This window comes from Dermacentor andersoni, chromosome 5 (assembly GCF_023375885.2).
Source record: "Dermacentor andersoni chromosome 5, qqDerAnde1_hic_scaffold, whole genome shotgun sequence".
Classification (NCBI taxonomy): Eukaryota; Metazoa; Arthropoda; class Arachnida; order Ixodida; family Ixodidae; genus Dermacentor; species Dermacentor andersoni.
In genome coordinates this window covers 141,849,015-141,976,402 of record NC_092818.1, presented here as the reverse complement: position 1 = coordinate 141,976,402, position 127,388 = coordinate 141,849,015, and the positions used below count along the sequence as shown (strand labels likewise).

General features: G+C 43.5%; 3 protein-coding genes, 1 long non-coding RNA gene and 1 other non-coding gene across 18 annotated transcripts; 3 read left to right on the top strand and 2 right to left on the bottom strand.

Annotated features, from left to right (window-relative positions):
* Positions 1–7,693: 7,693 nt before the first annotated feature.
* On the bottom strand, positions 7,694–93,162 carry l(1)G0196 (inositol hexakisphosphate and diphosphoinositol-pentakisphosphate kinase). 14 transcript variants are annotated; one of them, XM_055071078.2, is made up of 33 exons: positions 92,700–93,162; positions 92,447–92,564; positions 83,479–83,655; positions 79,705–79,850; positions 76,169–76,254; positions 73,449–73,603; positions 69,197–69,298; positions 64,221–64,382; positions 62,953–63,176; positions 58,662–58,748; positions 58,506–58,581; positions 52,235–52,344; positions 52,062–52,147; positions 47,552–47,674; positions 43,474–43,518; positions 41,301–41,422; positions 40,567–40,679; positions 32,381–32,456; positions 31,474–31,615; positions 28,946–29,169; positions 27,964–28,106; positions 27,328–27,442; positions 27,139–27,246; positions 23,953–24,072; positions 20,970–21,107; positions 20,175–20,313; positions 19,176–19,241; positions 18,201–18,311; positions 12,444–12,539; positions 12,291–12,347; positions 11,138–11,227; positions 8,908–9,111; positions 7,694–8,125 (listed from the first exon to the last, which is right to left on the bottom strand). In XM_055071078.2, exons 2-33 carry the CDS (start codon positions 92,549–92,551, stop codon positions 7,899–7,901), a joined length of 3,975 nt encoding a protein of 1,324 aa, XP_054927053.1. In that variant the 5' UTR covers positions 92,552–92,564; positions 92,700–93,162; the 3' UTR covers positions 7,694–7,898. The 14 variants fall into 14 exon arrangements, with proteins under 14 accessions (XP_054927053.1, XP_054927052.1, XP_054927055.1 ...); XM_055071077.2 differs by lacking the exons at positions 92,447–92,564; positions 92,700–93,162 and adding an exon at positions 91,091–91,320; XM_055071080.2 differs by lacking the exons at positions 92,447–92,564; positions 92,700–93,162 and adding an exon at positions 91,091–91,320 and having other exon boundaries at positions 7,694–8,104.
* A 2,593-nt stretch (positions 93,163–95,755) lies between these two features.
* LOC126532551 (U6 spliceosomal RNA) lies at positions 95,756–95,859 on the top strand. The gene has a single exon (XR_007599820.1). It is a non-coding gene; the product is annotated as a U6 spliceosomal RNA (small nuclear RNA).
* Positions 95,860–103,684: 7,825 nt separating this feature from the next.
* LOC129384905 (aminopeptidase N-like) lies at positions 103,685–108,822 on the top strand. The gene is made up of 7 exons (XM_055070529.2): positions 103,685–103,839; positions 104,898–104,992; positions 105,100–105,230; positions 106,134–106,189; positions 107,243–107,390; positions 107,650–107,729; positions 108,618–108,822. The coding sequence occupies exons 1-7, from the start codon at positions 103,685–103,687 to the stop codon at positions 108,820–108,822; spliced, it is 870 nt and encodes a 289-aa protein (XP_054926504.2).
* A 267-nt stretch (positions 108,823–109,089) lies between these two features.
* Positions 109,090–114,624, top strand: LOC140218385 (uncharacterized). Its single transcript, XR_011894657.1, has 4 exons — positions 109,090–109,630; positions 113,386–113,529; positions 114,251–114,323; positions 114,431–114,624. It is a non-coding gene; the product is annotated as an uncharacterized lncRNA (long non-coding RNA).
* A 2,117-nt stretch (positions 114,625–116,741) lies between these two features.
* On the bottom strand, positions 116,742–123,905 carry LOC126531293 (uncharacterized). The gene is made up of 5 exons (XM_055070528.1): positions 123,665–123,905; positions 122,299–122,466; positions 120,749–120,883; positions 119,991–120,063; positions 116,742–118,907 (listed from the first exon to the last, which is right to left on the bottom strand). The coding sequence occupies exons 3-5, from the start codon at positions 120,853–120,855 to the stop codon at positions 116,742–116,744; spliced, it is 2,346 nt and encodes a 781-aa protein (XP_054926503.1). The 5' UTR covers positions 120,856–120,883; positions 122,299–122,466; positions 123,665–123,905.
* Between the last annotated feature and the right edge of the window lie 3,483 nt (positions 123,906–127,388).

Genomic DNA, 127,388 nt, shown 5'->3' with positions numbered 1-127,388 from the left:
CAGATGGCGATTGACATCAATACAATAGGAAAATTGATGTAGAAAAGTGATCTGAAGAGCTTGAAGCATGTGTCCAACTCTGCAGCTAAAAAGGACATTTCACTACTTTTCATTGTGTGTGTATGAATAAGGTTTGTTTCCCCCTTGAATATTGGCATCCTTGAACTGCCCTTGAATTTTCAATCACATGTTCTGTACAAGCCCTGTCCAACCCTCTTGTGTACTCAATGTGATGCCATTGAGTACATGACAAACAATTGTGCTACGGCAACGGCCATCAATCCGTCTATTGTCTTGGGTAGTATGTTTGCTAGATCTAGCCCTGGGAGTGCCACTTGGGGCTATGGTGGGCAGGTGTGGGACACCTTTCTTTCGCCCGATGGAATCGCGAAACTAAATAAACCCTCGTATGCACGATATCCAATGACATCAAGGCTGACCAATTCAAGAACCTCACTATGAATGAATGCTGTAGCGCAATTGGTAGTGCACAGCGCGCATAATGCGGTGGTTGTGGGTTCGGCTCCCACAGCGGCAAGCTATCATTTTGTCCACTTTGTTTTCCCTTCATTATTTTCTACATATAGATTTCAACCACAGCTGATTTCCCCTATGCTTTCCTTGGCTTCATTGTCTGTTGGTTTTATGTGGTCACAACCAACAAAAATCCGAGTCCTTTGGTTCCCCTTCTCTCGTTCATTCATAGTAAAAGACTCAAATCTGGCAACCTTGATGTCATTAGATAGCATAGAATGTTATTTTCAGCTGTGAGCCTGCTCTGCAAAGTTCATGTGTTTGGGACGTCATCAGGCGAAAAGGGATCCTTCCTTCGCCTGCCATGGTCCTGAGTAAATACCTAAGATAGTGGACGGATTGGTAGCTGTCGCTGTAACACAGTTCATTTATCTGTTTATTTTTATTACTCTCAAGATACATGTGAGTACATTATACAAGGCAAGGGTGGAGAAAAAATGTAGCACATAACCAAGAATGCATATTTAGAAGCAATTGCAGAAATTCAAAATGCGTAAATATTACACAAAACATGCTGAAAAAATAAACAGGCATTAAAAAACAATAAAATTATCTTTTACAAAAACAAAGGCAGAATTACAGTGTTGCACAATGTTATTCAAGGTATTTTTTTAAAAGAGAGTCTTGAATGTTAATTATGGATGTGGGTAGACTTCCGTTCATTGGATGTGTGTGGAAAATGACTGAACACATGAAAGTGATATCGGGGGGGATGTTGATCTTATGCTGGCGGTCTTGATGTGCTGAAAGAAATCATGCTGGGTGAATCCACATGGAGCGAAGAGATGTATTAACGCTATAGCTTTAAGGGCCCCCTAAAGCTATAGCGTTAATACATAGCTCTTTGCTCCATGTGGATTCACCCAGTATCAGTGTCGCAGAAAATCCGGCATTGGCGTCCAGCATTGTCCGGAAAAGAATAATTTTGAACCACGCATACCCAACCACTGTTCTATCACCTAAGTTGCTCATACCTTGTCTGTCATTCTTTACAAAGTTATTCCTCGCAACTTTGAGAATGACAGGCCACAAACAAACGTAGTGCAAAAAAAAAAGAAAGACACAGTGGCACATATCATAATGCTAGATCTTCTCGGACTGAAATGTTAAAAGTGCAAAGCAGTAACAGGAGATTGGCTCATGGAAGAGGCCGCGTTTCTACCAGAAAGCTCGCCTTCATGCAAAGCGTTCGCCACCAGCATTTCCCGGTAAACATTACGGTTATATAAGCTGCAGTTGCCGGGAAGCGTAAAAAGCAGTTGGGGATCTTTAAATGCTATCGTGTTTTACTCTTAAAAGCCAAAGCTTGAGCGTCTTTCAAATATTTATAGTATATCTTGTGGAAATGGGAAATGAGGGATTGTTTGGAATGAAGATAATGGAACACCAAGAGGTTCCTTCGTTTGTGCAACACTTTCAGTTCTACAGTAATTTGACCTGAGGTGAGTGGAGCTATTCTGTAAAGCTTAAAGTTTGTCTATTAATGTGGCCTGATGAGGGTTTCACACAAAAGCACATTCAAGTTGTAGACGGATGTACGTCATGAATAGCAGTAGTTTCAATGAAATTGGAGTGAGGTAAAGATTTTAATGAAAGTCCAACATACAGTACTACATGTTGTGTTGCTTCCAAGAGAAGTTGTTAGCTATGTGGATGCAAAGGTGTAATGTTACAGACTGCAGTGGAAAATCATTCAGTACATAGGTTGGGCAAGCTGTGTTAGTATATCCGCAAAGCTTTTTATTTGTTAACGTTGTGGGAGATATGGGGTTCTCCTCCGTACTCTTGGGACAAAGGAACGACAACACAGTAGTGCAAACAGTCACAAGGGCATTTATTGCACCTTTCATAGATCAATGCCTGCTAGCCGAGTTGCTATCCACAAAACATGCCGATGGGCGCGCGACAAATCTAGAAGTCTGACTCACCGAGCGACCGGATAGCGAGCGAATATGTTCGCCCCATGCTGGATCCGAACGCCTGGTCGTTCGCGCGTGCAGTCACGCGAATGGTGTCCAAGGCGGCCACGCGAGATGGTCTCGCAGAAGCATGGTCGCTGCACGCGCGGGCGGCACGTCCGTCCCGCTCGCTTCCCGAACCCCAAAAAAAAGCCTTTCTTTCCCGCGCCTAAGTAACCCCGCCGCAGCGCAACACTAGTGCCATCTCTCGCACTGCGCTTCAACCACTCCGACCACCGCGGGCGCTAGGCCACGCGGCGGGCGAAGCCACCCTGCAGGAGACGAGCTATGCGGGAAAACTAGATCTCAGGGGAGGCGTGAGAGTCACGCATCCCCACAACGTTCAGTTCCATCTGCCAGGTGAAATGCCAACTGTAACATTATTTAAGTCAGCCTGAAGGCAACGACATCAGAAGAGTTAGTTATCTTGCAATAAATAACGCAAATAAATGCAATCTGTAAATAAACTTGTGAGGACATGTTGTCAGGTAATTAAATTATGTGTAATAAAAACTAAAGAAGGACCAACAGCCAACCCTTGGAGAATAGCTGATTCAACTGGGGGCATATCGGATGTATATTCCTTGGTCCTAACAAAGTGGATGTGAGATCATAGGAATGCATGAAGCTAGTTGATTATTCTCGTGGCAATGTTAAAGACGATTAGTTTGTGCAAGAGTAATGATTAACCTTGTTAAAGACTAGAAAATTCAAGAAATACGCAGTCAACGAGAAATTCACGGTCAGGACATACATGCAAATCTTGAGTGAATGTTAGTAACTGAGTATCGCAGGACAAAGATTTTCAGAACCCTTGTTGAAAATTAGAAAAAAAAAAACGCTTATCATCAAGAAAGTCAGAGAGATGTGAAAAAAGAAATTACATGTTCCATTGCTTTGCAAGGTACTAAAGTAAGAGAAATTGGCCCGGAATTAAATGGGTTCAGTTTCACTAGATTTGTGTATTGGTACAACCTTGCCCGTTCACCTATCATCCGGGAAGGAAGCAGATTGATGTGACTGAAAAAATATGCTCCAATATGATCGAGGCATATTCGCTTGTGCTTTTAAGAAATAAGGTTTTGGTATCATCTATTCCACAGGATGAGCTAAGTTTTAGGTTAGCAATTACTTTCTTAATGCCAAGAGAGTAAAAAATAATAGGATCTATTGGAAAAAAGTTGCCAAGTGGTAAGGAGGGCAGTAGGTAACCTGGTGTTGACTAAATATGACTAGATCAAAGCATTTTTTAGAACAGTGGCACACAAATGACAAGTACAGGATCGCTCAATTGCGTGCTAGGGAATTTTGTTTGTGAGTCACTATGTCTTATGGTGTTGCAGGAGCCCTTTAATTAATTTTTTTAGCATGGCAGGAAGGGTAGCATTAAAGGAAGAGAATTTTTTAAATACGGATAAGTAAGCTCTTTATAAGTAGCCCACTGAGCTTGGTTTTGTCAGTACTTAGCTATTGGAGAAAGTTGCTTTTTTATAGTGCAAAGGTGGTGCAATGCATGCATAATGCGAACGTTGTGGGTGAAGGCCCCACCAACGGCAAGTTATCTTTTCGTCCACTTCCATTTCTCTTTTCTTCATTATTTTCTACATTTCAATTTTAAGCACAGCTAATCTGAGTGATTTCCCCTATGCTTTCCTTGGCTTCATTGTCTCTTGGCTTTATGTGTTGATGATTAACAAAAATCAGGCCCCTCTGTTTCCCTTCTTCTCTCATTTAGCCGCCATTTTACAACACATTGCATTGTTGCCCGTTTCTCTTGCTAAAAAATCGGGTGCGTGCTAGATTTCTGCTTTGTTTAGGAGCTTTAAAGTCATTTCTATGTTAGTTTTCAACTTTGAACACATAGAAAGTGGGCGTGCGCTTGATTCAGAGGCATGTAAGAACGGGGGAAAATGCGGCCAAATGGATCAGGAGCATCTTTTGGCATTTTTTCTGCACCTTGTTTAATTCGACCTGCCAGATAATTTGATCAATTTTGCTGGTCCTGTCAGGGTTGTATTAACGAATGTCGACTGTATTGGGGTTTGACATACTTCTTTTAATTGTGGCTCCACAGCAGAAAACTGCAACTGTCTCCACTGTCTGATGTGAATGAGTTGTATGGTGGAGATGGCGCAGGCGCTGATGCGATCTGGCGATACAGCAGATGCGACGCTACATTTCAAGCGGATACAGTTGAGCCTGCTTATAAAGAACCTGAGCGTTACGCGGCATCTGATTGTTATATCCCGAAGTTCCTAGTAAGTGACGATAGCTCAAGAAGAAAAAGAAAGAAAGCTGCAAGTCAAAACACAAAATTTATTTATTTGCATAGAAGCTTGTGATGCTCATATATTTCTGCAGTGCAGATTCGATGAAGGCAGTCTCCAGTTTATTTAAAGCAGAAGCGTGCTCTTCGCCGAGGCCCTTGGCCTGAGGTTCTCTATGTAGCGCATTGCTACAGGTACGCTAATGAGTGCTGGCTCCGAAGTTTCACCGTCATTCAATTCCTCCACGTCGCTCTCCGCCCACACTTTGCAAGCGATGCCTTCATCCATGCACGGTTCCGCAATATCAGGGTCTTTATCAGCAGAAATAAAGTAATCCCAACCAGTGTCGTAGCCGCCCATGTCGGACTCGACGACGTGCTGCCACAAATCGCTGCCGGGCTGATCATCTTCGGAAGCATCGGGTTTGACATCAGACACTGTGTCGATGAAATTGGCCTTGTGGAAACAGTTCTGCATGCGAGCGGCTGTCATCTCTGCCCAGGCGACAGAGGTGACAGCATCTGCCCAGGTGCCTTTGCCATCTCAACGGCTGAATACCGTGAAACTCAAAGCGGCAAGTTGGTGGCCGGGCGGTCAACAGCGATGAGCAAGCGCTCCACAATGCGGTACCTGTATGATGCCTTAAATGCGCGTATTATACCCAAATCAAGCAGCCGCACTTTCGAACTGGCATTGGGTGGCAGGAAAAGTAGAGCAACCGCCGTTAGAAGAGTTCGCACTTTGTGCTCTGAGCAGTTGTCCAGCACGAGCACTACACGCCTTCCTTGCTTCTGCATGTCGCGGTCAAACTTGCCCAGCCACTCTACGAATTACACGTCATCCATGCCTTAGTATTGTGCCTGTAGCACACAGGAACACAGCTCCGAAACCAACGCAGCTTCACTGATTTTTCCCGATTACAAAGGGCACATGCTGATCACTGCCATCTATATTAGTGCACAGAAGTACCGTAACGTGCACTTTACTGTGCTTGCTGCCAGCACACGAGTCTCCTTTCATGGCGTGAGTCTTGACCGGCAGCCCCTGATAAAGTAACGCAGGTTTGTCTGTGTTACACATGCCCTCCTCCGTGTAGTTTTCAGCAGTGTGTCCTCTACGTCCGCATAGGTGGCCTTCCGGAGGTTCTTTCTGTTCATTCAGTCGACAGCAGAGCTGGCGGTCTTTTTCTTGTTCTTTAGAATCGTCGAGATGGTTGATTTAGACACGCTGTAGTTCTGTACCATGTTGCAGTTTTTAGCACCTTGATACACTTCCTTCAAAATTTCTTGCATTGTTGCCATGTTCCGCGCTTTTCGTTTCGCGACTGCTGCAGGCAGCACGGCATTCCCGTCCGCCATGCTGAATCACAACCTGGGCCGCACTAAAATGAAGCGAGGAAGCGAGGAAGCTTGGAGACTAGTGGAGAGGCCTGCTTTGCGGTGCCATAGCATGCATGCCATAGAACTGGTGCCATAGCACACATGCCGAGACAGTGAAGGAGTGCAAGAAAGAATGAGGAGAGGGGAGCGGAGTTGAGAGGACAGGCGGGAGGGCAACCTTGGAAGCCACACGCCAACACTAGTGGGCAGCGCATAACGGTGGGCAGAGGCCTGAAATAGACAGTTTGCCTCCAAGGAGGCTTGGGAAAACAGACCGCGCATGCAAAGGGCTCGGAGGTCGTTGTTATTTCGCGTCGCAGCTGTGGGTTACACCATCCATTCCCTGTAACCGACCGGCAGGGCTCCATGATGTTCGTTATACGTGAGATTTTGTGCCATAAAAATAATGTAGATTTTGACGGTCGCATGGCTCTCGTTCATTTTAAGCGGAAGTTCGTCTTAAGTGGGGCCGTTATACGTGGGCTCGACTGTACTATGTCTCTGTAGATGTTTTGATGTTTAATGTTTGGAACAAATGATATGATACACAGCTTTGAAGAATGCAAAGAGTTATGTTTTAACTTGATTCGAGTGCTGTGACTATGATGCTGTGACCCAACAAGTATGCCCGGAAAACATTCACAAATATATCAGTGCACATCCAATAGCACGAATGCAGGCATGACCACGGTGGCAAAAGGAGCCCTGTGGGCAAAGCAAGCATATTTTAAAGTGAATGTTTTTTTGCACCTCCCCCCTCCTCTCCCCCCTCCCCCAACTGTGGCTGCTGGCTGGGTGCTGCTGCGGTTCACCAAGTAGCTTATACATAATAATAATAATAAAAATTCCATGCTTGATGCTGGCATTGAACCTCGATCCCCTAACACAGCAAACCAATGCTCTAACCATTAGGCCATAGTCGCACGTGAACTTTCATTGTTCCAATGCCAACTAGCTCTTTAAGATGATCGCTGCATCAGTATAATAGTGATTTCTACACTATGACACTATGGTACTATGAGGACTGCCTAGAAGTGGGCGGTAAATTTAAGACGAAATGATGAAATACAAGGCAACGTAAGGGTTGTCACATTGCCTAGCAAGAGTGCACAGGAGCACATGCGTGCACGCCAGTTTCCGTTAGGGCAAAGATGTAGGAATGAAATCGGCAAATTTATAGCATTTCATTAACCATTTCAAGAAAGTGTTGCTTTCCAAACATTTCAAAATGTGCAATGGATCTGCATAATTTTTTAAATTCTGTGATGGAGCGAAGTATGTGTGTTTCTGTAAAAGCCCTCTGTATACAGCAGCAGGAGGTGGTGTGCCCTCAGCCATGATGCCCTCAGATGTTTGGAAGTTGTCTTTTCAAGTCACAGGCACAGTGACCAATGATTAGGTGCTCAGAGACTTGTTACAATGGCCCTGTCATCAAAAAGGTAGATGAGAGAGCCAGGACATGTTCTGCAGACCTCTATGTGGCAGTCTGGTGAATTTTCACACAGGCCATACTGGAAGAAAAAAAAAAACAAACCAACAACAACGCAAGGTAAAGTACTGCTTCTGTACAACTATTTATTCGTCAAACTGAGTGAAACAATCAAATGAGAAGAAAGGTGCTTTCAGTGGGTCGAGGCAGCACTTATGGTACATTATAGCAATCCTGCACTTACAAAAAATAGGACATTTTTTTTTCCCCTTGATTATTTACAGGGCCGTGTCAACCACTGTACGGTGAGACAAAGAGGGAAGGGAGGGATTCAGAGACTGTTATTGTAGTATCGTGGGTCGTGTGGTGAAGGTGGCGTGCTGTAGCTATTCCTGCTAGTCGTGCCTGATGACTCAGCTGCACTGGACTCGTTCTCATTCATCTGGCGCAGTTTCATCCAGATGTCTAGGGTCGACGACGTCGGCGTCGATGGCCCACTGCTAGACACGAACGATGGTGGTCCACTCCATATCATACCTGAAAACACCCCAGGATCCCCTGAAACTTGCTTTCATATAGCAGCTTGCGAACTCCTGGTTTTCAAACTTCGCTCACAATTATTGCCCAAGGGAGATCAAAGGCTGGCAACAATGTAGTGCAATACTGTGCAGTGACATGCGATGTGAAAAGGTCCTGCACTTTGAGCAAGTGAAAAACCACTCAACGTATCTGTTTGCCTGCGGGACAAATTAAGTATTTCTGTTTCATACTTAGCAGGCGACACTGTAGATGGTATGCAAGTAAGAAGTGCAGTCACAGAATAATTGGTGTGCTTTGCCGTGCAGTCATTTTTCATCTGCAAGCAACACTTTCTATGAAATATTAGCTATGTACTCCATATACGAATATTACAACAACTTTCGAATGCAAGGTTACGTCAAACTGCCCATTATTTGCAAACGTGTGCTTCCAGTGTGCAACATACTATAGTATCAGAGAAAAAGCATTGGACTGGTACTAAGTTTTGGTCACGACTGCAAAGCAATGTGATGTGGCCACTGGTCACAGAAACGTTGCTTGTCACTCCACTTGCTTGTTGCTTGATGGTAAGTAGGTTCAGATATGCAATGCCTTCCATGCAATAATTACGTCATATCTTGCTATATAAGAACATGAGACTTAACTTTACATTGAATTACATGACGTGTAGCCTACATCTTTCTTCCATACATAAAGTACTTGGGAGCAAAGTATAGTAGGCTTGCTTTACTAACACTCGTATCAAGCTACCAACAACTTATACTTGCCCTATCAATGCAAGGAGAAAAAGGCTTGCTTACTGCTTGAAGGTGATGCAACAGGAAGGGCTGAGAACTGGCTGTTGCTATATGTGGATCCGGGAATGGGCACCTTGGGAACAGAGCTCAGGAGCAGCCTGTACGTTGCACTAGTCACCTTGCCCAGAAACTGGTCCAACTGATGCAGGGACAGCGCGTTGTGCAGCGTTTCCAAGGGCCGGATTGATGGCACGCTCACTATGCCATCTGCGATGCGCATGCAAACCACATCACATGATTAATGATGCCTGTTGAGCATCACCGTTGAAAAAATCACCGCCCAAGCACTCCGCACAGATGGTTAACCAGCAGAGCTGAAATGTGCGGCCCCAGTGTTAATCCCGGCGGTTCATTAAACGACGACTCAGTAGGCTGCCGGGTCCTCGGTACGCAGTAGCTGCTTGCGCTCGGCTGCACGAGCTTGTTCTTGTGCCTGGGCTGCACCATCAGCACAGTGTAGATGAGCTCGTTCCTGATTGGTGAGCTTAGACAGGAACTTATCGGCGACAACCGCACTGTCAGAAACAGTGGAAGCTAATTGGCAAATCGGTGATGCAAGAACCGTCACAAACTGCCATGAGTATACACTATCAAACAACAGATTCTGCTCGCGGTGTTGCTGATCAAAAGCTGCCTGCTCCTCAGGAGTACTTATGACGTGTGGCCTACCCATCTCAAAGCCAGTGAGAAACGGCTGTGTGCGTGCTTGGCTGTGATGGCAAGCAATGGCACTACTACTGGTGCAGCCAATCGCGGGCCTCTCTTTCTCCTTTTTTTTTTGCTCATGGGCATGGGGCTGCAGCAGAGGAGTTTTCAACGACAGGCGACAGACGAATGAATGAATTGGCTAGCCATATACAGCTTCGCTGTAAAAGCATATTGAAAATTTTAACATTAATGGGTGTTGTGAGCGTCACATCTGGAAAAAGATGGTGGCAGTTATTGCAGCCAAGCTTGCTCTTTTGACCTTTTACTGCACCTTGTTGCGGCCGTTACTATCTGTGGTACATGACAGCAAGCAGTTAAAGAACTAAACAGCTTTATACAATAAGCGAAACTATAATGCCATGTGGTGTTTCGTTAGCAGTGTGTTTTCCCATCCTTTGCACCACCAATATTCCAGCTGCCTCTAATCTACTCTGCAGACTAAACCAGCCTCCGCTTAAAACATAAGGCCTTGGGGAAGCTAACAACATTCGCATTTACCTCTGGATTGATAACACACCATTCAAAAAACAAGCTCGATGACTTCTGCTCTACTTCCATAAGCTATGCATGAATCATCTTTAGTGGCCTCTTCAACCCTATATTCTTGGGCAATTTAGCTTTAAAAGAAGTGAAGGACAATGCAATCTTTCGCTGCTAGGCAATTCTATGGTGCGTGCGCACTGCAAGTGTGCAATTTCTAGGTCACTTTGCAAATAAAAATGTATATTTGTTGTAAGGGCATGCATGACCCTGCATAAATGTGTTAACTTAGTGCAGCTGCTGAAAGCAGTAAAAAGGAACTTTTATATATAGCACCTACAACATGGCAGTGTGCATGTAGCCAAGCAAAAATGGTTAATTAATAGCAGGAGTTTCAAAATTGATCTGCACAGATACTGGCCATTCTGTAGATAGCCCTTTTGACATTCCATGAGCACCTAGATCAATGCATGCCACCTCCCCCTACTCCCTACCGATACCTGCCAAGTTTCGAGAAACAAAATCCGGGAGATTTTCTGACTTGGGGAGGGGGGCAGTTAGAGATACAGTTCACTTACCTGTGCTGCTCTTAGTAGTGATGCATGCTTAATATTTCTGCACAAAAAACTTCTTGTAACCATCATTACATGAGGGTGGGCTAGTTTGTGGAATAATGCTTCAGCCACTTATCCTAAGAGTGCTAATGTGGGCTGTACAAAGGCTGCCCGTTCAAGATTCCCAGCTTATATGTTGACATAAGTTGCAAGCGACAAATACTGGTGTTTTGCTATTGAAATGGGCAAACTAGCTGCAACCTCTGTCAGCTTATTTAGATAAGAGTGGCAGCCCATGCTGCACGCAGGTTTTTGCTGTACAAACACTGAGAATGACACCAAGCTAACATTACATCCAAAACATGAGTTCATAATTCTCCTAGCAGATTGCAAATAAAAATGTACCTCAAGACAAAGCCGACTCGGAAACACTGCCAAATTTCACCATATTTGCATTTTCACAATGGACAGTTATGTGACAATGTCCTCACCAGCAACAGCAGTAGGAAAAAGATTTTTCAAGTCTGGAGCGCTGGAAGAACCACTGATCACTGCCGTACTAAACAGGCTCCCAGATGAACCTAGAATGAGTTGAGACAAGAATTTTTTCCAAACTTTCACATAAATGGTTTGGACAATGGGAGACAGCATATGGCAAGGAAACTTTTGTCAGCTATGGCAATCAGACAAGCATTCATGCAGCATGTGAAGTGTGTGGTACTGAAACACTGCTATCTAATGCATGCATAAGAGTAGTTGGGGGCAAAAAACTAGAATTGTGCAAGGGCGCTATCGATATCGCCATCAGCAGTGTACTTTAAGGCGGCTGCAGGGCAAAGGCCACGGGTATCCAATTACCTAGGTTTTGCAGTATCTCCAAACGTAACTTCATATATCTTGACCTACCTCCACCAAACTTAACTGTCTTTTCCATAGCATTTTCCCATAGCTCCCATTCTGTTGCTATTATAGACCAGCATTTAGCTTTGCTTTACATAACCTGTCTAATCCCACTTCTTTCCCAAAATCTCAACTATATTGTCACGCAACCACATTTTATCTACGATCCCTATTTCCATCTTCCTATTTCTTAACTTATGCCTATAATTTCTTTCCCATCAGTAATTGCACAGTTCTCTGCTTCTTTTCAAGCATCTTTCGAGTTCATGAGCCATATACTACATAGTACTGGCAAAAGAGAGTTTTTAAGAATAGTGATAAGCTATCATTACTTGAGAGGGACTGCCAAGCAAGTTCACACCAATATTTATTCTTTTGTTAATTTCATTGTGATGATCTAGGTCCTGGTACCCAGTGGCTACTTAGCCTATCAGCATAACTCTTTGACAGCTTCAGGAGGTAGACTACTTATTGTATCACTACAGGGTTCAATATTAGAGCAGCACAAATTTCAGATTCAAGCAGAAACACAGTGCACAAACTTCCTCACATTTTCAAGTGCTGCACATAAGGTGCTGCTACGTAAAAGGAAAAAAAATTTGGCATATTTAGTTTAATAGATGAATAAAAGGGCTGATGCAAGAAACAAGCATGCACGCAACCAGCTTCACTTAAAGTGGAAAGTTAAAATGTGTCAAGAAAAACATGCAACAAACAAGCAAGAGACACGGGGTGATCACTTACCAAAGACCTTAGGGAGGTCAGCAACACTGCAAATCCTCAGATAGGAGCTCAATTGCCCTGGGACAGAATGACGGTGTCTGTGAAAGCCATCTAAAGCATGGAACCAACAACAAAAAGCGCACGGTCTTGGTCAACCAGAAGAACACCACACACCTCTCACCAAGTGTCCAGAAACGAAGCAGTGATGAACAGAAGAGGAAAGAAAGCCCCGGACATGCACTAGTGTGTCGTCGTTGCAGAAGAGGCGCTCTAACCTCGAGACCAAAAAGAAAAAGGCAGTCAAGTCTGACAGGCAGCCAATGTAGTGACCAGAATAAAAGAGAATGATGAAGACAAAAACACTGGAAGCAATGGATCATCAGAGAGAAGGAAGAACGGAAGAAAAGCGGTGAGAGCAGCTGAGCATACAAAGCTTGTAGGTTAGCTTTTCCAGCCACAGAACACGTGCAACATGAAAGCAACATACACATGCAAAGAGCAGGAAAAAAGAAAGAAGAAAATGAGGGGAAATAATAAGAATGAGGGCACTGAGTACACCAAGGAGAAAAGGTAACAAGCCAAGCAAACAAACCAGGAAATGAAAAAAATCAATGCAGTAAAACTAGCAAAAAGGGCGCAGTAAGGAAATTTCAGGAGGATGAAGATTTATCTGGAGTACAGCAGTGGTGTCTGTGGTGCTCTGCTGGGCAGCAAGCCGTGAATTGCCAACACGCACTTGTCACGCCAGTAAAACTAATAAAAAAGTGGAATGAAGTGCTGCTGCACAGCGCATCAACACACTCAACATCTCATGAGCACCTGAAATGCAACAGCCTCAAGTCAACACATCAGCAATGGGAGATGACACTTTCCAGTGTTCAACACTGTGAAATATTTCTTTTATTTTCTTCATTGTTTAAAGAGACATTAAGGACAAATGCTAAATGCTAGACAAAAGGTTAGGTTAGATTGCTGAATTATACTACAATGCTCTTTGCATCTACTGAACCTAGAGAGGTGACAGGGTGATTGTGAAAAACCTAAACAAGGTCCAAACTTGGTCTTCCTCACTTGCAAGCATTATGCTAATGCCATACTTGCACCATGTCTGGAGTACTGCAGTAGTAGCTAATGTTATGTGTAATTATGCGCCACCGTAAACTGAAATGCGAACAGGTGAAGACTGATCAGAATGCCCATTATGTGTAATTGCATGAGAGCACTACAACATGCAATAGCATTGTGTAGTTTAAGTGTATTTTTTGAAACTTGAATTCAGCTGTTACAAATGCAGTAATTTTCAACCTGTTCACATTGAAATTTATGCTGCCGGTATGGTAGAACACGCATGCAGACATATGTAAATGGACGTGTGCCAAGTGACCCAGGAGCTAGGTTTACTGTGACCTGTCCTACATCCTCTGGCAAATCGGCAGCAGCTACATTTGGAGAAAAGAATGCTTGGAACGAGTTGTCTGTCATCATTCTGCAATTATGTGAAGCCAGTAGTTGCTGGCGGCATGTGGAATGTTCATCAGCAATGCACAATCCACACTCAGTGTGATCAAAGTTGTGATGGCATCCACAGCACAAGAATGGTTTACACAGGCTTACTAAACCATTCCTGCACTCTACGTCGTCCACTGCAACTGACTACCGATTAACCCACTTGTAGACCATAATTGACTTGCAGCTGTTTATATTACACCTTTTACTACAGCCTCTGAACTTCAAATCCATTTAAAGAAAGGGCAACAATCCTTCATGCTCTCCGAAGTCTTGAGGCTCTAGGGATGCTATGGAAGAAGCATCAGATAGCCCGGAGCCAATCTCTACCACAAATTTCGTGTCCTGCATATTTCTGACAAAGTGCATAGCATCATGCAGGAATTAAGTATGAACATGAGAAAACAAACACATTTTCTATTCCATATTTAATGGGATAGTGACACTGATGTGCTTCATTTGCAGACACTTAGGCTTGGGGCTCAAGCACATTTAGCAACCGGTTATGCCGCCGTAACACAATTTCACATCTAATTAATTAATTAAAACTGTGACATTACGTGACAACATAATTATATTACATAATTATATTGAAACACGTGTTCTCTACACCATTTCTTCCCAACTGCACTATATTTCAGCATGATAGTACATACCGAAAATCCGAGGACACCTAAGCACTTCCTATGAGTTGTGAATGTGGAAGCATTATTGCCCAATTAACCCTTTCGCTGTCGGACCTTTCTGGCCGTGACGCACCCCCAGTGTCGGCTTGGTTTCAGGGAACGAGCATAACAGGGAATGAACATAGCAATTTATTTTTGACTATGATTGGTATACAAATAACATAGTCAATGCAATATGCACATTTCAATGTTCTGCAGCTGTTATTAGTAAACATCATCATCATCATCAGCCTGACTATAACATCCGTTCAACATCCGAATCTGACGATGCGGAACTCATCTCTTCGTCGCGTTAGACTCTGTCCGAGTCCAAATCCGAGCTCGGCTCGTATTCTGAATTGTAAGAGCCACCGCTCCAATGAACAGACGGTCTCGCGCCGCTCAGCTATCCGAAAGTAACCGCGCGCAGGGAGGAGGCGCTTTCAGTCGCCCGCGCAACGGAGATAAATGGGACGTTGCGTGATCAAGAAGAGGGAGATGGAAAAAGGCTAAAACAAAGTTCGAAGGGCTTTACGTTTACTGCTGCAAGTCGGAAGCGAGGGTGCGGCGAGAGAGCGAAAGCAGCAATCGAGTCACCCTTTTCGGAGAGGCAACGGCGACGCGTGCGCCTGAACTTGACGCGCCGTAGCAGACGCACCAACAGAAGAAAAATAAAAACCTTCAAACCGGCAGAGATGGCAGAACAACCCTTGAACCCATAACCCCACGCGCGCGACGCATGATCCAGCAAACGCGGAGCCACCGCGCCACTCAGCAAAAAGAGAGGGGGGCGTGGCAGTCGCACCGTACTCTTCAATGCATGTATTAACACAGGTCGGGGCGAAAATACGAACTTGTAGGAAGAGTCAACAGATGGCGTGGCCAAGTCCGGGAGCGCCAGCTTTGCGCTCAGGCGCGAAATTTTGAACGCGCGATAGAGAACGTACCGGTACGTCAGTGACACTGTGGGGGCGAAGCGCGATGACGTACCGGTACGTCGGTGACAGCGAAAGGGTTAAATGTTGCTGAGTGGTTGTTCCCGAGTTTTGTGCTGCAGGTAATGTTTTAGAGTTCTGCTGCGGGTCACTTTTTTTTTTGTAGTCTTTATGTTAGGATGCTGACTGTACACCGGAATGATTTGGACCATATTGCCGAGAAATCAAGAACGCCGCATTCCATCAATGTCCTGCGTGACAAGAGACCAAAGGAGAAGCAGCGGCCAACATTGGGGCATCGATGCGACACCCTGCAGTGTCGTGGTGCCATATCTGCCCTCTCCCATCACACGACACCTGGCATGCTATTGCAGCAGCAGGTGTTCCATTTTGCCTGCTGTGCTCCATTGAGGCCGTAGCCAGCAAGCAAGAGCCAGTGTCACGAGTGATGCTGTTTTGTTGCTACAGATGCTGTGCCACATTTTTCGCTCAATGGCACATTTTTCGCATCAATAAAGAAATCTGGTTACAGATGTAGAGAGTCATGTTGCCACTATTCTTACATTCTGGTGATTTCTGGCACGCCAAAGCAGTCATCTTATTCTAGAATACTTAATCTTTCAATCTGCTTCAACTTCACGTTTGTTTTTGAAGCCTCTTTGAGGACAGCAACTTGTTAAGTAAACAATGCACACTAAACTATTGCATTGAAGAGTGAGTAAGGTGTCGATGCAAGACAGAAAAAACGCACACAGAATAACTCAAAGGAGTGTGCTTTAATAGTACCACAGTAGTGACTATCATCGATTTTAACAGAAACAGCTGGTGGCAGAGGAGCACGTCACGCACATTCTGGCTGCTTTGTGAGTAAAGACTATGGAAGAGGCCATTATCCTAAAAACATGAAGTGGCTGCTTCCATATTTCTCACTGTCCCAGGCCCTCTTTCTGCTCCTTTTATCCTCGTCACTATTATAAGCTTTTCTTTATATGACTTAATCTTGTTCAACACATACGACACACTGTGTGAGAAACAAGTCGGTTTCCATACGTTGGCGTCATGAGCTTAAGGTTAGTCAGTACGACGTAGCACTTGGAATCAAGGAAGGTTCAATGTAGGGTTTCTGGTTTCGATTCTGGCGCAGAAGCTGACATCTGACAGGTTCTACAACCTGAAGCAATACTGTGGGTTATGAGGGATACTACTGCGGAGAGCTCCGAGTTAATTTTCATCTCCCGTTTCTTTTTTTTACGCTTAGATCTCAATCTAATTATACACAAACACTTATGCATTGTACCCCCAACAAAATACAGCTGCCACTGCTAGGAATTAAACTCCTGACTTTGTGCACAGCAGGTGAACGCCATAGCCACAGAGCCACTGTCGTCAGTGATGTACAACCTTCATATCACTGTGTTACCTGACAACATGTGGTGGACAATGCTTGGCAGTACCAGGCAAGCTGGGGAAGATAAGAGAGACTATAAAGTCAGCGAGAGGCAGCGAGAAGTTCAAGACTCTACAACATAACCTATAAGCCTTTCAAGCCTAAAGAAAAGAAGGCTTGGTGCAAGTTGGTCTGTGGTAGGCTTGCAACAGGGTTTGAGTAGGCTTTAAGAATTAAGTTAGCTGTGCTTTTTCACAATGCGGTGTGAGTAGCTTACATACTTCAGAATATTTAAATAGCAAACATAAGGGCTCAAGGCAGGATGAAATGAAACTTCTAAACTAGAAATAGAAATAATAGAATCATCTGAAAAAAAAAAAAAAACTATAATGAGAGTCTATAGCATTCAAAAGTACATAGCAAGCTCTACTGTATCCTCTAAAGCAGAATCAGCCTCAGAAAGCACTACACAAGGTGCTGCTTGTAAAGTGGAGAAGAATTTTTTGTACACTACACTTTTCCTTCGTGCAAATAGGGAAATGTGTCTAATGTTCAGGAGCAGAAATGAAGCTTATGCTTTTAATACACAATGCATTAATGGCAAAGCAAGAGCAACAGCCACAGCAGCAACAATAAGCATGCTGGTTAACAGCAGAGCCCCATATAAGAAGTAAATGAGGTGTTAATTTGGAGTGCTGTATCATCATGCAAACATGCATGAACACAATAGGAGACACACAGAATAAAAAAGTCACTTAAACGTGGCTTAAAAGGGAGGCAAGAACAGGTCATGCAGCCAGTCAATAAACTGAAGCAATGACTACTTAATTCTCCTGCAATCAACTGATGATGATGGTAACCTAGTGGTGCTTTTTATACCAGGTATATTTCGGGGGCCACAATGTAACAGTATTCCATGAAACAATGCAAAATGTCAGCACCTTTAATAACGGTCAGTGTGCCATGAGTGTGCCTTGAACTATAGTGACAGGCATGATTAAAGGTTCTCAGAGTGTTAAACATCAAAAGAGCACTATTCTGCCATCTGCTGCAAGCTTTTACAAATTGTAACATTGCATAATTCAATAAAAAACTTACTTGCCCATCTTAGGAGGCAGTAATGCAGTATGCAAATCATATTAGTGTTCTTGCTGTTTATTCTGGCATGCCTACAGCAAAGCTGAGAGAGTTCCGAGCAGCATTGATTCACGCTAAAAACTAAAGAGTCAAGTATAGGTAGTGGCCACTTTCTCCCAGAGATTGGCAACACCTTGATCACCAGTTTGTTTACCATAGTTTTACAGTAGTAGAAAAGCCCCTTTTCTAGCTTAAAAACGTAATTAACTTCGAAATATGTCGATGGCGCATTTGCTTGTGCATGAAATATTTGTAGTGTAAACAACCAGATAGTGCACAGCACACGGCTTGCCTGGCTCACCTTTGTCTACCTTTGGAGGCTCTGCGGTATCGCTGTCCAAACTCCTCGGTCGTTGGCTGTCCGAGTTACATCGCACAATTGGGTATAGCTTCAGATGCTCATCTCCAGGTGCTGTTAATTAGAAGAAATATGTGAACAGACAATTGGTGTGTCAGTTGCAATGGTTTGTTGTTATTTTACGCCACTTAAAACTGCACCAAGGCAGCTACATCTTTATCCTACAGTACAAAAACACAGGAAAGCTTCATTAAGAATGGCAACATAAAGATTCTGAACCCTATTTTTGAAGCTACATGTCCATAATCTTTTCCAAAGGTTTCTACACCACCTCCTTCTTGATGAGAGCTACCGTTTGGTTATGTTATGGTAGGTGCTTTGTACACTAAAGCTTTGAAACTATAGACTATGAGTACCATTCTTCAGAGCCTTCAACTGCTGATGACACAACAGACCTATCACATGGTCCATAATAATCTTTTAATGCGCTTAGCAGCTCAAACTTCAAACCAAAGCATTTAATTTTCTGTGTCATCAAGTCACGAAAGCATTTAAAATGTGGCCCTGCGACGATCATGTAATAATACTAGCGCTTATGCTACAGTGGAACATCTACAAGCTGCATATGCCAATATCATTTTGCCAACAGTTTGCCAATATATTCATCACTTGCACATACAGTCAACATTTAGTGACATTATCCCATTACCTTGTCTTTGCATTTGTTGCCAGTATACCAATATAAGTGCAACCAAGAGTCGCTAAACATTCTATTAAGTAAAAGCTCATTGGTATGTTGCCACAATTTGGAAAGTACACGGTGAGTACTAAAGAGCACCAGGGCGCACTTCAGTTGACACAGAAGCACATGAACAGACACACAAGTGCACACACGCACGCACAAACATACACAAGCAACCACGCACACACACACACACAAACACACAACTTTTCCAAAAACAATATCAGACTTTTTACCTTTCATGAGGACAACAGTATGGGTAGCTGCAGGTTTGGGTGCGGTGGTGACAGCTTTAGTGTGCACTACAATGAAATACACAGCTACAAGTTGCAACGCAGGTTGCAAAAGAAACGATACACTAAAAAACACAATACAGTCAAACCTTGACAACGATATAATGAATAATCCAATACAATGAAGTGAACAAAATTTTGTTCTCACTGCTATAATCAAACCAAAATTGCAAAGTCTGTCATTACAGTGAAGCAGATATTTGTTTGCTCGCAGCTCAAGTTGAGCAATACGAACGGGTAGCTAGATCTAATAACTGGCGCCCCGACTAAAAGTGTTTCAACGTCTATTTCGCCCTTGAAGGCAGTGCAATGACATGGTTTCAAAACTGCGAGGAAAGTTCGACGACGTGGGACGAGTTTTCCCGTCGGTTACTTCTGGCAGCAGAAATTAAAATATTTAGCAAGTGCAACTTGAACCGGCAAATCCTGGAGACACATGTGCATTTTGCCCAATGACCTGGCTTGGCTGGCCCTCAGCTGGCGAGCCAGTGTACTGATCTTGTGTGGTCACACTGATCGCACGGTTGCCATATTGACAATGCATAGCGCATCTGTAATTCAGCATTGTTCACGCACCATGTATCAGCATGGCAAGCCACCAACCGGCCATCATAATCATCAGAAGGCCTTTGCTAGCCTGTTGAAGGTGTCATGCTTGCGTTTCTCTCGCATCATATTTTTTCCCAGTGATATAAACGTGTATGTTTATAACGAATATTGAATATTGATATTAAGGTAATATTGTGTCAAATGCAGCCTTATAAGGTTTGACTGTATGAAACTTCACACACTTAAAGATTCTTATTAAGTAAGTCTCTGTAATCCCTGCTTTAAGCAGCATCGGTTTGGAAGCATCGCTTATGTAGCCAGTCAGGCTGCCAATGTGCAAGTCAGTAATATTATATACTATCAGTCTGGCTTGAGGTGTGGATTAACATTCACCTTCCATGGCCGTGCACTGCAGAACTTTTCCAATTGGTATTGGCTGCGATGAAAGAAACAGGGGCACCAATGAAGCAGAAGTTCTTGATGTAGACGCTGCTTCCTTTGAACTGCCATCATCCAGAATAGTAGGAGATTCCTGTGCAGGGCAATAAAGCATAATAAGTGATGCTAGAAAGTATAAACTAAATGCCCTGTGGGAATGTCAAAAGTGCTCAACATCAACCATGTAAACATAACGTCTCATAAAAGCTTACCTTTAAAATTAAGGTAGGTCATGGTTACAGTCAGTAAGAGACTGTGGCGATGATGATAAAGTATTGTATCATGAACAACAGTTCCATGGTTGAGAAGCAGTGCTTGTGAATGCAAACGCACTAAATCTACATGCAAATGCACTTAATTTGTGTCCAAGATACAGGTAAAAAGGCAGGAAAGAAGATCCTGTGGTTACTATGCGATGAAGAAATAACGTATCTAATTAACATGCTACTTTGTTTAATTGATTGTGCTAATTGATCTTGAAATTTAAGTTTACGACTATTACAGAACTATTACCAGTACAACAGTACAGTACATCATAGTGAAAAAGTAAATCTACAAGAATCTCGCAATATGCAAATACTTTTTATCGCATAACGTTTGAGACAGAAACATTTGTTTAACGGAATAGTCTGCACTCTTGAGAAAATGAAGAAACCAGTTGCAATCTATGTCTCCTTGTGATCAGTGTTCGAAAAGAAGAGTTGAATGCACCAAACTTCAATAAGAACGTAATTAAAAGTGGAAACTCACATGATCTGACCATACTTCCTCGTACCTTCCCTCATCATCAAATGTAAGTTCATCTTCTTCCTCTTCAATGCAGCCAGGTTTTTCTCCTGCTTCATGAGACGCTGCTCCGAGTATACCCTTTTCCGATGACTTTTCTCTCTGCAAAAGGATGAAGTACTGAGCAAGGATTATGTAATCAAAAACGTCAGGCCCAGAATCAGGTTCCAGGATCTTCATTTCTCGCTTTCACTGTAATGCAGAATCTATGGAGCGATGGAATTTTGTCACTAACAACGTTTTAAGTTCTAACCTAACGTTCTTTAATAAGACTGATATTTATCTGTGGTGAATCTCGTAAAGCACAACATTGCAAATTTTTCTTTGTTCAGACAAATAAGCAATACATTATGCAATCACCCCCCCACTTGCAGCATCTCTATTTCTTTATTCATTCATTTATTTAGCATACTTTCAAGGCCCGAGGTCATTAGAGGAAGGAGTGGTAAATACAAATATTTGCACAGTAAAAGAGAAAAAAATACAGTTATGACAAGTAAAGCAAAACATGTTAGCAAAAAGCTTCATGAATGACAGTCTTGAAGCTGTCAATGTCAGTGATGGCAGCTATGGAAGCGGGAAGGTGGTTCCATTCTTTGCTAGTCTTTGGGATGAAAGATTCGCTGCAGGTATTAGTCCGACAAGGTAGCACACCAACTTTATAGTCATGGTCTCAACGCAAAGTCTGCAAAGTCTGAATGCAAAGTCTGCATGTGGTCTGCAATGCTGCTTTAGAATGTAAAACATGAACAACATCCTTACTATGTTTCATAAAAACAATGCGCAGGAGGAGATCAACACTGGTTTATCAAGAGATGTATCTGGAAGGAACAAACATCTCTTGTTCAACTATAGTTGAGTAATTCAAGCTTTCATTTTCCTGTCAACCTCTGTGTTATGCTAAAGGTAACAAATATTACACTTAAAGGACAAGATACGTATCTACTCGAATCTAGGCCGACCCCCTAAAGTCCGAAGAAAAAAAAAATTATATATATACACACACACACACTGTGCTCTGACGAAGGCTGGTCTACCAGCCAAAAACATTAAGTAAAGTAAAGAAGTCTTCCAAGAAGTGCTGCACTTTTTAAAGGCGTGCATGATCAAAGTACCTGGGATGTCGTCCCACGCTGCAGCTACCCTGCCTGCCAGCTGCGATAGCGATGCACGTTTGATGCGGCCCGTTGCCATTAGCATGTGGTCTTCGTCAGTCAACCAGTCCGTGTAATATTTCCAGAGACGATCCTTGAAAGGTTTGTTGATGCAGACATCAAGTGGCTGCAACTGGCCCGTCATGCTGCCTGGTATGACAGCGAGGTCCGTGTTCGCTTGGGCGAGCGCAGCCTTCACATTGTCGGTCAAGTGCCCACGGTAAGAGTCGATGACAAGGAGCGAGTTCTTAGTCAAAAGGGCTCCTGGATGCCGTTGACGCACAATCTTTACCCACTCTTCCACCATCGCACCCGTCATCCACCCGTTCTCATTTGCCCACACAATGACATTTATTGGGAAAGTTTCTCGAGCAGGCAGTGTCTTCCTTTTAAATATCATATAAGGAGGGAGTTTATGTCCATCAGCTGTGCAGCACAGCATCACAGTTGCATGCTGCTTTCCGTAGCCCGCAGAGTGCACCTTCACCTCCTTGGCACCCTTTTCATTCACGGTGTGCGCCACTGGCAAAATCAAAATACACAGCCGTCTGGTTGGCGTTGCCGATTTGCCCCAGGTTGTAGCCTGCCGATTCTCTCTTTCGCAGCACGTAGCGCTGAAAAGCTATCAGCTTTTCTTTGAAATCGTTTGGCAGCTTCTGGGTAATTGAAGTGCAACGTGGGAGGCTGAAGCTGAAGCGCTTCATGAATTTCTGAAGCCAGCCCCAGCTGGCTTTGAAAAAATCCTTTGGCGTTAGGCTTCGCTCCCTCGAAAGTTCCCATGCTTTCGCTTGGAGCACTTCTGTTGTCACTGGAAGGGCAGCTGCTCTCTGCGTCCGAACAAAGTCGGCCAAAACTGTCTCCACTTCATGGTGACGGCCTTTCTTTGGTCCACTAAATGCCATCCTCGTTGGGATGCACGCAAGAAGCTGCTGTCGTTGTCCCCTCCAACGACGGACGTTTTTCTCGTCGACGCCGAAGTCCCGCCCGGCTTGAAGGTTCGACAATGCCTCTGCGGCTATCACAACTTTTCGCTTGAAAGCGGCACTGTAGTGGCATCTCCTGCTTGGTGCCATCGCGATAACACCACGCCGCACACCGATACGGCCGACACGACACAGGTCAAAATGGCGACCTGGCTTGTGTACAGTTGGCTACAGGCATGGCTAGTAGCGGCTACGATACTGACTTTTCTAGATGGCGCTAGCTATGCCCCATATTTAGCAGTTTCAATGAAAAACTGGCGCATTTTTTAAAATCCTCGAATCTAAGCCGACCATAGAGTTTGGAATATGATTATTTGAAAAAAAAGCTATCGGCCTAGATTTGAATAAATACTGTACTATGTAAAATCAAATCAAACTAGAATAAATAACAGAAGCAGTAGAGTGATGTAACATAACTGAACTTGCAAGTATGCTATGTATGTACATATGAAAACAGTAAGCATGTAATACAAGCCTAGTCCAGGTAGCTCCTATTATAATATTAGAGAACAGTTATGCTGGACACCCTGTATCGCAGTTATCCATTTATCCCTACGTTACTGACCTAGTATGTTCAGGCTGATGAATATGAAGTACTGGATAGCCTGTATTTTTCATCTACACTTAGCACACTAGAATGGACATATTTATTAGCTGGCCCAAGCAAGCTCAACAGTTAAATTCAGTAGACACTAAGAAAAGCATGAACACAGTCAAGAGAAAAAGCAATTGCATGCATGGGCCTCTTCTCCATCTTTCATTTGTGTTCATGCTATTTTAATCTGCAAAAGTTAAAGAAGACAAGAGTACCGGTCCACTGCGACTTTGCGGTCGGAAACCAGGACCTGGCGGCAGGTTCTTCTGGACACAGCAGACAACACCAGGGCTGAAGTGAAGCTCCACATGGAAGCGCTCTTCTGAGTGCTGGTCCTGAAAGATTACAATGAGCTTAACCTCTCATAGCTCAATTTATTTAAATTTTTTTTATGAAGGAAAACAGTTGAATTGTCTCCAAAGTACTCTTATGTGTGGTTAGAATATACCATTTGCTACTTCTGGGTTGAATCTGGGGATTCACTAAAAAAAAAGTGTAATGGGAGTCTGGCATGAGAGAATGTTAATGAAAGGTGGGCATCCAAACACAACACAAGAAGGAAACACAAATGCCATGTTTACATTATCCTTTTCATTCCTTTTTGATTCTGTGTTTGCCTGCCTGCCTTTCTGTAACATGAATCGCTACCAACTTGCTCAACTTTCAGCCGTTCCATTAAAGAATGGTGCTGTAGTCAACTTCCGTTAATTTAACTCTGATGGAACTGATGAAAGTGGTCGAATTATCCGGCAGGTTCGATTAAACAAGATGCAGGAAAAACGTCAGAACACACCTTTGATTAATTTTGCAGTATTTGCCCAATTTTAACATGCTCCCGAATGAAATGTGCAGTCACGTTCTATGTGTTCAAGGTAGGATACTAACATAGATTTCTCAGCAAAAAAAAAAAAAAAAAAAACACCAAAGTGGGCAGGGGTTTATTATGGGTGGCACAATGGCGGCCAGTTTCCGAACGTCTGCTTTGCCACAGTACAACAGTGTTATGCAGCAAAGCATAACGCATACCCAAACGCGGTTTCCAGCTCAATTTTCTCGGGAAAAAAAGGTTGCACGTTAAAATCTGGTAGATAGTGTGTTGCGACTTAGGGTGGCATCGGGGCAAGGAATCCACTAAGCCTATCGACTGCTACGTCGGGTTGTAGAAAATTAAGGAAAAAGGGTTTATTGGCATAGTTACACAGCTCTAGTTATGGCAGCCCACTCCATGCAGGAGCAAGCTAAATGCCTGAGTTCACATGAAGACCTTCTGTTTCACTGCTCGAAAAATCAGCACGTTTAATACCGTCGTCTTCCCTAGGTGAGTCGACTAGGCAATCTGAAAGACTGTCCAGCAGCAAATCACAATCATTGACTTCGTTGCGATACCCCGCGCAAGCTTGCAATGCTCCACAGTAACTCTGCTTCCGAAGCCCAATGGTATGGATATACGACAGGATTGTAACCTGCGAATCCAGGGTCACCGTCGTTGTTTGGTAGCATTGGATGCCCCCCCCACCCCCTCCAACTCTTATCCTTAGTTCAGGCTGTCAGGTAATGGTGGGTTTGGTGGGCTTTTGGTGAACCTGTGTAAAGTCGGTGTCCATGCTGTGTTGACGTCTGGATACGTTTTTACAGACAGGTGGTGGTTTGCCTCATGGCAAATGTCCAACTGCGAATCTCAGGTTGCCTTCGTTGTTTGGTAGAATTGAAGGCCCCCCCCACCTTCCATTTTTAGCTCAGCCTGCCAGGTAATGGTGGAGTTGTGGCCTTTTTCTATCAAGAGTCGGTGACCAGACTACATTGGCATCTGAATAGGCACTGATGGATGAGTGGGTGTTTGCCTTGTGGCAAACGTCAATTCACGCTTTTGTGTTATTGAGACGCAACAAGCATAATTAGACACTGTGAGCTACCATTATTGCTTGAAATTCTTCCTAAGGCAGGTGGAAAATAGTCGTTTTCAATGGGAGATGACATGAGTTCAACGTATTCACTGGCCCCTAAGCTCTGCCGAGACAGACGCTGCCAGTAAGGGGGTCGCTGTTGGGGTCACACCATAGGGGTCAGGCTGACTGGTCAAGTTTAATTCACCCAGCAAAGGCCATTTTAGGATCGCAATAGCAAAAGTTTGGGCTATAGAAATGTATGGGCACCGGCCAGAACCTTTCATTGAGATCAAGATAACCAAAAAATCAAGTTAACCAGAGTCGAATTAACTGAACTCTATTGTAGCTGCACTATACAGACTCTGAAACGCTAAATTGGCAGGCTAACTATCTCGCATATTATGGCGGCCTGTATTGCAAATATTATGACTGAAATTTATGCACCTGAATGGATGCAGCTGCGTGAGTTTCTTGGAATGCTCATTCTTTTTTGAAACTCCGTGTGCATTGTTTCCCCAGTCAGAGGTGATTAAGTGCTGACATGTTCTTGCCAGATGACTACAAATGATGCCAAAATCGGGCTTTCTCTCCCTTGAGCATCTTGTTCGGATTAAAGAGGAGGTCACATTTGATATGTTGCAAAATTACGACAGCAGGATAGAATGGGTTAGGGAAGCTCGTGCAATGTTCAATATTACAAAAAAATCTTTTTACGTGGCGAATAAACTTGGCACTGATTCTGTCCACTTTCTATCTGCGACTCAAAACCGAAATGAGGAGTGCAATGAGGCCTATGGCCCTTATTTTATGCAAGGTCCTTACCTTCTTTAGTGAAGAAAAAAGAATAGATGTAGCACAACTCCAAATTTTGTTTATGATGAATGTAAAGATATGAATACAAAGTCCACAATACTATTAAGTGAAATCTGTACTGTAGAAACCTCAGCGTCATAAACAAGCAAGCTACGAGCTAAATGTGCACTATACTATTTTGGGCTTCAAGTATAAGTGGAGTCAGCCTGAACTCTTACTTCAACGAGATCACTGTAAGACTCAATGATAGGTTTTACTAGCCCCATCAGCAGGCCGCTGAAAAGAAAACGTAAAAGGGAACACAAATCACATTGCTTTGAACAGGATGTAATGTCAAAGTATCTAATAGAAAGCCATTTCCACATGCAAGAAATTACTGCATGAGTACTGCATGCAGCCCATGAAGTTTGTGGGCCCCATAGTTAATTTCTAGGGAGAACCACCTGGAACATGATTATTTCGAACTGGAGTGGTACAAATTATATCAAGTGATAGCAACTATGTGCGACTTGAACATAAAATGCTATAGCTGAACAGGACACCTAAAACATAAGAGATACTAGCAGGATTCAGATCACAAAAACATCTCATGAAGTAATGCTAGCTTATTCAGTGCTAGGTTACTGCAAACGTCTTTTACGTTGTGAGCTTTGTAATATTTTTGAAAAGTCGAGTACTACTTTAACATCTGCGCACACGTACCTTCGTGGGATCCTCATACAGCATAATCACAATCTGTGTCATGTAGTTCAGTTCTGTGACTGCATTCACGTATTCCATGGCTCTGCGCCACTGTTCATCCTTGGTCTCCTAGAAAATGTTAAATGATTCATTGGAACACATTTCTTGTTACTGCACAAATGTGGAGAATGACAGCATTGGTGTACTTACATCTAGCAGACCTCCATATCTGAGCACAGTCAGCAAAGAATGGATGTGGCTTTCACTAGTGAAGTACAGCCTTGTGCGGACATGTCGACCAGGCGAAGAGACCCCATGCGAGTACCTGGGTGAACATACCAGATACACATTTTTTTGCTTGATACTTCAACTGAGTACATATTTAATTTTTGGCTGCAATTTCTACTTTACCAACAGTGCTTACAATAACACTATGAATAAGTGTACAAAAGGAAGAGAGGAGAGGTAATAGATAGATATAGTTACTGATTGACTCATGAGGTCGAGAGATGACTTAGTGGAGGGCTTCTAATTATTTTTGAATTGCTGGAGTTCCTTAACATGAACCTAAATCCAAACACACGAGCATTTTTGCATTTCACTTGTCTCAAAATGCATGGTGGGCAGGAATCGAGCCTGAGAATATAGAACTCTCAGTAGCTCATCCGTATCAGCATTGCCGTTAGGATTTATGATGATGACCCTTAAACATGGCATGTGCTCACAATGGAGGAAGGACCGAGAATTGGGTTGGTTTAGGCCAGACTTATGAAAATTGTAAATACTCTACAGTTTGTATATGTTTTCGACATCTGCTTTAACTATGATGAGACATGCTGCGCTCACTGTGGATTGAGTCGATTCACACTTTCAGTCTCGTCCGCTGCGGGGTCTATGTTTCGGTGCAGATCTGCTCGGATCTTCTTCAGCAGAGGTGTGCAAATGCCCAGACCAATTGTAAGCTTTTCTTGGAGAGTCAGACCATACTCCTGCAAGAGCATTCCCTCCAGTGAAGCTGGCTGCTGCCATCCACCAAACACTTGTTCTTTTTTATACCGATACAAAACTGTACAGTTATTCTTATAAATAGAGAACTATAAGGTAACTGGTGTCACCGCAAGGTAGCACTTTATTGACGAAATGCTATAATCTAAATCACAGTAGACTTTTCCATCAAAAAGCTGCCCAAGTGCTTCTTCACAGTTTAAACAAGCTGTTTATGTGGTACTGTTACACTGTTACAGAGAAAAGTACATATAGTTCAAAAGAAGCAGTTAAGATTGTTTAGTGAATTAAAATTGTAATTGAAATTGTAAGTGTGCAAAGACTATGCTTGCCGACATGGCATGGCATCATGTGTGCTGTCTTGAACTATGTTTAGTATTGGAGGCTGCTCGATTTCCTTTCAGTTCCCCACCTTTAAATACTACATACAACAAATACTACAACAAAGTACTTCTAGTGTGCCATGATTCTCGCCGAGTGGGCACGTCAAAACTGCCTGCCAGAATGCCCTGTTCAAGGTAGCTGCTGACCCAGGCCAAATTCGAGGGGCGCAAACTTAAGCTTGCTAAAGCCCGCAAAAATGACAATGCATGCCTCGGGCTGGTCACTTGGGCCTTACCCAGCTTGGCATGTGTTGGCGTCTCAAGCTGCAACAATTTGCGCACACTTCGCGTTACGTAGCTGTCAATTACAGTTGAGGTGGCCAAATTATTTTAGTAACTTCACATTGTTTGTTTTTCCAGTTAGTACGTTTCTTAAACACTTTTTTTTTTAAACGTATGACCAAAGTTTTAACATACTAATAATGTGTGTTTTCTATTACCTGGGGTATGACAACATCGGCCAGAGCCTTGGCATACAGGTAGAGCTCTTCTGCGTGCACAAACTGCAGTGTATGCTGGTTGTGCTGCAGGTCGTACTTGATGCAGTCGTAGACATCGGGAATCTTGCTGATGTCAAACTTGCCGTTCTTCAGCTTGAAGTCCTTTTCCAGCTTGGCCCAGCGTCGTAGCATCAGCTCCCAGGTCTCCCCGTGGTACAGGGGAACTAAAATAATTTAACATGGCCCCGTCAGTTTTTGCAAGTGTTCCGTGTGAGGCACCTCTATTGCGTGCTCACACCACGGCAGTCACCATGACAGTTTCAACCAAGTGAAGCACAGCCAATGCTTTCCAACTGCTCATCTTCTGAGCCAACCATGACCACACTATTCCCTCCAGGTATTGCACGTGCAATAGTACAAGTACAGGCACAGGATGATGCCTCAAAACTAGAAGCACTAATGAAAATAATAAATTTTCATCATTTGTTTAACATGTGCTGCTTACATCTGTTTTGATTGAACATGTGCTGCAAAAGTGAGGACAGACATTTCAGTATTTGTTGTCATTGGAAGCATGTTGTGATGTAGTGGGCTGTAAGTTTTTCCTAATATTCAGCAATAATGATTTACATGAATCAAATTTCTGAAATTTCTCTGTGATCAAGTGCACTGCACATGAAATAAGCATGAAATAACCAAATTTGCTCTTTTACCTGTACTACTTTTGAGGACCCAGATGTGGAGTGCACATTTGTAGATGCAACAAACTTGCAGAATAATTCTAAGTTCGTTGTCTATGCTACTGTTGTATATATTAAATCATGCTGGAAGTCAAAGGACTATTTCAATACTAAATGTTGTACAGCCAGAATTCGCTACTGTTTAAATGAGCTATCGAAGCTAAAACATGGAAATTTCTTCAATCTGATATATGATCCCTCTGCCTGATTCTCTGTAGCTAAAATTAAACCCCCAATCTTGTGCTGTATATATTCTCATGTTCTAAACACACACCCAGCTATACAACGCGATTAATTCACACTTGTTATTTAACACCCACTGCTGTACTTATCCATGTTGTACATTACGGTCCAATAGTAAAAGGAATGCCAGTCTATTCTTTAATCATGCTTAACCTCCATAAGACTTGCCATTTTTAAGAAAATCTACGGCTGATATAGTACATTAGGCAACATCAATTGGTAAATTATCATTGCAAATACCTTCTTGTCTAGTTCGAGTACAAACGGTGCAGGCATTCTAATTAGGTGTTCAGTGGATCATAGTATACATGTCTATAACTAGTTGGTATTTGAAAATAATAAAGCAATCATTGCATCCAACCACGGTAAAACTTACGCAAGATGCAAGAAAATTTGTTGTCATGAAAAGTTTTCTTTGTAATTGAATTAGCAAGACCTATATTGAACATGGCAATACATGAGCATGTTTTACTTTCAAAATTGGATGAGTTATCCCTTTTCCTTCTTTCTTAACAGCAGAGCAGTGATGCACTTTTTGATTTCTGCAAAAAATTTTTGTGAAGCAACAAAATTACCACATGTACTGATCAACCTTTTGCACAATCAGCAAGTCAGGCACATCTGACATGACTGGGGAACTGTGGAACCTGTGAGTAATTTTTGATAGATGACTAACCACTATAGCATACACCATTTTCATCATGTGGATGTTCATAACCAATAAGCTTGCCTGAAGACTTGCAACAATGTCAATGAAACCCCCCCAATCTTCATTTCCAAATAACATCAAGCAGTGGGGTTAAGCATCCCAAAGCAAACAGAAGCTATGAGAAATGTACTGGTGGGCTCTTGATTCATTTCAATCGTTTGGAATTCTTTAATGTGCACCTAAACCTAAGTACACAAGCACTCTTGGTTTCCACCCCATCTAGATGCAGCTGCTGTGGCTGGTAATTAAACCTGTGATCACCTCCATTCTGTTTCACATACTTCTAGACGGTATGCTATGCACTCTTAATGCCTGTGAGCAGGGCTGCTGACACTAATAGGAAAAGTAATGTCACACGCAGTCTATTTTTATGAACATTGTTTTTTTTAAGCAGAGTTGGTGTTTTCCTTTTTTCTCACTGTAATCTGTAGCACCATCCTTTAACATTAATGGTAGTGTTAGCAGCCTTCATACATGTAGGGATCATTTGCTTGAGGATAGCTGGCAGCACTGGTTTTTAATGACTCAAATAATAATATCACTTTACAATCTCTAATCTCTTCATTCTAGCCCCATTACATATATTTATAGATTTACAGTATTATGTCCACTTATTCTTTTAGCATTTTTATTATAATTCCTTCATTACCAGAATATTCTACTAGTGGGCATCTGTCGCAACATGTTGCACATTCAATTGACTCATTATTGTTCCCTATGGCTTCCAACAACCTTGTGTCATACCACATCATCAAGTCGATAACATTCTCATGAGCATCAACAACAGCAGTGGCACCTGCAGTACCTTTGGACAGTAGGATTGGGGGTCAACTTACCGTGGGTCTTGCTTTCATCCTTTCGGCATTTGATCTGCTTGATCAGGTCCTGTATGATCTCATACACGTGCTGACATGCCTTGACGGGATTTTTGATGAACTGCAGAGCATTCTGAATGGATCGTGCATGTGTGGGGTTGAGCTGCAAATTAAAACAAAGTACAAAGAGCAAAAAGTTCTCCCCTATAACTACGTGCTTACATAAGCACTCTCAAAAGTATGGCATTTTCCCTCTTTCATTGAAAAACAAAAACAAAACAAGTGCAACATTATAGACGTTACATGCACATGAGTGCATGCACCCCCCTCCACACAAAGGCACGCACACACACGGACACGATTTTCTCAGCAAGATGTGGCATACACTTAACGGGCACGTTTGATTGACTGATTAATTCAGTCATAGGCATTAATGTCCCGAAACAACACTGGCGCTTTGAGAGATGCTATAATGAAGGACTTCGGACTAATTTTGACCACACCAGATTTTTAAGTACGCACCTAAACCTTAGTGCACGAGCGTTTCTTACATTTGACTATCTATATGCACCCACCGAGCCTGGCAATCAAACCTGTGACCTCGTGTTCTTCAATGGAACACCACAAACACTGAGCCGTCGTGGCAGGCCATCACATGAACCATGGCATGTTGTATAAAAGAAGCCCTTCCATAAAAAGCTTTTGAATGCACTGCCACATGGGACACATTTTTTAAATTTTTTCTAGATGACACATGCAATCACTGTGTGCAAATATGAACATTAAACAAGATATGTTGCAATATGCCACCCCTATGAGAAATTTGAGCATGAATAAGCCATAAGTACAGCCAGAAGTGGCATTCACAAATGGCGCCTTTATACAGCATTTGGTATAACTTTCATTCTAAGCCTTGGTCTCGCCATACCTTTTCAAAGTCCTCTTCCGTGAAGTCATGGTCCACCTGGAATGCTTCATGCAGTCTCTGTTTCACCCTGTAATGACTTTCAATGTATACAGAACATATTGTCAAAAGCATGCTTCTCTCGGGGCTGTCAGTGACCCAGAAACGTACAGAGACGTCAGGGATACGCAGCCCAAATCACCTACAGCATGCAGTTTTGTAAGGAAATGGCTACCGGGAGCAAACCTGGCCTGCCGAAGTCTGCAGGAACTGCCAACACAACAATTGAAACAAGGAAGATGACAGAAATTGCATAGCGCTAAGTGAGAGTCCTTGCGAAACATCATTATGGCTTTCTGTGTTGACTCCATTGAATAGTTTACACAAAGAACAACAGTGGGAATTTTTGACAAATTTTCATTTGACGGCTCTTAAGAGTATTTATTTTAAACTTCAATACTTCAATGTGCCAAGTTGTTCATTAGGTACTATTTAAAATAATTTAACGAAAAAACTGTGGGAAAAAAAAAGCTGCGTTGCACCATTCTAGATGCCACAGGAAGGACACAGCTGGCATTGCTGACAGAGATTTCATGAGTGCAAGTATCATTTGTTACTGCAAACAGAATTTTCCATAATGTCTCAAATGGGCAAAAATGAGCGATAGTTTGGAGCTTTCCAAGTGTAACAGCTTCAACTTAGGAAACATAAATTAAAAGGCGAGGAATGTACTCATGCAGTATGTACAGGTACAGAATGACACTTTAAAGTATTTTTCCAAATAAACAGCACATCACTGGGCCGTGCAGTTTGGCATAAATGATAAGAACAGAAGGAATAGTATGCATTGAAGGTTTCTCTGACATTAACTTTTTCGTTACCACTAGAAATGTGCTCCCTTTCGGTGCTTTTATGTTTTAACATTTTATTTCAAGGCGTAGTTGGTGCAATGTATATTGCAATACATAAAATTTTAGCCTGATCATTGGTGTTTTGAATGAATGTATAGCAGTAATAATTGCTCAGAAAGTATTTGAGAATTTTGAAGTGGTAATTAAAAGAAGCACCTTGAGGAACATGAATGAAAGTAATTATTTGCTATTTTTAGTATAAGTACTGAGAGCAAAAAAAAAAATCTGAAATATACAAGATATGCTTCCCAGTTCCTAGTGCCTGGTTTCTAGTTCCCAACTTTTGTATGTCAGATCACGAAAAACAGTTACTATGAAGATTTGTTCGCATATATACTTGCCATAGCTATGTAGGAAAGGAGCAACTTTGCAAATGTAAAAACAGGTAAGAGTGTATTACACAGGCATCATCTGTACACATTGCTGCACGCACCTGGTTCGTTTTTTAGTCAATTTTAGGCTCACACAGAAATTATTGTCAGGTCAAGAAGGATGCAGAAGCCTCTATAATTTGATTATTGCGTTCGATCAGCTTTCCTGTGCAAGCCAGGTGGTCTACTGTGCATTCAACTGGTGCTGAAGTCTCCCCATGCTTTGTTCAGTTCCTGTACAGTGCTGTATAGTAATGTGGAGTGCTGCACAATATTGTACAGTAATGAATAAGGGCATTTCGACAGGCGACGCTCTAAATGTAAGAGATTAGACAGGAAGTAGAGAGTTCATTGGAACACTATCTGGCAAGAAGGGGATTAGAAAGCTAGTCAAGCTTTGGTCGAAGGACGGTCCGAGATCAACTGCATGCTCTTGAGTAAGGGAAAACCCCAAACAATGGGACGGATTACTCATAGTTATTTGTACATATGGTGTGGAAACACTCTGATGGACAAAAGCAACCCACGGTGGGGAAAATAAAGTTGGGCTTGATATTAGTCAAACAAAATTATGAAAATAATACGCATTCGTGAGCATATGTCATTGTTTGAGACATCATTAAATCAGAAAATTGACAACCCGAGAAAAGCTTCTGTGTCTTCCCTGCTGCTGTAATTTAAAAATTATGTTGCCGAGTTGACCAAAGTGGAAATTTTGCATCTTTTTATTGAACCGCTAGGAATGCTGGAGGCTCATTTCAGCAATACCCCCAGTAGAAGTTTTATTTTCCCGAACTCCCCAATCTGCCAAAACTTGTCAAATCCGACAAATATCTTAAATTCAGTTGTAATCTGAGACGGTGCATGATGTTGCTAGTAAAAAAAACTCAATGGAAATGTTTAACAACATGTAAAGAAAACTGTCAGATAAAATTGATCGATTTCTATAGGCACCGTAACAAAAGAGTAGATAAACATTTCAGAAAAGGAAAATGAAGCCCCGAAGTTGCTTTTAGGGCTCTAAAAAGGCTCCCTGTTCTATCATTTCATGATTATGTGAGCCTTCGACAGAGCAAGTCATTTCGATTACCTACAGAAACTGTCAGAAGTAAAATATTGTCCCAATTTGCTCCTAAGTCTTAAACAATCACAACTGTTTTTTCAAACATGTAAACACCAAAATTACATGGCACATTCAAGTAATAAATTAATTTTGAGATAGGAGAAGAATAAACACAACACAGGAAGCCACAAGTATCAGTTCTCAGCAAAGAACAGCTAATATTAAACATACTGAATTTTATTCCCACAATGATTGAGTTGTCTGAGTTTTCTTAAAATGGTGCATTCATGCAACTCGATGGCGCTCTTTGGCCATACTGGCCCTTGCGCCATAAAACATCAAATATCATCATCATCATCATGCAACTCTAAACACTACAAAATATACTAGGTAACCATGCAGAGAAGGCAATTATGCCGTCCACAACTATGTAAGAACTGGATGACAAAGTGTCCGATATTAAAACAGAAACCACATTTTTTCACCTTCGTATCATTAAACTGTCATCATACACTCGTTAGTTTTTTAAATTATGATGATACAAGCTAAACATTGGGGCCGTTCAAGTGCATAGAATGGAAGCATAAGCAAAGCTTAGCTTTCACAAAATAATGTTTAGAACAGCACAACTGCTACAGGAAACAGCTCAGAAGTACTTAATATCTGTTTCCTTTGGCACTGCAACTTAGAGGTATGTGGCGGTACATAGTTCTGTCAACAAATGCTTTACACAACAATTTTTGAGTGCTGTAATGTGAATTCGATGAGTAACTTTCAAATAGCATCCCTCCTGTAATTACTAGAAAAGAGTCTGAACTAGCCATAATATATCTTGTAAGCTTGATCCTAGCTGCACAGAGTAAAAAGAAAAAAGACCAACAAAAAGATTAAAAAAAAAAGAATTCGTAGTACCCAAGTCAAGTGATACAAAGAACATAGCATAGTAATGCAACAGAGACATGCATCTTGAATCTCTATTTTCTTGCTTATTTTTAATTATGCTGTATTTACGTGCCAAAACCATGACCTGATTATGAGGCATGCCTTAGCGGGGGACTCGATATTAATTTTGACCACCTGGGATTCTTTCAAGTGCATGTAAGTCTGAGTACACATTTTTGCACTTCACCTCCAATGAAATGAGGTCACTACATCAGGATCGAAAGTGCAACCTTGAGCTTAGCAGCGCAACACCATAGCCACTAAGCTATCGCAGCAGATGCCTATACTTTCTGAAGAGGCAAGAGTAAGGAGGAATCAGATTATGATCAGACATGAATTTTTTCATATGTTAACTCTGTGAATAAAAGTAATCTTATGAAAGTGGATGAGCCAAGTCAAAAGGTTACTGCCAGAACTCCTGGCTACCTAGAAATGATACACTAGAATGAAAGGAGTAACAAATTACACCCTAACTAGCTGATGAATGAAGTGATAACATCAATTTCACCAGCATAGCCTTACCAGACAAATAAATGACAGAAACATGACCATTGCGATGGACTGACTTATTGTAGGGAATGATGATGTGCAATAGTAAACAGGTTTTTCTTCTTTTCCTTCTTCTTTCTCTTACAAAAATGCGAAGTTGTGTGCAGCATTAACAGAGCTTCTGCAAATCAACTGGCTTGATGTCAGAACAAATTTCAGTGCTACAACGAAATGTCATCACAGCGTGCAGCAGATATGAATAAGAAACAAAGGTGCACAAGGTAAAGTTCTTGACTGATGAAATTAACCAAGTTCAAACCTTGGCATGACTTTCGTATCATAAAATACTGCATAAAAGAAAATCATAAAAGTGTATAAGCTCTTTTTTCTAAAGTGAAATTTTAGAATATGTACTGACTGATCCGACTGAGACCAAAAGAAGCAAATGTTTCTACTTCTAAAAGTGTCATAGTAGCAAGCGCACAATTGCATGAAAACATGTTGCATATCGCTCAACAACCACAACATCAAATTCCTTTGCACATGGTGCATGGTCTAAATTGTTATAGCAAAATATGAATTCATGATTTGATGTTGCTCAGCAGACAGCATGTCGACCTTGAGCCCTATGTGATGTCGCATGTTACTTACTTACGTATCATTTTTGTACCCCTTCAAATTGCCAAGAAAGTAAAACAGGTTTAGCTGCATAAACTTCAACACTGCTGTATTCTACAAGCTCTCGGCAAACTAAACCCAATTAATTTCAAACATGCAATTTAAGCAACATTTTTATATCTTACATACATGTCACTAAGGCATGTGGCTCCAACCATTCACAAAAGCTGTTTAAAGGGACACTAAGGCAAAACAATAAATCAGTTTAGACTAATGAAGCATTCTTTGAGAACCCTGCAGGCAGTCATTTAAAAAAAAATTGTTCGATTATTAGATGAGGAAATGAAGGTCCAAGTATCAGTATTTGAATTTCGCGCCGAAACCCCGACGCCGCTACGTCAGTGTGACGTCAGGGATTCCAAAGTATGTTTCCGCATTTGGGCCGCGTTGGCTGAGTAAAGGTTCCCGAAACTTGCCATGTTTAATATTTGGTTCCTTTAGAACACAATGTAGTCAACCTGTGCCTCTATATATAATTAGTAGGCCCTAGAAAATACCATCAAAATCCAAGACGTCACAACCACTAGGTGCGGGAAATTAAGCAGGCGTCACCCCCCGTATTTCGTTCTTGCGCTTTCTATGGCTTACCAAACGTCTTATGGTTGTAAGAGTGGTGTTTTTGGTGTTGTAGAACGGTAATTTACTGGTGCAGAAGGAATCATCTTTCCCTTTAGTGTCCCTTTAATATAGGACTGCTTCAATAAACGGTACAAATGCACTCTCAATGAAAAATCATATGCAGACATCTTGCATTAAAAATTTAAGAAATGTACAGATGCTCACACATTAAGTGAAAACCAAAGTCAAAATGTATTTTATGGCCCTCTGTCCATTCTACATATGTCTCTTTGTCCATAGACCATGTGCCATGCCTAGCTAACTCTCACAACCTCCATAGTACTTTCAGGTACCTGTATGGAGGATTTTTAAGTAGTTCCTCAGGATCCTTAACAGTCACAATGTACTAAGAAGCAATAAATAATTCTAGTGGAAGCATATTTCTTGTAACCTCACCCCACTGCTACCACAAATATAGGTTGTATGTTGATATTTACGTAGTATCATCAATGCAAAAGTAATTTCAAAGGCAGTGTGTCTACCAAGTTGACATTTCCAAATTCCCTGAGTTTTCCAGCTTTTCCTTGAGCACCATTGCAAGATTTCCTGAATGAGCCAGAACTTTGTTTTATGTGACAGGCTGACACCATGTTGCCCGATGCTGTCATTCTCTAGTAAGCATGTTGAAACAAAAAAAAATTACTTAATCCAGTTTGAATAGTAAGGAGTAATATCTATTTTATTTAAAAAGAGAACAGAAGGAAGGTGTTAGTAAAATGCATAGCGAGAAAAATAGTAAAACCCATTCCAAATTGAGTCGAACATTTTCAAATACGAATGAAAAGGAGATGCATACATAAGTAAATATTTTTGAATATGAGCTATTTCTATCAACTGATAGCAAGTTCATCGGTATGAGGCCTGAACTTTGTCCCAATTAAGATTCTCCCTCAGCAGCTGGGAAGTCAACCTCTACTGCCCTGACATACTCTCTGCCCGTACACAATATCTCAGTGCTGGGTTTCACTGCTTTAAAGAGTTTATTTTGGTTTGGATGAGGGTCACCTGAATCTCGGCGTCAGCTAACACTTTGTTTTTTGAGCTCAAGCTCCTTCAAAGAGGTGGCGGCACGCTTCCTTTCCTGTTAATTCCTCAGTGCGTCGGTCCTTTCTGTTCTCATCCTCCTTCTGCCACGCGTTCATCCCATGGATCATTTGAAGCAACCTCTTGGTCAGTTGCACAGTCAACGCCCGATTTTTCGGACTCCCTAGGGGCCGCAAAAACAACCGAAAAATCGGGCAGTCCGAAAAAAAATGAATGGATGTCTTTAACTGCCCTTAAGGACTAAAATTGTCACAGACACGACCTAAAAAGCTCTTAAGGTCTGCCAGTACACTTATTAGGCATATCGGTGCTCGTACTGTGATAGGAGACGGGGGTGCACGCGTGTATAATTAAGTAATACATACTGTATCCCGTGACAATTGCCCCTTCCCACGCTTGTTATGCTTCACCGCGTAACACTGCTGTACTGAGGCAAAGCTAACTTTCGGAGACTGGCATTACGCAACGCGCTGTGCTGCGAGCTTCGAAGCCAATCGTGAGCATTACAAAGGCGGAGTCGATGCCATAGCTGACAGCGGCGAATTCTTTCAATGAAAAACACGGCATCCCACGGCAAGAAGCTTAATATCGAACGTAGAAGCAGCTAGGCCTAACGTTGCCGCGGTGGTGGCTACGGCTGCCAGCGGATCTGCGTGCGAGAGTGCCGGTTCGAGGCGGCGAGATAATCAAAATGGCGGCGGTGGAGGAGCAGGAGGGAAAAACTTTATTTTGTAAAGGAATTTGGGACCTCCCAGGCCCCCTGGGTGGTGGCTTTGATTAATGCCATTTCAGACCTGCAGTCAGAGCAGTATACATCGACTATATGGAGTACGTGGTGGTGCCGCAAGGCCGTGCGAATTATCAGGCATGTTTGAAAATCGGGCGTCTGGAAAATCGGTCGTTAACTACTCTGGCAATACCTCTTGCCGATGCCACGGCGTCAATGGCGATTCGTTGCGATTCCTGTTACTGGAGCCAGCATTAACACGACCTTCGTTCCTTTTCAATAATGTTACAGCTAATTTTCCCTCATAGAAGCACAAATTCCCCTAGTTTTCCCTGAGTATTTCCAGACTATTCAAGTTCCCTGAGAATTCCCGGTTTTCCCGGTTGGCAGACACCCTGAAAGGGCACAATGAAATGGCTCCAAAGCAAGGCAACCCGAAAGCGATTTTAATGGAAGTAAGCATGCACCATCATCTTGTAAAGAATGAATGTGACTATACTACAACTGAACTAAAAAAGCATGTTAAGTATACTACATGCACATGTTCCCAGGGGTGGGCCAGCGCAACCCAGACCAAAGACAAAAGGAAGTACACAATACGAGCGCAGTGCGCTCATACTGTGTACTTCCTCTTGTTTTTTGTCCAGGTTGCGCTGCCCACCCTTAGGGACACGTTCAATCACCAACTTGCCCTGCTTGCCGTGTTAATACATGCGCACACTGTTGGGACAAAAAATTATATAAAGCAACTCAAGTAAAGCGGCCGTGCAACTGCAATGAGTGGAAGCTGTTTCCCCATCTGATTTCATGCTATGCGTAAGGTTACCACAGAAACAAGGTACAAATAGCAACAAGCCATAATGACGAATAATAAAAATGAGTCATTCCGAAAGTTAAGCGGGGTGACCATTTAACTATCGCCGTAAACAGTGGCATGAGGTCATGCTTCAAAAACACCTTATAGCCTTTCTTTCTTTTTTCTTTTGGTGATTATGAAGACAGCAAATTTTTATGTACCAGAATGCAGATGATAATGATCACAATGAACTTCTCATAAGAGCCTGTCACCCCTAAACCCTAAGCGTGAGTGCTATTTGGGACACTGTCAAATTCTGCCACATTGTCAAATTGCCCATCTTATCGGCTCTGATTGGCTGACAGGACAGCTCTGATTGGCTCAAAACATAAACATGACAGAATTCAACAACCTAGTGGAACTTGAAAATGTTTGGAGTAACACCGCAGGCCAGTGAACACTGGATACTGCCAGTAAAACAGCAGTAAGAGCTTAATAGTCAGTGAGAAATGAAACTGATCACCCCCTCACAGATCTCCTTCCTACCACCATAGCAAAGTTTTCAACTCACATGTTTTGATACTTGCTGGAGTCACAGTCGTTGTCCAGTAGCCCATTCGTGTTTGCCGACTTGACCATTTGGACAAGAATCGGCGTCAGTTCACCTTCCAAAGCCAGAAGACCCTAATAGCAGACAACATTCCTCTGTTCAAGCCAGCTGTTAACACACTTTCAGCACAGAAAAATCACAATTACAACAGGGTGTCTACTACAGTGGCATTTTCAAGTTCCCTAATTATTGAAGGTTTTCCCTGACCTTTTATAAAAATTCTTTGGCAGTCTATGACACTGGAAGTTTAGGCATAAGAGATAGTGGGCTATAGTCTGCTAGGTTACTATGCCAGCCCATAATTTTCAACAACAATTACCAGTAAAATTTGGGATGCACTATCAGGATTGGCCTAATGGTGTGCTTCATGATATCCCAATCTATCAGCCAGTATAATACTTGCAAAACCAACAAAAGGCACCATTATTGTAGATTGCATAGGTTCAGTTGAAAAGTTTCAAATGTACCCTTATCCTCACCATGACTATCTTAAGCATTACTTTCTTCAATTCAAAGTATTGAAGTGAGCAGTCCCCATTTTCTTTTCCACAGAATTTTTCAGAAATGACAAATCCCATAATAATTACAGGTTTTGCAGTTTTTCCTGGATGGTAGACACCCTCCTAATGTGCCCTTCTCTGCAATCTTTTACAATTACATAGCACTATGCATATATAAAAGGATCCTGTGCTTGCCTTGGCAAAAGCTGCAGCCGTCATTTGCACTCTGCCCTCGTCTGAGGCGTATATCTTGAGGTCATGGCGGTAGGTGCTGTGGAGCCGCAGCAATCCCAGTCCTCGAGTGCCAGCATATTCACCTAAAGTCGGTCAGCGCATCATAAAATAATAACAGCACAATGTAGCCCCCTAGTGGTTTGTCCAGACAAAAACCATTCTCAACGTCACGGAAGCACACAGTCAGACCAAATTCCTGGCTACAATGTCGGACACCCTGTGGTCATGTAAATACGGCTGACGGTATGGTTTCTTGAAACGTATCTAGTGAGTAACTCTTCCTGAATTCCCCAATTTTTACATGTTTCTCTGAACTATGTGAGGAGAATTTCAGTGGCTGAAAAAGTGACAGACTCTAAGAGGTAGAGCTTGATGAGCTTCGACAACAACAATTTGTGCATTAGTGCTTAGGAAAACAAAGAAAAAAAGAAGAATCCGGCTAACCATCCCTGACCAACACTTAAAACTTCTGCTCACACTTTCCTGATGACAACTCTGTCTGCGGTTGTCTCAGAAATGCAGTCTATTATCAGAAATTTCTTGGGTAGAGTCACTCTTTGGGCAGAGGCCAATGCACAGAATCCCGTGAATGCGTCAATTTCACTTTGTCCTTCCCTGATAGAGAGAATTTCTTTGAAAGATCTCCTGTCAATTCCATGGCTTTTCCATGTGCTTGAAACATTCCTGACAATACTATGTTTTCTCTGTTTTCCAGGGTGCTAGGCACCTTGTCTTTAGTAGCACCTTTTGTTGGGCTAGTTGGTACATGTCGAACAGTAATGAATTTAGCGGCAAAACACGATCACAAAAAAGGAAGGACAAAGAGAGGACAAGCACTTAAAGCCCACTGCAGGCTACGCTGCTCTGGGTGTGAGCCACCTGTGAGTTGAGCCTCAAAGTGGCTGGCTCTCTGGGACACAAGTTGGAACACCTTATCAGGCGAGTCAGCACTCCTGTCTATATCACTCTGTGCCATTAAAGTTTGCCACAAAATGACAAATCTCACTCAACAAAGCGATTTCTGTCAAATACTTTTCGACAACAAGTACAGCTCATCAAATCTTTGTTTTGTTGATGTCTTGAACTCGCTTATTACTTGCGAATGAATATATGCTTTCTTAAGGGGCCAAAAATGGTTAGGGAAAGCATTTGCCCTACAGTTTTTGCACGAGAAAATTTGCTATTGGCTTTTGCCCAAATAACTCATTTTATTTTGTTCCTGCCAACATGACTGACTTTTAGGGAATGACATCTTATTTATAGACAGTAGTCTTTTTCCAGGAAGTTGCAATAAAACAAGGGAAAAAAAGAAAAACAAAATACTAAACTGCTTAGGAATGAGGAAAAAACTACAGAAAAACAGCATGGTGTGCTAACAATGATTCAACTACCCATGTTCTCATGCCTAAGAATCTATGACCTAGAGGCAGATTAATATGTACAGAAAAACACAAAGCTTTGTTATGATTATTGCACTATAAGTGTACATTAGCCTTGGCCCTATATTGAAGCAGTAGGCATTTATGATGCCTCAGGAAACTTGAGATCACTAATATGGCAAATTTAGGTTGTGCATAAGTGCATAACACCTAATCTGCTTTTAAATAGTCAATCATTGTCGCAAAATAAAGCACTTCAGTATAAATCTTTATGCAAGTACATGCTCCCTAAAGTTGTACAATCAATTTCTGCAAATTGAGTGCCCCCTCATGGGCACTCAATGCAAGCTAGACGAAAACAGCAAGTATACAAAACGTAATGCTTCCTTCAAACTTCTGAGGAAGCTTTATAGACATGATACACACAAGTGATTTGGTATCATAGATGCACTCGTGACCTGCCTCTAGCAACAAGAGTATGGCACCATGAAAACCTACCTCTACTCGACAAAAACGACCGCTGGTAGTTAGTACTAGTCTTTTGGCAGACAACTTTATCTACTGTAACATCTAGACAGCTTCTGGTCAAAGAGAACAAGCTTAATATTAAAATTGTTTTAAAAAGACAACATTTAATCACTGCTAAAGAGCAATTTCTAGACATATTTCAAAAGAAACAGATGACACTAAGCGTAAAGATACTTTGGCATTATTGAGGCTAGGGAAGCATGAGAAAGGTCTTTTGTCATGCTCACTCGTTTCTTCGATTGAAGCCGTTGAGAATGGTTGATGGCATTCCACTATTCACGAAGGGCGTGCGGAGAACAAGCAGCAACTGAATATTTCAAACAAATGCTGGCAAAGTAGAAAAAGTTTGTAGTGCGCAATGCAGGGCCCTCGCTTGCTCACCGTCTAACTGCCGGCTATCAAAGCATTGCCAAGTAATGTGAAGTTAATTATTTTATTGATGGAGTCTTTATTCATTTATCTGATTTGTTCTTCACAAGTTACATGTTGTGAAAGGGACCAAGGAGAAAAGCATTACTCGACGGCTTACATCCCAAAAGTGCACTGTGGGCTGTGAGGAAACAAAATAAATTAATTTTGATCCCTTGGAGTTTGTTAAATGCACATCTAAATACAAGCACATGAGTGTTCTTGCAGCTTGCATCAATTGGTATGCAGCAGCCACGGCTGGGAATTGAACCTATCTCATTGTGCGTGATAGCGGAATGCCATAGCGTTGTCATGGCTGGTATAAACCACATCAAGTGCTTTAAAAGTGACAAAGCTCTTTCTCAAGGAAGAAAGAATAAGATATGTTCTGCCGTTATATGAAAATGTTCCTGAAAGCTCGAGCACTCACAAGGAAACTTCTAGTAACTTTTTCTATTAAGCTAAGCTGCTCAACATGGTGATATGTACAAGGAGAGCAAAAGTAACTCAACTGATGTGCAATCCATATAATGATATGCCAAAGCTGATGTATGCTTTAACCATGAAACATTTATTTACGTTTCTTTGTATGTTTGTGACAAATAAAAAATTGAGCCCCTCGGATCCCCTTAATCCTCTCGCTCATTAACTACAATTAGCTTCTTTTCCTGAACTGATTGATTGAAGTCACAAAAGTCAAATAAGGTCACTGTGCCCCTTAATAACTTTGCAACCGCTTGGAGATAGCTCTTTGTCAAGGTAAAGTGGCTCCTGTTGCTGCTGGATATCACATTCAGTTACGATCTTAAGTTGGACATGTGAGCATCTATCCATGAGCATCATGTCATGACCTTTGAATGCCTGGTAGTACTACTAGAAAGTTCTGGAGAGGGTGAATGTAATTTTGCCTTTCCCTGCAAAACTTCCTAACAGTACAGATGCAACAGGAAGCTGACTATGTGCCTCGGAGTCAGCTGCGGTCATGTGGGATGCAGTGGCTTTACTCAACCTGACAAAGGCATCAGTGCAGCTGATTAATAAATTATTCCTACCAATTATTCAAGCTTAGTTTTTTGGCTGCTGTAGTTACCTAACATGCAGAATGACTGGGCATGAGCTTGAAAGATGCAAGTGACTCTATAATAGAATTTTGCGAGACTGTTACAAAAGCTTATGCAAGCATATTTATGCAGCGGGTTGTGAATTATTAATGAACTATGTAAAAAGATAACAAGGTGCATTAAGTCTAAATTTGCATCAGACTGGTGAGTAGCAAAGGCCTTGCAGTAGCACAACAACAAGCAAAAGAAAAAAAAAAAAAAATGCACATAGAATGACAACCACACATCAGCAGTAACAAAAGCCTCAGCAGCAATTGGGAGGAAAGATGACAACACTTCGAAACAAACAAAAGAACAATCGTAAACACGTGACACAGTTTGACAAATTCATGAACACACAACAAAGACTCATGCAGTACTGTATTTACTTTAAAGGCTATTAAATTAGGTGAACTCTGTCACTTATTCTGTGGACTATTTACAGAGATGAAATGATAAGTACGTACTTAATCTAACAACTTGGCAATCCCTCTGTCTCATCCAAAAAGCAGTGAGAGAGTGATCAAAGTTTGCTTAAGCCTGTATTTTCATACATCTGAGGCATGTTACAAACTTGTTATAGCCAGTTCACTAAAAGCTGACAGATGAAGCATGTATAACTTGCATTTGGGTTCACACAACAAGCTGCCCCCAAATAAAGGCAGAGGCTCGAGCCTCAGTAAGATATTACGTTAATTTCTGTTAACCCTTTGATGGTCACTGTTGTACACGTACAATGCCGCAAACCAACCCCAAAATGTTGCCGACATAAATATATGGCACAGATTGTGAGTACGAAAATTTGAACCAGATTGAGACAAGGCAATGACTGAAAGGCGTTGGCCACTCCTGAGGATCAGTAAGAGCTTTTATAATCTTGTCTTTTGTTTTAAACTTCAATACAGAGCTAGTTCTAAGACAGATGTCATGGTTACATTAATTTAATATTCTTATGATGAAAACGCAGTTTTATACTATGCAATCAGCAATAGAAAGTATATCATGAGGGAGAGGACTTTATTTTCAGCAAACATACAACCCTCAAAGGGTTAAAAGACCTATGTGCAAGAAAATATAGTGGCTTGAAGAGACATTTGCTTTAGTGCTAGCGAAAAATTATGCAAGAAAATATAAGTAAATAAACTGTTAGAACTGGTTCATGCCTTAAGCAGCTGAAGTACTTTTCAGAAAAAGTGAGCGTTCAGTGAATTATTATAGTTTTTCACCCCTTAAATATGAAAAGCATAATTTAACAGGCCACAAGTCACCGTAAGCTGCTTTCATTTAGCAAGGACGAGCAGCAGTGTCTGTGGGAGATGTCGTGGGTCAATTAACGGGCTCTGATTATGAAGACAATCGTGACGTCATCATGGGTGTTGGGGAGGTGCATGATTCGAATAGAATGCTCACGTGACCCCTGTGTTAATGTTGTCCGCGCGAATGGGGCAGAGCTAAGATAAAAATTTAAATGGTGACTGCAGTGTTGCTATATGCACAATCGAGCAAATAACTTCAGGAGCTGAATTATACTATGGCAGCCTTTCAAACCATCGTAAATCTTCAAATTTGAATGCCTGTTCAGTGTCCCTTTAAGTCTGATACTGTTAAGAAATCTGGCTAGTTGTAAATACAGTAGTTCAAAGAAGCAAGGTGAATGTCGGAAAGGAGCAAGCGAACACAACGGTCTTGTAGTACCGGCACACTTTGGGAAAAAAATTAAAAAAAGAAGTGAATGCAAATCAATCAGGTCTATAGGAACAGTACTTGGGTCACTCGCACATGTGGGCTACGGCTAAAGGCAGAATTTCAGGGGCGGCATCCACTAAGAGCTACAACTACAAGGGCCAAAATGGAGTACTATTTCAGTCAATAGCATGCACCCAGGGCCACATCACAGGTTTCTTTGAACCCCTTTATGCTATCACAGTACTGCAAGATTTTTGCTCTCATCATCATTAATACGCTGTTTCTAAGAGAGCTCCAGCTACATACACCTTAAGAACAAATAAAATCCCGGTGTTTTAATGTCACAATGTAGCTCATATACTATGACAGATGCCATAGTGTGTGTGTGTGGAGGGAGGCCACCGGTTTAATTTCAGCTACCTAGGGTTCTTGAATGTGAACCTAAATCTAAGTATGTGAGTGTTCCTGCATGGAACCTAAACAATTGAACCCCTGACCACATGCTTAGTAGCAGAAAGATATAGCCAATGAGCCACCTTGGCAGGTTTCCAGTTCCCTCAGTCCCACCTCATGTTTGAAAATTTTATATTCTCACTGCGCCATCTGACCCTCTGCAGCACTCACCTTCATTTTTCCACCCTTGTCACCTAGTCAGTTATGATAATTAGACCACTGGTAATTTTTTCAAGTCATTACACTAGCTGCAAGATTCCACTCGAACATTAACAGGACTGTCATCTACTCTAACTGACCTAAAGTGCTTTCTTTCTTTATGAAACAGAACGAGCACCCCCTAAAAAGTGTTTGCATGAAAAAGTTGCAAGTCTTGGTGAGCTAAGCTGGCGCAGATTCGTGCAAAATCAAGGCTGGGTAATTACACGACCTATAAGCAGATGAGGAACTCAGTGAAAATGAAGAGTTTTAAGAAACGCTGCTCTGGGCAAGGGACAATGACATGCCAACAACGGCGCACTGATGTCGTTCTGATCTGACCCCGGGTGCAATCGTCGGCTTCCACATGCAGTGGGGATCAAACAGTGAGGGCGCTGGGCTTCGTGCTGGTAGGGTTAGCAATGTGCCAGTACCAACGAGACCGAGCTGCCAAGCGTACCTTGTCCACCTGGGTACATACATCTGAAGACTCGGCCCAGTTCTTCTGCCTGCACGCGGCCTGCTGGCGTCAGCTCACCCCCCCACTTCAGGATGAGTACCAGTGAGGGCTCCCTAGGGTAGTCTGAGGAGCAACAACGCACACCCGAAGTTGTAAGAAGAAGAAAGAAAGCAGGTCAACAATAACTATCTATACAGGCTTTACAATACCACATACAGTCAAACCTCGATACAGTCGAACCCGACTATATCGAACCCGTTTACATCGAATTATTCCATATATCGAACAATTTCTGGACACGGTATAGTTACAATGAGTATATATAGCAAAATTTACGCTTACATCGAACAAAAAAAGCAGTGACTCCCGATATATCGAACGTCAAGCGGCAGAAAGTGCCCTCGGAAGTTGGCTTTCCCTCGCGGTGGCGGGAAAACCCGGCGGCGCGGCTCCATCCAACCACTCTCCCTACCGTGACTGCCCTGCCTCGGACGAGCCGTCGACACCCCCCCGCAAAAAATGATCCTGGCCCGCCCGCAGCACTTGCTCAGGCAGCCAATCAGAGGCTCTTGTGCCCTCGTCGTGCAAGATGGCGGAAGTGCGAGTTGTCTCACTGCTTTTCTGGTTCATTGTGTGTGCGCCTCGTAAGCCTTCTCCTGCAGTGTTGCCGTGATGAAGCGGCAGAATTCGCCTTTCGTCGTGAAGCTCGAAATCATAAACAGGATCGAACGCGGTGAGAAGTCGGATGTCCCCGCAGCGTACAAGATTCCGAGGAGCACTCTCAGAACGATCTTGAATGGGGAGATTATGGCTAAAGCGGCCAAACTTGCGACCCAGTGCCCGTGGCGCCCGACGCGTACGCACGGCCGTGTGCGAGTGGTTCATCCGAAATTGCTTCAGCCATGCCGACTTTCGCGTGCTCAGCGATGACTAAATTCTGATGGATGCGACGAAGCCGTTGCCGATGTTGCAGAAGTTCAGAGCGAGCTGTCAGAATTTCTGGAAGCTGTTGACGAATCAACGGTGGACGAGTTTGTGAGTGCAAATGATGGTGTCGCGACCGTAGGAGAGCCCGAAATAGAAGACTACATTGCCGACATCGTACCGAGCACAAGTGAAAGTGGGCACAATGAGGAAAGCAACGACGATCCTTGGCCCACATCCTCTGAAGTGATTGGTGCGCTCGCACTAGTCTGTGCTTCTGCGCGAATGCGGAAGGTTGCGGCCTCAGCTGCTCCGACGCTTTAGACAACGTGGAAAAGTGTGTGCGTTGCAGGCAGCGAAATTGCCCAAGCAGAAGAAAATGCAGGACTACTTCGTGCGAAACTAAGCTAGCTTCACCAATAAAATGATTTTATAAATGGTATGTGCTTTTATGACATCCAATTATTTAGCAGGCTTATATAGAATTATGCTCTATATCGAACTGATAGGCGTTTTTTTGCGAGTTCGATATAGCCGGGTTCGACTGTATAACGAATCATGCGGGACTGCTGAAAATCGTTCCGTTATTTTGAAATATTGTTGTAATGAAAAACTTGCGGTTATAAGCCAGTGGACAAACCTAGGAATGAAAATGACGTAGCTTGGCAGCACATGTGTGTGCAGACAAGCAAACTCTCAAATAAAAATGTTTTGCTCACTTCAAAGCTGCTTTATTTGAAGAAATCAGTGATTTTCTTCTGGCACGTGCAGCATGCACGACTAATTAGGAATGCGTCTACATCTTTTGCACTGAGCGATGAAATTGCGGTTTTTGTTCATGTCCACTAAAGCATCAATGTTCGACAAGACATCATCTTCTGTGTTCGGTGACCCACAGTTGTATTCCTTTGGGTCATGATCGTCACTGGAGACGTCGCGAACGCATTTAACAATCTCTTTGGTTGTCAGGCCCGCCGCCGTTAGTACTGCCCTGTTGCTCACTATGTAGCCATCGAAGGAAGAGAAGGCGGACAGCAGTCCCGCAACCTCAGTCTACAGGTATCCTGGGTTGTTGTCGGTCACCTCCAGGTCATCTTCAAGCTGCACAGGCACTTTGACAATCCATGCTTTTTGCCAGCAGTTGCTAATGGTGGACACCTTCAAGTTCCACCAAGCTCCTGTGAGCATTTCCGCTGCCTGACAAATATTGATTGTAATCAGCTGCTTCAGGTGGAGGTTGATATTCAACCACTGCACAAGGCGGTTACAAAGTTCTGCTTTCACACTCTTTATAATGCCCTGGTCTAGGGATTGCAGCAAGGACGTGTTGTTTCACGGCAGAAACTCCAAGCGAACGTGCGTCAAACGAACATTCACAATGTGAGCAGAGCAGCTGTCGACAACCAGTAGAATTCTTCAGTCATCCCTCCTCATCTTGTCGTCAAGTTTGATGAGCCACTTGGAAAAGAGTTCTCTGGTCATCCAGGCTCATTTGTTGGCGCGGTAGTTGTACAGTAACGACATGACATTTTTCATGCAGCGAGGCTCCGTGTACTTGCCAATGACGAGCGGTTTAATTTTCTTCGTGCCTGTTGCATTGCAGCAGAGCAGGAATGTCACGTGAAGATGTGACTTCTTCCCTCCATTGCATTGCTGCCTTTTGAAGTGAATCGTCTGGTCTGGCAGGAGCTGATAAAAACATGTGGTCTCATTCATGTTGAAAATATTGTCTTCAGAGTACGATTCAGCCACCTCTAGAAAACGATCATTGCGCCAGGAATCCATGCCTTCTCTGTCAGCAGCTTTTCCTCGCCTGAGACTACCTGCCAAGTTATTCCGTTCCTGTGGTGGAAACGAAAAAGCCAACCCGCTCTGGCGTCGAATCCAGTTATTTCAAACGCATCAGCAAATTCGTGGGCTTTTTCTTGGAGCATTGGGCCAGTCACGGGAACGTTTTGCAGTCTGGCATCTTTGAACCATGTGAGAAAACCTTGGCCCACATTTTGAAGGCTTCCCAGTCGCAGCCATTTCCTTGTTGAAGCGAGTTGCGATTCCCGGTGAACCTTGACAAGCTTGTCTCGGTCTTTCGAAATACTTGCGACGGTTGATGGGACAATGCCACGTTGTCTGCACATGTCGATTTCCTTTTTCCCTGTGTCAATTTCCTGCAATACGTCCAATTTGTCCTGCAGTGAAAGCTGCTTTCACTTCTTGGCGCCATCGCTAGCCGCATTCATCGGTGGATCTCGCGCAAACATTGCCAAACCTTTGTCGTGATGTTCTTGGTGAAGTTTGTGATGAAACAGGTGGCACTCAAGATGGTGATGATGATAGCTACTGCACTTGTGGTTTCTGTTTCATGCGAGAGTTGCGGCACTGTTACTTTTAGCCGAATTCGTAATACTGATATTCCTCGGTTATAAAGGGGAAAATAAACTATGTGCGTTATTCTGAAATATGCGCTGCATTGAAATTCGTAGTTCTGAAATATTTTTACATTGAAAATATGGGCAAACTGGTGGGGATTTTTTAAATATTGATAAGTTTGAGAAATTCGTTAATGTGGGGTTCATAGTAACGAAATTTGACTGTATAACCAATTACATGCAGCACAGCAAATGTTATTGGTAACATCAGCCAATGAAGAAAGAGAACTGGAAGAAGGACTCCTCCATTGTACACTTATGGTCACCCTCTGTGAAACACTGGCTGAATGGAGCTGTCATGAAAAGACTAGTAGTGATTAATGGGCGAGCTTTTCTTCCTTCTCTGGAACATGCAACAGGGTGTTGTTACTGACTGGCTGACATGAACTGCAGCCTCCACTGCACTGCACAGAATTGATGAGGTGAAGTATAGGTTAGATTTACCAAAACGGTGCAATTTGGCAAGCTTATGAGCATAAAGGCGCAAAGGTGCAAGATGGAAAAAGGTGTTGAGTGAAAACATGAAACATTCAAATGCACAATGGTGTCAAGTGACAATGTCACGTGCTGAACACTCCCTTATGCAGTTAAATATAGAATAAAATATACAAGGTCAACAATGATAGATGCCAGCCAATTGCCCACCCCATTAGGGATTTGCAAACATCACAGCACCTAGTCTAACAGGAGGCTTGATAACCCCATGAGTTCTGATGTGAACGTCCATATTCTTTCAAGTAGTAGTACAGAGCTATTGCGACAGAACAAGAAAACAGTGTGCGGATCCCCTCCCCCCCTCAAGCCTGTAATTATCTCTCTAGTTCTTACTAGAGCATTATTCGACAATGCTTATTTACAACACACTAACAAACAAATATTACCTGTACTGCTAGCACATGAACACTCTGCCTCATTGAAATGCTTTATGCAAAGGCACACCGTTAACGCAAGGTTTCACTAAAGTCCTTTGCTGGCGCACAGTTGAAACTGAACATAATGAACTTGTATATATAACGAATTAAATTTAAATTTTTTCACATCATTACTGGCGTGTCACGAATACATGCTCATAACGAATATCAGACATAACAAAGACCTTCTGTGACAGATGTGATTATGTTACAGGGAGGCCTGACTGTAGAATACTCATTTTGACTTGCCTTCATCACTGCTCGAATGCCGCGGCCTCCCTTTCGGCTGGTATTTCAGCTGCACCTTGCGGTTGATGCCAGAAAAATGTCCATACCTGCAAGCAGATAACCATAATTATGATAAAGTAGGCAAACTGTGAGCATCACTGTAGTAACAACAACAAAGAGCAAAATGCCCTTACATTTCAAGAACAGATTTCAGTTGCTCCAGCTTGACTTTGTTTTCTTCAACTTCAGGATCAGACTTGTGCTCAATTTCACTCAGAAGGAAGCGTGATATGTCTAATATTTCCTGCGAGTTTAGAACAGAGATGAATAATTTAGATGCAATGCCTGCAGTAAAAATAAACAGGCAAAAAAATGTCATACATATATTTTTTTTTTACAAGTATGCTATAGGCAACCATTAAATTAGGCCTACTAGTCAGAATCAGAATAAGAATCGGTCTTATTGTGATGATTAGAAAGGTTACGAGATGTTAATATACAGAAGGAGGTCCCGAAGTCAAAGACTGCAATGGGACCTCCTTTAAAAAGTAAACATAATAAAACACAAATTACAGTAGTTTCAACAAATCGTTAACATGGAAGAATTACAGGTTTTAGTATGAATAGCATGACTAAAGAATTACATATGCATAAATGTCATAAAAAAGCACTGTAACATAATCTCATTGATGACTAATAAAGTAACAGCATAAGCGACGTGATGTACACAGCATAATTTGCAAACTCGAATATATATGTATGGCAAGGACATCAAACAAAAACCTTATGGTATGACAATGAAGATGAAATGAAGGCACTCTGAAAGAATGGTTTTGAGTATGAACTAGGCATTAGTATATGACAGAATGTATTCTTTTAGCTTTTTCTTGAATTCGTGAATTTTAAGTGTTTTTATATCTAATGGTAGCGTGTTCCAGAATGCGAGATGAAAAATGGACGCTCTGCTTGCTATAATTAGTACATATTTTGGGTAAGACGAAGTTCCTATCTATTGCAAACCTGGTAATATTAGTATTTATTAGATAAGATTGTGGTATCAAGCTATCGCATCGTGTGTAATTGATTTGACGGAGCAAAAAGATACCTAGTTTATATTTAATGAGTTGTGTGACTGAAAGAATGTGATTAATTCGTAAAGGATATGAGGTGTTGTGGTTATATGGGCTAAATGTAATTATCTTAATAGCCTGATTCTGTAGGATTTGCAAATAGTTTAAATGGGTTCCATAAGTGTTTCCCCAGCAAGTAACACAGTAGTTAATGTGGGAATGAATAAATGAAAAGTATAATGATAGTAATATTTGATGGTTAAATATGTTCCGTGCCTTTAGAAGCACCCTGATCCCGTAGTTAATCTTCTGTTTTACTTTGGTTATTTGCTCAATAAATTTAAGATTTCTGTCTACTTCTATACCAAGATAATTACACGAAGAACTTGCAGGGATAGGACTGGCGCCAAGAAAAATAGGAGGAATGAAGTGTTCGTTGGTGGGAAGTGAATACAACAAATTTTGTTTTCGACAGGTTTATCTGTAGCTGGTTAGTATGGCACCACTCCAGCAGGCTGTGTAAATTGCCATTAAGGTTGTATACTAAAGTTGTAAGACATTTATCGGACTTGATGATAGTAGTATCATCTGCATACAGTATACATTTCGAAGAAGAGAGGCAGTTAGGCAGATCATTTACATATAATGAAAGCGGACCCAACATGGAACCCTGGGGCACGCCAGTATTAGTGAAGATGGTTTTAGAATGAACGCGTGAAATAGTTACTACCTGCATTCTGTCTGTTAAGTAATTTTGTAGTACCAAAGTGCTGGGCCAGTAATTCCTAATGATTCAAGCTTATGACATAAGATGTGATGATTTATTTTCTCAAACGCTTAGCTTAAATCTATAAATACTGGAGCTGCATAATTGTCTTCATCGATAGCGAGCTTTAGTTGATCGGTTAGCGCAACAAGAACAAGTTAAATTTTGTAAGGTGATTAGTTAAGCGTTTTTCCTATAAGCTTTTCAATTACCTTCCAAAAGAAAGGTAGTAAACAAGTGGGGCGATAATTGGAAATTAAAGAGCGGTCACCGTTCTAAAAAATTGGGGCGATCTTGCCTTGTTTTAGTTCCTGTGGGAAACTGCCTGATTTAAACATGATGTTGATTATGTCTACAAGGATATCAGTTATTAAGGGTACAATTAATTTTATACGGGAAGGGTGTAATTTATCAATGCCGGCGCCAGTTATTTTCATGTTGTTTATAATGTTTAGAACTTCCTGGGATGTAGTTGGAAATAAAAAGAAATACTGTGGCAGGCACTGGGGCACGGGACAGTCATGCGCAGGTGTCTATAGTTCACTGCTAAAGGAGAAATAAGCGAACACATCAGCTATTTCTTTGGCAGCCTTGTACACCTTACCCTGATAATCAATTTCTGTTGTAGCCTCGCGATTATTTGCCCTATTTAAGAAGGAGTTAACAATTTCCCATTTCTTTTTTACGTTTGTACTGCATTAAAAAATTTTTCTATTGTAACGTTTTTTTTAGCTTTCTTCAATGTGGCAGAAAGCTGGTCAGAAAGCTTCTTGTACCGAATGACTAAATTCTTGTTAAATGGCTGTCGTTTGATTTTCTTGTAAAGATTATCCTTTCTGCGCATTAAAGCTAGGAGCTTATCTGTATCCATGGATTCTGAGGTGATGCAAATTTCTTTTTGCATTTAACTTGATGGGAAAGATTATCAAAACAGGACTTAAGCACAAACAGTGCAAATGCGTTTTGTGAATCACTTGTAGAAAAGACGGGGGACCAGTCAAGATTCGACACAGCTTCAAGGAATGATTGTTTGTGTAGTATAAACTTTGTGTACGTAATTTTTTCGGAGCGATGAGTATAATGAAAGTTTAAAAGCATAGGATAGTGATCAGCTATGTCGGTCATTAGAACACCTTCCATTAGAACACTCTTCGAGACAACTCTGAACATTTACACAGTGGAAAAACATTACTGATCACAGATATTGTAAAAGAATGCTGGTGTTTTGTTTCTCAATCTCTCGCATGTCCAGACCTCAGAACAAGCGAGGCCAATTGCTTACGTCACAAATTTTATCATTTCTTCGCAGAGTCAGGTCATTTTTCTGAAGAAAAAGAAAGCGTACAAATGCCTGGTGAACCTTTCTTTTGTTTTAGAATGCAGCATAATCATCCTTACAGTCCCTTACAACCTGAAAAATTAGCATATTGCAGTACTTCCTACAAAATGTGCTGCCCCTGCTTTCTATGCCTCCACACTTTAAAGGGGAACTCCACACTTATATCCCTGTCAAGCGGGCAAGTTAAATGCACTTACGGAAAGTGCACTCCTTAACCCTGAGTGACACTTTAGGCTATGCGGTGCTAAATGCGAAAACAGAGTGCACTTAAAAAAAATGCTGACAGACTTTGAAGATGTAGACTAAAAAAAAAAAAAGCTTCTAAAAAGTGATTGTTTTACATTGTATTAAAAACAAAAACAACCGTGATATATATATTCTCAACAAAAACCGAAAAAATCTTTATTATAAGTGTTGCAAGTCAATGCCAGCCAAGACGAATGACTAACCAATCCAGAACAACATGGTGGCTTGCGACGAGACGGCATTTGAGCCTGCTAAAACAGAATATGAGCGAGTTCTGTTAAGATTTTGTTAAAAGCTGTTCAACAAATCAAATGAACTTATGTGTCCTTTTTTATGCATTACATTTCGTGCGATTTAAACTGCTGGTGACCAGCAAAGTGCGTTCCTGAATGCACTCTGATTGGAGTGCACTCTTTGCCAAGTACACTCCACTTGCGATGTTTTGATTTCGCTAAGTGCACTTAAACCGAGTGACTCTCCATAAGTGCCGTTAACTTGCCTGCTTGACAGGGATATTACAAATGTTAAATCAGTTTAGAGGAAAAAGTATCCTTCCAAATCTCCATTTTTGTTAACTTTGCGATAATAAGTTGCTTATTAGAAAAGGAAATGACAGTCAAAGTTTCATTTTTAATATTTATAAAACCATTTTCTTCACTTTGCTTTTAAAAGAAACACAGACTGTTCTTAATGCCCACTACCTTCCCCCCTCCCTCCCACCATAAAGCGGCACCCACATGAGCACAATATTGAAGCGACGCGACAGGCAGACCTTGTCATACTGTCGTGTCACCATGTGGAGCAAGCAATGGATGCGACATCGTGAAAACAGGTAGCAAGAAATTTACATTGTGGTCCAAATAAATGCAGTCGTGTGCCTGCAATGGAACTGCAAATGTACCCATGAGGCCAATGTTTTAATCAAGGTGTCTTGTCATCATCAGTGGAAATGTTGCATGCCACCAGCGTGAAATGCCGTGGTGCCATCTGGTCACAAAACTGAAAACACTTTTGCGGCTGTAGTTGGAGTCTCAGGCCTAGCAGCATCAAAATGAACTGATTTCAATAATAATGATAAGACAATGCGATACTTTGCCCTCAGCTGGAATGAGATGAAGCGATGGCTGATGTTACTATGTATTTATTTTTTTCTGTCGTGGCAAAGAGCAAGTTGCAGGAGCGAATATAGATCGAAGTGGGGGCGGACAGGTTGCTGCCATGTTGCGCAATCAATGTCCCCGGTGGAAGTCACGCCGTGGACTTCCGGGCAACAAGCTAAATTTTCTCGCTGACCGAAAACCGGTGATGCGGCAAGCGACAGCGGCAGATCGCCCTCCACGACAGCAAAACCTGTCGTTCATCGTTCAAAAATTATGTACATGTGGTTGCACTTTAAAGGGACACTAAAGGCAAATATTAAGTCAAGCTAAAGTGACTGATTAGTGCTCAAGAATCTCTAAGGCATCAATATTATCTTGAACAGAGCCTTAATAATCGAGAAATCAAGGTAAATGCAGGACATTAGTGACTCCCCCGGGACATTCAAGTAGTACTTGCCCGATGACGAAAGCACTCTTCAGTTAAATTCTGTCACTAGTACTCAACCGTTCGTTGCAAAAAACATCCTTGTCCAGTCCCATTTAATTTTTTAGAAATAAGAAAGGACTGAAGTTACCCTCGACAACGACGCAGGCGGTCAAAAGGTTTTATTTTCGTTCGACTCCCAAAACAGGCCGTCCAAGCTTTCGCGTTTCACTAGTTTTGTTATCGCGCAGTGCTGCACTGGTTGTGCTGGCTCGCAAAAACTGCAAGTAGCAGAGAATTCAACTTCCATGTGATGTCGTGGGATGCACGAACGGTCTATGCCACTTGACTAAAAAGCAGCTGCAGCGGCAAATCCACCGCTCTGTGTTGGCTCGGTACCACCGTCTTTCGGGCGCCATTTTACTCACTGATGGCAGCAGAGGGTGGTGATGGCGTATGCAACGTCACCACTCCCCCGTTTTGGTGGCGGGAGATTTGAACTTCGAAAAAGGCCTTCGGACCCTTCAGATGCAATTTTTTGTAAACTAAGTCTCTTTTAGGCGCGAAACAAACATTGTGAGGTTTCTGGAATGGTATTTAAACAGTCCACGTCGACTTAGAATTATTTTGCCTTTAGTGTCCCTTTAAGAGGAGGTTCACAATATCAAAAACAAAGCTGGACTACAAGGTGAAGGTGAACTATTCAAGGCAATTAGCTGATGTATATTTATGCAATCCCTTTGAAATATACTTGTTGCTGCATTTTTAGCCCGTAATTGACTACAGTAATCAACAAACTATCCTTGATCATCAATCGTCCAAATTTGTGATACACAGGATGGTGTACTTTAGGGGTGAGGGAGTAGAACAGCCAGCCTTCGGCCTTGTCCCATTTCCTCGCCTCCAAAAACTGTGCTCTCAGCCGAGGCAACTAACTCGCTGTTTTAGAAGAGTACCGTGCCAATCTGAATCGAGTCATCTTCCTTCAGTGTCCTTTAAAGGGTCACTAAAGTGAAAAGTTATTTGAGCTATATTGTAAATTGCACTTCTACAATACCGAAAATGTCACCCCTATTGTAAGAGGCCAGAAGAGATTCAAAAATGAATGACAGGTAGTGGTGCCACAATGAGGTTCCCACACCAGCTCGCTGTGACATCATAAAATTTGATGACGTCTACAAAGGCCTAGGTAATATTTCACCGGCACAGATGGACAGTGTGGTGTTCTAAAAGAGACAAAGACTGAATTTAATGAGATTAAAGCCCTTTTACTGAGCCACAATGGCCTAAATATGAAAACAAAAATACATTGGCATACTGGTGGAGAGGTTTTGTTATTAATTTCAGAAAATAGAACATTCAGCTTCATTTTCTCTTCTAACAAATACCATATTTCTGAAGATTATAGAAAACAGCGACGAAACAGTAATATGTCAGTCTAATCTGATTTTGTCACCCTTTAAGAGAACGTCTAATGAGTACTGCTTGTGATGAAAGAGAGGATTAAACATGCCACTTGCCTGCAGCTGCTTTGGTTTCTTCAATTTGATGTGGCCATCCTTGAAACCTCCATAATGCTCGAAAAGCTCAAAGAACCTGAAGAAACAAGGAACTCGATATTGGTGCCATGGTACGCATTGCGTTTGATGAACGTAAACTGACAAGGCTGTGCTTACTTTGGGTGCTTCACCTCCATTTTCATCTTTTGTTTAGGTGTGCGATCCCCGTGGCGAATGACAGCGATGACACATCTGAGTTCCATCCTAAGCATAGCAAAGAGTGAAGTAAAATCTCATATGTCATGTTCACATATAGAACATGAGGCCAAAAAGCACTTGTGTTCAACAGCCCTCCACATGTTAACTGTAAGAACTTTAAAAGATGATGTGAGTATAAGCAATGAAGCAGATGCTACCAGAGTGATCATGCATATAAACTTTAAACAATTTTGAAATTCAGCTGTTCTGTTCTAAGCCCCTAGCTGTGGATGATGTGCACAGGGTCACATTGTTTCATAACTAACGATTTCTCTGATTATGCCTGCAGACAATAACCCCAAATTGTATTTTGCAGTTGCGTCACTAACAGTTTGAAAATCATGGTTTAAAACATGGTACACTGAAATCTTGCTAGTACGTAAATAGCACTACAATTGCCATAGTAATTCAGCACCAAGCCATCCAACTTGGCTGCACCACATTGTAGGTAAAAAGCACACAAGTTTATTCGCTCAGACAGCATGTGCTCGAGACTGCTTACAAGCATTTAGTGTTCTTTTCTGCCTGGGTTGACTGGTTAAGGGAACTCACACAAATGTACAGAAATGACATGGCCATTAATAATAGTTCAAACTGTTTCCTGTGCTCCAACATCCAAAGAGAGCACAGTTCCACAGTGACAATGCCATCATGGATGTTATGCATGAGCAATTAAAGGGCCAAAGAAAACACCACCTATGCTGACATAATGTGACTACAAGTATAACACAAGGGAGGCTTTCGAAGATACAGTAAAACCTTGTTAAACTGTAACCGCTTAAACAGTAGTTTCATTTTAAAAGTAGTAAAGTCAAATCCCTTATTCAGTGGCCATCGAACATAATGTGTTTTGTATCCGCATAAACCGTACAAGCTTATTGCATACGTATTGATTAACACGTAGTGTTTCCACTTTTCATCACGAAATCACAGTGGTACGTCAGCCCGGCAGAACAACGAGCCTCAGAGATCAAAACGGCCTCCAAGCGCAAATGTGGAGGGTGCTTGGACGGGTAAAGCCACATCAACATCAATATCATTTCGGCGCCATGCCAGAGTCGGAGAGCGTTGTGGCCCGTGTTGTCGGCTGGTTCTTTATTCTATGGTGTTGTTGCGTCATGCAAGCTAGGACAAAAACCGGGTGCTCAGCATAGAAGAAAAACTAGACACCGTTTGTGCTATCGAACGGGGCACAAAGAAGTCGGTGCTGGCACGCGAGAGGGATCTAGTTGACTACGGTGTGTGGCATTTGGAATGCGAAGTAGAAGTTGCTCAGCAGTGCTGTTGCGACAGCGAAAATATGTTGGCTACGAAATTCGACTTTTCGAGGTAAACTTTTCGCCATCGTTGCCTCTCTTATTGCCGAAGTGTCACCTAACGACAGTGATGAAAATGACACGTAAGCGAAAGTACGGGAGTTTCAGGCCCTACAGCAGTGGCAGATGCTGTGCTTTACATCAGCCTCATGCGGGTGTTTGCCGAGAAGAGGGGGCTGGCAGAAAAGTTGGCTCGTCGGTTAAGTGAGTTTGAGGCCGCCGTCGTCACTGCTAACCCGCCGCAGCATCAGACGAAAATAAGACTTTTGTCGCACAAAGTGAGCAAATACTGCACGTTTGCAGTTCTTTTATCACACTCTCTCGTAGTTCCATTTTTGACAGGTAAGTGGGCGATCTCGCGCTATTTCGGTTAAGCAGTACTGCCGTTTAGCACATATTTTTTCCGAGCTCCGGCCAACTACGGTTTAACGAGGATTCACTGCAGCTTTCTCCTCTCCACCACAAGAAACAGAAATTGATGCACGCTTATGTAGGACCACCTGCAAGTGTGCAGGCCCTAGTGTGTGTGCACCATGTAACGAATATAAACATCTAAAAAAAGAAATCGAATAAACAACTATGATTTTATATATTTTTCAGGCTTTGTATGCATGCACACTCAAATATTCCATTCATGCATTCGACCTTCTTTATTTGTTGTTTGATAAAGCAGTGCTGAGCTATCACTGATCTCCTTGTATTTGTTCCCATTAGGAGTCATGTTTCTTTGCACTGACTGGATGCTATTTCCCTTTTTCTTTTCTTAAGTGTTATTGCATTTTTGTGAGATTTATTTTTCATTCATCATACTAATCACACCTGCTATTATAATTTGTATGTTTTGTAGGCCAGACCACTTTTGGCCTCCTTTTTTTGAGCTAAATGAAGATGACATAAACAATTGCTCACCGCGGCTGCAGCAGACAAAGCTGTGGTCACCATTGACATGATAACGAATGGCGACCTCACAAGTCTGAAGGCACGTGGCCAACGCTCATTGAGTCAAACTGGAACGACTACTCAGCGCAACTGTTACGGATGAAACCGTGGTCATCAGCGATGTGATCACGCATGGTGACTATGCAGTAGTGAAGGAATGGGCCAATGCACGCACTGAGTCAACATGAAACTAATGTTTGCCGCAACCACTGCGGATGAAACTTTGATTGTTATTGATGGGATCAGGAATGTGGAATACGCAGTTCTAAAGGCACATGTGGCGGTAATCGTATAAATGCACGAATAGACATGAAGCGTTTGGCTTTACGATTTCTGCTGATGACTATGGGGATGCAGACTCCGCCGTTTCGTTTCAGTTGGCTGCTAGCTCTGCTTTAGCTCCTCTGCATCGCACATGCGCAGTGCTCTGCGCTCGCTACACTCTGAGGGTTGTCTGAAATAATCAGTACGTGTGGCCAAATACGTCCAACTTAACGAGAGCTTGGTGTCATTAAATAATGCATACGCCTGTCGGGACTGAAGGACGAGTCTGAATTGTTTGATTTTCCACATTAACGAGAGTCAAATTAACAAAGCTTTAGTTTATAACGTTGATGAGCAAGGCTCGTCCAATGCGCTTAAGAAGTTAAAGTGTCAATGGTTTTAAGACATCACGGTTGGAGTCGCTGCTACCAAACAATTGTTGCAGTCATGCAAATACAGTTAAACCTCGTTATAACAAAGCAGGTAAAACCAGCAATTTGCTTCACTATATTGAAATCTCATTCTATTGAAACATATTCTTTTATGCAAATAAGTAGAGTTGCCGATCGATTTTTCTTACATGGAAAGGGGCCGCAGAATTTTCCAAATTATCATGCAAGCGAAAAAAGCAAATGTGAATGAGAAAACAAATCCTTTAGATGAATTTGGGGGTCGGTGACTAATGATGCCATTTCATGCCACGTCGACAATATCGTTACATCGGTGGTACGAATTAAGCGAAGCGAGCTACACTTTTGCGTGCACTCCGTCCCCACGGCTGACAGCGTCACCTGCACTGGGACGATGCTATCATGAAAAGCACCGGCAGCAGGGAGCTAATGCGTCGTCTGCCTCTCGCTCCAACGGGTCACCAAAACTCGAGATTACGTATGCAACCTTCAAGGCTAAACGCAAGGGAAAGCTTGCATGATGCTATGCTGTCTTGGCACGTCCACTCTTTGCGCACGCGGCAGATTACCTCTAATGCAGGGTATGCAGCTGCGTGTGCGCTCAGCCACACTTACAGCCATGCACAGCCACAGCCAAGACACATGCCATAAATCATAACGCACACCAACATACCCCCCCCTCCACACCCCGCATGCTTGATTGCATTACTGCGAGCTGGCTCCCCTCCTCCTCTTTCCCTCTGCTCGTGCAGGGAGGTGGCACACGTGAAGCCTAAAAAGTCCCTAGATTTTCTGCTCAAAAGCAAAAAGTATCCAAGGACTTTAGTGAAGCCACCATCTTTCTTTCTCACCCTCACACTCTTTCACTCGCACCTAAAGCACAAAGTGCACGGGGCACGATAGGATCTTATTGTACTCGGACTTTATATGGAACATGATGTGGCTTCACTTCGGGGGTCGCTATTGTCGCACCGGGTGGCACGCGATTTGAGAGATGCGTTTGCAAGCAGCCGCTTGTAACGCAATCATTTCACCATCTGCGTTTGCGGAAGTTTCCATTTATTGTTTCAGCATTCCTTTGTTGCGTAAGCGAAATCTTGTTGTATTGAAATCACATACACACTTCGCTACATTGAGGTTCTAAATACATTGTGTTCTATGGTTAAGCGGTTATGAAAAGTGCAATACTTTGTTATATTGAGAATATTGTTATAGTACTGAAGTTCATTATGTCGAGGCTTAACTGTATAAGGCACGAGCCAAGACAGGGATAGCACATACATTTTCCCGAAGGTAGTGGGCACGATTGGAGGATCGTCCAGCTGGAAAGGCATGGACCAGGGGATGTGGAGCTGTGGGGCCAGCTCCCGCAGAATCATGTTGCCCAAGATCTTGGCACAGTCGTCGTAGTACTTCATAGAGTTCTTCACAAAGCTGAACCCATTCACGTCGCACACATACGACTTGCCGTTGGCCCTCAGCAGGTCAAAGCCACAGACAGTTTGCTGCAACAAGGTTTCAAATGAGATCTTGCTCACAATGGACAATGCCCACGGTGTGCACAAACACAAAGAAGAATGCTTTACACTTCTGCTTACTGAAATATCAAGTCATCAAGGTGTTTCTTCTCATCACAGCATTAAAATTTACTATGAATACTCAATTCTAGAGACCGTAACTTCTTTAGCATATTCACATACATATCCAAGGCAGCCATGTCCAGCAGCCTAGACTGTAAATCAACATAGAACTTACTTCCAGTCTAACTATGCTACAATATTTTAGCAAAGACAAATAAAACAATAAACCTTAGTTAACTATCACGTAGTGGTGGATAAAATATTTCTGTGCAAAAGCATACAGCTGTTCCAAGGCATTCTGCATGTGTACTTAGAATATTTCAGTAAGTTCACGAGATCAATCTCAATGCAAGCACAAAAAGCGAAGCAATACAAACAACCAAGGTCCTGGCATAAGATAAGGCCAAAGATCAGTAGGCAGCAGACTACAGTGCTCTCTACAAACTGCAATATTTGAGGCTGCATGTTTACAAGATGTGACACAGTGCTACAGCTAATACAAATACAAAACCGTCATACTATTACTTCCCTTACACAGGTACTATCCTAAAACAAATAGGTACATATAAAATTCAAGTATGAGGTGAGAGTGAGATTTACAACAGCACCTTGTCAGCCGCAGCTTCATGGCAATGGAAAGTGCAATGCAGTGAAGCCACACCAAACTTGGAAAGAGACCAGCAGTGAATGTGGTGATGGGTGAACAATGCTTGAATAAACTAAATTGTTTCTAGAGTTTTCCTTCAAGTTGGTTTGCTTTTATAAAGATCTTAGCACTGTTGGTTGTGGCTAAATGAGCGTGGGGCTGAAAGACTTTTTCCCTCCTTTCTCAAAAATTTTTTTAAGTTTGTAAATGGGGTGTTGGTTATGCGTCAAAATACAGTATCATGGCCACTGGAAGTTAAGAAAGATATAGATAGAAAAGAAAATGAAGTGGCCCAAGTACGAAGGCCAGACAAGTGTTGTTACCTTAAAGGCCAGGCAGACCTTGCGAGCAATCAGCTTCTCAGTGTTGGTCAAGATGACAGGGTAGCGCACTTCTTTGCCTTCCTTGTCACGCTCCACTTTCCCATCCAGCGCAGGGGATTTTCGGGCCTCTGCGTGAGCATAGTCTGGCCCCACTGTGTACACCTGAGACATCGGACAAAAAGTACCCCATAGTGTCCAAGGTGTGGCAGGACAAATCAGTACACTCACAGTAACGTTTCATTTGCACAGCAATCATTCATCCTGTTGACATCTACCACTACAGCTTCCACGAGAAGAAGGAAAAAGGGCATTTGGTTTGAAATGTGAGCCCTTTCCGCAGCATGCAGCGATGTAATACTTAGCAGACACGATTGTTATGACACATTGTTTGCATGGCGCTTGTCAGCCCAAAGTAGCGAGACCTGGTGAGGGACCCTTTAAAGGGCCATTCACCAGGCCCTATAGCAAATTTTGGTTATACACTGGAAGTTGTTACGTGTCATCTAGGGAGTGTTCTGCAGCAAAAACTTTTCAGATCGCTCATTAGCTGCGAATCCATGATTTCAGCAGGCGAGCTTCAGTGCAAAGCGAGACACTCTCGCCACTTGACCCGTCTAGCCTCTGCAAGAGAAGTTTCTTCCCTGCGTTATCCCATACTGGACATTGAGGATCGTGTGACGCCTTGCCTTCATTATTTTTCCCCCTCGCACTTTTTTTTTGGCGCTGCGCACTTCTGCTGACGGCATTGCACGCAGGCTGTTGCGATTGTCTTGTTTTGCGCAGTGCATGATTTTGCAGGCTGTGCACGAGGACGCATGACTAGCGGTATAATTAAGTGCTACACGAATACTGAGGCAGAACAAGTGGATCGCAGAGCATAATCACGCACTGGAACACGGCAGAAAATGGCACAGTTTCGGTACCTGCGCATGTGACTGCACGACCGTGGGAACAAGCAGACAAAGCGGAAGTACATCTCTCTTGCTTTGGTGCAAAGTAAAATAAAAAACACGTAGACATTCCGTTTGTGTTTTATTATTTTTCTAAACTTCAATTCATCAATTCAAGCAACAGATCACACAAATAACAGATGTTGCCTAGAACAATTCTCGAAGTCACATGTCACCACGAGCGACGTCACACCGCAGACACGAGTATGTAGGTGTGGGTACACGAGTACGTCACCGTTCGGCTTGGAGAGCGGTCGTGGCGAAGGAAAGGGAAAACGATGTTTGCATTGAAATTTCAGACCTTTCCGTGGCGCTTAGCAATGTCATTCTTTGCAAACACGATCGGTAGCGCGCATTGTATGCTCTGCGCTTATCAGCTCAAAATGGCCAGACCTGGTGAGGGGCCCTTTAAGACCACTTATTGCACATTGTTGTTCCAAGAAGGAAACATGATTTTTGGGTGCTAAAAAGACACATGAAAGGGAGGAACACACACAGACACACATGGTTCTCTGTATGCCTGTGTGTGTTTTTTGCTTACATGTGTCCTTTTAGCACCCAAAAAATCATGTTTTCTAAATTGCACCAATTTGCCCAAGAAGTTTTATTGTTCCAATAAGCTGATACCGAAGGACATTTTTGGAGTTGTCTCCTCATCATTCCCATTTTTGACACTCTACATTTGCTGCCCTAAATGAACTTGGTTTTTGCTGCAAATTGAGGCTCATGCGCAACACGCTGTGCTTGTTTGTATGATGATACCCAAGCTTGTGTGATGTGTTTCCTCAGCCAGTTTACATTTAGTCCGTTGAATAATATATTGGAGGAGTTCTACTGTACTCTTGTGAAAGAAAGCTCTTTGAACACTAAAATGACTACATGTATTTGGTAGCAAGGGGGTTAACCGAGGGGCCCGATTTTTATTAGTCATATTATAAGAAGCCAACAAACACTGACACCAAGGACAACATAGGGGAAATTACTTGTGCTTAATAAATGAAATAAAGAAACAATAAATTAATGGAAATTAAAGTGGATGAAAAAACAACTTGCTGCAGGTGGGAACCGAACCCACAACCTTCGCATTTCGCGAAGGACGTTCGCATTTCGCATTTCGCGAAGGAAGTTCCACGTCCGCCGCCAAGGTCTGTGAGTGGTGGCGCTGGCTAACACTCCCAGGGTTCTACTAGTACACATAAATACCCAAGAAAGTGGATGGGGAAACAGCGCCGCGGTAGCTCAATTGGTAGAGCATCGCACGCGAAATGCGAAGGTTGTGGGTTCGGTTCCCACCTGCAGCAAGTTGTTTTTTCATCCACTTTAATTTCCATTAATTTATCGTTTCTTTATTTCATTTATTAAGCACAAGTAATTTCCCCTATGTTGTCCTTGGTGTCAGTGTTTGTTGGCTTCTCATGATATTTGGTAGCAGAATTTTTGATCGAACACATTCCACGGGCCCTTTGTAGATGACTGCATAATTTATCTTGTTTATCTGATCAAATCATGCTTAATGATAATTTGCAGTTATTGGCATCATGGTGCGAAAATTGGAGAATGTCTATAAACTTTGATACAACTGTCCATGTAAGCATCACTAATCAGATCAACAAGCTAGCTTTTATACACAACAGTGGAGAACAATTCATCAGGCAAGTAGAAGAATTCAAGTACTTAGGCATCAGCTTAACGTTTTAAATGGATGAAGCACATTGATCATATATGTTGCGTGGCATGAAGGAAGTTAAGTTTCTTAAAACACAAACTAAAAATATCAGCTAGTTCACTTTGACTAAAGGCATTAATTAAATTAAATTATGGGGTTTTACATGCCAAAACCACGATCTGATAACGAGGCATAGTGCGAGACTCCAGAAATATGGACCACCTGGGGTCCTTTAATGTGTACCTAAATCTAAGTACACGGGTGTTTACGCATTTTGCCGGCAACAAAATGCAGCCGCCAAGGCCGGAATACGACTGAAGGCATGCAACCCAATTATTAAACCGGCTCTGGAGTACACAAACACAGTGCGAGACCCTGCACACATTGGACAACGAAAAAAATCTTCAAAAGATTACCTGGCCAATTCTTATACAGTGCAGTCCACTTATAATGATACCAAGAACGAAAAATCTGATTGTTATATCCAATCATTGCTATATCTTGACTGCTGTAAAAAAGAAAGCTGCCGAACAGGCCTTTGTAACTCCAAAACCAAATTCGCCACTTGCGATAAAAACAATGTTGTAGAAAGTAGGCTGTGAAACATAACATATTTATATACCTCTAAACAGTGTGTCAAGCGTTAGGTGCACTGTAATAGTCAGAAATCTGCACATGCTTTCGTGGAAGTTTCAGGTTCACAACCGCGGTGTGCATCGTGTTTAGATGCTGCGTGAACACTCGCTGCTATAATTTAGCATGTGTGAAATCAATGATCGACGAAGGTGCACTTTGCATGAACATCGCGGTCCGTGTCGAAGACGGGCCACTGCCAATCTAGTCAGTACAGCTGCTGCTGTCGTCACCTCCGTCGCACAACGCCACCACCTGTCTCTCTTCGCAGAACGAGGCAGGACTATCTACACTCAGGAACTCCTCTATCAAAGCACCACCTGTTTCATTGTCAGTAGCAACATGCTCCCAGAGCTCAGTAATTATAATGTCAGTGGCTTCCACAGTGTTGGTTTCGCCCTGGTGCATGAAGCCTGCCTTTTTCGATGATCGGCATGGCCACTGGTTGCCGTCTTCATGATTGCAGCGCTCCTGGTTTTCAGAATCGCTGATATCATCGACTGCACAAGCTCGTACTTCTTTGAACCTTGCAAATTTTGCAGCTTCGTCTTGAGCGACACAGCCTTGCGCTCTGTTGGAGAACTGTCCACTGATATGCCGCTGCTTCAAGCCTATTTGCTTCTGCAGCTTATTTCTCGGATCACGGAGAGAAAGAGAGAGAGGTTATAGAAAGGATGGGTGCTGCTTCACTTTTTCTGTTCTCTGGATGTGGAGGACAATTGTGGCCGACTTGTGGCGCACAGCGCCAACTTGCGGTGCTCTCCATGGCTTTCGTAATCAGCATGCGGGTGGAAATGCTCTGCATGGCAGATATGAACTCGCATAGGCAAACTTTTTGCCCTGTCTCGGCATTTCTTGTTTAAGGGGACTTGGCAACTCAAATGTCGCGATTATTCTGCTTGGAAAACGCCATATAGACAGCAAAATTTTTATTGTTATATACGATATGCGGTGAATAACATACCGTTATAAATGTTTTTTTTTTTCTCATAACCCAAATGCATAAGTTGATACTCTCAAGTAGACTTATCATTATAAACAATATCTCGTTATGTGTGGTATCGTTATAAATGGACTGCACCGTAAAATCATTATAAACGTCACAACTCTTCAACAGCTATGATGCTACAAGCATATCTTGAATTGCTACCAGATAGAAGGAAGGTCACCAGGTTTAAGGTGCTTCCTTCGATACACTTTGGTGAGCTGGGAATTTAACTTTATGACAACTCTGACGAAGATACAACAAGAGCATCCCATCACAAACATGTGCATAATATTAAACCAATTTTCGCAAGCGCCATTGATGTAAATATTCCTTTTTTCCAAAGACGATCGCTCAATGGAATGCATTAACAAAAAGTTCTCATTTTCTTATGCCTCCTGAGTGAAGTGTATTGTACTGAAGTTGTATCCTCCTTTTGTATTATTGTGGATTTTGTTTTATTCTGCATTTAGAATTCTTGAAATGATTTTTGCATGCATTGACGGCTTTGTACCAACTCTCTTGTTTGGACCTTAATTGGTCTGCAGTGTGTACTATAAATAAATAAATAAATAAATAAAATAAAAGGCTTCATTGCATTCTAACTTGGCTGTCAGATCTTTAAAGATAACAAGAGCTTTCCAAGCAAGTCTTTCAATTCCTTTGTGTGTAGTCCCATCATAGTGATTAACGTTCACGATGCAGCAAAGTGAAGTGAATGGAGTGTGGAGAAGGTGGTTACCTTTACGTCGGTGCCATCGGTGGGCATGAACTCTTCATAGATGAACGATCCTGTCTTTCTCACTCTACTCTCCGGGGAGTAGACGCTGCTCCTGCTACCAATCTTAAGAGCAAAGAAAATGATCAAGGAGAATTTGTACTATGAAAATGCACATATCAAAGTTTTGTTATGACTTATTTAACAAAGACTTAAAGGAACACCTGAGGCAAATAGTAGGTACAGCTAAATTGATAGAATGGCACTCTAAAATGAACAATATGCTGCTTTTTATGACACCAGAGCTTTCATAAATGATAAAATGAATGTGAGAAAGGAGCGATGCCATCAGAAGATGGGAAGCAGCTCCTGGTGATGCAAAATCACCCTGGCAACGATTTGCCAGTAGCAGGGATGTGCAAATAATGAAAATTTACATTAAAAATCAAGGATGCCCACTGTACTTCGAAATGGTCAATTCAAAAATTTTGTGTTCAATTTCTTTGAATATTTCATTAGGGCAGAAAATATGGGCTACTAAGTAGCCCGCCATGGAAGAAGGCTTGCACATATGTTACAATGCCCACACGAAGTATCCATTATATAAGTAAACCAGACGCTTTGAAATGTAATTCATTTGTGGAAAACAAACACGCAAGATCTCCAGAGCTGCAATCTAACACTCTAGCTAGACTTAAGAGTTTGCATTTTATGACACATATATTAATCGATGGCTGTCAAAGCAGTTATTATGGCATAATGCCTCAATGCCTTCAGAGTGCAATGTACAGTCGAGCCGGCTTATAACGAACTTGAGCGTTATGCAGCGTCTGTTCGTTATACCCTGAAGTTTGTAGCAAGTGGACGACAGCTCAAAAAGAAAGAAAAAGTGAGTAGTCAAAAGACAAAATTTATTTCTTTGTAAAGAAGTTTGTGATGCTCATCTGTTTCTGCTGTGCAGATACGATGAGGGCAGTCTCGAGTTCATTTGAAACAGAAGCGTGCTCTTTGCTGAGGCCCTTGGCATAGACAAGTTGCCTGAGGCTCTCTATGTAGCCCATTGCTACAGGCATGTTTATGGGTGCTGGCTCCGAAGTTTCATCGTCATCCGATTCCTCTGCATCTCTCTCCGCCCGCACTTCGCAAGCGATGCCCTCGTCCGTGCACGGTTCCGCAATATCAGTGTCTTCATCAGCAGAAATAAAGTCATCCCAACCAGTGTCGTAGCCCCCCATGTTATAGTCAACGACACCCTGCCATAAGTCGCCGCCGGACCGATCATCTTCGGAAGCATCAGGCTCAGCATCAGACACTGCGTTGATGAAGCTGGCCTTGCAGAAACAGTTCCAAATGCAAGCGGCCATCAACTCTGCCCAGTCCGGCTTCGCCATCTCAATGGCTGAAGACAGTGAAACTCAAAGCGGCAAGTTGGCGGCCGGGCGGTCTGCAGCGATGAGCAAGCGCTCCACAATGCGGCGCCTATATGATGCCTTAAATGCATGTATTATGCCCAAATCAAGCGGCTGCACTTCCAAAGTGGTATTGGGCGGCAGGAAAAGTAGAGTAACTGCTGTCAGAGAAGTTCACACGTTGTGCGCTAATCAGTTTTCGAGCATAAGCAGCAAGCACCTTCCTTGCCTTTGCATGTCGCGGTCAAACTTGCCCAGCCACTCTGCAAATTGCGGATCATCCACGCCTTAGTATAGTGCCTGCAGCCCACAGGTACACAGCTCCAAAAGCAATGCAGCTTCTTTGATTTTTCCGATTACAAAGGGCACAAGCTGATCAGTGCCATCCATATTAGTGCACAGAAGTACTGTAACGCACACTTTACTGTGCTGGCCGCCAGCACATGAGTCGCCTTTCATGGCGTGCATCTTGTCCGGCAGCATTTGATGAAATAACGCAGGTTCGTCTGTGTTACACACACATCCTGCTCTGTGTAGCTTGCAGTAATGGCTCGGTTTCTTACAACCAATTAAGTGGCAACGTCTTGGTCACTTACCGAAGCCACCTCCGACAATCAGCCACCGACAAGCCACCGACAATCAATTTAAAAACAATTCTATGCCGCACTTTGAATCAGTGTAACCAGCCACTGCCTGGGCAGAAGCCAGGAAAGTCTAGCAGGAATGCAAAGATTTTGGCTTTGCCCAGTATCATTCGTCCACTTATCGAAATGTTGTGAGCCCATGCGTCGGTGAACCACTTAAGCAGCGCGTCCTCTACATCCGCATAGGTGGCCTTCCACAGGCGCTTTCTGTTCGTCGAGCCAGCGGCAGAGCTGGCAATCTTTTCCTTGTTCTTTAGAATCGTCGAGATGGTTGATTTAGACACGTTTTATTTCTTCCCCAACTCGCAGTTTTTAGCACCTTGAGACACTTCCTTCAAAATTGCTCGCTTCGTTGCCATGTTCATCGCTTTTCGTTTCGTGACCAGTGCAGGCACGGCATTCCCTTCCAGCATCTTGAATTACAACTCAGGCCCGACTAGAACAAAGCGAGGAAGCATGGAGACTAGTGTGGACAGGCCTGCTTCGCCAGTAACGACCAGAAAACAAAACTTCTGGACTTCAGCCGGCACCGTAACGCGCACCGAGACGGCGAGGGAGTTGCAAGAAAAAGTGAGGCAAGGGGAGCGGAATTGCAAGGACAGGTGGGAGGATGATCTTGTGCGAAGCGTGTGACGACGACAAGGGGGCAGAGGGGCACGATACGTATTGTTCACCTCTGAGGAGGCTTGGGAAAACTGACCACGCGCGTGCGAAAGGGTCAGAAGTCGTCGTTATTTCGCATCACGGTGGCGGGTTTACACCGGGTTTACACTGCTTGGGCAAGGCTCAAAGACGTTCGTTATACGTGCGATTTTATGCCATTGAAATAATATATATTTTGATGGTCACACGGCTCTCGTTTGTTTTAAGCAAAAGTTCGTCTTAAGTGGGGCCGTTATATGTGGGCTCGACTGTAATTTATGAAAATGTAACAAGCTCAGAACATGTGCCAAGTGAGGCACAGCCCGATGCATTAAGCAGGCCACAGGTAATGCCATGGCAACAGGAGGCAGTGGTCATGTGCATACCTGCCATCCTGTGAACTTAGAATTCCTAAAATTCCACTGATAAGAGACTGAAGGGCGCCCAATTGTACGCATTATTTAAACACTTGTCCTGAGCACATACCTTCTCAAGGATGCTTATGCACTTTATTAAAGATGATTTAACTTGAGACACAGGACACAAGCAACAACAAGCTTGGTGGCACAGTAAATAGTGACAAGCAGCACACTGCTTTTAGATCACAGTGACTTTTCCAGCGACCGCTTCAGAAAGTATAAACTTGCTCAAACCAAGTACCTCTCCTGCAATCAGACTTCAAAGGGAAGGTTTGAGGATTGACGAACTAAACTTTTCACGAACAGTATTTGCTTTTCGTAAAATTTAATATGAGCCCAAATTCGTAAACATTACGTAACATTTGAGTGCTGGCAGTTATGCATGCGGTACACACACAGCTGATAGATGTACCAGCCAGCCCCTGTGTACTAGTGAATATAGCTACACTATGACTGTACCACCAAAGGCCAAGTGAGTTGAGCATTCAAGGGATAAGAGGTGAAAAATGAGAGAAACGGTATTTGTTGGCAGTGAAACAAAAGCACAGGACCAGATTTATCCTATACGAAATGTGAAGAAACACAGAGTGAAGGGGGATAGAACCCACTAGAGTGGCTCAGTGATTATGGCATTCTGCTGCAGAGCACAACGTTTCACATTTCAATAAATGCAAAATGGAAAAGAAAAAAATTTTGGAGCATATTAGAGAACCCCAAGTGGTTGAACTTAAACCGAAGCCCTCCCCTACAGTGCCTCTCTAAGTTCATGAGTTGCTTTGCGGGTGAACCCCGCAATTTGATTTCGGAGAGGTGAGCCACTCTGATAGTGTGCAGGCCAGTCTTAGGGGACATCGTAACGGTGCAACTTGCAACCTTGTAATTGGGCTGACTGGCATGCTTTGAAACAGTCACATTAAAGGATGATGCCATTCATTCTCTTTAAGTAATTGCAGCCTGCTAAAGAAAGTGAGGCTTCATATCTTAATTATGCAGCTTACAGCTACATCATAAAGAACAAGAAAAAGAAAATGAAGTGCACGAATTTTTTTACTTACTAGTACTTATTTTATCAAATGAAGAACTTTAGTCAGGAAGATGACCCTATCATGCAAGCCATGGAAGCATTCACGAAGCCTTGCCAAAGACATAATGGTAACCCCACCTTGCGGAATAGGCGCTGGCTGCCACCTCCTGCACTTGTTGGATAGTAAATGTAGATGTTGTGATCCTCAGCTGAAATGGGCTTTTCCACAAAGGGCTTGTTGAATGTCACACCATTCACTTCAACATGGTCTTCACCCTCGACAAGTTCCCGTTCTGAATGCAGATAGAGAGCATAGGTAACTAAAGTGAGAAATTTGCTTAATGAAGGAAGAAAGTTTACTTTTTGGTTACGTAGTGATAAGGCCAACAGGGCAGAGTTTGCTGTTGGGCCAGTTGGTACATGGTGTTAAGAATGAAAACAGCACAAAAGACGGGACAAGAAAGAAAGACAGACACTATGTTGTCTGTCTTTTAAGGCAAAGCTTTCCTTGCTACTTCCTTCGGCTTTTCCCCTGTTGCTGTTGTTGCTGCTGCTGTTGCTGTCTGGCATGCCACGTCTGGGTGTGGTTGAGAATTCGTATAATGTACATGGCCGGGGCATGGGAGAGGGTTCTACGACAGCTGTTCAAGAAAGCTTCCTTTGCATTGCCACAATGCCATCTGGAGCTTCCTGACCATTGCCCCAATGCCCTATGGAACTCCCTGGCCATCGACACAATGCCTTCTTGACAACTGTAATTACGTGCAGCCCCCGCACAAAAGCTGTTGTATATTTTACATTGGGACACAATTATTTATTCACGTATAGGTACAGAATCATGATCAGTCGTGTGCCGGATTCCATGGTTGGAATGCGTCTCTTACTTGGCGCGTGGACACCCGAGCGGCGCAGCCACTTCAGCCCCAGACACTCGAGCTCAGCAAAAGCGCAGTTGCGCTGGTGGTGTGGTGCCATCTTATAGAGGCGCTGATAAACACACACAGCAAAAGCACTACAGAAGCTGCAGCGCTTACCTTCGTACTCATGCACAACAGACTAGAGAAAACATATATAGGATGGTAGAGAAGAAATGGAAAGAGGAGAATGGGTGAATGAAAAGCCGTCACAAAGAGGATAACTAACAATGTTGCCACCCTTCACCCGTGGCACCTTGTATACGTGAGAGGATTGCAAGAAAGGGGAAAGGAAGCACCAGAAACCATGGCTCGTTCGGGGACACATAATGAAGGAAACGCTACATGTAAATATTGTGAAGCTTGCGGACAAGCTAGAAAAATTCCATTCAAGGTATGATAGTGCATTGTACTCCTTTGTACGGTACAGCACGTATTTGCGAAAAATAAACAAGGCGCAAGTTTGTCCACATAGACTATTGATGCTGGCCTTGCAGACACAAAACCGCATAAAGCACTGCGGCGTCAACATGGCAATACGCAAGTAAATGAGCCCATCAGTCACGATGCAACATGTCGTGCGCAACAATGACAATGCTAACCTTCTCGCAGGCTACCAACATTGGCACAAAATAAAGCCTCGAACAAACACGTTTCGCTGTGTTCTGTGCACTATTTAGACAAATGCGAGTGGTTTATGGAAGGTAAAATTTACCATCACCTCACAACTGTCGTATGCCTTCAACATTACCACCAAATATCGTCAATCAATGCAAACAGCCCCAAAACCTTCGCTTACCTCGATTCCCACAGTAAGTGGGACCTGCATAATTTTTTACAGTGCAGCTCTCAGGCTCCCGTTCCTGTGGCAGGCGGCGGCATTGTTCCTCGTAACCGAGCAAATGAACACAGCGAAGGAATCGTCAGTGAAATTTTTTGTCCTGTTTGTTGCAGTGTGTTCATTCTCAAAAGGGCACTCTTTTTTTTATATGACTTTATATCGCGAACCTTCAAAATGAATTATTATTACTATCATCTTTTTCTTTTTTTTTGCAGCAGCAGCATCTGCAAAATCTCTCAGCCTCATGCAAAGGAAACAATTTTTTGTCAGGCAGAGCAGCCGCCTACCAGCTCTTTAAATATCCGAAACATTGAAAAACAATTTTGTTTTTCAGTTAGCGCGTGCTTTCAAACATAAGCAAAAATACAGCATGTAAACAGCCAGTATGCTTACCCACCCTCACTGTTTGGAATAACCATATAAAACAATTATACACCACCACATTTACTAGTCAGCAGCAGCAGCAGCAGCCTGGCTATGCCCACTGCAGGGCAATGGCCTCTCCCATACTTCTCCAACTACCCCGGTCATGTGCTAATTGTGGCCATGTTGTCCCTGCAAACTTCTTAATCTCATCCGTCCAGCTAACTTTTTGTCGCCCCCTGTTATGCTTCCATTCTCTTGGAATCCGGTCCATAACCCTTAATGACCATCGGTTATCTTCCCTCCTCCTTACATTCCCTGCCCATGCCCATTTCTTTTTCTTGATTTCCAACTAATGTGTCGTTAACTTGCATTTGTTCCCTCACCCAATCTGCTCTCTTCTTATCTCTTAACGTTACACCAATCATTCTTCTTTCCATAGCTCGTTGCATCGTCCTCAATTTAGGTAGAACCCTTTTCGTAAGCCTCCAGGTTTCTGCCCTATAAGTGAGTACTGGTAAGACACAGCTGTTATACACTTTTCTCTTGAGGGAAAATGGCAACCTGCTGTTCATGATCTGAGAATGCCTGGCAAATGCACCCCAGCCCATTCTTATTCTTCTACTAGTACTATGCATTAAATATGTTCTAAGTGTTCTAAACATTGAAATGGTGCACTCGAAGCCCAACCGAAGAGTCACCAAGAAAAAAGATGAACAAAACACGTAAGAACAACATACGTTTTTCGTCTGTTGATTCTCTGTCGAGGACAGCGTACCTCGGCAGTTCAATGCCAGCATCCTCAAGAATGCTGTACACTTTCCTCCTGCATAAAGGAACACAATTTCACTGGCTTTACTTGTGAGGTGTAATGGCAAGTCACTGATGGGTTTTAAAGTGAAAATATTGCACCGTGATCTGAGATACTATAGAGAATGAACGTGAAGGTAACAGTGGTAAAAGACAGGATAGTGAGGAGACGAGACAAACACGGTGCTGTTTGTCTCCGTGGTAAATGCAGTTCTCGAACATGAGGGACCACTTGCACATAACCATTTGCATAAGCTAGTATTGCATAGACTGACTTCCTATCGCACTATGCAAAAGCATTCTAGCTGGAGCACCATCTGCTGCATCGTAAAGCTAGATATGCACGCAATGAGGCGGTTACGTATATTTTTGCAGTGAGGCAAGCAACATCAACATACATAGCATTAGTGTATTACCATATTCACTTGATTGTAATGAGAGTTTTTTTTCACGATTTTCATTGCTTGAACTCAACCTTCGCATTACATTCGAATAGCAGTAAAATTGATTATTTTAAATCAAATATTCTAAATCTCGTGGTTTTAAGCATTACACTGACAACCTGTACCTTTACGGCTCGATCCAATTCATAGAAAAGTCAACCGAAGCCAATACTTGTTTTTTTATTCAAATCAACACCATTTTTGATGTGCTTGCGACTAGTGTACAGTTGCAATGCTGCGGTACTCTGCGGCTTCTTGAGCTTCAAATCCGTTAATTTGTGACGTTATGGCAATGCAGTGCATTCGGTACAATGTCCGCTTCGAGAGACAAGCAATTCTGATGGCCACGGAGCTGGGAAACTTTGCTGTGGCTTGACAACCTTTTTACGGATAGCGGCAATTTAGGGATAGATGGCAATTTACGGATAGCGGGTCCAGCGGAAAGCCCTCTTTAAATGTGAAGTCGGTCGGAAGGGCTCTGTGGACCTCATAGTGGCCTGGTACTGTCCCTGAAATGGTTGTGCAGTCTTTAAAATACTCAATCTCAAACGAGGTTGATGGTACGGAAGACGACCGAGATAGATTTGGAGGTAGATTTGCCTTTGCAAGACTTGGCTCGTCCCAACACCGAACCCCTCCAAGTATACGGCCGGCAGCACTCTTAGCACTGATAGGGAGACTGGCACAGTGCCGGAAACACTTGTCAGGAACACTTTCAAAGCAGAGTCCAACGAAATTTCGAAAAAAAAAAGAACTATCTCCGAAAGTGGTCGCCCGAGTATACCGCTCAAGGAAAGCTCTGTCTCGACTGCAACCTCAACAACCTTCGGTTTGCCGATGACATTCAGCAACAACGCAGACGAGTTACAACAAATGATTGAGGACCTTAACAGGGAGGGTGTAAGAATGAGGCTGAAGATTAATATGCAGAAGTCAAAGATAATGATAAATAACCTGGCAAGGGAACAAGAGTTCCAAGATCGCAAGCCAGCCTCTAGAGTCTGTGGAGGAGTAAGTTTACCTAGGTCAACTAATCACAGGGAACCCTGACCATGAGAAGGAAATTCACAGAATAAATATGGGTTGGATTGCATACGGCAGACATCATGAGCTCCTGACTGGAAGCTTATCGTTATCATTGAAAAGGAAAGTATACAATCAGTGCATTTTACCGGTGCTGACGCACGGCGCAGAGACTTGGAGGCTGACAAAGAAGCTTCAGAACAAGCTAAGGACCCCACAAAGAGCGATGTAACGAGGAATGCTAGGCATAACTTTAAGAGACAAAAAGAGAGTGGTTTGGATCAGAGAGCAAACGGGTATAGACAATATTCTAATAGACATTAAGAGAAAAAAATGGCACTGGGCAGGTCATGTAATGCACAGACTAGATAATCGTTGGACCATTAGGTTGACAGACCGGGTACCAAGAGAAACGAAGCGCAGTAGAGGACGGCAGAAGACTATATGGGGCAACGAAATTAGGAAATTTGCGAGTGCTACTTGGAATTGGTTGGCGCAGGACAGGGGTAATTGGAGATCACAGGGAGAGGCTTCGTCCTGCAGTGGACATGAATAGGCTGATGATGATGATTACATAGTGCCATCTGCATGGCTTCACCACCTCTAGTAAATAAAATTTTTTTTTTGTTTTGTTTTGTGGGAGGCAAGGCAAGCAAGGAATTACGTGTTACAGTGAAAGGAAGGTTTCGAATATAATGCAAGGTGCTTTCTGAGCCTGGTCAACAGAAACTAACATTGTATCATTAAAAACATAATACGTTCTTAAATGTGCCCCAAGGTACCAGATCATGGGCTTAGTTCATGCTCTGCATCCCCTGGAATTCAGTCAAGAGAGCTGACGTTCGAAGTAGTGAACTTGTGCTCAGGAACAGAAAGTCTTAATCATGGAGTCATTCTGGCGGATAGCTGTGAGGTGTCACAAATGCCCTAGTCAACTGAATGCTGACAGCTTAAGGTTTATGTCAGAATGCACAGAGAAGAAACAGCACCTCGCTGTTTAGCTTATTACACTCTTCTATACACAATTGGAATTTTTTTTCGACACTGCAGTGTACAACAATGCAGTTCAGTTAATCGAGCCTTCTAATTGGGACTCTGTTCAGGCTGGTTCAGCACTTATGTTGTGTATTTCCTTCTTTGTCCCTTGTGCTTGCGCTGAATTTTCGTAACTATGAATCCACTTCAGTTAACGCTTTCAGGCACTGTGCGTACAATTGTGCACATCAACAAAATTCATCAAAAGCAAATGCACTGATAAAAACATTGATAATATTTAAAATGTGTCACATGCGTCTTGAAACACTTCTGATTGTACCTGTGCTGCAAGTTTGACTAATATGTGTAAAGTGTCTTTGTAAAGTAAGTTGGAAAGTACACGTTTGGGTGTTTATTCTCGGTGTCAATATGTCATCATGTAGCAGGTTCCCTTCATTGATTGTTTTTCACAATATTTTACATCAGACATACTTTTCAAGCGAACGGGTAGATACTTTCCAAGTATGCTAGATGAGAAACAGTTTACATTCTCATATCCGACGACCCTTTAGCGAATTCGCACATGGAGCCCACGTTCTGTAATCTTGACAAAACTCACTGAAGCACTGATAACTCTCAAAGCTGCACACATTTCATAATTGTGAAGATACAAAAAATGTGCTGAAACTAAATTTTCAGTGAGGAGAATTAATGAGTGTCTGAAAAGGTTAATGATACTGAACAATATTTGTTGTGCCTTGCAAACTTTTTCAGAAACATTAATATGTGATAAAGTATTGTGTAGATGATCTTATCTCAGAGAATTGTGTTGCTGAAAACATTTGAAAGGACACATTTTTACATTCACTCAAATAAAAAATGCCACACTTAAAGAACAAAAGAAGTATCTACAAAGTCTAAGGGATACTGATTTGTTTTTCTTCTTTCTTTAGATTATTTTTGTCCAAGAGCTTGTAAATCCATATCTTCAAAAAACAACACAGAATAAAATTTTGGCCAAGTACCTGTCTTGGATGTCATATTGCATGAAGAGATCGTTGACAATAAAAGGATTTCTGAGCTCGGCATATTCGATGGCCTTGTTCAGGGGAAACCCTTTGGAATGGAAAGACACGAGGCAGTCGCATAAAGGCCACTCTTCAACTGGTTCCTGTCCAAATAAAATAAACCACACCATTGCAACATCTCCTCTTGGAAGCACTCAAGCGAGCACCAGAAGTCACTGCAGAATGTAATCTTTCTTCAGACATTTTAATTTTTTTTCCTAAATACATCATGCCAACTGAGGTTCTGAAATACTCATTCTAGAGTGACAGCCCTTTGGAGACTTCTGAACTGAATCCGATGAGTCAGAGTTGGCACCATGCTGCCGTTCTCTATTTTAACTGCAAAAGGGCTCAGCCTACTTCATCTTTTCTGGCTCTTTATCCATGCTGGTGAAGGGGAAGGCTAAAAGACAGAGGCTCAAGAGGAAACTCATTGTTGGCACTGCAAATTCTCTACATTTCTCATGTTTCATGAAGAAAGGTTTTGAAAAAGATATGCAAAGGAAACAATAGCAACAATGACAGTTGTACAACATAGCATATGGACTGAAGTACTATAGCGCCAAACAGACAACACAAGAAGAAGAGACACGGACAAGCGCTTACTGACAACTGATGCTTTAATGACGGAAACACACAATATGTATACGCAAATTTGGCGGCGCGACATGCGCATTGTCAACACATCACATGGTAACTAGGTAAAAGGCGAAAGAACGATTGTGAAGGTGACGTTCGTGAAGATGACACGTGGTGTACAGGGCCAAATGACTATAAATGATAATGGTTACGCGATACACAAACACCGCCGTAAGGGAGTACCCCATAAAAACTATAAGATTAGGAATATTCACCAGGCGCGTGCGGCGCAGCAACATGCTCAGATTTAACTATGGGCTTCTAAAAATGACATCTCACTTTTATAGAGAATTTTCGATGGTTCGCTTACGCATTCAAGGCCCTTCCTTTTAATGTGGAAGGCTTCCTTCAGCTCGCGGGCCACGCTGTCTCGACTTCTGTCCAGAATGATGGTCTCTCTTAGGCGAGGCTTGCACCCGCACTCTTTGCAGTGGATGGCCATATTGGAACCAGTTCCTTTTTCCTGTGACCTTTCGTGTTCCTTCAGCCTTTCATTTAGACACCGCCCCGTTTGTCCTATGTAAACCTTTTTCCATGAGAGCGGAATTTGATATACGACCCCTTCCTTGCAACTGACAAGTGTTCAGTTTGATGATAGGGTTTATGTTCAGAAGAAGGGCATCTGTATAGGGTCCTGCGTAGCCCCTATCTTAAGCAACATTTTTCTTTCGACCGTTGATAGCGTTTTGGACAGCATGCTTGACAAACAGAAGGTTTTGAAAGTATTTAGATATGTAGATGATTTCCTAATTGTGTTAAACAGACAGGATCTACCAGGCCACCAAGAAACTGTCAAAGAGATGCTAGATGTTTTTATGAAATATAGCCATGGTTTAGAATACACCTTTGAACTACCAAAGAACAATAAGTTACAGTTTTTAGACCTCGAGCTCAGCCTGGGAGCCGAAGTGCACTGGAAGTACCAACCCCGAGCGCAAAAAGAGCTCTTGTCTTATGAGTCAGCCCACTCTAAGATCGTAAAAAGAGCGATAGCCATAGGGGCATTGGAATCGGCTACCAGGAAGTCATGTAAGCATGCCATACGGAGCAGCTTCCATCAGCAGATTGAAAGGTTAAAGGAGGCGGGGTTTCCACAGAAAGTTCTAAGTTCTGTAGTAGAGAGCCTGCTCCAGAAGATAAAAGGGAAAGCAAGAAAAAACACGCAAGAACAAACCAGGAGACTTAGACCTGTAGTTATACCGTACTCCCACCGCGTAGCCCACAACCTGAAAAAGGTCGCGAGTAAATTCAAAGTCCCGGTTGTTTTCTCAGCCCCTTCAAAACTTGCTACATTGTGCGCCCGCGTTAACAACCAAAAAACAGAACGCGCGACCTGCGGAACCCAGCATAACAATCCACTTGTCAGTTGCAAGGAAGGGGTAGTATATCAAATTCCGCTCTCATGCAAAAAGGTTTACATAGGACAAACGGGGCGGTGTCTAAATGAAAGGCTGAAGGAACACGAAAGGTCACAGGAAAAAGGAACTGGTTCCAATATGGCCATCCACTGCAAAGAGCGCGGGTGCAAGCCTCGCCTAAGAGAGACCATCATTCTGGACAGAAGTCGAGACAGCGTGGCCCGCGAGCTGAAGGAAGCCTTCCACATTAAAAGGAAGGGCCTTGAATGCGTAAGCGAACCATCGAAATTTCTCTATAAAAGTGAGATGTCATTTTTAGAAGCCCATAGTTAAATCTGAGCATGTTGCTGCGCCGCACGCGCCTGGTGAATATTCCTAATCTTATAGTTTTTATGGGGTACTCCCTTACGGCGGTGTTTGTGTATCGCGTAACCATTATCATTTATAGTCATTTGGCCCTGTACACCACGTGTCATCTTCACGAACGTCACCTTCACAATCGTTCTTTCGCCTTTTACCTAGTTACCATGTGATGTGTTGACAATGCGCATGTCGCGCCGCCAAATTTGCGTATACATATTGTGTGTTTCCGTCATTAAAGCATCAGTTGTCAGTAAGCGCTCGTCCGTGTCTCTTCTTCTTGTGTTGTCTGTTTGGCGCTATAGTACTTCAGTAAATATGCACCAACTAGCCCAACAAAAAGTTCTGCTGGAATAGCATATGGAGCAGGCTACACACAACAGCTGTGTGGTCATGGTTCAGAACGTTTGCCGAGCTGCTTCTCATGGTTTCTCTTTGCAATGCCGTGCTATACTTACAGGCAACTTCCTGTGGCAATAAAGATAAAACTATGGAGGCAAAGCGCACATGCACGAGAGCTCTTAAAGGATGTCCCACATTCTCATCCGCGTTAGTTTACACTGGGAAAGAGAGATTTCATGGGGCTTTAATGCCCCAAAACAATACTGGGGCTATGAAAGACACCCTAGTGTGATGCTTTGGAATACTTCTGACCACCTAGTGTTCGTTAAAGGGACACTAAAGTAAAAAATGATTTCTTCTGCATCAGTAAATTACCATTCCACAACACCAAAAACACCACTCTTACAATGATAAGACATTTGGCAAGCCAGAAAAAGCGCAAGAACGAAATACGGGTGGCGACGCCTACTTAAGTTCCCGCACCTGGGGGCTGTGACGTCTTGGATTTTGATGGCATCTTCTAGGGCCTACTAATTATATATAGCGGTACAGGTTGACTACATTGTGTTCTAAAGGAACCAGATATTAACCAAGGCAAGTTTCGGGAACCTTTATTCAGCCAATGCGGCCCAAATGCAAAAACATACTTTGGAATCCCTGACGTCACGCTGACGTACCGGCGCTGGGGTTTCGGTGCGAAATTCGAATAATGATACTTAGACCTTCATTTTCCCATCTAATAATCAAACTATTCTTTTGAAATGACTGCCTGCAGGGTTCTCAAACAATGCTACACTAGTCTAAACTGATTTATTCTTTCGCTTTAGTGTCCCATTAAAATGCACCTAAATCGAAGTATAATAATCTTTTGGTGAAATGCAGCAGCTGCAGCTGGGACACGAACTCGCAACCTCCTCCTCGGCAGCAGAATGTCACAGCCACTGAGCCACCATGGAGAGCGAGAAACACTAACACAGATGAAGAAAACGGCTTATGAATAGTATCTTGAAGTTTGTAGGCCACAAAGACTTACATTTAAGATGACTTCCTCAGGAAAGACGACAGTTTTGATGTACTCAAATTCTTCAAGCCTCGTGAGAATCTCTTTCATCGGTTTGGACTGAGATTTCTTGGCCATGGCACAAATGCCAACAAGGACTTGCTTCCCTTGAGCAAGACCTTCATCTTCCGAATCTGCGTGATCGGTATCCTAAAGAGCAAAGAAATAAGGGAATAATAAGCACAACAAAACTTCTATGTGCTACTAGTGCAAAACAAATTTTCAGCATTTCAACATCGCTACAACACACGACAAGTTGCACAGAAAGCCACAATCACAATAGGCATTAAAGCATAAATACTATATTGTTCCACAAAATGTTGTGTTACTGAATAATAAACAAACTCTATCTTTACAGAATGCATGTATAAGCCTTCATAGCAAATGCTTTCTGTTAGTTAAAACTTCAGAATTTGTGCATACTACAGGCAGACTGATGTATCGCTTAAATTCATACAACTGAGAATGGCTAATAAATACTTTTAAAGCCTGCAATGGTTGGCTGAGAGCTATGTGAACCATGACTGCTCAAGTATATTAACAATTCAACTGCATCTGCCTAAGTACGATTTCAAAAATTTAACTGTTTATCTTATTCGTAATGTGTACCATGATACTGATGAAATAGTATTTTTACTTTAGCTAAGTAAACAAGACAGAGCTGTACATGTAAATGGGAAAAAACAATTCCAATTGAATGCCATGGCACACACGCTATTCGAAAATACTATATGATAGCAATGTTTTTCTATGTAATATTGCAACCCACATACCCACATATGCCATTAGGTAAACAAAATATGCTGCTATGTAAATAAACACAGCCAAGAGAAACTCATGCACCCTGGATACACACAAAAATAATGACATCATAAGAAGTGCACTACATCTACAACTACAAGCTAACAGCAAAGGTCAATAAAGGGTGTAATGCTAATGCATTCCCGTATGCATGCCAACCAGTATGCTGGGCACTACAGAAGATGATACGTGTGTGAGGTTTGAAGCAAATGTGATCTAGAACAGGGGTCTCGTCCCACAATTGTCTGGAAGCTGCACAAGGTACACTGTGATAAAAGACATCATGCTATTACAACGAGAACTGATGATATGTATATAAATAACTTCAGCCTCACATGGCAGACTTAAGACAGGTCCAGTAACTAAAAAACTACACATCATGCACAACAAATTCAATACATTAAAATGACATTTAAACAATACTACATTTAGGGTTTTTTCAGCATTTGTGACGTAATCTAAGCAGTTGGGATCTTGAATATTGCATCTAACAATAAAACAGAAGACTCTGCTTAAACAAAGACTTGAAGGGAAATAACTGTTTGTTTAGTTTAATTAAATTTGTTCATGTGAAGCAGTACAAACTACTATATGAAGAACACTTAGAGTTATTGAGTTTTCTGCTACTGTTCCCTTGAACTGAAGCACTAAACAACAATATTCTATAGGTTTCTAAGCCTCTACTCAGAATTGTTACATGCACTCGCACTAGTAGTCAAGGGTTTGTTGGTTTGCCTGGTAAGGTAACTAAGTGACCAAGGAACTCATATGGGCTTCAAAACGGCTCTATTTTCTTCATCTTTGAATTGGTCTGTGACTGTGATTTCATCTTCAACATGCTCACTTATTCATCACACATAGAGCCAAAGATTCAAATTCTCTGCTCGCAACTGTAGTGCGGATAAGTGACCCATTGTTAATAAAGAATGTCCATTACAGGGAGAAATTGCACAAAATTGTTTTGACTATTTTACTCCTTCCTTGCAGTATTAGATTTGTAATTTTCACACAAATTTGTGCATTTTGCCATTGCAATTTCTTGCAACAATTCTTGCCAAATTAGGGAAGTTTAGTATTGCCCACAACTTTACACATCTTGCCAATGCAATTTCTTGCAACAGTCCTTTACAAATTTGGGAACTGTAGTACTGTTATTTGCCTTATTTTTAATCTTCATATTGCAGGCACTGTTTTTGTGTCTGAGATGCCCACTATGTCCGACACACAGTGCTTGAATTTCATACTGTTAATTTCAACCCCTATGTAATTCACCAGTTTGGAGCCTTTAAGATCGATAAGTTGAAACGCTAACAAAAGAAGAAAACTGTTGCTGTTATTTGAAGGCTTTGAACATGGCAAAGGCTTGACACCAATTGGGCTTGCTCCACTGATATTACTATTTCTTTTTGAGTTCTGTTTACGCAGAGTCTACTGCAGATACTCAGTGTTTCGGCAAAGGCTTTATGGGAATGTATAACATAGAATAGTAGAGATTAGGAGACTGCTTTTGCAAGACATCAGCATGGCTGCTTGAGTTAACACTTATCAGCTCTGCAAAAAAAAAAGCAATGCATTTAATTTCTCTTGTTGCAAATATATATCTCAAAATTGGTGTTGGGCAAAGAACATCTAACTAACAAGTGGAGTTTGCGGGCTGGTTAGCTTTAATTCTGCAATTCCAACTCTTGTAAGGTTGGTAAATTAAGTATGATTGAACCTCAGTTAATTATTTCATCCACTAGTGATTAACATATATTGACCCTTTTTGCGGTGCAGTTTGTTCTAGAGAAACGAGATGGCGCTTTCGGCGGTGTGCAGCAGGTAGCCTCAGCGACAGAATCATCATCATCATCAAAATCAGCCTGGTTATGCCCACTGCAGGGCAAAGGCCTCTCCCATACTTCTCCAACTGCCCCGGTCATGTACTAATTGTGGCCATGTTGACCCTCCAAACTTCCTAATCTCATCTGCCCACCTAACTTTCTGTCGCCCCCTGCTACGCTTCCCTTCCCTCGGAATCCAGTCCGTAACCCTTAATGACCATCGGTTATCTTCCCTCCTCATTACATGTCCTGCCCATGCCCATTTCTTTTTCTTGATTTCAACTAAGATGTCATTAACGCACGTTTGTCCCCTCACCCTATCTGCTCTTTTCTTATCCCTTAATGTTACACCTATAATTCTTCTTTCCATAGCTCGTTGCGTCGTCCTCAATTTAAGTAGAACCCTTTTCGTAAGCCTCCAGGTTTCTGCCCCGTATGTGAGTACTGGTAAGACACAGCTGTTATAAACTTTTCTCTTGAGGGATAATGGCAACCTGCTGTTCATTATCTTAGAATGCCTGCCAAACGCACCCCAGCCCATTCTTATTCTTCTGATTATTTCACTCTCATTATCCGGATCAGCAGTCACTACCTGTCCTAAGTAGATGTATTCCCTTACCACTTCCAGTGCCTCGCTACCTTTCGTAAACTGCTGTTCCCTTCCGAGACTGTTAAACATTACTTTAGTTTTCTGCAGATTAATTTTTAGTCCCACCCTTCTGCTCTGCCTCTCCAGGTCAGTGAGCATGCATAGCAGTTGGTCCCCTGAGTTACTAAGCAAGGCAATATCATCAGCGAAGCGCAAGTTACTAAGGTATTCTCCATTTACTCTTATCCCCAATTCTTCCCAATCCAGGTCTCTGAATACCTCCTGTAAACATGCTGTGAATAGCATTGGAGAGATCATATCTCCCAGCCTGACGCCTTTCTTTATAGGGATTTTGTTGCTTTCTTTATGGAGGACTACAGTGGCTGTGGAGCCGCTATAGATATTTTTCAGTATTTTTACGTACAGCTCGTCTACACCCTGATTCCGCAATGCCTCCATGACTGCTGAGGTTTCGACTGAATCAAACGCTTTCTCATAATCAATGAAAGCTATATATAATGGTTGGTTATATTCCGCACATTTTTCTATCACCTGATTGATAGTGTGAATATGATCTATTGTTGAGTAGCCTTTACGGAATCCTGCCTGGTCCTTTGGTTGACGGAAGTCTACGGTGTTCCTGATTCTATTTGCAATTACCTTAGTAAATACTTTGTAGGCAACGGACAGTAAGCTGATCGGTCTATAATTTTTCAAGTCTTTGGCGTCCCCTTTCTTATGGATTAGGATTATGTTAGCGTTCTTCCAAGATTCCGGTACGCTTGAGGTCATGAGGCATTGTGTATACAGGGTGGCCAGTTTTTCTAGAACAATCTGCCCACCGTCCTTCAACAAATCTGCTGTTACTTGATCCTCCCCAGCTGCCTTCCCCCTTTGCATAGCTCCCATGGCTTTCCTTACTTCTTCCGGCGTTACTTGTGGGATTACGAATTCCTCTAGGCTATTCTCTCTTCCATTATCATCGTGGGTTCCACTCGTACTGTATAAATCTCTATAGAACTCCTCAGCCACTTGAACTATCTCATCCATATTAGTAATGATATTGCCGGCTTTGTCTCTTAACGCATACATCTGATTCTTGCCAATTCCTAGTTTCTTCTTCTCTGCTTTTAGGCTTCCTCCGTTCCTGAGAGCTTGTTCAATTCTATCCATATTATACTTCTTTATGTCAGCTGTCTTACGCTTGTTGATTAACTTCGAAAGTTCTGCCAGTTCTATTCTAGCTGTAGGGTTAGAAGCTTTCATACATTGGCGTTTCCTGATCAGATCTTTCGTCTCCTGCGATAGCTTACTGGTATCCTGTCTAACAGAGTTACCTGTTAGACAGGATAGCGACAGAATACGAAACCACTACCGCTTCCACCTTGCTTCTGTGCAATCAGCTGTCGGAAATGTAACGTAACTGAGTTTTCGCTAACGCACTGTGCTCCAATCACGCTGGATTGAATCATCCAGATATAAGACATGCACAGTAGTTGGCAACAAAAATAGCAACTGGAATATTAAGGAATGGAATGAATCTGTATGGCCAAGTTTGCAGACCGCTGCTGCAACTGTCCGTATGTGTTACCAGTACTTCGAGATGTACGGCTTTTCTTGAGGATACAGAAATTCGCTCATCTGCCATCGTTGTATCGCTAACCTTCAATAAAAGTGCTTCAGCTCCGGAACGTCAGCAAGAGTGAGTACCACTCATTAAACAATGCCAAAGGGAGTAGCGCCGGTTCCTGTTATAGTATGTTTCGTGCCCAATATCAATACACATCTACTCCAACTGGCATGGAAACTTATGCCCACTCTATCACCAACGTGCCACTGAGTGAATCGGTGCACACTTGAATATATATGTGCACCATATACACACAATAAATGATGGACTACATTGATAATGCATGAATGGTCAAAGCTGAATGTTTCGTGACGGTTCACAAGAGCAAGCGAGTTAGTAGCGATAATACATCTTAGCTACAAGGTATTAGAATTAGCAAAAAGTTTGGATAGCTTGGAATACATATTTGGCCCCACTTTTAGAACAAGCATGATATACGCTGCTCGTGCCATTTGGACATAGCATAATCAACTCTGAAAGTGCTTTTGCATGATCTCTGAAACTGTGGCCAATGCTTCGTTTTGTCCACCGTCTATATCTCCCACAACAGAGGTTTGCTAAGCCGACCCAGCGTCATACAAACCCATTGCAAACACGAAAGTAGTTGAGGCAAGCAAAGGACGTGTCACCAAGCGATCAAACATGGCAGCACCCACGGGATTACCGCAAAAAGGGTCAATATCCTAACGTCCGCTGCTGCGGATGACACTTTGCAAAAAAAATACAAAGCAAGATATCTCTGAATCTCTGTTACTGTGAGCATTATGACCAAAAGTCTTCACTGAAACACCCTATTTCATATGCCATACGAAGAGTGGTGCTATATTCCTATGTGATTCCCCCCCTTATGTCTAAGCAGTCATTAACCAATCTTCTCGAATCTTGCAAAATATGTTTAATTTTGTTAACATTTCTTTTCTTAAGGATAGCTATACTCTCATATCGCTCAGATATACAGTGCAAGCACCGAAATAACTAAAGTTTCACTTTGAGGACAGGTATTTCTAGGTGTTAATACGGCAAAGCTATTCTAAGAAGGCTTTGTGGGGGATGTGAACATTTGTAAGTTGAAGGTGCATAGTCTTATAGCAGTCTGTATACCATATCAGCTCAGTGGGCAAGCAGCCTTCACTGCCTGATCATCAAGTAGACAAGTAAGAGAGAGACACCTAAAGGATCTGAAAGAAAACAGTACTTTAGTTTCTAGTCATGCGAGGTAAACAAAAGTTGTAAGAGAAAGTCAGGCCAGTTGATCTGACGATGTCACTATCAGTGCAAACAAGACACCACAGAAAGCGCAAATAGTTCACTGCGAGAGAGTTTAAGAATGTAATTAGGAAGTAAGCATAACTTGCACATAAAGCAACAGGGCACTGTATAATTAGATGCCATTTTATAATGTTAGCGATTACAAGTTGTAAAAAGAAAAAAAAAATGAGATAGAGAAAGAAAGCTCTAATAGGAATGTAGCTCTAGTATGGCTTCATCATTAACACCACAGAGAAGATTTAGCCCATAGAAACAGAAAATTGATTTAACTACAAGATTTCAATAAACGAAATGAACCATGAACTAACAAAGCAGTACAAACAAAAGAAACATTGCACAAGCCTCTGTGTTGCCAGAGGACATTGCCATTGCCAGTGTCCTCTGTGCTTCTACGATAGCACACATTGGCACTGATTTAACATGTGCCAGATAATCTTGCCTGTTGCATGTCATGAGTGCACTTTTCTTGTGCTTATAACGTTTTCGCTCAATGTGCCATGTTTAGCTAAAGTGATTTGCTTTCTTCTTCTCCTTTTTCTTCAGTCTTCATGTTTCATCTAGGCACTCAGATGATATGAACGAAAATTTATAATACTTCAGCCAATATTAAAACAATATAGCAGCATTCATATAATATTCTACCAAGTTAAGATGATAAAGTTTTTTTGCAAGCAAACTGCAGTTTCCAGTAAAATATATAAGAAGTCTTCTCTGAACAAGCCTATGATGTCCCAGCAAATATTCCACAGTTTCTCTATACAATATTTACATGTACATGCATGACTGAGAATTAGACATATTCATACGTACATATAACAAAAAGGCAAACTTGTAGCAACAGTGGTCACTGCATGTTTTTGCTGTCCATGACTGTGCTATGCACTAAGCTTAACTTTCTCATCTTTTTTTTTTTTGTAAAAGCAAACAAAAAATAATCTGAAACAGAGGAGCACAACTTTAAAACATGCTACAAAAAGTTTTTCAGTAAAGGAAGAAGACATTACTTTCTTCTTCACTCTTATCAACATACTTCATAAAGCTATCATGGAAACTGATATCAATGCATTTAAAATGTTTGCAGGCATAAAGAAAATCAGGCATCAGTGTAGTGATGCTTCATACATTATAACAGAGCTGTCATTTAAGCCCTAATATCCTGAAGTGATGTGAATTAAAAGAGCAAGCCCATGTGTATATACCATATACTTATACATGGCATATAAAGCAACTTGTATGACCACAACAAAGGAAGGGCCGATTGCTAATTGGGTTCCAACAGCCCAAATCAAATGAAAAAAACAGCACGGTGTATGCGTAAAACACAAACATGTAAAATGTGATGTTAGTGACATTCTGGTCTAGCAAAGCAGAACCAAATGCAAAAGTGAGGCACAAATAAATGGCCTCTTTAAAAGAGAACACAAAGCAAAGAGAACAAAAGCAAAAAAAAAAAAAAACAGAAAGCATACATACACATCTCAATGCCCTCCAATAAGCGGCAATATCCACTGCAGGTCTGTTCCATGGGTGAAAAATGGACACATTTGTTGAGAGATTCAAGGGAAAGCCATAGTAAGACATTGAAGAGCTTGGAGGCAGCTGGACGCACACCACAGCAGCAGCAGAACAGTTGGTAAAGGAGCGAGAAACGTTTCCTGTTTCCTCAAACCATGCAGACGGCTCGTGGCAGTGTGATCCTGGGTTTCACATAACACCAATGGGCTTGCGCGGTAGCACGTGTCCAGCCTGTGTGCTCAGCTGAAACATGTATATTGAGCTCCACACAGTGTTGTGCAACTTCCCGGCAGCTGTGCAACGATAAGCATACAGGAGATCATGCCTAAAAACCATCTCAAGCCTTAGTACAATATGTACAAGAGGAATGTTTAACTGGTTCGTACTCTTTCACCTAATGTACGATTTCATTGTTCTTTCGTCTGTGCGATGTGAGAAAAACAAAAGCCAACGAAAGTATGCAAGCTGGCATTCGTCATTAAGAAACATACTGCTCTACAGTAATGGGTAGATTCCGCGTTGGCTTTCCACAATTCTCCTAGCATGGGCGCGTTAGCACTGCAATTAGCTTAAGTTGGTGCCTGGGCGTTACTATATATTTTTTGTAGTTTTTATTTACTAGTTGTAACAACATGCCACTATTTCCTATTAGTGGCGACGCCTCCAGGGACACCAAAGCGGGAACAGAAACACCAAAGCCAGAACCCCGACTACTCTTTGGGTTGGGGCTCGCCGAGGCCTGCGCCTGCCAGGGGGTACAAGATCGGCTGTCCGCTATCGCGGAGAGCTAATTTTGTATGCGAACGCTCCCGGCACGCTCCGGCCTCAGTGGCCCCAACTCACGGACCGCCTTGCTGCCTGCTTTGATCTCCCCACTGCCCTAGGGTGCCTTGAAGATCCTGCGCCGCCTGCTTTCTTATAATATCAGGTGCTCTCTTGAGGCCTCTGTTTGACGGTTACATGTGCACTCCTGGAGCAGTACTTATACAAAATGCAATCTAACGTCGCGACGAGAAAAACACCCCACAACGAAATAAGTGCCCCACAAATTCTGCAGCGCTACCGCGCCCGTGCGAGAATTATGGAACGCCAACGAGGAATCTACCCAGTAATGAACGTAACCTAAATGTTTATCAGGGAAGCGCTCAGCGTTGCAGCCCAGAATGGTTAAAACAGGCCTTCTAGCAAACTACAGGTCATGACATGCAATGAATGAGTGTTGGTGGCTGCGATCAAGTTTCGAAAATTTCAGTAACGTAGAAAGCAGTGCGCTACCGACACACGCGCGCGCGCATGCAAAGAATAGCACATTACCTTTTCTATTTTGTTCCAATTAATATAACTACAGTCATCCCCAATGTAGAACAACGGTTGACTTGTCAGGCCCAGATAACCTTGCTCCAATTCATTGTAAGACATTATCGGTCATCCCCTGGAGAAACACCAAACAAACATACGTCAGACACACGCAGAGCGACCCATTAAAGCCGTCGAGTTTAGCCTGAGCATTTAAATAAGACAGAGCTATCTCTTTTTTTTTTTTCAATTTTATGCGCAGGACACATACCTCTCTGAAACCTTGCAGCCTGGTAGATCCGCGCAGGAACGTTCAGATCATATTGCATGGTGTCACCTCACCATAGGAAAATAGTAGCGTCTCTTACTACAAATACGTCAGGGGGCGCGAATCTAGCATTCAGAGAGAAGCTATAGCAGACTAAACTGCAAGGGCAACTACCGGACTTGCGGACAGGGGTATTGTACTTAATTCGTAAATGATCGATATTCGTCTCGTAACGAATGGCTGGGGGCTCGATTGTACTGTAGAAAGAAATGGTTATACTAGTAGGGTTATTACGACACCAGGAAACATAAATTAACCGCGAGGAAGAACTACGTATTTACAAGATATTGCTAAAGTTGCATTGCACAACTAGACCACACACACACACGCACACCGACGGGAAAGAAAAAAAAAGGGACGTCCTCTAGCTGCTTAGACTCCCATATCGATACCAGCAGCCATTGAATCTGAAAACACTAACGCCACTAATCGGTGGAAACCCGAAACCGAAACCGAAACATTTACTTGCACTCGCACTTTATTCTACGTCGCACCGGTGAGGGTCGCGAGTCGCGGAGATGCCAGAAATGCCCTTTGGAAAGAGCGTTGTTGGGCCCGTGTGGTAGAGTGAGAAAGTGGAGTCCATTTTGGCATCAGGGATTTGTTGCTGGCGATGCTATGTCGACACCACCTATGAAAAGATGTCATAATAGCATTAATCAAGTGCAACTCGTCGCTGCGGGGACTCTGCAATGAGTATACTGACATTGCATTTTCGACTTATCGGCATAGTGAGTGAAATGAAGGTCAAAACCCTGGGAGTGCAGGGACCCTCACACTTGTGATCGCCGATCCCTCCCCCTCTAATAGAAAACAAAATGAAACCTTGCTTTCACAACATAAAAAGAAAGGTACATGCGATGGCGAAATTAGCCCCGGTTCATGTAGCATGTACGAAAACATCATCTGTGGCCCCTATCAGACACTCCGCACGCCCTAGCTCGTTTCTTAGTGACTTTAATGGGAAGTGTGAAGAGAAAAGTACAGCGCCGTAACTGCATCTCGTGTGAGGGTACCGCCAAACACACACACCTATATATATATATATATATATATATATATATATATATATATATATATATATATATATATATATATATATATATATATATATATAGTGAACTCTCGTTAAGACGAACTCTGTTGAGCCGAATTCTCGCATATAACGAACAACATAGGAACGTTTGGTTTTCCAGACTCAAAGTAAAAAAATCTGCTTAATACGAACCACCTCAGACTTGCTCTTCGGTTCAGACGAACGTTCGCAGTGACCGCCACCGCTACCGATCCTGAAGGCTGGGGTTGCTCGATGCGCCGCACCCGTGGGCGCGCGCATCAAGGCAACGTGCTGGTGGCCTGTGGCGCACATCGCCTCTGGACAGAGGCGAAAACAAGAGGAGGAAACAAAAACAGAAAGCGGTGTTTCATTTTGTGAACGCTGGTAACGCACAAGCATATGGGTGCTGCAGTGCATACGAAGCTATCGGTCTTCTGTACGCCCAGACTGTCCACATCGCAGACGGGGCCTGCGCGGCCCCGTCTGCGAGTAGAACGCCCCCTTTGTAAACGTTCGCTTACTAACTAAATTAACAAGCATGGTGTCAGCACGCACAGGCAAGCATGAACACATCACACTCGATGACCGCGGACGCTTGTTGTCCAAACGCTTAAGTGAGGAATCGCGGCAGCAGCAGCGAGCGAAATGACCTTCGCGCTGTCTATCACTTCAACGCTAAGTAAGCAGCGAGAACACAGCGCACGCAAAGCTATGAGCCATCGGCCCACCTAGACTGTGCCCCCAGAGCATATCGCGTTCAACCCTATCACAAGACGAACCCGGTAGGTCCGTATCGCAAAACGAAACCTGTAGCAACTGCCAGAGTAGGTCAACCCAACGCGCCTCCGCCTACTTTCATCCACCGCGACGCTTCGCCTAGTTTCTCCTTTCCCACTTCACTCAACGTCACCTAGACTTCCCTCTAGGAATACTTTAATCTTTACTTTAACTCCTTAATACTTTTGCTAGTTCGGAGCCTGCACCGATGACATGTGAGGCGGCAGATGCCTGCCTTAACTCCCTAGTGAACTAGTTCCAGCAGCACAGAGGTACAGTATATTTAAGGTCATTAGGTGAGATGACATCGTTTGTCCCACCGCCCCCTACAAAGGTAGTGTTGAGTTGGCTGTTCCGTGCATGGGCGCGGCGTGCAGCTTCGTCAAAATCAAGCTACGGATGTGACCACGGCGCCTAGATGCTTTGACGCGATAGCTTTAGAGCACACGCTCGAAGAAAAGCCCGTCGTTGTTAAAAATAGAAAAAAATCACCGCTTCTTTTTACTCATTTATTTCAGGAAAAGCTTCGTTAAATCGAGTTCGGCCAAGTTTGCTTCGTTAATCCGGGTTGATGATAACATTGAACTCTATGGGTACCTGCCGGGTAGTGTAAATTTCTTTGTTGAATCGGGAACTTCGTAAAATCGGGTTTCGTTTGATCAAGTTTTAACAATATATATATATATATATATATATATATATATATATATATATATATATATATATATATATATATATCAGGTTTACCTATATTCCAGAGTGGTCCATAAATGTGACCACCTTGGCGCAGACAAGGAAGGACGAAAGGGAACAAGGCGAACGCTCATATTTACGGTCTGTGATCATAAACGATCATATTTATGGTCTACTCAGCAATATGAACCGACTGGTCCAGCAACATGTACTTCTGGATCACCTATATTCGAACAAATCCGGTAATCAATAAAGCACTTATTATTTTTGCGCTACGTATGCTTTGCGCCCATAGGTGACGAACACATTTGTATGCACACGTGGCTGAACAGGAGAGAAGGCAAAAATAAATCGGGGATTTTACGTGCCAGAACCACGATCTTCTTATGGGGCACGCCGTAGTAGGGAACTACGGGTTAATTTTGACCACCTGGGGTTCTTGAACGTGCACCCAGTGTCCACTTCCCAGTGTGCACTTGCGAAGTAGATATGCTAAAATTGGAACGATACAGAGAAGACTATAGCATGGCTCCTGAGCAAGGATGACACGCACTCAGTGCACGGTACACGGGCGTTCGAGTGTTTCGTCCCCATTGCACTGCAGCCGCCAGGGCCGGGATTCGATCCCGCACCCTCGGTGTTCTCACGCATATATTTGTGTGAGAACGCTCTGTGTGGACGCGTTGCTTCTGCGTGTAGTGCACGTGCTGTGCAAATGCTGCCTAACATCAGCTTATTCTTGCACAAGCGGGGCAGTACCATTACCCGGCCATCGAGCTCGTGGAGCACACGCATAGCCCGATGCAGAAGAAGAAGAACAACCCTAAGTGCGAAGGCGCACCACCGACGCGAGGTTAGTGTATTTCTTTAGATATATACGTTTCAGTTTACGGAAGGGGATTGAAATCGGGCGCGTCGGGTCACTGAACACGTGTAATAACCAAGCAGAAGTCTGAGCACGTTTTTCCGCGTCTTAAAAGGATTGAGCTCTTGTCCTGTATAGTGCCTCCTTACGATGCCTTTTGTGCAACGGCCTGTTAAAAGGTTGTTGAATCATATATGGTACCCATGAAGCGCGAGGACTTGTCAGTTGCAAATGAAAAAAAACTTAGTGCCCTTCCATTCTGTGAAGAAGGATGACCAGCGAAGCTGTGTATGCGGGCCCCTTAATGGCGAACTGCACCTCCGCCGCGGGTCGGCCCGGCATTGCACTGTCTTCGGGATCGGCTACGTATGGCGAGTTTTGTGTCTACACACGGACACGATCCTGAAACTAGCCCTAAACAGCTTCGCTGTAAAAAAAAAAAGAAAAAAAAGTAAGAGCCAGATTGCAGCTGCCGCTCATTCATCCCTGTACGATATCTTTACGTGCACTATCAAAACAGAATTACGATATATAGCTTTAAGTCGTCGCAAGTGTTAACGAGTTCTTTTATGTCGGCAAGCGCAGGTGCCCGCAACATGGCGTCGTCCGCGCGCCGAGCCGCTGCCGGGCCGTGCTACGAGACCGAGCACGGCTCGAGCAGCAAGCTCTTTCGTTCTACTGATAGAGACAGCGCGCAAGCAGCGGTAGTCAAACACCAAACCTGGCAGCTCGTCTGCATGGGCTCGTGTTTCGTGATCAGCGTGGTCGTCATGATGGGCTTCGGCGCCGCGTCCGTCTCCGGCTCTCCGCACCGCTCGTTGCCCGCCACTGTCGGACCGCGACGTAGCGGCGGCCGCGCCCCAGTTGCGCTCACGTGGTGGTACTTCGGCGCGAACACTCGTGTCGCAGCGGCAGCGGTGACGGCGACGACGACGACGAACACGACCATCGGGAACGTTCTACCGAGACTGCGTTCCGGAGAAACCTCGGACGAGGAGTCGTCGATCGAGACCCTGCGCCGCCTAAAGGACGTCGCCAACGCTCCCCTGCTGCCGTCCGAGCCCGTCAACGCCGGCGTCCAGAAGCACGACTCCTTGGCAGCGCAGCAGGCGCAGGCCACCGAGAAGAGCTCGACGGACTCGTCGAATGCCGCAGCCACTCGCCTTCCGAATACGCCGACCGCGCGCGGCGCGCGCCGCTTCGCGCTGGAAGGTTCCACTCCGGTCCACTACGTCCTGGAGATCGAGCCCAGCCTGGACGAAGCGACCAACTTCTCGTTCAACGGAACCGTGACCGTCACCTTCGTGTGCCGCAAGCGCACGGACAAGATCGCGCTGCACGCCGCGGCCGTACTGGCGGTGGACGTGCTCAACATCGTGGCCACCTTCAGGAGCGTCCAGAAGCCGTTGCGCATCGACAACACGTCTCGCAACGTGCTCGAGGACCTGTACATCATCCGGTTGAAAGAGCAGCTCCACAGGAACGAGCGCTACAACTTGACTCTGCGCTTTTCCGGCACGGTGGGCACGGAGCCCAAGGGACTCTACCGGGTCGGCTACTTCGATGCGCCCGGAAAGCGACACAAGTAGGTGTCCGTATAATAATTAGCGGTGAAATAAAGTGAAATGTGGCGAAACGCGCAGCTGCATTTCTAAACCCTGTTGGTAGATATTTCTTTTTTTAAGGATTTAGTTTTTTTTTTTTTCGTGGCCCACTATTTTGGCATCGGCAAACCCTTATAACTCTACGGCTAATGCAAGAATTATCTAGCCGGAAGAAGTCGCCTTTCTTTCTTGAAGTCAAAGCTGAACTACACAAACATCTAGCAACTACAATCAGAGCGTTCTGGAAGTCAGTCCCTGATTTGAAAATTTTATTGAGTTCGAAATGAAATGTATATTTGGTTTTGCATATCGGTTAAGAGAACTCATATACATTCTCTTAATACTCCGGGCCTCAAAGTTCCAGACAATAAAGCGGTGGTGATGAGTATAGGTATTTGTGCACAACGAGAAGTATTTCTATGACTGTGGGAAACAATTACCGCACGACAGTTCTAAAATATACAGGAAATAAACGAAGCCATTGCGCGCATAACCCCAGCTTACTTGGGACGTCTACCGATGGTCTATACACATCGTTCGAAATGCCAAGAAAGCGTCCAGGGAACTTTGCAGCACCCGTGTTCCCACTGCCTTCATTACTCTTACAAAGAATGTACGTTGCTGTAGTAAAATTTCACGATTACAGCTGTGTATTCATTTTTGCAAACGTTAGCTCTACTAAAGTTAACTAATAGAAGCAAGGAAACGTGCTCGAGCGGGGCGTTCGGGGGTGTTTTGATTAACGACTTTTCGGATCTAGAAACATTAGGAAGCCGACATTTCGCAGACGTCCTGAGAAAGCCCACCAACAGGATTTGGATATAGCACTGACATCGGGCTTCACACGCGCAGGTGGGCCCTGCTCACTAAAATGCGCCCTAAGTACGCCCGGAGGGTGTTCCCCTGTTTCGACGACCCTTCGGTGACGGCCAGCTTCGACATCACCATAGTGCACAAGAAGGGGGTCAACGCTTTGTCCAACATGCCAGTCTACAGGACGGAAAGGAGGTGACGTACGCCACTTACGCCTTTAGGATCAAAGCGCATGTTCACAAAATGTGAATAGATTTTGCGCCCGCCAGCACCAGAAAGTACCAGAGAATACGCTACCCAACAAGTACTAGAAATTGTGTTGCCGTGCGAGAATATTAAGCTTAACATATTCAATGCCTTCATGCGCGTGCGTAGACAGAGAGAGAGAGAGAACGGGGTAATATACTTGCAGAAATAATGCGCTTATTCCAATGGACAACACGCGAAAATTGCGCTTTCTTCTTTTAACGCGACACCCATCATTGGGTCGTGTGCTACACCAAAGAAATTCAGCTATATTATATTCGTGCCGCTTGTATCTCCGAACTCAAAACTCTCTTAGGGGCAGGCTATTAAGCGCGGGCAGCCATCGTTGTATGATAAAAGTTTACGTATTATAGTACTTAGTCGTGTTTGTACAAGTACAATATTGCTAAATTCTGTACATTTGACTTTTCTGTATGTCAGGACGCCAGACCTCGTGGCCGACACCTTTGCCAGGACGCCCAGGATACCAACCCTGCTCATCGCGCTGACTCTGAATGACTTTCCGTCCTTCGGCAAGGGCACAGTAAGCATGGATCCCACCATAGAACCACGTTGTTGGTTAAGCGATCAACCTGGAAACACCACTCGGAGCTGCCGCAGCAGTTCCCTTCGCAGACGTTTCGAGTTTCAGGTAGACCCGACAAAAGCACGAAACTGCGTCGCTTCTTCCTGCGTACGCGTTCCATTTGCCTGAAATGAGACTCGACCATTTGTTTCCCTCGCGTCAGTCCTAGCTGAAGCAGGATTCGCTTCTGCGCATCCTATTCGGCGCATCTGTAGCATGAACATATTGCTCATGCTGCAGCTTGCTAACGTTTCCTTCAATTCACTTCAGATGCGGGTTTGGACGCGCGCATCGGCTACAGCCCTCGCACAAAAACTGGCTCTGGACGTCGTGCCCAAGCTACTCGAGCATTACGAAGATTATTACGAAACGAAGTACCCGATGCCGAAACTGGGTGAGCACAAATGCATTATGAACGCATTTGCACACGACTATAACAAATATACACGTGTTCATTTAATTCTTTTATTTATTTGTAAACCCTCAATGTACATAGCAGTACATTGCAGAGGAGAGGGGCAAAATATGCAACGGACCAATTAACAATACAGTATTGGAAACGGGAATGCACAGAAGAAAACGAAGGCGCAGAAAGAAAAACTGCTGATAGTTGAAAAACAACAGGTAAAATGAATTGCACGATATGGAATAAATCAGTACCGTACAAAGGTACGCTACAAAAAACATGCAGTGTCTCATTCAAGTCATTATAACGCATTTTGTTTGATACTATTTCTTGTTAATGTATTCTTGCGTTCAGCATTTGAGAGCTATGTGCTCATTGCATGTCGTTAGAGCACCCGGCTTCTTCGGAATATTGCTGTGACAAGGAATTCAGAGAGATAAAAGGGCCTTTTGGCATTTTAGATATCGTGATCCTTGCCAACTGCTCCATTGTCACGTCCGGCTACTTTGGATTGATCTTCATGAAAGAGCCGACATTCATCCTTCAGAATCCACGAAAGACAATGGCCAAGGATGCTGTGCAGAGGTTGTCGGCTTTGGCTCAGGCCATATCGGCACAGGTGAGGTTTTGCGTTCGTATTAGTTTGATATTAGATTAGAGAACACTTGTCAGAGTGCATCTGACTGCTCTTTAAATATGGGAGTGCGATGCTGATTGACAGCGTTGCAGTCGAATGAAAATGCATGAAATGAAATCATACTTGTGCCTATCAGCTGTTACTTGTGGGAAGAAAATCGCTGCTACACTAAACTTTACAAAGCTGTAAATGTGGCCGAAAAGCTGGTTACCTAAGCAATCACCAAGAAATACACTTGAGAAAACTTTGATAAACGGCTACAGCTCTTTCTTTCTATTCTACTCGACACAGGAACAGGGAGACGGCTGTGTAGCCCCGACTCAAACCTAAACAGCAAGATGGCTATACATTCCAGGGTCTCCAAAGTTATGATTCCTCATATAGTAATGTTTGTCATTGTTTTAGTTGTATCTTGTTTTTTTTTCAACTCAAGTGGTTTGGGAACCACGTGACGCTGTCTGGATGGAATAACATCTGGTTGAGCCGAGCACTCGCCGGATTCAACAAGTACTCGGCGCTGAAGAAAATCGACCCCTACTGGGATTCCGTAAGTCATCAGTCCCGCCACGTTTAACTTATCCTAACAGATTGAAAGGCACGTTACTTGGTTTGCATATTACACGTGCGAGTCAACGCATACATGTACTGTGATCGTAGCAGACCTCTGAATCCTGCACAAAGACAACACCTTAAACAGTTATGTAAAGCAGAAAAGCAAGCTTTACAAAACTAGCGGTTTAGTAGCGAGCTACGCAACCGGTTTCTGTGAAGTATCTGAGCACTAATAATAGATCAGAGCCACGACCGACATTTTTTATCCATACAGAAACATCTACTTTACAGTGATGACCAAAAATACAGCTTAGTTTAGTGTTCATCTCTGAAAAAAGACGTGGAGAAGAAAAGAAAGAGGCCATCACCCAGCGCAAGGAGCCAGCACGACTGGACAAACAGTGCAACTTTTGTGACACCGCAAAGCAACTGAAAAGTGCGATGTACGATTTAAGGACATGTCGGAAGGTGAACATGGTGATATGTAAAGAACGTCTAGCTAGCACTGCGTTACTCGTTCGTGGTAAACATAGAACCATGTAACTCGGGTCAAGATTTAGTACTACCTTTTCTTGCTTCGCAGCCAAGTTTTTTTTTCTTTTTTTCTTTTTTTTTTTACGTTGAGCTATACGCAATATACATGCGCTCGTGAAAAGTAAACTTTTAAATTTGGAGATCAGAAAAAGGTTTTCGGCGCGCGAAGTACGCACGCACGAAGGAAAAACGAAGTTCAGTTGCGCACTTAATAGCGTCCGCTTCTCCCCTACTAGATCATATATTTTACTTTCTCTTCTGGCGCACAACGTATGAAGTGAATTGAACACTGAGAAAAGAGACCGATTGTATGGGTTAAGGAATGTATTGGGGGCGGTCAATAACGTCACAAGATCACGCAAAGGAGAGTCCACTACCGTACCGCACTTTGTTTTTTTTCGTTTTTTCTCGCATACAGGCTGACTTGGAGCTCGTCTACGATGTTCACGACGCGCTGTATTTAGACAGCCTGGGCAGCCACTACGCGCTGTCAGACGAGGACTCCATTGAGATGCACGCCGAAAACCCTCTCGTCAACATCGACCTAAAGAAGGCACGATGCATTTTCCTAAGCGATTTACCGAGCATTCAATGCTATCTTCTTGTCGTGCCGTGTCACGGTAAAATGTTGTGCGAGCAATGCCGTTATACTTCTAGGGCCTCGCTCTGGTAAGGATGGTAGAGTCGTCTTTGAGCAACAACAGCTTCCGGAAAGGTTTGAGCGTGAGTACTCTTCGCAGAAGTTTACGTTGCAACTCACCGCTATATACCAGTCGCCATTGCGTTTCGCTGACACACCCCTACAACTTTTCTGTTGCTGCAGGAGTTTCTCCAGTCGTACAGACACGAACGCATACACGAGGACGACATATGGAGGGCTTTCGAGAAGGTGCCGCCAGCAGTACTAAATGCTTCAGCGTGATTCACTTACATCATTGTTTTTTAGCCGCCTCATAACAATGTGTTATATGTAAGGCGGCTCTTGTGATTAGCGTGGTTTTACTGAGCGGATGACTTCTGCTCGCTAATCTCTGGAAAATGTGAAGTTTTCGGACGTGCATAAACGGGTCGATTAACGGACACCTTAGCCACCTTATATTAAAAATAAACATGTGGCCAGAAGCTGGCCTAGTATAACTGAAAAAAAAAATAGATTGAACTTAGTGTCAGTTTTTGAAGCGCAGCTACACATTTAGGTACAGACAGAAGCAGCGTTATCGCATATTTTGGCGAAAAAGAACAGCAGCCAACTTTCTGTCGGTTACCTCAAACAAACTTAATTTATTTCCGTTTATTTGTTCAAAATATGTTTAGTTTCCCTCGAGTATTGAGAATTTTAGGCCGTGTAATTCATCCCCTGTGGCATAGGGGATTACCAGCAACATACCAGTCGTTAATTTCAGCTGCATTAGCATCACGTGGTAGTTGTCCGTCACATTTAATGATGCTGGAAACTTTCGTCCCGGGCTGAAATGCCTTGTCGCTTGCCACCAAACTGCCCGTTATGACGACTTGAGTAAAATGAGGGGGTAAGGGGAGGGTGCCGTAGAGGAAGCGCAGGTACTAATAAAGCTCATCGCTTATGTCGAATTGACTTAATTGTAAAGACAGAGGAAAAAGAAACATTAGATTTATTGTTCTCTCGAAAGCTCCGAGTTCTTTGATCGAAAGGAAATATCTTTAGCCCCCTGGAGTAAACTTGTGCCTAAATATCATGTTCCAGTGTTGAACGTTTTCTGATACTGGCAAACGTGCTGACATGTCGACCTTCCTCTGCTACGATTCCGCTTTTTTCTTCTTTATACGAGCATGTGTATCTGGCATTCCTTCGACTGGAAAAGCCGAGTCAGTTCCTTTATATCTTTTTTTTAGTCCTTCCTAGGAAGTAACGAATTGTAATGTTGCCACTTCAATGTTTTCGTACATAGACCGATGTGAAAGGCGATCTATTGCACGGGGAAAACTAAGTGATGTTTTCTTGACCTTTCTGTTTTTGTTTTGGAGGGCGGGGCGGTATGTTAGCACAGCTTACCTCTTGTCTCCGATTTACGCTTAAAGCATATGAACAGTTCAATACTACCCACGTGGTCATTGCTCCAAGAGCATCGTGGCATCATTGCTTGTACGTGCTAGCGTGATATTTCGGCAGGTCGAAAACATGTCGGGCACTCCCATGGATCTGACCTCGGTTATGCACTCGTGGACGAAGCAAGATGGCTACCCCTTGGTCACTGTCAAAAGGTTCTACGCTTCGGGCACTGCCAAGGTCTCCCAGTGCCGCTACTACCTGAACGACCCTCGTTTGGAAAACAGGTCAGTGATCGTCACCGATCCTTTGTAATGGGGGAGCATAACAGACATTGAAACTGGGCCATCGGCGTTGTACTCACGGGTTTACCACGCGGGCCGATGAGAGTGTTATGTAAAAAACTTCGGTGGCTAGATCGTGATGCAGTGCACGTTTTGCGTCCTCGGAAGGGTTTTAATGCCCGAAACTTGACCGACGGTGATGCAGGGAGGTTTGGCCTCCATACTACAACAGGGTCAGCCGGAAAATCAAAATTTGACCTACTGCGATGTGGGGAGATTCGGTCTCCGTACTACAGCAGGCTCAGCCAAAAAAATGGCCAAAATATAGGGAAAATTAACAGAGAACTTCCAGATCTTCTACAACAATAAGATAAAGTATTCTTCGCTAAACTACCTTTGGTGTAACCAGTTTATCTTTATATATACTTAAGATCCGCCGCCTATTTAACGTTAACGAAGTGTCTGCAACTGGATACAAGCAAAAAATACACGCCCTATGGGAATGAAAGAAAAAGAAGGAATTGAATTAAATACTTTCTCGGTTATGTTTAGCTGCAGTTGCTTTCCATTTTTTTTTATGTTGGTACGAACTCTTGATAGTCGTTCTTTTTTATTCGCAGAGATCTTCCTCACCCGTTGCTAAACTTGTAAAAAACAAATGCGTACTAAAATGCGCAAGTTGCAGACAGTGCGTTCATATTGGAGCACAATGAAGCCATTGACATAAAGGGATCTTAAAAACAAACTGGCCACACAAATATGACTTAGTCCCCACCGTGCCATTCGCGCATACGTGCTACAAACAGAACTTCAAAAGAGAACAAGTCTGAATAGTGTGAATTGTGCATTTATGATCCTGCGTTAGCGAGCGCTTCTGACACATGCGGGATTTATTATGCGAAGGGTAGCTAATTGATCGCAGAACCCTTAGCCCCGATATGACGCAGAGAGATGCCGCACGACACATTGATGTAATCTCGCGTAAGACGTGTCCTTGTTAAAATTTTCCTGTTCGCGTTTCAAAACATGTTGATGATATCCTTCTTTTTCTTCTTCTTCAGCAACATCTGGCACATTCCGATCACTTTTTCCAACGGGGGTCCATTTTCGCAATTCAGGGACCACCCTCCGGTCGTCTGGTTGTCGAATACTGAAGGTAAATGACGCTTTCGCCCTACGATGCTGTTGCTACAAAAATGGCAAAGTAAGGCTTCGAAGGATGCGTCACCGTCGAGGAATTGCGTTGGCTACTGCTCTTCGCAGGAAAGTTGACGGACATTCCCTACAACGGTACCTGGCTTTTGCTGAACCTGAAAGCCAAGGGCTTCTATCGCGTGAACTACGACAAAAAGAACTGGATGATGCTCATCGAACAACTGAAGAAAGACCACACTGTAAGTGAATTGTTCCTGGCCGCGTGTTCTGTGGTCGCCATTTCGTACTTCGCACCTAATGATGTTCTCAAAAACTTGCTATTCTTCTTTTGTCGTCGTTTCTATCTTCGACAATTTTTTTAATAATTCATGTTGCCTTCTTTTTGTTGCATCACTACTACTGAAAGCTACAATTGGTCAGTTTGCTTGTATGGTAGTATGCTGAGTTTTCACATGCTCAGCGGCAAAGAAAGATGCAGATCAAATAGAAATAAAAAAAAGACATTATCAGCCGAAACCTTCGTATTACATAGGCATTTATTTTCAGAGAGCTTCTAGTAGGTTCCTACTAAAAATGGTAAGGCAGTGACTGATGCACGGTGTTACATGATGTGGGAGTTACACACTTGTATATTTTATTTAAAACAAAACTGGAACGGTTGCAGATGACTGTCCGAGAATGGCGGACGTCTTATAAGCTTGCCCTTGATCCCACCAGGTACCACGTTGGCGGAAGGTGTTTTACCACCTCCGTATGGCGTTGACCACATTCTATAAACAATAGACTCGAAAGTGCGGGCTGATTTTAACGGTTTTTCTCTATTGTTTCGGTCATTCACCTTTTCGTCATTCGTTTGACTTTTACCTTTTTTTTCTTTCTTCATTTGTACCGTTGTTATGGCATGCCAATGCTACCCCGTCTCTACCACTTTTCCGTCGTGCCTGTGCGTATCTTCTTGTTTTGTCCGTCTCGTATAGCGCCGTTTTCATCTAATCATGAAGGAAGTAGCCCAACAGTCAATCTTCTCAGCTTAGACGAATATGAAATAATCTCCAAGCTGCAGAGTACGCTTTGGCATGAGAAAATTTACGACTGTTGGTATGGTACGTATATCTTCGCCTGTATTTTGGTTTCTTATACAGGCCATACCGCACCAAAACAGGGCACAAATACTCGGTGACATCTATGACCTTGCCCGGTAAGTTATAACTTTAGGAGGCGGGTTCGAGAGTTTCTTGCTTGCGATATTTATCCGTGAGAGTGAAATTCAGAGGCATATGCGAGATAAGGCTTCGCATTTGGAGTGGGTTTGTAATAGAGTGGTTCCAAAGAAACTAAACCAGACCGTGATGTAATCGTACACTGCGAAATAATCACTGGCGCAGAAAAGGCGACGACAAAAAAAATTGTGCTTGTGAGTGGCACAAACAAGCACGGTGTTTATATTCCCTCCTCCGTCAAGTTGTGGACGACTTCATGGCTCGGCGTACGCCTTTCCGTCACGAATGGGAATACCTGAAACGCTTGCCTTTGTCCTTTGGACCCAACTAATCTACTTCCTGGTTGGGCAAATTCAACTTGTGGTACCCTGCAAAAAATTATCCAGGACGATCTCCACCCGAGTAGGACATTTTGGTTTAGCTTGTACGGTTTTATCATGGAAGCAATTACAAAAGGACACTTAAGACTAGACCACATAAAAAATACCACTTACAACTTCTTTTCGGAAAGCAATGCAAAACGTGCACGCACGTACAAATACAAGCGCAGTGGGTCGATGCTCAAACCTCATCACGATATCATATTGAAAACATTCCCGAGATACCTCATCTCAGACGAATAGAAAAATACAGATGTGTCACTTACACCATTTGTCTCCTTCTTACCTTACGAGAAAGGCCTCTAGAGACCCGCGTGCGACAACGTATTTGCTTTTTCCCAAAATTCGCAGCTCTACAAGCTGTCTATAGACATCTTGATTTATGTTGATTGTAATAGTCAAAAGGATACGCCTATAACGAGGCAAAACAATTTTCGAGAAGTCTGTAGACAGTATACAGACTGCCTGCATACGTTTTCACACGCGTGTAACTCGCGCTGAATTCATCGGGCGAGGTGGGCTGCTTACATTGAACTAACTGACGATTCTCATTCAGCACTACCGTGCCGCGACCGCTTGCCAAAGTTTCAGAAAGAAAGAGAGATAAATGAAGCACACTTTCTTGATTGCTGCGTTCGCGTGACGTGCCAGGTCGGGCGCCCTTCAGATGAGCCTAGCCTTCTCTGCCAGCCGCTACCTGACCAAGGAAAGAGAGTTTCTGCCATGGAAAGCAGTCTTGAATGCCTGGAGAGGCATCGAGACACTCTTGCTGGGCACCAACATATTCCCGTCCTGGAAGGTGAGTCCACTCATAGATCGACCAGCGAGGATTTGATATCTGAAAGGCCTCCAATGTCAGCATTTCTCAGCGTTTACAGACAAACATTCCGGCATTATCACACAGAACAGGTCACGCTTTCTCTATTCACAGTTTCAAAATACAACATTGGTTTACTGAGCGACTTTCTTCGTGTTTTGTATAGAGCTTACACACTTCGCTCACTTGGTGGCTACGCCTATAAAATAACACCATTACGTTTCCTTTTATTCCTATCCAGGCTTTTGTCGTGCGCCTCATCACCTCCGCTTACACGGCGCTAAACTGGGAAGAGAAGCCTTCCGACGATGTTCAGAAAACGCAAGTTTTATTTCCTCTTCTTGGGCGATTACTTTTTTCTCAAGCGTAATAGCGTTCTGTGTCACAAAATTCGCAGCTTGTTTAAGAAACTGACCCCTGTAAGAAAGTGAACGCATGTGCGTTCGTATTTTTGTCACTGTACCTGAGAGCGATGATCAAGTACAAAGCCCAGTAATAAAGTCTGCGGCAGCCGGATGGAAGTTGTTTGCTCTAAGTTGCTTTCGATGGGGGCGAAATGCATAATCGCCCGTGTATACAGTACATTGGGTGCACGTTAAAGAACACCGGGTGGTCATAATTAATCTGGAGTCCCACACTACGGCATGCCTCATAATCATATCGTGGTTTCAGCACGTAAAACCCCATCATGTTTTTAATTCATTGGTGAGTTAAACATTGCGTCATTTTGTATCCTCGTAGTACACAAACTATAACCATGCAAACTTCACGGTCTGCTCTGCCTCTTCTTTCACTCAAGTTAAACGAGACAGACGTCACGCAATGTTAAAACTCACCTGTAGACAAAATCGGCAGCATGACTGCGCACACAAAGAAGGTAAACAGCCAGACACGGAATCGCATTTTCGGACGCACGTCACCGACCTTTTGAATGTGATCGCGCTAGCACCAAGCAAACCTATCATGCCCTTCTTAGGGGAGGGATGGTTGAAATGGAAGAGCAGAAGAGAACGAGAAGGTGTCCACCGCCGAAATGAATTTATTAAGGCTCTCCCGCGATTACCTTCATAAAATCGGTGACCGTACATAAAATTTACTGTTTCATCTCCACGTAAGCAAATAATCTTTCCTTTATAGCACAGTAGTGCGAGTTTTCGAAATAGATTCCCACGAATGTCGCCGGAGTAAGTGGTCCCATCGTTTTTGCAGGCTACTGCGCAGGGACATCTACGCGCTGGCTTGTCGTTACGACTACGCCCCTTGCGTGTCGGCTGCAGTCAACTACTTCAAGGCGTTGAAGAGCGCCAGTAGGCAGCAGCAGAACAAGTTGGGTGACGTTGAGAATTTTACTTCCAGTTCGCGAACTCGATCAGGTTACAGTAGCGTGTTGAATACGGTTTATTTCGGAACTTGAAGGTAACAGTGCTAAACATAACACAAACGCAAGAGTACACAAGCACGACACCACATTTGTCCGCTCTCGTCATGGTGTTCGTAACTCTCGTAATTCTCGCTACTCTCGTCTTGACGTCGCCTGCGTTTATCGCCATTACCTGTGATCAGATTTATTCCGTTGCTCTGACACCTTGCATAACTATATTTTGACCTTGGCTTAACGGCAAGAGCCATTTGTGCACAAGTGAGCTCAAGTTTCTTTTGTCAAGGTAGAGCATTTCGAACACCTCATTAATGTTTGTCATTGCGACAAATGCGATGATTTGTACCGAGCACGCCTCTAACATTTCGCTCTACATTGGCAAGGCGGGCGCTTTTCGAGCGTAAGTTTATCAGAAATCGCGCAGTGATAAAGACCGAGTTTCCTGCGCTTTATTTCTTTTTTTTTTACGCAGCTCGCTTTGCAAAATTTTCTTCACTTTCGGTAACTTAGCTATACCAGAACTTTATGCGAGGTAACGGAATCGTGCACTTGTTTTGTGAGGAATGATTTATTAGTACCGGCAAGTTCAAGTCGCTAACTGACATTCAGCGTGCCCGCACGAAAAAAAAAAAAAATGGCGTACTCCAAGCTACGTGCCGTACGCACGCAGGATACCGCACAACCAGCGTGGCTTCGTGTACTGCACCGCGGTGCAGCGGGGCGACTACTCGGACTGGAAGTTCGTGTGGGACCGCTTCGTGGAGCACGCGCACGAGCCAGGCCTGGAGCGCGCCGAGCTCATCTGGGCACTGAGCTGCTCCACCAACCAGAGGATCACCCGAACGTCAGTGCACTATTTATTTATTTATTTATTTATTTATTTATTTATTTATTTATTTATTTATTTGTTTATTATGCCCTCAGGGTACGGTCTACATTGCAGAGGGGAGGGGCAGTGGTAGATATACAGAGGCAAAGGACACATACCTGATTACAGAGATAGCAGGCGGCTGAAAGTTGTGGCCGCATTTTCCCCGGAATTTTCGATGTCCACTGCAGGACGAAGGCCTCTCTGATCGATGTTCACTTGCCCTTGTCCTGTGTCAGCCGAATACGTAATGGGCCTGCAAACTTTCTGATCTAGTCACACCGTTTTATCCTTCGCCGACCTTAGACTGCGCGTCCCTTCTCTTAGTACCCATTTCGTTACTATAACAGACCACTGGTTGCCTCGTCTACGCATTATGTGACCCACCAAACTCTACTTCTTTCTTTTCATCTCAGCTGGACTATCGGCTTGCACCCATTTTCCCTATAATCCCCACCACCGTCTTCATATGTTCGATGGCTCGTTGCGCGGTCCTTGGCTTCGTCTCACTCATGCTCCAAGTTGCCGCGCCGTAATTTAGTACCGCTAATTGAGCGTACCTGAGTGTATTTTTCTATCAATATCGGCAAGATATACTGGTCATGGCTTGAGAGTGCCTGCTGTTAAAGCCACATCCCATTTTTATTCGGCTGGGAAGTTGATAATTCTTTATTGCAGACGCACCGTCTTCGCGACTCAAACGCAATAATCGGCTCTTATGGTGGCCGGCACGTATTACGCCACTGTTGGGTGCTGGGGACGCCGAGCATTGTGGGGTACGATGAAAGCGAGGACCTTTGTGACACACTGTGACAGAATTTAGCGTCCCAGCGCCCACCGACTGCGCGAAAAAGCGCCGGTCGCCGTGCGGGCCGACCAAAACGTTCGGATCGCTCAGCACTGCATGTACACCCAGCCACAAAATATTACGGACCATGAAATCTGAGAAAAAGCTGAATATCTTAGCAACCTCACAACGCAGCCTGGTATTTGCGTTCTGGGCCTCGATTAAAATATACTAACAACCTTGTCGTATACAGCTTTACGGGCGACCACTACGGGCTACTCGGGAATTGAACGTCTTCCGAGATCCCGTGGTCCGTAACCTGTTGTGGCCGGGTGTACATATACGATGGTCTTGAGGGGACGCGCCTAAGGAGAACAGTTTGTCTGACTCGGCCTTAACATCCACACGTATCTCACACACACTGTGCACAGTGCGGCATGCACTGAAAAGTCTACGAAATACGAGTGTTCTTTCCTTTTTTTTTTTGCTACAAGCGTAACAATAAACATAAAATAAATTGGAAAACAAGCAATAAAACAGTGAATAAAAATCATAGTAGTACCTTTAAGAAGTACAGCCCGTTCTGCGCACAGAAAGAAAATCAAACAAGGTTTTCCTGCGTTTCATATTAGTTCTCCGAGTGTAACCGAGTGTAACCGGGTGTAACCGAGAGTAACCGGCTTTAATTCCGCTGTTTCTGACGCCTACTCTATGGCGCACACGCACACGCACACGCACACGCACGCACGCACGCACGCACGCACGCACGCACGCACGCACGCACGCACGCACGCACGCACGCACGCACGCACGCACGCACGCACGCACGCACGCACGCACGCACGCACGCACGCACGCACGCACGCACGCACGCACGCACGCACGCACGCACGCACGCACGCACGCACGCACGCACGCACGCACGCACGCACGCACGCACGCACGCACGCACGCACGCACGCACGCACGCACGCACGCACGCACGCACGCACGCACGCACGCACGCACGCACGCACGCACGCACGCACGCACGCACGCACGCACGCACGCACGCACGCACGCACGCACGCACGCACACACACACACACACACACACACACACACACACACACACACACACACACACACACACACACACACACACACACACACACACACACACACACACACACACACACACACACACACACACACACACACACACACACACACACACACACACACACACACACACACACACACACACACACACACACACACACACACACACACACACACACACACACACACACACACACACACACACACACACACACACACACACACACACACACACACACACACACACACACACACACACACACACACACACACACACACACACACACACACACACACACACACACACACACACACACACACACACACACACACACACACACACACACACACACACACACACACACACACACACACACACACACACACACACACACACACACACACACACACACACACACACACACACACGCACGCACGCACGCACGCACGCACGCACGCACGCGCACGCACGCACGCACGCACGCACGCACGCACGCACGCACGCACGCACGCACGCACGCACGCACACACACACACACACACACACAAAATGCATTTACGCTAAGCTTGAGGGTACGGGATCAGATCCCGGCCACAATGACCGCATTTCGATGGGGGTGAAACGCAAAAACATGCGTGTACCGTGCACTAGGGTGCACGTTAAAGGCCCCAGGGGGTCAAACTTAACCCGGAACCCCCAGTGCGGCGCGCTTCATAATCATAACTCGGTTTTGGCACGTAAAATCTCAGATTTTATATTTTTAAAAGCCCTTTCGCTATAATTGTTCTTAAGGGAAAATTTCAGCCAATCCTTACGTTGGACATAGCTTTAGCGATGGTGGCCCGTCAGTGCCAGAGAGTACCTACGAACGAAGCGCTTTGTCGATTCGGCCCCAAGAAACCATATATTGCTGGAGATACCAAGGGCTTGCAATCGTTTTTAGTTTTTGTCAGCTTATTGATTACATTCGACCAAATGTTTTAAACGATTCAATTGCCATAGGCAACTTCTTTCTCAACAATGTCGTGCGGAAACTCGTGCTAATAAACAAGACCGTAGGAGCGCTTCATCTACAGAGGGGGGTTGGGCCCAGCGTGAACGTCGACGAGTTTCAGTTCTCGTTCAAAGTGGCGCTTTTTATTCTAACGAGCGTCGCAGTTGTTAAGAGCGTGCCGCGATGCAGCAGGCCTGCATCATTACGAGAGCCTTGAATAGGGGGGAGTGCAGCGGATTTTCCCGGGCTGTCCAAGAAACCGGAGTAGGACTCACGTGCTAAGAGAACCTTGCAAAGCAACTGGGTCTTGTTTATCGAGAGCCAAAAAACGCGCTTTTCAATCGCACTTGTGGCGCATATTTTTTTTCTCTTGCTGGTACTCTTTGCCGTTTGGTCGTAGAACGAGAGGTGAGCACGCTTTCAAGTCACTCAGTTTTTGGTTGGTCTCAGATTTGGTTCATATCTGACGTAGTTGGCGCAATTCATTTGCGGCTCAATACATCTGCGAAGATGGCGCTACCAAAAATAAAGAGCACAAATCTGAATGCCAGACTCGGACATTTCGGATCCGACATTCGCGTCACTTCTCGATCCTGTTGAAAAGGTTATAAGCAACCATAGAAGGAGACAAATCTCAGCGGCGTAAAATACGAAACACTGAGACTATAGCACGTGCTGGTTTGAGAACAGCGTAATTATACAATAGGTTTCCCTTCGCAGGAGCAACAGGTTACTTTGCTGGAAAACGGTTTCACCACGCTATGCTCACAAAATTTTCCATGTCTGCAACTCGCCATTGAGGTTTGGCGAAATTGGTCGCCCATAAGCCTTGCTTCTTTTGCACTCAGACTCCTGAGGAAGACTCTGAACGAGAAGCTGTTGAACGTGATTGACTGCGTCCGCATATTCACCTTCGTGGCGGAACGGAGCGTCGAAGGAAGGAACCTCACGTTGGACTTCATCCGCAAGAACTGGCCGTCAATGTTCTTCATGTAAGAGCTCTCTAGCCTACGCAAATAAGCTTTTATAGTTTTGGCGATGTCAGCGCCAGCCTTCCTAAATATGCACGTAGGCTTGTTTTGACATGGAATGCGTCAAAACACCCGAGACTTGCAAGATACTTTTTCCTTTTCACTTTTTGCCCTGTGCTGTGTCTGATGCGTAATTACCGAAAGGAATTTCTCACAATAAGTACGGCACTGGCTCACCGTTGCGATGCCACCAGTGTTTCAGGAATGCATTGGGCCTTATATTTAAACGAATTCGGCTATTTTCGGAAATCCTGTTAGGCTGTTCATACAAAGGGTGCCATATTTATCGGTAGCAGCCTGCAGATACACGGCGCAAGTCTCGATCAACAGCGCTGTCGATATAAGCTTAAAATCACACCTGCTTGCCGACCTCGTACCGTACAAACACATGCCCATTCATCTCCTGTAATGGGTGCAGTACGAATGACAAGTGCAGCAAGCTAACTGCCTGTCCTACGCGAACTTCGATTTCATTTCCAAAGAGGCCTAAGACGCCGCATAATTTGCCTCACTCTAGGATACGAAGCGCACTAGAAATGTTTGTATGCGTTTGAAAGTTACAAATACTGGGCTTAATCTAGTGTTTCGTTTCTTTTACGCGATCCATTGCTATGACTTTGTCAGTTGTCGTCGCACTGTCATAGACCGTGACAAGCTATATTTACCACCATATACCACGCAGGTGGCGTGCAAGGTTCCTAGAGATCCTAATTCGCATCGCAGCGAAAATGGTGAATGATCAGGAGCTCGACCAAGTGAGTTCCCCCCCCCCCCCCATAGCATTGAATTCTCTAAATGAAAGCTTAAATGCACATATAGCTGCTCAAAATTGTACCGTTTATTTTTCTCGTTTTCTGTAAAGGTTCGCAACTTGTTCTACAACTTCAACGGGACTTCGGCTGAAGTGACCTGGGCCTTCCAGCAGCTGGACAAAAACGCCGCCGCCAACACGGCTTGGATGGCGTCGCAGTACAAACAGATCAGCAAATTTCTGGCTGAAGATGAGGGAGAGAGCAAAAGTCTGAAAGCTTAAGCGCCAGCTGCAGGTCGTGTGGGAGTAAAGGTGGCGCTTGTGGCGAAGGAGTCGGTTATTTAGAGCACAGCTCTTTGGCGCCCGTTCATGCGTTGAGCGTCGGCGTTAGTCTAACCGAGCGAACGAGCACGTTGAAGGATGAAAGAGCGGACGCTGAGCGCAGCGCAGCGGCATATGAAAGACGGCGATAGTGAAGAGAGCGCGAGTAGTAAAGCGGAGGAGGAGGGTCTGGCGATAGAGTGAGAAGAAAACGTAGTGCCGTGCAAGACGGGCTCTGCGCTGACGACCGCGACGAGATGATGCCAGAGTAGCGCGCCGTCGTGTGCTCACCGATGGCATATACAGAAACAAAGCGCTACGTGAGCAAATGTGTCTGCGGCGGCTGCTGTGAATCGCGTCCACGCGTCACCCACGTGCTGCCTCTTGCGATCTCCTGATTACGAGGCAGGCGCGCCACACTTCACTCCGTTTGTAACGTGCCGCACAAGACAGAATGTCCGCGACAGCTCTTATGTCGCGAAATGAAAACGTATAGAACTGCGCTGAGATTTCGCATCAGGGAGCATCGTAATCGTCGGTGAATTTTTCTTCTTTTTTGTCCGCTTATTTCGGTTGCAAGCGAAACTACGTCAAACCATTTAATTTGTTCACTTTATGCCCTATTGTGTTCTAAGATATGTCAGAAAGAAAGCTTCCTTTTTTGCAAGGTTATAGGATTATCTTTATTAAGAAATTACTCCGACCAGGCTACGACGAGCCTCTGCTACTCGGTGCAAATGAACAGGTAGCCGACAAAATGACACACAGTCACACTTCAATAGCGTAAGCTGTATAGGCGTCACAAAAGTCAGTTTGGCTGCTGAATGCAGTTCATGCTCTCTTAGAAAGTGCCCGCAATTTCTGCGCATTGCACCTAGTTAATATGAATTATACACGGGGGAATAAAGCAGATATGGGCTCATTACAGTTGCGATGAAAAAGAAGACTCTTCCAAAATTTGGTCGGGACATCATGATCAATAGGCTTTGGGCACTACAGTTAAGAGGACTTGAACGTCTGCGTACTACTACAGTTGGCACTTGATCATCTAAAATTGAAGTTCGTAACTGGAAAAAGGCAGCTGCATATTATGTGATAGGTAAAAATGCATCCTTCTTCCATGGTAAAAGCAACGTGGCAATACAGATTTCTTTTTTCATTCGTTGCAGTTATCCGAAGCTCAAAATGGTGCATGACAGTATTGAACGTAGCCACCATAACCTGGAAGATAGGAACTAGACACAGTGTTCGATCACGGGTCTGGCGCGGGCGTGTTGACTTTCCTTTCAGCGGCCCTGTTATTCCGGTGCCTGCAGATACTTCTTCGCCCTTCTGTAGCTGCTACGATCATCTGCTTGCTCCGACGATCGTAGCGGGTCAATTAGCGTGTCGGCGTACGCTCCATTAAGACACGGAGCCACAAAGTAACACTGAATACCGATGTAAAACAAAACACGCATTTAATTAAAAACATTCCCAAAATACGTCCTAAAATAGCGGTAAATATACTTAACACATGTTTGTTATTTCGCTGTAATGTATGGTTAAAGGAAAGATGAAAGGTAACAATGCAAGCCGAACATAGTTAATACCCTTACCTTATTTTTGTATTATCCTTCCGCTATAGCGTATTGTTAATTTCATATATAGTGCACAAGGAACTCTCTCTTTTCAGTTTTGAGTGACTTGTGCACAGGCCGACACGTTTAGGTTGAAGTAGTTGTAGTAGCTTATAATAAGCTAAGAGCCCCCAATATACTAACAGAACATCTCAGGCGCATAGAATGCGCCTAGAGGAGTCAGAAATTGCCCCCACTTTACTAGAGTAAAGTTGTTTATTAGCCAGCCAATTTCCTCAATTTTTTATGGTCGTCCCGGGCGCTGTCTTCTCTCATTGCGTACTCACTGTCAATGTCTTCATTGCCATCATCGTAGGAATCATTGTGGACGTCACCACTGTCGCCTACATTGCTTCTTTGCTGTCCAGGGGTGCTTGTGGAATCCGAAGGAAGGGTCCCAGCACTGTCGCTGCTAGAGAATATGGTTACGGGGGCGTTTGTTTTCCCAGCAGAGTTCGTGATGCCAGTGGTTTCACTCGCATTCATGATCTTGGCACTATGTTCTTGGCACTATGTTTTTCAACATCTTCAGTGACACGGCTTGCATAGGGAGATTTTGACGGTTTGGTGAAATCGGTCGAAGACACGATGGCGGAACTGGAATCTTTGGTAGCGTTTTTGGCATCTGTGATCTTTTTGATAATCGAGATCGTGGCTGCGCCCGCAACTTTCGTTGCATTTGCAGGTCCGTTGACGTCGTTGTGAGTGTCCCTGATGTTTATACCGCTGTTGGCCTCATTGTTGGGAGTAAACCGCACGTCACCACTTTCTTTTGTGCTTGCAGTAATTCGCTCGGTCAATGAGCTAGGGGCCCTTGGAATCTTCTCGTGGCTGTTGGTAAACGGGGTCATACTCGGAGCCATTCGTCGTTTGTTAGTCAAAGCACTGCTGGACGCTTCGTCGAATTTTTTCGTACTGTCTTCAGAGGTCCTATGCGTGGTCCTTACAGTGCAGTTTTCCACTTTGTTGACGTGCTCAACGGCGACCCCCGAGGTGTTGCCTCTAACCAGCAAAACAATACTAGGAGAGAAACCAGCACTAGTGGTGAAATGTGAATAATCTTTGAGTTCATTTACATTGTCATCAACGTTTATGCCATAAGAATTAAAGTAAACAGGAAGAAACGTGGAGTTTCTGCCGTCTTCGTTGGTCTTCGTGGTATTCCATTCTTCAGCCTTGAAGGATTTGGCACCACCATTCACGCGGGAGTTATTGCTGGCGCGTTGGCGTTCTCTCTTGCAGCTGCCAGAATTCGAATTAAAACATCTGCTATCTGTGTTTAAGGCTACCTCAGCCTCAGTTTTGGGTGCATTCATCAGATAAACAGATGGACTCTTTTTAGCATCACCATTCCTTTCAATGTTCGCTTTGTTCTTACTTTTTTGGTCATTGAAAGGAGCGCTATGCAACGTTTTTAAAACTCTGCTATTCTGTTCACGATTTTCTTCGGCAAATAAGTTTTCAAGGACGGTGTTGCCTCTGTGGATGGTAGAAAAATGACTTAAAGCCCTGCCTTTTTTGCCTTTATCAATGTTGTAGTTGATGGTTGCTTTAGCCATTTTGACGTCTACTCCGGCACTGCCATTCTTGACAGCACGTTCGTGTCTATGCGTGCCGGTGAAAAAACTTGCAGCCCTCTCTGTCATCCTCTTATTTTCACGGCTGGCATTAAGGTTTTCGCTCGACCCTGCACGTTTAGCTACATTTAAAGCATTGTGACTGTCTCGGTAGTGTTTGGTGATGAGTATGTAGTCGAAATCATTTATGGTTACGCTAGTGTCTGTATAGTCTTCGTCCTTAACGTATTGGCTGAGTCGGGCGCTTTGCTCCGAATCCTTGAATATTGCAGCATCAAAGTTTGCGTTCCTCTCGGCCATTTCAGCCGTACTCACTCGCGAGAAAACAGACGAACTGAATGTGGTGTCAGCGCCTCTCGTCGCACTCTTCTTGGCGTTACTTTCCTGGCTTTGGCTCGAATAGCTTCGCGAGGCCGCTTCAAACGGGTCAGTCTCCTTTGGCGGACTTTCTCCGGTTACTAGAGGCACTTTGACGACAGCACTTTCATCCGCGTTATTCCCCACGCGCTGGTGTCTGTCGACGGCTTCGAGATAGCTTGCTTCGATACTTCGGTTGTGGCTCTCGCTCATTCCTGTACTGGCAGCAGTGGCGGAGACCGCGTGACTGTCAGTGTTATGTTTGGCGCGGAACGTGTCACTGAAATCTCTCACCCTTGTAGCAGTGCCCGCAGAGTCTCCAACACGGTCGCTGTGACCACGGTTGAGCACTGTGTCTCTGAGGCCCGCGACGTCAGAGTCCAAGTCGGAGTTGTTTTCTTTGGCGATGGCGCTATTGGTAACCTGGTGGTCGAGAATCCCGCAGGCTTCGAAAGCTTCACTGGCTCCAATGTCGAGACTGTCGGCCTCGTCGTCGTTCTTGGTGTCGTTGCCCAAATCGCTGAGCGTAGCGTTGCCATGCAAGACTTGGTCGTCGAGTATGAATTCGGCGACGTCGCGCTTGAGCCAGTGGGCCACTTCGGCGTAGTGAGAAGCCACCCACTGTATGTTCTTCTTGGCTGCCTGATCGATGCTCTCGAAAGCCGCATTGTACCGTAGCAAAGACCAGTGGTTCCGCCTCAGCAGTTTGTTTACCTGAAGTTAAGAAAAGCAGAAAAAGTGTGCGTCGGCACAATGTCGTGCACTGACTACGTAGGTCCCAAGGCGTTGCCTTTTGCTGTGTAATTAGTGTTATACTCGAAGGAATGTGACGTCATAGTTTCGCGCGATGACAAGGGAGAAAAGCCCGATACAAAAGAAATTATGGGCCCTCATCTTCCTCCCCCCCCCCCCCTTCCCCTTTTCGGAAATTGAAACAGTGAACGTGTGTGGTGGTTTACATGGCGTCATTTTTTCCCCCTTGATGTTTCACGGACGCTATATTGGGTGTTTTCGCGAAGACTTGCAAAAGATTTCTAGCACGAAAATAATTTATTTATCCATCAGCATATCAGTCACCAAAGCGTACGTGATAAAATGTATGGCAGTCGGCGATAAAAGCTTTATTTAGGCGATATTCACTACGTATATTTAGGGAACCCACTATAATTGCTGAATAGAAAGCAGCTGATCAAGGCCATGTTGGTTTGCTAGAAACTCTCCGGAAAGTAATATTGTTTTGCGATATACACCTACAAAATCTGCGGCGAAATAAGTTATTTTTTGTTTTACGTAACAGTGACCAGAAATTTTTTTTTTCAGAATTGATGACTGTCGCACCTATGCTTTTCGTATACATGGGCAGCCTGCCATGGTAGATCAGTGGATATGACAGTACGCTGCTGAACACGCAGTCATAAGTTTGATCCCGACCACGGTGGCCACATTGAGATGAAGGTGGAATGCAAAAAAAGAAGAAGAAAAGTCCGCTCATTTGCCGTGCATTGTGTGCACGTTAAAGAAACTCAGTTGAACAAAAGTATATGGAGTTCCTCTCTGTGGCCTGCCTAGATCTGATCGTGGTTTCGGCAAGTAAAACCCAAGAATTTTTTTTTTACAAGGTTAAGCTCTAAGATATATACGTATTTGGTTATTTCGCTTTTTCGAAGCGGACGAACGGATGTATGAGGATGTAATCCAGAAATCTGCCCGATATCTCTTACTGAGATCAAAGTGAACCGCACAAGAAACAGAGAAATCTGGCTGAAATAAAATCAACTTTGGCTGAATACTGTGTACCTCTAAGAGCTCTTCATTGCTGGAAACGTACTTGAAGACGGCCGTGAGTATGCTTAGAAAGTGGCGCGGATACCTGCATGTAAATTGAACATATATGCAACGTGATTTACGTGTGAATAAACGAAGCATAATCGTGTTAGCAAAGACCACAGAACAGCTGTTGTTGACCGAGCGATGCGTTCATATGCTAATGACCTTCATAAAAAAATAACCGCCTTTTCTTTAAAAAATAAAGTTTCAGCAGTGCTTTTTTCGTAGGTAGCTTGTAAAAGCCCTACCGCGAGCAGGGTGGTTGTTATCTCGCGCAGGCCGAGACATTCTTTCGCGCGGGATAATCTATCGTGTGAGCTAGACCTAATATACTTGTATAGCGTTCTAAGAACGCCGATGTTAAAAGGCGGATACTTTTCTTCCAGGGTAAGCACATCTTTGACTGCCCGCCGCGGTGGCATAGTGGCTTTGACGGTGCGCTAACAAACCCGAGGGTGTGGGATCGAATCCCGGCCGTTGCAGCCGCATATCGATGCGGGTGAAATGCAAAAAACGCCCTTGTGCTTAGCATTGGGTGCACGTTATAGATCCTCAGGTGGGAAGAATTAACTCGGTGCCTCCATGACGACGTGCCTCGTAATCAAACCATGGCTTTGGTACGTAAAACCAGATAATATATTTTTGTAAACTTAGACGGTGGATAGAGGGGTACTAGTACACGTGGCAAGGTTATAGTTTCCAGTAATGCGCATTAATAACGTACTCACGTTGTTTTCAGCTCTTCCCAGTTGGCGAGGATGTATTCGGTAGTCCGCAACCTCCAAAAGGTACCGCGTTTCGCTGCCTCTGTGAACAAAATGGGCACCATCCTCATAGAGGGAGCCGAGAACTCCTCGAAGTATCTGCAAGGAACAAAGAGGGTCACATAAAAATATAAAGTAAAGAACATATAGAAACACATACAGCCACAGCTTTCCGACTTCCCACTAAGCTTCTCTCTGCGTGCCCTCTGGTAATAATGTAGTGAGTGGCACTGGCGTGACTGTTTTACATGAAACCAATATTGCTGAATGATTTTCGTCATCGGAAGTTGCACTGTCCGATACGGGCCCGGGGACGTTGCATCGCTTTGATCCGGCGGGCCCAACACATCGCGCCGCTCTAAGGGCCTCTGGACTAAGAACGCTCAGAGGACTTCGAGCCTCACTTAATACAATAACGGTTCATTTAGCTCTCCTCCTTCACGAGGAAAGCTCGTTTTCTTTAGAAGCACTTAGAGCTCAGTGCAACCCATGTTTTCTTTCCTTAACGGCAATGCGATGTTATGCGAGACTTAAAAGGTCTCCGCTATGCTTCAAGGCAACGTAGGAAACACCATGATTAGCGGCTGTAATAAAAGTAACAGCGCGTGAGTACAAGGACAGTGAGTCAGAAAAACACGATACGTGTCTTAATTTTGTTTCTTCTCCTAACCCAAGGCCTTACCAGTCATCTCGCCCTAGTTAGCCAGCAGCAAGTGACGCCCATAAATCGAGTTCCTGTTCTACGTTGTCAAGAGATTTCTGTGGTGACACCGAACAACTCAGGGCAAAGTTTAGTTTTTATCCCCCTTGGTTAGAATAAACGTGAATACAGACATGCTTTCTTGGAGGGGCTGCTGCTTAACAAATTTTGAATTACATTAATCACGTTTACGGAAACAAATTCATTTGCCAGCTGGAAGCACATATACAACAAAATTATACCAAACCGCGCCACACCAGACTGGACCACAGCAGACTGGACCACATCAGACCAGACCACACCAGAAAAGGCAAGGCAAGGCAAGACAGGGCAAGGCAGGGCTGGGCAGGGCTGGGCAGCGCAGGGAAGGACAAGACAAGACAAGACAAGACAAGACAAGACAAGACAAGACAAGACAAGACAAGACAAGACAAGACAAGACAAGACTAGACTAGACTAGACTAGACTAGACTAGACTAGACTAGACTAGACTAGACAAGACAAGACAAGACAAGACAAGACAAGACAAGACAAGACAAGACAAGACAAGACAAGACAAGACAGAACAGAACAGAACAGAACAGAACAGAACAGAACAGAACAGAACAGAACAGAACAGAACAGAACAGAACAGAACAGAACAGGACAGGACAGGACAGGACAGGACAGGACAGGACAGGACAGGACAGGACAGACAGACAGACAGACAGACAGACAGACAGACAGACAGACAGACAGACAGACAGACAGACAGACAGACAGACAGACAGACATACAGACAGACAGACAGACAGACCATGCCCTATATACATACCTATGGAGCCGGCTTCTGTCCCTAGTGCATCCGAGGGCGAGGATGATGTTCCTGCGCTCGACGCCATCGCTCACCTGCTCGAGGCGCGTGCGAAGCACCGTCCACTCTACTTCATCGCCGTCCTCGATGACGGTGCAGAACACGGTGAACTGGTGCTCCAAGAGGATCCTGGTGAAGCATTCAGCCGAAGCAGCACGCCGACACGAATCAGTAAAATGAGAATTTGCCACTGTCAAAATCACTAGACAACAGATGGCCTGCACCCTTTGAGCTGTAACGCCATCTGAGAAAGCTGAAAACTAGCACATTTCAGTGAGTGATATCGGCGGCAATGAACCCGTATAATCTGTAGCAAGGTGGACAGCTGGGCCACTCAGTTGGCGCTCATTTTGCTTGCAGCACAGAGGATGGAAACGTGCAGGACGGGCACTGACTGAGAATTGTAATTTTTACCAGGAAAACAAATACTATCGATCAATCTGCGTGCGCATACATTCAGTTTAAGTTACATTTGTTGGGTATATCGTGCACCCACTTCTTGTGGAAAGGTTTGCTTTTGGCAGACATGGGCTGTCGTTTCAAAGAATGAGTGCTCCAAACTATGTCACCAATGGTGAGCAGTGTTGGTCGAAATATTTCGTTAAACGCACATGTGTGATAACAGTACAAATACCAGAGCGCACGTGAGACCCTGGAAGCGTTCCACATCAGGAAATTGGGTGTCGGTCTTTTCTTATTGCATTTTTGAACTAAAAGTAGGTCTGGGGAGAAATGCCTTGAACATAGAGTATATGTGCGTGGGTTGATGTTCTGCCCATATTTCTCATTCTTGATGCCAGTTGTTTGTTAGAACCTGACTCCTGTGCTACTATTGTGCTTACGTCTCTTTCGCGCTGCCAGCTAAATTAACACAATAATTGCTTCTTTCTTTCTTTCTTTCTTTCTTTCTTTCTTTCTTTCTTTCTTTCTTTCTTTCTTTCTTTCTTTCTTTCTTTCTTTCTTCCTTTCTTTCTTTCTTTCTTTTCTTTTCTTTTCTTTTCTTTCTTTGTCTCTTACTCTCAAGCAAGCAGTGAACAACCCCCCCTTCCTTCGTCGTCCAGTTAGCTAAATTCACTTCCGGTTAGTCATCTGGCGCAACACTAAAGCTTTACTTCTCACAACAGTAAATAGTGATTTCAAACCGGTTGGTGAGTTTTATACTGTTCATACTAGCATGAGTGGAGAAAAGGCACTAGCCATTTATGTGGTGCCCTGGGCTTGAGTGAATGCATCTCAATAGCAACTTTGCGTTGAGCTGCTCCGCTCAAGATTACCTCTATAAGACAGAGCCAGAGAAAAGGAAGTACGTGGACAAAACACTTCTTACGGCTTCGATGTCGTCTGCGGCGACTTGTAACTGTCGAAGGCGTGCCTCGCCTCAATGAGGCACGGCCCGTACTTGTATCTGCAGGCCCACCTGTAGTGTATTATCCTCAGCTGCCTGCGAAACGGTTTCACGCACTGCTGTATAAGCCACCTCGCGCAACAAGCGCCACAACGACACGCGAGACTTTGCACACCTCTTGTCGTCGTCTTCTTGCGTGTAGGACCACTTGAAGCTGTGGATGTGATGAATCAGAATCCGAATAATGAAGAGCTGGAAGCAAGAAAAGCAAACAAACGGTAAGTGTCACGCATCTATAAAGCAGGCTTCAAAGGTGGAGTACACAGCCATTCAAAGTTTCTTGATGAGGGCAGCAAGTAGAGAACCGGCGAAAGATTAAAGACTGTTTTCCGCCAGCAGAGTGGTGAGGAAAGTATCCTACCACACTACATAAGGACAAATGTTCATGGTACAGTGAGAAACGCACATTATACCACATAACATCGCCATGTCAACAAACTGACGTAGTCAGAGTCATATCACACCAAAGTGCGAAACAATGGGAGGAACTGCTGTCCAGCGACCGCTGCGAAGACCAGCTAGGTCTAGTGCGGCGTGCACGTCAGACAGCAGAAGCCAGCGTAGCCCATTGCGATAGAGGACGGACGAAGCAGCGGGTCAAGACCTCCGGGGAAAACACAAGGAGGAAGGCTCCCCTGAAGAATCCGCCCCAGCCGCAGAAGAACACATTTACTAGAGCTCTCAGTCGTTTTCACTCGCTCACTTACTCACTCTTGCTTTCACGATAATTAGGCTTCATAAGTACACTAATAATGCACAGTTTCAGAACAGCAGGTGTTTCACGTTTTCTTGCCAGATTGGAAACATTAGGGAAACGGAACGCAGTGATTGCCGTGATCTGTAGAAGAGATACTTTTTTTTGGTCACTTCTGTGCAGCTTCGGCGAAAGGTCGTCGGAGACGACTTACGTATAGTACTATCAGCAGAAATTCAAAGCCGAACAATTTCGAAATTACTGCAATGCATTTACTTTTAGTTTCCAGGTTCCTGCATTTGTGACGATCGCTTAATTCAGACTTCAAAACGTACTCTACGGACTACTCCATGCTTAGATACCGCCAAGGCTACAGAGCGATTACGTGTCGCACTATATATATATATATATATATATATATATATATATATATATATATATATATATATATATATATATATATATATATATATATATATATATGTATATATATATATATATATATATATATATATATATATATATATATATATATATATATATATATATATATAGGCGGCTTTTATCACTTATTTTTTGTTCGTGTTTCAATACGTACGTACGTACTTAGGTCCACCTGAAACACGCACTCACATTTAGGCGCAGTCCAGTATCGCAGCGGATGCAATTAGCAAGAGCATATGCAACGCACACACCTCTTACGGCCGCCGTGAGTACGTTACGCAAAAACACAATACATTCTGAGCATCATCGAATTCATGTTCCAAATAAATGCAGCTTTACAGATGTGTCAGGTCTTGTCGTAATTGCGCCTCGCTCTCCTCTTTGCACAATACGTTAGCACACAACTTTTCTTTATAGATATGCGCTGTCGTAATTTCTTATCGTGTTTTGTCATATTCTGTCCTGAAGCCCCATTTTGTAGCGCTTTTTTTCTCGGATTCTAGCAATTTGTTATCAACCTCGCCAAGCGCCCGACGACAGAGATATAGTGGGATCGCGTCTGTGTCTGTGACAACGACAAAAAACAATGAGTGTGGAAAATGAAAAGGATGGTTACAAGATACACTTCCTGTCATGTCGCATATCTGACAGAATCTGCAAGCGACCAGGAGACAAGAGGCACTCGCCTTCCACTTCTCGAGCACGACTCCGGTGCCGAGCATGGCCTCGAGGTACTCCCAGCGCTTGAGCACCGTCGTCCACGGCAGGGTCTCCTTCTCCCGCCGCAGGTACTCGGACGCATGGAGAGCCGTGCCATACGGGACAAAGCCCAGGCTTAGAAGAAAGGGCACGCCATACGGAAAGCCAGCAGGAGGAAACACTTTGTTTACCCATTGATTACAAGTGCACTGACGCGTTTGATTCATTTGCAGTAATACCAAGGCTTCAGTCGGGACCATGCCAGATGCGGCAGTGGAGAACATTGGACAAACGATTGAGCGTTTTCCCATGTGGAGTGTGGATCTATCTATCTATCTATCTATCTATCTATCTATCTATCTATCTATCTATCTATCTATCTATCTATCTATCTATCTATCTATCTATCTATCTATCTATCTATCTATCTATCTATCTATCTATCTATCTATATGTATATATATATATATATATATATATATATATATATATATATATATATATATATATATATATATATATTACCTAACTAACTAACTAACTAACCAACCAACCAACCAACCACCTGCACGCGGTGCGAACGGTGGGCGTCATTGCCCCTTGCGACAGCGCTGAAAACAATGCGCCTAGCAGAAAGTTTCTCAGCTTACTGCATCGAGCCTTTTGCGGCAAACAGCATAAATTTTAAACGGACAAATTATTACGTTCCTAGGTAAAGTAGTTTATATTACAAGCAGATCTGTTCTAAGAGGCCTGAAAGGTGCCAGGTTCAGAAATCAATTTAACGCAAAACTGAAAGTATATAAGGGATTCGTTGGCAGCCTTACTCAGCCAACTCGAACACGTCGTCTATTATCCGGGCCCGGTTGATGACGTCAATATTCTGCGTCAGACAAGACCACAATTAGTGAGGTACGAGTTTGAAAAGTCGTTCGAAAATTTCCGGTACCAACTGCAGCTGATGCCTATTTTCACTGTTCAAGCTTACGTGCTGCTACAGCGTGATACAACGAATTAAAAACAAAATCTGGCGCTGAAATGTATTTAGAACCTATATAAAATTTACAAAATGTCGAAGGTGATTTTTATTTTTATTAAGCTGCAATCGCACTTGGTGCCAAAATCATGGAAAATATTCGTAATTTCGTACATAATCTTTTGCTTTACCTGGCGACTTCTCTTACATTAAATGACCACTGAAACAAACTTCCACATTGGAGCACATAATATTCACAGGAAACATATAACTTGTGAGAGGTGTGGCTGTGCGAACGTCAGGTGTGAACCAGCTGAAAATGCCACTAAGTTCGGAACATTTACCGAATAATGCCAATACTTATTTCTTTTTTCAGAAGAAAGTGTGCTTTGGGTTTGTCGGTGAGGGTTTGTACACAGGAAAAACGCGTCAAGTTGCGGCAACGTTAGGATCGCTGACGCGCAATGTGGTGAAGAACGAGTTACCGTGTGGTACGTATTCAGCTCCATGGTGATGAGGTTCCAGTTCCGGGGATCGTAATTGACTCGGTAGTAACCACAGCCACGTAGGTTCGCAATCAGCCAGTCGTCGTCTTTTGGAGCACTAGGAAGCTTGGCTGCAAAACAGTTAAGCTCAACTTAATTCAACGTTATTTTGCGAAAACTGCCTGCAAGACATTTAGGCAGATCCCAAGCACTGTGGGAATCCATGTTATGTGAAGCACTCTGCAGCTAACCGAGTTTGAAATCCTGCAGCGCATTACAAGGCGGACGAACATGTGTGTGTGACGCGAGCCTATGCTTGAAGACAGCAGCAAGATGACGACGGTGAGT

Excerpts from the sequence above, each read along its gene's own strand:
- LOC129384905 (XM_055070529.2), top strand. The coding sequence starts at position 103,685 with ATGTCGGGCACTCCCATGGATCTGACCTCGGTTATGCACTCGTGGACG. Across the intron at positions 107,391-107,649 it reads ACATATTCCCGTCCTGGAAG|GCTTTTGTCGTGCGCCTCAT; the intron begins GTGAGTCCACTC and ends ATTCCTATCCAG. Across the intron at positions 107,730-108,617 it reads TCCGACGATGTTCAGAAAAC|GCTACTGCGCAGGGACATCT; the intron begins GCAAGTTTTATT and ends TCGTTTTTGCAG.
- LOC126531293 (XM_055070528.1), bottom strand. The coding sequence starts at position 120,855 with ATGAGGATGGTGCCCATTTTGTTCACAGAGGCAGCGAAACGCGGTACC. Across the intron at positions 120,064-120,748 it reads TGGGAAGAGCTGAAAACAAC|GTATCCGCGCCACTTTCTAA; the intron begins GTGAGTACGTTA and ends ATTTACATGCAG. Across the intron at positions 118,908-119,990 it reads GCAATGAAGAGCTCTTAGAG|GTAAACAAACTGCTGAGGCG; the intron begins GTACACAGTATT and ends TCTTAACTTCAG.